This window comes from Puma concolor, chromosome B2, assembly GCF_028749965.1.
Source record: "Puma concolor isolate L17-30 chromosome B2, mPumCon1.1.hap2, whole genome shotgun sequence".
In the NCBI taxonomy this organism is placed as follows: Eukaryota; Metazoa; Chordata; class Mammalia; order Carnivora; family Felidae; genus Puma; species Puma concolor.
Window position 1 is genome coordinate 19,698,707 of NC_141671.1, and position 144,179 is coordinate 19,842,885.

Below are 144,179 nucleotides of genomic sequence, written 5' to 3' on the forward strand. Positions count from 1 at the left end.
TTTTTACATAACTGAAGTAAGAGTTCCCAGATATTTATTTTTAAAAGTCTGTCTGGTAAATATATATTTGCAAGATATCTGTAAGAACAGTGCAGAAGGTGATAGTGAGTAAGAAAGTCATTTATATACTTAACTACTATAGCAACACGTTTACATAGCATCCCTTTTAGACTGCAGTCTTTTACAATGTTAACTTTGAGACTCAGAAACTTCCAAAGGTACTATCCCTTGTAACACTTACTGTCTCTTCCATGGACGACTGCTGCTGCCCTTTCATTACATAGAAAGTTTAATTGTCAAAATCAAAATTAAAGCGTATTAACAGAATCCTTTAAAGCCACAAAAAAGAGTAAAATAAATTTTAGAAATGGCTCTCCCTCAAATGTAACTGCACAGCTATGCACTGGGTTTTCAATATAAAAAGAACTTGTGCTTTTAAAGGTTTAAAATATTTGTTCACATGTAACTTTTTAGGGATTGCTCTAATTTATTTTTAGGCCATTGTCCTTAATCAGAATTGAAAGTTGCACCCTTAGGGATTATAACCCTCACAAGAACTGGGGCTTACTTTTGTGGCCTCCTCTAACTCATTTAGCTTTAAAAAAAGGAGACCCTTGCTCCCTATTATCTATGAATGAGAGTCATAATAACTACTATTTCTCCTGGTAAAACTATGAAAAAAACATCTTTAAATCATCAAGATTTTTAATGGGTCTTTTCAAAACCAAAATTTCAGTGCTTTTCGGAAAAGGCGTATTTAATTTTGAGCTTAGTTGATGCAAAGTTACATTTGGAGAGACAGCAACATCTATGCCAACAGGCTTCTGTCAGAAGGGCAACGTCAAAAATCATCCTTTTTCCAGCTTTATGTAAGTGGCTGACTTAGAGCCAGTGCCACATTCCGAATTCCACACTACCCAAAAGCAAATATAAGGCTATGCCTTATCAAAGGCGAGTTTTCATTCCGTAATGAAATTTTAAAGCTTTTCAAATATCTACCAGAATAGGAAGGGAAAATAAGGGCATCAGACACCTGTGACCCTGAAACGCAGGCCATCTCACTTAACAGATAGTAAAGAATGAATCCCACATAAGAGGAAACTTTCTCTCGTTTACTGGAAGCATATGGTATTCAAATCTGCCCTGGCAAAAAGAACGCAACGATCGAAATATGCACATGTTTCGGATCATAATAACTAACACCTAAAATAACAAAGCACAGAAGCACAGACAGAATCATGAACATATTGATAAAATGGATTAGCCTTTGCCTTCTACGGTGTCTCCAAAGCCATATCACTCATTCAGTAGTCCAGCCCCCAGGCAGAATCCCGAGTGAATAAATGGACCTTGCCCCATTCATGCGCCAGGGTCACCATGCTCTAGCCTGTCGGACTCAATGGAGAGCAAATTCTGATGTGGAAGGCACCCTGCCCCATTGCTCTGACTAGGACTGTGAGCCATCCAAGGTAGCTGGTTGCTTTCTGGCCATAGATCATGCACGTGCAATTTTGAAATAAAGTGAATACTTAAGCCCATCTATCTAGTTGATAAGCAAAGGTACATTTCGGTAGTTCCTTTTATTATTAGGCAATTATTTGAAAGAACTGTGCTTTCTTTACAAATCTCAAAGTTGGCTTAATTTGCGTACTTTGCTATAAGATCAGGGTGTAATCAGTATCTTTAAGGAATGGTTCTAATTTAACATATTCTGGATTTCATTTAAAGGAATCTGGAAAGACTTTCAAAGCAGTGTGGCTTTTTCAGAGCAAATGAAAAGTATATCTTAAATAGTATTTGGCAGCTAACATCCCCCAAACAACACCATCACTAACTTGTTTGCAAACTATGATTCCCATTAACTGGACAGCAATGCCCAGTTTTCTCTCAGGAGGGTCCTGTTAAGCTCAGTGAAACAATGTGAGGGCAGAAGTTTATATAGTACAGTGAGGCCCGAGGGTTAAGCATTTAAGCAAAGGACTCAGGGAAGGAACGTAGATGGTGTAGATCAAACCTAATTATGGATGCATATTTCAATATGCAACGCCCATCGGGGCTTCTGGTATTGTTGTAAGAAATTACTGTTGGGGGTCTATTATCGGCTAATCGTAGAGTCCTAATCAGAAGATACACTGTCTCTGCATCTGTATATGCTAGCATTTTGTTAGGCCCTTACATACATTACTTTACTAATATTCTCAACAATTATATAAACATTAAGCCATTCTACAGATGAAAAAACATGCTCAGAGAAATTAAATGCACTTAAAAATAAATAACTAGAAAAAAGCAAAGCTCTGCTTTAAATACAGATATTTCTGATTCAAAATATTTATATTCCATGTGTAGTTTACTCGATTGGTTGAAGATTTTTGATGTAAATAATTGGACTCTTGTATTTTTCAGTCATGAGAATTTGCACCTTAGAATAACGTTAGAAATACCTCTTCTTTTCTAAAAGCAAATAACTTGTTCTCTATGGAAGTTTTATGATCTGTACAGATAGAATTTTACTAAGAAATATTACCACTTATTAACTTAAACTCTTGCAGAAATTGGTTGTCTTTACAAAAATAACAAAATGTATAGTTAATTTTAAAAACAAAACTTTTCTGTACTTACAAACTAAGCAAGAATATTCTATAACCATTCAAAGACTATTACTCACTCAAAGAACTGTATATATAAAAAGAAAAACACTCTAAAATGTTGGTAATTAACCCAAATAAAAATCAATGTGACATTCGTTTGCTGTTATTCATATTACTTTTCTGAACTTCAAAGCAGCAGCATCTAAATGTTTGTCCAAAGTTCCCAATTTTAGTTTTAACTGTGGTTATTTAGCTCGTAAAGCACAATGCTGGCCTAATTTTCAAGCTCTAGACCTTATTAGTGAACAAATTTCTATATTTAGAACTTCATATTAGTACTTGATTCCTCACATACCTAATTTTTAGTGCCAAGACCCTGATTTAGGTTCTTGCATGCATATTTTAAGCAGCCAACTATTTCTTGTTGTAATTGGATTAAGTTGTCAATGATAGATCGTAAAGTAGATAAGATATGCCAAAAATGTTTATATAAAAGTTTCAGATCCTAGGTTAGCAGAATTTCATTTAACTTATTACCATAATCCTACAAACCCCCTAAGGTCATCAGGAATAATTGGTTAGATTTACAAATTAGGTTGCTAAATTAGCAGATCTAAAATGATATTACTGATTCCTTTTCTCAAACTGAGAAATCCTGTATTTATAACAATCCTGCTAGCTTTGAAGCATGACAAATTGGCACCCACACAAGTTACCTGATATCTAGATGTCTTACTCACATGATGGCTGAACTGAAGGCAAGCTTTGAAAACAGCCAGCTTAGCCTCTTGTTTTATAGTTGAGGGCAAGTGACTTACTCAAGATCACACAGACAGACCAGGCTTCTTGGTTTCTGGTCCAATGGGCTTGCTGCTACTTTTGCTGCATTTATTTCAAGATGAATGAATAATAATATCATTTTGTGATGGAGTACTCCAATAGAACTATGTTCAAAAATCATTTATCTGGTTACACTAAAATGCACCTCTTTTCCAATCTGGATGTAAATTCATTCGAGAAACAGTCAACTTCTTATATGTGTTTACAGACTGCTAGTGCCAGGTGTTTTGAGGGTCGATATAAATAGTAGTCAGGGGAACTAACTGAAGATTATGCCTCCCACCCTGTCCCCACACATTGTGTCGGTTATCTGGTCTATGATGGAACCAGCATCGTAGACGACGGTTTTCTGACTGGATTAAAATGACCTGCCCAACAGGGAGGTGCTCTTTGGAAGATGAGATCACTGAAGGGTTCTCTGGAACCCTTGTGAGGCTGCAATGAGAACATGAGAAAAAGTGTAGAGGATGGACCTGATTCAAGACAGTGTCTGAAACCAAGAAAGCCGAGATCGCCAAAATAAACAAAAATTGAATCAGAAGCCCTTCCTTTAGCTCTCTCCTTCCATCCTTTCATCCCCACAAGTAGCAGAAATGTAATTCTCCCGTGTGCCATGTCATCTGCCTCAGTTTGGTCGTTTGAGTCCATAACCTGAAACACCTTCCCCTGGTTTTCTCCCTGTTCATCCTCTCTCAGACTCTGGAAAGGACAAGAAACAAACAAAGAAACAAAAAACAAAAAAACTTTCCCCATTTGTGATACTCAAAAGGCACTTGATTTCCTAAATGAAATAACCGTGGGGAACTCCTGCACCCAGAGAATTCCACCATCAGATATTTCATAGGAAAACAAAGAGAAAAGCTTCGCAGGGAGTTATCCCTAATGCCGTATCGGAAGGAAAAGTGATGTAACTCTGTTCAACATGTCGACTTCTTCAGTTAGAGTTCATTTTTGCTTTGAGCACGGGGTTGAAAAATTCCTCAATGTTATGGAATGTCTCTTTCTATGTGAGGCTTTCTCTAGTTTTCTCAAGTAGTCTAAGTATCCCTTACCTCTTTTCTTCTAAATTATGGGATGTTCCATCTATGGAGCACTAACAGTATTGTCCTGTAATTAGGTAAAGCCCTCTCAACTCACAGCTCGTAGAGAGCTTGCCATAATCTTATCTTTCTCTATGGTTACTGGCCCTGTCTACCTGGAAATGCCATCCTCTCTCTGTCCAACCTCCATAGGAAATGCACGTTATCTTGAGAGATCGGCCCTTCTATCAAGTGTGTGGGTGTTCCTTTTTTCCCTAACTCAGCCCAAATAGAATTGACCACATTCCAATCTACAGAGTGTGAGACCCCAGCACTTGCATAAACTATTTAATATGAAGTCTGGCACACATTAGAATTAAGAACACAATATCCTGAAATGGTTCCTAGATTTTTTTAAACCCCTGACTTAATTGTCTTGAGCTATTTCTTATAGAATGTAATGGGTGTTTAATAAAACAGGACAAAATACAAATTAAGCCAGTCTTTCTTTTATAGATGCTTGTATTCTCCCAAGAACTAAGGATACAAATGAACATTTCAATTTCAGAGGGAGACATAAGGAAAATACATGAAAAGGTATTTTTAAAAATTTTGTGGGGCGCCTGGGTGGCGCAGTCGGTTAAGCGTCCGACTTCAACCAGGTCACGATCTCACGGTCCGTGAGTTCGAGCCCCGCGTCGGGCTCTGGGCTGATGGCTCAGAGCCTGGAGCCTGTTTCGGATTCTGTGTCTCCCTCTCTCTCTGCCCCTCGCCCGTTCATGCTCTGTCTCTCTCTGTCCCAAAAATAAATAAACGTTGAAAAAAAAAATTTTTGTGATGTTTCATTTATTTTTGAAAGAGCGTGGGGGAAGGAGGAGCAGAGAGACAGAGGAGGACAGAGGATCCAAAGCAGGCTCTACACTGATAACAGAGAGCCCAGGGTGGGTCTCAAACTCATGAACTGTGAGATCATAACCTGAGCTGAAGTCGGATGGATGCTCAACGCACTGAGCCACCCAGGCGCCCCTGAAAAGATATTTTTAAAATAGAAAACCTCCTTTTTTTCTTTTTTTCATTGTTCTTTGCTAAATGTTTTTTAAAATGTTAAAGGATTATCTGTCACTAGTTGTTCCATTTCGTGACCATAACCCATAGTCAGAAGGTAAAAATACATTTGAATAAAAACAGATACTTTCTGACTAATCACTTTAATGAAAATTTTTGGCATTAATTTGAAATAGCATTTTTTTTATCTCTTCACATGCAAATAAAATGTAAGTGTTTTAGACAAGGAAAATACAAGCTTCTCTATTTTCAAAGAGGTTACATTCTATCAGGTTGCCTAAAGCATGTTTATTTTATTTTTTTTTAATGTTTATTCATTTTTGAGAGAGAGAGCAGAGCAGGGGAGAGGCAGAGAGAGAAGGGGACAGAGGATCCAAAGCAGGCTCTTTGCTGACAGCAGAGAGCCTGCTGTGGGGCTCGAACTCACGAATGCCAGATCATGACCTGAGCCGAAGCCGGATGCTCAACCAACTGATCCACCCGGGCACCCCAGAAGAGTGTTTATTTAACAAGCATTTACACTGTGCTCACTATAAACTAGGAATTATTCTGAACACTTTACCAAGCTATGAGCTCAGCATTAGCACCAACTCCTTGTCACAGTGGAAGAAACCAGGGCACGTAGACATTAAGCAATGACCAAGGTGACACAGTCCATGGCAGAGTTGGCATCACAATCCAGACATTCTGCCTGCAGAATTCACGCTATCGTGCCCTGTAACAACCAACTAATGACTAAGGATTCCGCACGTCCATTGGCTTAAACAGGAAATAAAAACAGTATGTCCTCGTAAAAGAGATCTGGGTCTAAGTTTAAAAGTTTGATTGAGGAGATGATTAATACGCCTTCTCACTTTATGGCAAACAATGTTTTTGAGGAGTCCAGATCTATAGCACGATTTTGCTTTTGCACAAAGTACTGCCTCTGTTTACGGTTCAGTTAAAAGTCCTCCCCCCACCATTCCCTGACCGAGTGACTGCCACGATGCAGGCACTCAGACATGAACTTCAGAAACCTGGCTTTTCTTCTCACATCCTTTCCTCCCCAGCCTTATGTGTACTTAGTCACCCAATCTGGTGCATTGGGCTTCCTTGCCATCTCTTGACTCTGTTCTCCTCTCCATTCCCATTGCTGTATCCTTATTCCAGCTCCCAAGTCCTTGCCTGGGCTGCCACCATGGCTTTCTGGTTCCTGGGCTCCGTTCATCTGTTTCATTCACTTCATCCTCCATGCAGCTATAGCAGTAGGTGACCTTGCTAAAAGGTAAATGTAACCGTTCCATCTCTATGCCGTCCCACTGCATATCTACTCATCTAGGATAAGGGGTCCATTCTGTAGGCTGGAATAAAGGGCAGGAAATGCTTGTCTAGCCTGGCATTGCCCAATATGGTAGCCATTAGCCACATATACATTTAGCTCTTGAAATGTGTCTAGCGCAAATCGAAATGTGCTCCAAGTATAACACATGCTAGATATCAAAGATTTCGCATGAACAAAAGAATGTAAAATATCTCTTTAATGTGTTTATATTAACATACTGAAATGTGAATATTTTGGCATTTTGAACACATTGGGTTCAATGAAATATATTGGGAAAACGAACTTCACTTTTTTTTTCCTGTGCACTTTTTTAAAATTGTGGCTACAGAAAAAAATCATATGTGGCTTGCATCAAAATTTCTGTCAGACTGTGCTGACGAGCTGTGTTGAACTCCGGACAGCTACCGGAATACATCACTGCCCTGAATGCCCTTCCTCTAACACGTCACCCCACAACCCTCCTTGGTAGAGACTTATTCATCTTTTCTTTTGTAATGTTTATTTATTTTTTAAGAGGGGGTAGGGGCAGAGAGAGGGGGGCAGAGGATGGAAAGTGGGTTCTGTGCTGACAGCAGAGAGCCCTATGCCAGGCTCAAACTCATGAACCATGTGATCATGGCCTGAGCAGAAGTCAGATGCTTAACAACTGAGCCACCCAGGAGCCATGAGGCTCATTCATCTTAAAACACCCAGCTTCCCCACAAAGCTTTTACTAATGTTACTTCAGCACGTGAAGACCTTCACCATCTGGGTACATGCCGACTTCTGTTTCCATAGTCTCCTCCTCGATTACCTCACCAACATCATCACAGCTAGTATCTAGAATACTTCTCCGTGTGACATACTCTATAAAGGGCTTCCCATATATTCATTTAATCTTTATAAGAACTCTCTAAAGAGGTCTCTAGCATTATTTAAATCTCAGGGATGATCGTAGGTGGTAGGTGCTGACTTTCTCCCCATTTCGCAGATGAGGCACAGAGAGAGAACGTCCCTCGTCCTTCCGTCATCTCTATATGGTACCACGAGCACCCCCACCCTGCCAGCCCCCTCATCTCCAGCTCTCACCGACCCTACTCCAATCTTCCCTGCCTCATGCTTTTGCTCGTGTTGAACTTTCGCTCTGCAGGAACTGTGACACCAATTATCCAATGCCAGTCGTTTGTTAGCTAGTAATAATGCCCGTGAGAGTAGTGGTGAAAGTCCTCTTGTTCAGTGAAACATTGGTGCTTAACAGATACCCAGCACGTAATCACCAGTCAATAAATACTTTCAAATAATGAAAACATAATTGCAGGTCTTTTTTCCCCCCTTCTGGACTAGGGAGGAACTGTAAGACATGTAAGCAAAACATAAAAGTAGCAGTGATGTTAGCACTGGTAAGAGCTGCCTTCTATTGAATGTTTCTTGTGACAGGTGTCATATACATTTACCGCTGATTGTTACAACCTTGTGAGCTGGACGTGGCTGTCCTCATTTACAGAGGGGGGGCACTCAAATTGTTACATGTCTTTTTAAATTTATTTGTTATTTTTTGTTTGTTTTTATTTACTTTTAAAAAAATTGTTAATGTTTATTTTTGAGAGAGAGAGAGAGCGAGCATGACACGGGGAGAGGCAGAGAGAAAGGCACAGAATCTGAAGCAGGCTCCGGGCTCTGAGCTGTCAGCACAGAGCCCGTTATGGGGCTGGAACTCATAAGTCATGGGGTCATGACCTATTTATTTATTTACTTATTTTATTAGAGAGCGAGAGAGAGAGAAAGAGAGAGAGAGCACACGCAGGCAGGGGAGAGGGGCAGAGGGAGGAAGAGAGACTCTTAAGCTCAGCACAGAGCCTGACACAGGGCCCGATCCCACAACTCTGGGATCATGACCTGAGCAGAAATCAAGAGCCCAATGCTCAACCAATCTTGCCACCCAGGCACCCCCGTTAGGTGTCTTGTTGAAGAAAACATAACCAGCTAATGCCACGGGAAGGATTCAAATCTCAGTTTGACACTGTTTCACAAGCTTGTGAGGCTATAGGAAAAACACTTACTGAACTCAAGAGGCTCAGAATATGAGGTGGAAAGGACATTGAGTCTTTCTTCATAAAAATTCCAGAGTGCTGAGCACCTGGATGGCTCAGTCAGTTAAGCATCCGACTTCGGCTCAGGTCATGAACTCACTGCTCGTGAGTTGGAGACCCGCATCGGGCTCTGTGCTGACAGCTCAGAGCCTGGAGCCTGGTTTGGATTCTGTCTCTGTCTTTCTGCCCCTCCCTTGCCCAAGCTCACTCAGTCTCTCTCTCTCTCTCAAATATAAATAAGCATTACAAAATTTTTGAAAACAAAATTCCAGAGTGCTGCTTTTCATGAGTGAAAAGCTAGCTGTAAGGGGCACTGGCCAGCCTACCTCTTCCTCCCCTAGGACGTAGGAAATGAGAAGCAAAGAATGATAAACACGAAACACCCTTTCTCCTGGTGTGTGTGGGGCTTTCCCCCCATTTCTCTGTGAAAGCTCTCTGGCCAGATGTGCCTCTCTCCCCCTCTCACCTGCCTGTCGGGAGGGTTTCTTTATGGCTCTATTTGGTTACATAAAACCCACTTTTTTAATGCATGTTTTTATATATTTAACTATTACCTAAACGAATCATGAAATGGCGCTATTCATCCATTGTAAAATTCAGGATTCATGTCACAAGTTTCTGAGTACAAATTAATTTAACAAATACGAGTTTAGGCGGTTAGCAATTCAGAGACTCCCAGTCTACTGAGGCACTGGTGATGCTAACAGCTAAATATATTGCATACTTACTATATGCTAGGTGTAGAACAAAACATGTTTTTAAGTGTTAATTCATACGTGCCCTCAAGACAGCCAATATTATTCCCGATTTACAGGTGAGAAAACTGAGGCACAATTAGAGAATTACATGGGCATCTTTATTTTACTTACTTATTTATTTATTTATTTATTTATGTATTTATGTATTTATTTATTTATTTAGAAACTTAAGCAGGCTCCACGCACGTCATGGAGCCTGACCCAGGGCTTGATCTCACGACCCTGAGATCATGACCTGAGCTGAAATCAAGAGTTAGACACTTAACCGACCGAGCCACTCAGGTGCCCCTATAATGGGCATCTTTAATACACTCAGAATATGATTGGCATCACAATAGATCTTGGTATTGTACAGCAAGGGGGTCTAACCTAAAATCTGATGATTTTCATCAAAACAAACCACGCTGATTGATTGGTTTCTTTGTTCTGCTTATATGAAAATGGCTGCTAAGTTACTAAGAGGAAAATATTTTCTCCTTCTTGTCTAATACAAGCATCTTCATGTAACGTGCCAATTGCATCATATATAGACGTTCCCATGTTATTAAGAGCATCAAATTTATTTTTTAAATGACATATAGGGTGATAGATTTCTTCACCAATAAAATTTGAAACAATATTTAACATTTCCTGAAGTTATTTAAATGCTATCCTTATTTAACATACCCATAAAATCCTTTTCAAGTATGCTTTTTGGAGTTTCTAAAAGAATTATTTGACTCATGCCAGTAGTTCAGACATTCGGTGGTAAATAAAATCAAATGCAATTACGTGAATGGGCGTAATTTTATTGACAGAGAGGTTTAGGCTAAGCCAGAGAGCTGAGGACAGCATTTTGGCTCTGGAGTTGGTCAGATGCTCTTTTTATGATATTCTGCTTGGAGGAGACTGCAGTACAAAGCCTACAAGATATGAATTTAACCCCTGTATTCAAACCCATCAAAAAAACAGCAGCGGGATAAACCATCTAATAAGGATATAAACAGTTGGGGGAAAAATGCAACTTAATGTCTGCAGGGTGCTCTCTAGGCGATGATAAAGAAAATCATGGAAGTTTAGGGATTGTGGATCTAAAGTTGATTTATTAAACAGTCAGAAGATTTTTTTGCACGATATACTAGCTGTTAATGCATAACAAAACCTGCAGGACTTCCCTGGAAATGTTTCTGTATTGATTTCATCGTTGCTTGAGTCAGATATGGATGTTTTCCTTTTATGCAAAATGCTGATGTGTACCGATTTGTGACTGGGTTTGTGCCTTCAGGAATTCTCTGTAGGGCATGAAAGTAACCATATTGTAACAGTTTGAAATTGGAAGAACCGCATTTTCCATTTATTTTCACTTACTCAGCAACAACGCACTAAAGGCCAATGACAATCCTTCTCCTCCCAACTCATCTCATCCTCAAAGACAGAAAATACTTGTGTTAATTCTTTGACAGGCTGTTTCCATTTCCTGGACGTTTACCCCTTATTATCAATACATTAATTCTTCTCCCTCCCAAATTCATTCTAAAAATAGCTACTCCTTGGAGCCCACAGTTTATTTACCAAGAAACATTATGTTCCAGGGAAGACAATTACCAGGCGATGATTCTAACACATTGCAAGTGACACAGGTTTGAAATGTCCCATGTACAATGCTCAGCAGAGGGTTAAATATAGAAACAAGTTGAGATTTACCTCCAGTTGAAATTTATAATGCATATGCATTGTGTCCTTCTTTTCAAGAAAGGCTTTGCATTTTTTCTTTATTTGTACACTTCTAATTTCTAGGACCTATGTCAGTATTTGTGTACATCTTTATCAGGATGTCCTTGCAGCACCTGTGAACATTGAACAGGTGAGCCAATGCTGTTCTAATCACATCTCTGTATCTGTAAAGCATGACAGACCCTGTCGAGTCTTTGAAAGTCAATAGGTCAAGTTTTGGAGAAAGGAGAGTTCCTCGGTGGGTTGGTGCCCAGGTGCTATTTGTGACCGTTCCACATGTCCACTGTAGAGTACAAAATAGCTGAGCCTCCTTTCATTGAGCACTGAGTGAGCTGAATCTTCCTAAGCTTATGGATATTTTGTGTACGTAATACTTCTGAGCTATTAGAGCACAGAAACACAAAGATAAAAAACACAATACAATGAGCAAACTACCTAGAGGTTTCTAAGCAATGAAAACATATTTACACACACACACACACACACACACACACACACACACACAATGGTAGCAAGGAATTAACTTACGATGACCCTGAGTTTGACTAACCTCTTCAGGTTTGTTCATTTCAATTACAAGCATCATATTAGACTCCAGGGGTATGCTCCTTACCCCCAGAAAAGATTCAAATCCAGGTAAGGCAAAATTTAAGGGTATGAACTCTCCTGGGATCACACCCCATTTCTATTCTTGCTATCTCTGTGATCTAGAGCATGTTACTTAATCCTACTAAAACCGCTTAGAAAGACTTACTGTAAAGCAGGTAAAAATCACAATATCCACCTCATGGAGTTCTGGTGATGAGTAAGGTAAGCCCTAGGAAGCGCTTAGCTCACAGCCTGATGACATTAAGTAAAAGCCTGATGAATATTGGGGAGCTATTATTATATTAAACAAAACCATTGATTGATTTCTACTTCCTGCCATACTTGAGTGATGAGATTTTCCAAAAAATTAAAAAAAAAAACAAAACATTTTTATTAAGGCCACTGAAATTCAAAAAATATTTGGATTCACTTATATAAAATGCACACATGCACACAAAAAAATCAAAAAGAGAACTTAAAACTGCATGTGAATCTGCAGTTATTTAAAAAGAAGATTAGCTAAAAATACACGAGCACCATGTCTATGAATTTCTTGATGACAAAATACAGGTTATAAAGAAAAAATAAATGTATCAAAATGATACAATGATACATTACTCCCTTTAGGAGTGATGGTGAATTTGGAATCCAATTAATTTTATGGGTTATTATGTTTTAGTTGCTTAGTTAGCAAACAACTACCAAATAAACTAATAGCTAAATTAAAGAAAATGATGAGGTTTCACTCAGATTGTGAATTTCTCCCATTTAAAAGGCAAATTTATTTATAATCCATAGTAAATATTGATACGTTTTTTTCTCCTATTATTTTATTTTTGTTATACTGTTATTTGACTTTGTAAAAAAATCATCATTTCCATCTTTCCATTAAACTTTCCACATTTATTTTATTCCTTTGGTCCCTCCCCCTTCCCCACATTTGGAAGCCTTTCTTTTATTTGCGATTTTTTTTTGTAGTTCCCTTAAAATACAGTGTGCACTCACAAAAACTTTAGAGCTCATATTTCCACCCTTTGTACCAGCAATAGAGGAAACAAACAAACAAACAAAAATGGCTTGAGAAAAATATAAATCAGTAGGAAGAAGTAGAATATGTATATGAAGATAGTAAAGTCTATATCCGGTGATGGGCAATGGAGAGGCAGAAACCACACCAGCTACTTAAGCAGAGATCATTTCATGTGAAGAGTTGATAGCTAGCTATAAAGTGTTAATGAGGTAACTAAAAAGACCAAAAAAAAAAAAGAAAAAAATCAAAGGTATTACAGAGGTACAAATTCTGGGAGAAGCTACATCTAGGGCTGAGGAGAGAAAAGCAGGAGGCTGGAATTATTAAAGCTTTCAAGACTCCGAGGAAGGAGATGGTTCTTTTTTTATATAAGTTTATTTTCATTTATTTTGAGAGGTAGACAAAGAGCAAGCAGGGGAGGAGCAGAGAGAGAGAGGGAGAAAGAGAGAATCTCAAGCAGGCTCCGAGCCATCAGTGCAGAGCCCGACATGGGGCTTGAACTCATGAACCATGAGCTCATGACCTGAGCCAAAGTCAGGAGTCTGAGGCTTAACTGACTGAGCCACCCAGGTGCCCCAAGGGGCTGGTTCTTCAAAAGTTGTAAAAACTACAAACTAGATTTAGCTGCTTCTGCAAGGAGGCCATGCCGGTGCTGGATGACCACCAGGACAACAAGCAGACAGAAGAGCGACAGGGAACCCGCAAGAAAGAAACAGGAAAGAGCAGGTCCCCTCTCCCTGCCCCAGGCTTGCCATCTCCTCCTGGGGTTCCCATCCCAGAGTCCAACGAGAAACCAGGACGCAAAGCGGAAGTGAGGTTCAGAGTCCCAGCCCCGCCTCACAGAGCAGGGCAGAGAAGCGTGGATCTGGCCCTGAAAAGAGGCAGTGACTTAATTACTGGAACATACTTCAGTATGGATTTCTGTATCAGAGTGGCACATTTGGATCTGAGCCTTCCTGTCTGGAAACAAACAAACAAACAAAACAAAACACAAAACAGCAACAACAAAAGGAAAGTGATCAGACATAGAAATTAGTGCAATAACTATTTTCAGAAAGCTGTGTCCTGTGTTTTTTCTTGTTTGTCTTCTTGTTTTTCGAGAAAAGCTAAAATCAGGATATTGGAGTACAAGTAAGGAAATATCCAAGGCTCCGAAACCGTAAGATTACGTCAAAGGGAGAGAAATAAAAACAAAAGATTATAAGAAACATAAAACCAAACTGAGTTACAAAATACAAGTTGTTAAAGCCATTGCAACTAGGAAAAAAAGCACGCTGTGTGTCTCAGAAAAGACACACAAAGATGCAGTCAATCAACAGGAGTAACATAGATGCTAGGGTCCTATTTTCCAGTTCTTAAACTATTTCCAAAACAGCAGTTCCTGGTTAATGAGCTCGGGTGCTAAAGATGTTGAAGGTGTGTGTGGTCAAGTTCAATAACGCTGTCTCTGACAGACATTAGAAACAGTTTTAGTTGTCCGATATTTGTGACAATTCTCCTATCACGTGCCTTCCAGGGTGGCTGATGTTGCCCCCAACTGGAAATGTAGAAAGTTCCAGATACATATGTTTTTTTCCCCCATTTTTTTCTTTGCAACAGGCATGCTGGCTGTGGCATGTGGCGTCTAGGCCCTCAGGGGTGCCGCTTCAGTATCCAGTGCTCAGTGCTGCCGGTCTTGGAGGTCTCACAGGACAAGTTCTGGTGTCTGATTGGTGCTCCGTTCTTCCTGGAGAGACCCTGGCTTGTCCCGCCTCTCAACGTCTTCTCCCCTTCTTGGTCGGTGACAGCTCAGCTAGACAACAATCTTTATCATCTTTCTCTCACAACCCCTCCAGTTTTGCACAGTCAGACCTAAGTCGAAGCAGGCCATAAGAGGAGTTCAAGGTGAACATTCTGAGGATGATGTTTCAGACATCTGAGTCAGCCAGCTTCTGAGGCTCCTGCCTGACCAGGTCAAGAGTATGACCTTGTCCTCAAAGTTCTGCCATGTTTAGTGGTCCACTGGGGTCCCACCTTAGAGTCCCGGCTGGAAGAAGAGCTAGTAGGTTCCTATAATCTTGTCTTGTAATCGTCCAAGCTTGTTATTCTCTTCATTACCTCTCAGACTGTCCTTCTCTACCTGCCTGGCAGGGCCCAGCTGTGCCCGGGGAAGCAAGACCTTGCATCTGAGGCAAGGTCTCCATGGTGGAAGCCGAGGTATATCTCACCATCTAAATGCCTGCTCGGTTAACAACCTTGCTGTTAACTACCCGGAGTCCAAGACAGGTATCTTTTCTTTGCCTTGAATCTCATACAAGAGGTCAATACATATTGGAACTGAACAAAACTACAAGAAATGTCTGTAATAAAAAGAAAAAAAAGAAAAATATGACTACATGACCAAGATCTCCCCAGCAGAAGGGAAGCAGCGTCTTTGAGGGTCTTGGGCACCCTGACTGTCCTGTGCACCCCACTTCTATCATCGGCTAAGCGCTCTGATTAGACAGGTCATGAGCATAAAATACCAGCTTATTTTTTTTAATTATAAAAACAAGGTCTGTAGCATTATTTTAATTACTCGTTAGGGTGTTCACTCAGAATTATTTTGGAAATATTCTTTTTTTAAATGTTATTGAGGTAAAATCATCATACAACATTACATTAGTTTCCAGTGGATCCCACCCTGGTGAAAATAAATGTTCTCTGACCTCTGTAGTCCCTCTGGATTTTTCACATCTGTGAATAGTGCTATCCAGCAGCCGTCTGCCAGCCAGTGAGTCATGACATGTCTTACCTGCTGGTCTTGATTCAGGAGGTATATTTTCCCATTTCTGTGCCTCTTTGAAGGCTACTCTCTGCTTCCACCCCGGAAACTTTCATTTTTCATTTCTTCTTTAAAAATAAGATAATTCAGTTGGGATGCCTGGGTGGCTCAGCTGGATGAGCGTCCCTCCAGCTTCAGCTTGGGTCAAGATCTCGCGGTTGGTGAGATCGAGCTCCACATTGGGCCCGCTCCTGTAAGCGCAGAGCCCTCTTCATATCCTCTGTCTTTCTCTCTCTGCCCCTTTCCCACTTGTGTGTGTGCTCTCTCTCTTTCTCAAAAATAAACAAAATAAAAAATAAAAGTAAAAAGATTCAGTGGAACAAATAACTTATGTTTACAAATTCCTCACTCGTACTTAGACGTGACCTCAACCCTTTTTTATTAATTAAAAAATTGTTTAATGTTCATTAATTTTTGAGAGAGACAGAGAGAGAGAGCAAGCAGAGGAGGGGAAGAGAGAGAGGGAGACACAGAATCTGAAGCAAGCTCCAGGCTCTGAGCTGTCAGCACACAGCCCCATGCGGGGCTCAAACTCACAAACCACTGAGATCATGACCTGAGCCAAAGTTGGACATTTAACTGACTGAGCCACCCAGGCACCCCTCAACCCTTTCTCTTTACCAGGGAATATTCCAAAGACATTTCTTGATTGCTTTCATTTTTCACGATGTTTAGAGGCCTTTGAAAATGTTAAGGAAATACGTTTTTCAAAAATCTGTCAACGAATTATTTTTTTACTTTAACTTAAGAGGAAATTTTAATTTGTATATTGTCATTATATGTTGGTCTTTAATTTTCAAAATTCTGCGATTTCATCCAGCTTTATACTTTTCAGTGATCCTATCACAGGGCTTGGGATTGATTTTTAACAAACCTAAATGTGAAATACAAAAGAACAAAGTGATCTGATTACAAATGTACCACCTACTAACTGAGGGTTGATGGCGGGTGGGAGGGAGGGGAGGGTGGGTGATGGGCATTGAAGAGGGCATCGCTTGGGATGAACACTGAGCGTTGTATGGAAACTAATTTGACAATAAATTTCATATAATAAAAATAAATAAATAAATAAACATTTAAAAAAATGTACCACCTACAATGATATAAAAATTGGTTTAAAATCTGTTCGAAGTTGTATAGTTCTTATCTTGCCCTAATAACAATGTGGGAAATCACTAGCGCGATTTCAGTAAGATCTGAGACCGTTTCCAGACGTAAGGCGGAATAATAGGATTCTTACCTCCCTCATTACCGGTAAGTTGTCTGTAGAGTTAAGGTCACACAGTTCAGCTGAGGAAGGACCTGTGTTTCCCTAGGTCATCCTGGCATTACTGAGGGCCAGTTGACATAGTTCTGAAATTCAACCAGTGGGACACCGGAAGTGATGTTGGGTTCCCACAAACCACACCCTTCACCAAAGAAAGCCTTAGGATACTAACGTAACATATGAGCCTAGAAACTCAATTCCGTTTTTTTTTTTTTTTTAATTACAAAACAGGGTCTGCAGCATTATTTTAATTATTCATCAGGGTGTTCACCCAGAATTCTTTCGGAAATATTCTTTTTCTTTATTGAGGTATAATTGACACATAACATTATATTAGTTTCAGGTATACAACATAATGATCTGATATTTGTATACACTGCTAAATGATCACACAACAATACGTCTAATTACCATCTGTCACCAGACAAAGTTACAGGTTTGGTTTTTTTTTCTTGCGATGAGAACTTTGAGGATTTAGTCTCTTGTCAATTTTAAGTCTACCTACACTACATCTTATTAACTATAGTCACCACGGTTTACGTTACATCCCCATGAGTTATTTATTTTATAATTAGAAGTTTGTGCCTCTTGACCCCCTTTAACTTGTTTCACCCACCCCCTCTCCCAAAATGGCCTCTCCCAGTCTACATCGTCTGGGAGCATCTCTGTAGTCCCTATGTGTGTAAACGTGAAGCCTGCTTTTCAGGATAAGTGGATAGGCCTTTGTCGCAGCAAGACTAAGCCTGGGTTTCAGTTTGCTGTCTGTGTGGGGCCCTGGGGGTGGTAGGCTGTATAGAACAGTCATTCTAGTCCCATGGGACACAGGTGCACAATCCCTGCGCCCACCCACGGCCACCAGAGCCAGGCCATCAAGGAGAATCTCCAGCTAGTCCCTGTGCCCACAGGCTTCAGTGCAGGAGCAGGAGAGCACAGGGGTGGGGCATGTCCCTGGCTTTAGGTGGGCAGCAGAAATTGTGGGAATTGATTGTACGTGCCTGCCTGAGGTAGCCAGATAGAGAATTAGAGGAGAACTTAGCCCTTCCGGTAGGCTCTGTAAGATTAGCAACCGGGACTCCTTCAGAAATAGCCTAGACACTTTTCCAAATGCTACTTTCATGCTGGGCCTTGGGGTGAGTGAGTCTGCCTGAGAGCCCTCAGAAAACCCTCTTCAGCCATTTGGGTCTCCCGGACATAAGCCCCTTTGTTTCTCAAAGGTAGACATTTTGGGGACTTATCTCTCCAGTACAGGCGTCAAGAATCGGGGTGTATGCTGTGGTGCACAAACCTCTCCGTCCTGAGGGACTAACTCCTGCTTTGTGAGATCCCTCTCAATTATGGGTCATCATGCCAGAGTGGGTTTTTTAGCGAGACCATCCCTGTCTCTCCTATAGACCTTTTTATTCTCTGTTGTGGAGGAGTTGTTCAGGTAGCTTCTAGGTCTTTGTCAGAGACAGTTGTTCCACAAATAGCTGTATATTTGCTGTGTCCATGGGAGTAGGTGAGTTCAGGATCTTTCTACTCTGCCATCTTGGACTACTGCCCAGGAATATTCTTTTAATAATACTTAAGATTGGGGGCACCTGGGTGGCTCAGTCGGTTAAGTGTCTGACTTCAGCTCAGGTCATGATCTCAGGGCTCATGAGTTAGAGCCCCACATCAGGCTCCGTGCTGACAGCTCAGAGCCTGAAGCCTACTTCAGATTCTGTCTCCGTCTCTCTGTGTTCCTCCCCCGCTTGCACTCTGCCTCTCAAAAAGAAATAAACATTAATTTTAAAAAAAAATATTACTGAAGATTGTATGGTGGCCATTTAAAACCTCCAGAGGGCACAAGATTCCCCTCTCATTTCCTGGAAAAGATTTCCTTTTGGGCTATAAATATTACAATCCTACTTCTGGTGATGTAAGAGACCCACAGAACAATTTTTCAAAAGAAATATTTGCCAATATTCCCTGGGAATAAGTAGCATTTAAATAATTATGCTTTTGTGTTGATCCAAAGGAAATGGCTGAGGCTTAACTGTTTTGCCCTACAAAGTAGCCGTTTCATATGGGTCAGCCTGGCCCTGTGACTGCTAGAAGTATATCACACCATATGTTTGTGGGATCTTATAGTTGACAGTCCTTCAATATGTGTCATCTTCTTTGATCCCTAAAATAATCCATTTTAGGGTAGGCAATGTATAGTTACTATTCCCTTTTTACAGATGGAAATCTGTGCTTTAGAAAGATAAAATGGCCAGGCCTGAGTCGTTTCCCTTCAAAGAAGGAGAGCTCCCTGCAAAGCAAGGCCTCTGCATGCAGGTGCGTGCATTGTGTTGGAGCAAGGATGCTCACTCAGCCCAGGGAAGTGGATGGGGTGCTCTTTTCCAATTTACCCCCAAATCTGGCCAGATGTAAACAGAAACAGAATCATTTCTGGATGGCAGGACTAATCCTTCCCAAAGCACTCTCATTGAGTTATTTTGCCAGTGGAGGAAAAACTATTGAGTTACCGGGTTGTGTTGCCCTCTTGGTTTGTTACAACTCTGTGAACTCTTTAGGGGCATGGTCATTGTAAAAATTACCATATAACATGATAAGGAAGTAAGAAGTGTAGTTAGCAGAATTTTTAAATGGCTCCCCAAATGTCTGCCTCCTGGGATAGATGCCCCATGTTCATTTCCCCTTGAGTATGGACAGAACCTCTGACTATGTCAGGATAGTCACTCCCATGGATAAGACTCTTAGCCTCTTGGATGGAGAAAGGTTCCCCTGCTTGATTTTATGAAGTAATCTGCCAAGTTATAAGAGCAGCCTCTAGAAGCTGAAAATAACCCTCAACTGATAGTCAGCTAGAAACAGGGACCTCAGTCCTACAATGTCAGGGAACTGAATTCTGTGAAAAACCAGTGCACTTGCTTGGAGGAGAACCTTGAGCTTCAGATAACACCTTGATGTCAGCCTGGTAAGATCATGTGGAAAGAACCCATTTAGCCTGTACCTGGACTCCTAACCCATGAAACTGTGAGACAATAATAGTTTTGTGTTGTTTTAAGTCCTTAAGTTTGTGGTAATTTGTTACACAGCTATAAAATACTAAGGGAGGGAATACATCGAATTTTTTAATGGTTGGACTGGATGGGGATCAGACTGAGTTACATAAGTATTCACTCTATGGTCCTGAATTTAAGCAATACTATATCTTTGTGAAGGGAATAGTCCATAACCCACTATTTTAAACACAAAAGCAACATGATATCAGCATATATTTATTACGTATTCAGTCTCTTTAAAACAACATAAAAATAGGCCTTCTATGATGGGTACATGCATATTTTGCTGCTTTAATTATTATAAACAATGGAATATAATGTTTTTGTTTTTTAGAAAGTTTAAAGAAATGCAGTTTTGTTAGTGGTTTTTAACATAAAATAAATAATTGCTGAGCTATAATATTAGATTTTATTGACATCTGTATGGTCCTATTTGTGTGTGTTAGCCGCACATTACAGATGAGTGAATTAAATCTTATTTTAGTTGAAATAATGTGCTAGGAACTAGTAATTGGCAATATTGGACTATGAATTTAGTTTTTCTGACTCCTAAGTTTGAGATTATTTGATCATAGCACACCCATGAGAGTAAAACAAAAGGAAATATACTAGAGAAAGCTAGAGGTTTTCCCACAATAGCAAAAGTAACAACCACAAGAAAATACTTTCATTAGGAGCAATGATGTTGGTGGATGTGGTATAAAACCTGATTTCCTCCCTATGTTAGAGCTTCGGGTTCTTCTAGATTAATCTCTTGAGAAAATTCTTCTGGTTCCACTCCTTGTTAATTGTCCAGAATCACATTTTTTACCTTTTTGATGATGATTGGATTTGTAGAAGTCCTTCCTCTTGACAGTTCTTAGCTTTTTGCTCATCCTTTGAGTAGAAGTTTTAGATTGTCTCAAAGGGTTTGGAGTCTGTCCTCACATAATTCTGCATCTTGTTTTTTCTTTGCTTCTGGAATTCTAACCTACTTTATGTCCTGGATCCTCCTGGAGGGTGCCAAGGACACCTTGGGTTTGACCATATGCCTTTTCGGTCCAGCTTCTATTGTTCACAATGAGAAGTAAAAGTTGGAATATTAAACCAATGAGCTATGTTCACCATTTGTTTCCTTCATATGAAGCATGGAAAAGAAGCAACTTTATATACAGAGTCACTTGTTAATTTTATAAATGCTTAATTACTAAAATATTTTTTCCATAAATTAGGTATCTAATTATAATTCCATTGGTTAAAAATAATCAAGACAGACTCTATAATCAATCAGGTAAGAGATATCCATTACACAATTTAACTATTGCCAGTTCCATATTATAGAGAAAATATAGAGACAGAAGAAAACAGCAGTATATATTTTTTCTATAATAAAAGTGGATACCAATACAATGAATGGGCATAACATAAACTCAGATATGTTATTTCATAATAACTTTAGTTGATTCTGTCAGCAATCTGGAGGTGCCTGGGTGGCTCTGTTGGTTAAGAATCCGACTTCAGCTCAGGTCATGATCTCATGGTTCGTGAGTTCGAGCCCTGCATCTGGCTCTGTGCTGAGCCTGGAGCCTGTTTCAGATTGTGTCTCGCTCTCTTTGCCTCTCCCCCTCTTGCTCTCTGTCTATAGCTTTCTCTCAAAAATAAACATGATTTTTTTAAGTCAATAATCTGGGGTGTGTTCTCCATAAGGAGTTCCTGGATTCCAGATCAATGAGTCTTTGATTCCTTTATTTATTGACCTAAAAAACAAAACAAAACAAAACAAAACAACAACAACAAAACCCTTTTACCTCTTCTCTGGTTATTTTGAAATAAATGTGTTACTTATTAGCAAATCCACCTGTAATTATCTCCATCATCTTCCTCATGGTTTAGCTCAACATCATGTGTTTCCTTGTCTAGTGCAAAATTGGTCTCCCCTCACCTACTATTGACTCAATTTTTAATTCATACTGCAGTGAGTCATTTTTACAAACACACATTGTAAAGAAATAGATTTCTATTAGCTCTAACAAATCCATAATTACTGTAGCCTAAAAGGCTCTTTAACTAGCCCCCCATATACCTTTTCAGTATCATTATAAACAATTCTCCTCTCTCTATATAAACCAGTTACACTGGACCTTTTGCCTCAGGGGCTTTACATCATAAATCTCCTTATTTTCCTCCCATTTTGTTTCTCAGCTTAATGTCTATTCTTGTTTCAGTTCTCAGTTTATGTGTCACTTACTTTAGGAACCCTACGTAGATCCATACTTACCCTTGGACTAGGTCAGCTTGTTTTCTTTTCTTTTTTTAAAAGTGTATTTATTTTTGAGAGAGAGAGAGGCACATCATGAGCAGGGGAAGGGCAGAGAGAGAGGGAGAAAGAGAGAGAATCATTAGGAGGCTCCTCACTGTCAACACAGAGTCCAAAGTGAGACTCAAACTCGGGAACCATGTGATCATGACCTACACCAAAATCAAGTCAGATGCTTGCTTAATCAACTGAGCCACCCAGGCACCCTAGCTTGCTTTCTTTTAAATTTCAATAGCACATGTTAGATCCTCATTGGCTGTCATCCCCCCTTGACTATATATTTAGGGACAGCAAGATCCTTACTTACTTTGTGTTACAGTCTTTCACCAGAACCCACAACAATGCAGGCGCTACAACAGTGCAATCTCATTGCCGACACTTGAAAAATACATGTTGAATGAATGACTGATGGGGCTGCTTTGCTCTGATGGGACTGAATTGGTTCCTGGATACCAGCTGTCCCCAGTGTGATCAGCTACTTGCAAGCTGGAGGTCTTTTCCCAGTTATGAAAGAATACAGAGTTTAGAAGACAGAGAAATAGCTCACCACTCCTCTTTGTCCTCACATGCCCTGAACCATAGCTTTTTTTAAAAAGCTGTTGGGTCCTAGTCATTTTGTGTCAGGAACAGAGTCGTTTTTCTTATAATCCCAAAGAGATTCTGCTTTGTCTGTATTCATGAAGAGAACGGGGCTAAGTGTGTGTAATTGCTGGCTCTTGTCCTAATCAGAAGCTTGAAGAACTAAAAAAAAAAAAAAAATGACATATTCCTTGTCTTCTGTCTGAGAATTTTCATATTGACATCCATCAGTGGTCAGCTGAAAAACTGTGCACTGTGTGGAACAGGGCTGGGGATGGAAGAAGGCATGTCAGTGCTTTATCCAAAACAAATTTCTCAATTGTTTGACAGTTGAGAAATAAGAAAAGACGCAGTCAATTTGGATGTGTTTTCTCACTTGTGACCTGAAGTCTTTTGGCAATGCACCACGCTAGTCAAGAATGGGAGAAGAAATATGGCCACGGATTCTTCTTTAAGGTTTTAGGGTCTCAAGAGCACAGACGAAACACCTAAAGACGAGGTAACAATATTAATGATAATATTAACATTTAGATATAGCTCGACTTTTATATGCTAATGTAAACTAACAAGATAGAATACCAGGATGAGTTTTAAACAAAATTCCATAAGAATAGTGTTAAACATTGCACACAAGACAAAATATTTATCTGTAGTTTGAATTTTATTCTAATTTCTATATCTTATTAACTGTGGCCCCAAACATGATGGAAGTTTGAAGATATAGTCCACCGCCCAGAAGACATCGAGATCATCCCGTTTCTGACATAGGCCTGTTCTGTCGAATTGTTTACACAACTTTCTTCTGAGAGTCAGGAACTCTGAATGATTTACATAGTTACTCTTAGGAAATTAACTTATAAACCAAAGAAACAAAGGACTGTGAAGAACTGTGAGGTCTTGGAGATTTTTACCCTACTTGCAAACTAACAAATTAGCCTGCTATGGTTTCATGGCTCCTGGCATAAGACTTGTGACTCCTGGGTCAGAGACAAATGACTTCATGACTCACAGCACAGCAAGAACATGAAGATAATATTTGTGCGGATTACCCTTGCCTCTCAAATCCTACAGGGGTGACACTGAAGGACCCTGTTGGATCCCACACACATAGATTTGTGTCCCAGCTGAGGAACCTAAACTCAAGAAATCTGAATATCTTATAATAGGCTGCAAGCATGCCTGCCTTTTGTACCAGAAATGGACACTGTCTTGAATTTCCAAGGCTGGGAAAGATATCCCCGATATCACAAGGAAGACAGAAAAGTAAGAGAACCATGAATAATTGTTACATACATTAAGAGGGAAAGAACAGCACATGTTTTTCTTTTCCTTCTATTTGTCTTGGCTTGTATATAGACAACAGAACACCTCAAATAAAACAATGCTTGGGTTACTACAATTAACATAAATGATTAGACATTTAGTTGTGTCTTTTTTTTTTTCTTGTCTTCCTTCATCATGGTCCAGAGTAGTATTTTCTTAGCATACGGTAAGGACTCAAAAATGCTTATTGTCTTATGAATGCTCACACGGGTGCCAAATAAGCATCACCGGGTCTCATCTCTAGAAAAAGCAGCAACTATACAGATGAAAAAGTCAGCAACCACTGGATCCCCCCTACTCAGACTTCGACCACACATCTTCCATACCGAATAACATCCAGATATAGTGCAGAGATGTCACCTTGTATAGAAGATTACTATGATTTTCCATCTGTGTTACCTTGATAAAATTAAACAATGCTGGGCAGCCCCACTTTATTTATGCGTGGGAAGAAAAACAGTTCTACTAGAAATTGTCATGTTTGTTGTGTGTATCAGGGCGAAACCTGTGAAAAACACTTCCTTTACCTATGGGAAGCTGATACCTCATAAACATGTGGCCTTCTCCTGCAGAGTGTAAAGATTGGTAAATAAAGAGCTCTCTGATAGAAAAGTGCTCATCCCTGTGAGGTCAATGAGTCCTTTGAAGACACCACCATGGTTCTATTCAGTGCCCTGGAAGAGTTCATTAACCCAACACAAATAGACCATTTACTTCTACCTAGAGGATCATGCTAATTAAATTGCTCTGTTTACCCACCTATGTCCCAATTTTCTATGAATACATGAATGTCTTGAGTCTCATTCCCTCTGTCTTTGTTGAAGGTAGAGATGATTACAGATTCACGCTCGCTAACTGATACTTCTGTGATAGATCTCAGGCGTTACTGGACTTCTTCAGAACCAATTTTTAAAAAGTTTGTCACAACAGTGTTATACCTAGCAAGGGCAGCCCAGATGGAAAAATGTTAATCTTGTGTATGCTTATAAAGTCTATAATAGTTATCCAGGGGAAAGTTTTATTATTATTTTATTTCCTTCAGGCTACAATTCAAAATGTCATTCCTCCTACCTAAGGCTATTTTCTACATCTGTGTTATCTATTCCATCCTCAGGGATCTGAAATTATGAGTCATCTCTCTTTTATGTATTCAAACTCCTTCTGTGTCTGTCTGTGTCTGTGTCTGTGTCTCTGTGTCTGTGCCTCTGTCTCTGTCGTCTCTGTCTCTGTCTCTCCTTTCACTCTCTCTCATCCTCTTTCTCTCAACTGGGGCTTTTCCACTGGGTTTTCAATCTGCTCATGCCCCCTTCATAAAACACTAACAAGAAATAATGTCTAGGTATCTCACTCCTCCTGGTAACTTTCTTCTCTATTTTCTCCACTTGAGACCCAAACTTCTCCAAATAATTATTTTTGTCATTGTCTCTATTTACTCACTTTAATCCAAAATGGATTTGATTACTTTAGGTTAACACTGGTGTCTTGTTCACCAGAGCTGAGATTTCCAGTCATTTTTGTACAAGCCTTCTCAGCTGGATTCAAATTTTGACTTTTTCTTTTTTAATTTTTCTTCCCTTGGTGGTTAGAGCCTCCAGATTTTACTTCCTACTGTCCTGATGCTCATTCCCATCTCCTTTCAGGCTCGACCTCATTTACTTCGGACATGAAATGCTGATCCTAAGGACTCTTTTTTTTCTTGTTGTATATATTTTCTATTGAGTTCAAACATACCTGTCCTTTGAATTGCAACATATTTATAAATGATTTATAGATCGAGCCCCTATATCCTCTGATTTTGGGACTCATATACCCATCTGTCTTCTTGACATTTTGTTTTTGAGACTCTAAGTCCTCTAAAACTCATAAAATTCTCCAATTAAAATTCATCTGTACTTCCTTGATCCCCACTCCATGCTCCTCCCAAAACACCATCTACATTATTATTCAAGTCAAAAATCTTGAGTCTTCTTTGAAACCTTCCTTCCCTAAACTCACTAACAAATATTATTGATTTTTCTTTCCTCCATAATAGTTCTGATCATCTGGAGTGTTCTGTTCTGGACCACATTTTCAAAATCTTCCTCAAAGATGAGGGTAGTGGTCTTCTAAGTTGTCCTTCTGCGTCCATCCTGATTCCCCTCTAATCCATTATGAAAATAAGAGTTTTCAACATGTATGAGTCCAAAAAAAAAAAAAAATCCATGTCAGTTTTTTAGTCTCCCATTGTCCTTAGAAGAAAGCAAACCCTTCAGGGTAGCCAACCATGCTTTCTCCAGACACTCTTTCCATGTTCTTCCTCTGCTGGGCTCTAGCTTTGTTTGTTCTTTTCATCCTTCACATCATGCATGCTCTTTCCCCACCTTGGTTCTTGTGCACAAATTGTTGCCTATCCTTGGATGTGCTTCTCCTGCATATTCTCCTGCTTACCTCTAAATCATCCTTCAGCACTCAGGGAAGGTTTTCTTGCTCAGGAAAACCTCCTTCAATTCTTTCACTAGGTCCGTTTTCTCTATGATGTGTTCTCAGAACATGATTATACCTCTCTCTTGTAGCTATTGTCACATTGACAATATTATGTGTTTAACATGATGATTTAATGAATATCTGTCTCCTCCTTCAGAATATAGCCTGTAGAGGCACCTGGGTGGCCCAGTGGTTAAGCATCAGACTCTTGATTGCGACTCAGGTCATGATCTCATGGTTTGTATGATCGAGTCCCAAGTCCGGCTCTGTACTGTCAGCACAGGGCCTGCTTGGGATTCTCTCTCTCTCCCTCTCTCTCTTACTCTCTCTTTCTCTGTCTCTCTCTCTCTCTCAAAATAAATAAAAATAAACTTAAAAAAATTGTCTATATGAAGTTAGAGATAGGTCTATTTTTTTCTCACTAGGAATTATGACAATTCCTACCACAAGAGCTTATGAGAGGCACTCAGTAAATGATTGATGACTTAAGAAATTAACAAACAAACGAAAAACCCAGCAGATTTTGAATAAAAGGCTTATAGAACAGAAGAGAATAAAAGGTGATCAATGAAAGAAAAAAAAAAGGAGGAAGGAGAAAAAGAGAAGAACAAAGAAAAATGGAGAAAAAAAACTTGTTTGGTGAAAAAAAATTCTTAAATATTTGCGAGGTGCTAAATATTGTGTTAAGATACTTACAAGCACTGCCCTTGAAACAAATCCAAAGGATGAACTATTTTAATTTATGTCTTATAGATGAGACAACTGAGGCATAGAGAAGTTCAGGATTATAGTATGTGGAAGTGGTAGGTTTTAAACTCCATCTGTTTGAATGGAGTGAAATGGATTAAATTAGAATTTTCAAGTCCAAGATTATAGTTTTGAATTAAACACTTACGGTAACATAGAACTCCTGAAAATTTTTAAGGAGGCAACTCATGTCATACCAAGGTATATATAAAAACATAATCCAGTATCTTTAACTAGATCAAGAAAAAAATCAGTAAAAATAAACAATTAACTATCATATGATTCATTTTTTTATTATCAGGATATTGTTTTCAAATTATAAAATGGCAACTCGTGTGAGATAACAATAGTTTTTATTCAAGTTTTATTGAGGTATAATAGACATATATCATTGTATACGTTTAAGTTGTACAACATGATGATTTGATCTACATATATATTACAAAATTATTATCACAATAAGTTTAGTTAACGTACCATCATCTGACATAGTTACTCTTTTCTTGTGATAAGAACTTTTAATATCTATTCTCTTTGCAACTTTCAAATATATAATACAGTATTGCTAACTATAGCTATCATGCTATCCATTATATTTCAAACTTATTTATCCTATAATAGGAAGTTTGTACCTTTTGACCACCTTCACCCATTTCCCCCATCCTATTCTCTGCCTCTGGCAAACACCAATCAGTTCTGTTTCTGTGAGTTTGTTTTTTTTTAAGATTCTACATATAGGTGGGATTATAAAGTATTTCTCTTTCTTTGACTTATTTTGTTTAGCATACTGCCTTCAAAGTCTATCCGTGTTGCCGCAGATGGAAGGATTTTCTTCTTTTTTATGGATTAATAATATTGCCTTGTGTGTGTGTGTGTGTGTGTGTGTGTATGTGTGTGTGTATTCCTTGAACTCTCTTAGTTTAAACATAACTATTAATACTTTTGCTTGTTATTCTATACTTTATAAGTGTTTTGTGTGCAATCTATCTATCATTACAATCACTCCATAAAAGAGGTAATATCACAGCAAATTTTTGGGTTTGGAAACTCAAGTGGAGACAGGCTAATGTACCTGCCAGACATCACTCAGTAGGAGTAGAGCATGAAAATTAACAAACTTTTTACTCCAAACCTTGAAGTTGATTGGAAGTCAGTTGGAGAAGAATTTTTAGAAGAAAAAAAAAAAAAAAAAAAAAGAGCTTTCCTAAATGTTTAAAGTAAATAAAAGCTAAATTTGCTAGTTTAATAAAAAAGGAAAGTATTAAAAATTCTATAACCTCGGGGCGCCTGGGTGGCGCAGTCAGTTAAGCGTCCGACTTCAGCCAGGTCACGATCTCGCGGTCCGTGAGTTCGAGCCCCGCGTCAGGCTCTGGGCTGATGGCTCAGAGCCTGGAGCCTGTTTCCGATTCTGTGTCTCCCTCTCTCTCTGCCCCTCCCCTGTTCATGCTCTGTCTCTCTCTGTCCCAAAAATAAATAAATAAACGTTGAAAAAAAAATTAAAAAAAAAATTCTATAACCTCTCATTAGTAACAGTTACAAAATTTTGTGACTTTAAAAGAACAGAAATAAAATTAAACTTTGTTTTTATCTTAGTTATTAGCATCCTATTTTAATTTTACTATTCTCAAAGCATTTTCTTAGTATTAATTAATTTTAACCAGAAGCAGGTATTAATGATCTGAAAATGATATGTACAAAAGAAAAGCTAAGTAAAACTCTCCTTACAATACATTTACTGCTATTACAAAACCAGCTGAAAGTCTAAGAGCAAGGATAAGAAAATATTTCTAGAAAACACATAATGTCTTAATTAATGAACTATGTCAAAATTTAAAATCTCAAGTCACGTTGAAAAACAATGGTTTTCATATTTATGGCAAGGATATGTTTTTGGTGTGTATAAACTTTTTTTTCTTCACATAAATCAATTCTTAAAAGCTTTCATTGGGATCAGGTAAGGTTATTAGTTGCCTTGTTAGTTTGGGGAAACATCTGATTTCCCAATTTTTGGAAATCATTTGGAAATCTCAGTTTCTGAGGAGTTAAGAGTATGCTTGTTTCCATCCTTAGTCAGTGGAAAATATTTTTAATAAATAGAAATAAATCTGCCAGTAATGTCCCAACTCAAGAAATTAACTGGAACACGAAGTCAAAAAAGGGGAAGAGAGGGAAAAGACACATAGATACATGCAGTTTCAGAACCTTTATTTTGATGAAACTCATTGATGTCATTAAAACAAATAAGGATAGGGGTGCCTGGGTGGCGCAGTCGGTTAAGCGTCCGACTTCAGCCAGGTCACGATCTCGCGGTCCGTGGGTTCGAGCCCCGCGTCGGGCTCTGGGCTGATGGCTCAGAGCCTGGAGCCTGTTTCCGATTCTGTGTCTCCCTCTCTCTCTGCCCCTCCACCGTTCATGCTCTGTCTCTCTCTGTCCCAAAAATAAATAAACGTTGAAAAAAAAAAAAAAACAAAAAAAACCAAATAAGGATATAGTAAATTTCCTTTACCGGTGTTATCATAATGATAATGTATTAGAAATGACTTTTTTTTTTTTTAATTTGAGAGAGAGAGAGAGAGAGAGAGAGAATCTCAAGTAGATTCCATGCTCAGTGCAGAGCCCAAAACAGGGCTTGAACCCATGACCCTGGGATCATGACTTGAGCTGAAATCAAGGCTTGAGTGCTCGACTGACTGAGCCACCAAATGCCCATAGGAATTATTTTTAAAAATAGATTGAATGAGGTTAAAGGAAAAAGAAGCACTAACATTTAAATAGTGAGAAATGATGCTCTTTTTGTTTCTTAATATATTATCATGACCTCCATATCATCTCTCTGAATTAGGGCACTTTATCCCCATCTATGTTTCTCACAAGTTGATAAAATCTATGAGTTTTTCATGAACATGAAATGTCTCTCCTTTATTTAGATCATTATTTGATTTCTCTATCCATGTTGTATAGTCATGCACCTCTTTTGTTATATTTATCCTTTAGCATTTTAATCCTTTTATTGTTATTGTGAATGACATTGTTTTCTTAATTTCATTTCCATATGCTCATTGCGAGTATATAGAAATACATTTTTTTATATCAATCTTATGTCCTGTGTCCTTGCTGAGCTCATTTATTAGTTCTAATAATGTATTTAGGAGGAAGGTTGGGGGTGGGTAAGAGTGTTCTTTGGGATGTTTTATATCCAAAATCCTGTCATCTACAAATAAAGACAGTTCTGCATCTTCGTTTCAATATGGAATTAATATTTTGTGCCTGACTGTTCTGGCCACAACCTTCTGCACAAGATTAATGAGAAAGGGTGAGAATGAACAGCGTTGCTTTGTTCCTAATCTTAGGAAATTCATTTAAAATGTCACAGTCATGTGTAATGTTAACTATAGGATTTTATTCATTTGTTTTTGTTTGTTTCTTTTGTAGATGCCCTTTATCAAGTTAAGGAAATTTTCTTCTATTTCTTATCTGTTGAGGTTTTTTTTTTATATATAAATATATAAATGGGTGTTGGATTTGTTTTTTTCTGCGTCTATTGAGATTTTCATGTAAATTTTGTCATTTATTATGTTTATGGGGCATATTGATTAGGTTTTTGCTTTTGTTTTGTTTGTTTTGAGAGAGAGAGAGAGAGAGAGAGAGCGCGCATGTGCAGGGGCAGAGGGAGAGGGAGAGAGTGAATCTTCAACAGGCTCCATAACTCAGCACAGATTGCGATAAGGGGCTTGATCTCAGGAGTGTGAGATCACGACCTGAGCCAAAATCAAGAGTCAGGCTTAACCAACTGAGCCACCTAAGTCTGATGTTGGGGTTCTTATATTAAATTAAATCTTGTATTTCTGGTATGAATCCCACTTTGTCAAGGTTTACAATACTTTTTTAGGTATTGCTGGATTTAGCTTACTAATAGTTCATTGAGAAATTTTGTGTCTACAGTTGTGAGAGATACTATTCCATAATTTGAAATGAATGCCTTCAGGTGGCTTTAGTATCAGACCTAAGTACTAACCTAATGGAATGAGTTGGGAGGTCTTTCCTCTTCCTTTATTTTTCTAAAAAATTTTTTGATGAATTGTGATTTCTTTTTTAAATGTTTGATACAATTTACCAGCAAAACTGTCTGAACTTGACTTTTTTTGACAAGCAGCCATTTCTATTACTAATTCAATTTTTTATTTATAATCCATGTATGCAGATTTCTTGTTTTGTCTTGAGTCCATTTTAGTAGATTATGTCTTTCTAGGAATTTGTCACTCTGTTCTAGCTTGTCTAATTTATTGGTATAATGTTGCTCTTGGTGATCTCTTAGAATTCTTTTAACTTCTTTAAGTTCTATAGAAATGTTCCTTCTTTCATTCCTGGTTTTGGTAATTGTGTGTTATCTTTTCTTCCTTGATGCTTCTAGCCTTAAATGTTGTCATCTTATTGATCTTGTCAAATCATCAACTTTTGGTTTCATTAACTTTCTCTGTTTCTCTGCTTCCAATCTCATTAGTTTTTGCTCTAGTCTTTATTAGTTAATTTCTTCTTGTTGTTTGGGTTTAGTTTGCTATTCTTTTTCTATTTTTTAGGGTGGAAGTTCAGTTTTCCAATGTTTAAAGCTATAAATTTCTCTGTAACTACTAGTATAATGTCATCCCATAAATATTTACATTTTTAAAATTCAGTTAAAGCTATTTTCTATCTTTTCTTATAATCTGTGTTGACCCATGGGTCATTTAGAAGTGTCTTGCTTAATTTCCAAATATTTTCTTCTTCTTTCTTTCCATCCTTCTTCCCTTTCTCCTCCCTTCCTTCCTTCCTTCCTTCCTTCCTTCCTTCCTTCCTTCCTTCCTTCTCTCTTTCTCCCCCTTCTCTTTTTCCCTCATCTTCCTCTTCCTAATCCTTTCTCTCTCTCTCTCTCTCTCTTATTTCCTGTTCTCTCACAAAAATGCAATGCTAATATATTGAGATGAATTGTCTCAGACTTTAAATAAAGATGGTGGCCCCAAACCAATATCTGAGCTAAACAATTCAGGACAAGGTATTCAAAGTTTGACTTTGACTTGGCCCAGAATAAAGCCTGAAAAATATCTTAGTTTTAAAGTTTCAAGTGATAAGTAGTGGTTTCTGTGTTAAATAAAATACAGAATAGGGCTTTATTAACATGAAACAAAGTAAAAAAAAAAGATATTTTGATGAATCTTAGATGTAAATCTTATATGCAATATTTATTTAAATATATTTAAATCTGTAAATTATTTTTTATTTTGTTGTATGATTCACATTCTCTAAATTTCACTAAAGAGATCTACTTTGAGAAATTAAACCTTGACTTTGTGTGTGTACTATGGACCTGACACCATACCGTGTGTGGGAACAGGCACGCCACAACATGTATAGGATTTGTGCTCTGCTGTGTAGGAGCTAGAAGCAGTATGGTGAAATGTCATGGCATGTGGCAAAAACAACAAAGACTAGGCAATGAATGGTAAGTAGCAAATAAATGTAAAAAGTGCTAATCAATTATGGACGGTTGAGAGCTTTTCCATTTGGGATGATGAAAAGCATTTGCAGCTTAAAATAATGAAATTAATTTAATTTTATTGGTATTGACTGGAAATGATACTATTTTAAGTTCTTTTACCATCCTCTGTTTTCAGGTGGGGACATGGCTACTTATGTTTTAGCTTATTGGCATTTCCTATTAAATACATAAAATTTAGTAAAATTAGTGTATAGTTTTACACTTCCTTATTTTAGAATTTGTTGAATATCTTGAATAATTAGTCCAACTTCTCAAATCATTTTTTCCAAACTTAATTTTCATTTAGTTTTGAAATAATAGTACAATTTAAGAAAACTTCAACCCATATGTTTTTATTCATCAGCTCGTAAGTTATTAAAGTACATTATTGTTTTTAATGGATATTTTATGCTCTAAAGAAGTGTGTTGAGCTATTTCAATGACATTTTTATTCTGATTACAAAGCATAATAATTAGTTTTAACCAGGGATTACAAAACAATCTGGAAGAAAAGAATCTTCTCAGGTCTTGCCTCTTTTCACTGCATTGTCTTGACTGCATTGTCCCCATGGGCATAAGACACTGAGTGTGGAATTATCGGGTAAGAAAGAAGAATTGGACACAAACCAGTCAAAGCATTTGTGGAACAGTTTTACTTCCAGTTGTTAGCAAAGAACACATTCAGGTTTATGACTAAATCAAGCAGCAGTGGGCATATTCGCTAGGTTTGTTGTATATCCTCTCTATAACGATTCAGAAGAAATTATTGGAGATGCAGGTAGTGACGAAACCATGCCAAAATACAAGATATTTATAAAGAGAGAAAGAGCTGTAGTACGTTTGTGAAGGTGACTGAATGAGATGAGAAGATTGGTGGGTCACTGTCTTGCATTCTTAGGGAAAGACACCTTGACATAGTCCAGTGGCTATACAAGGGCTTCTAGACTGAATCAATCAATGGCATCATTCATCTATCTATCCAGTCACTGTTTAGCCCAAAGTAGCCACAGCCATAGAGAAGTAATGTGGGTAAAGGCTAGCCAGAGGAACTACACTACACGCAGTTGAAATAGGTAGTTGCTAACGACATCAGAACGTGGTTCGTCCGAAGATACTAACTCCATACAGCTTGTCACTGAAATCTGGAAATCTATGATTAGGGAATCATTTCTTTAGCTAAAAACTTTGTCCTTTGAAAGAATTCAAATCACTCCATGAAAGGAAATGCAATAATCTTCCTCAACCACTGAACATTAGTGATCAAATCTATCAGATTCTTTTTAGGGCTTATGAGTTTCCATGGGGAAGGATGGGTTTTTCTTTATTTCAGAGTTTTGATAAGACTAGATATATTTGTAAAAAGTCTTTAAGAATGGAATCTATTGGAGGTGACTGGGTGGCTCAGTCAGTTAAGCTTCGGACTCTTCATTTCAGCTCAGGTCATGATCTCACAGTTTATGGGATCGAGCCCCATGTCAGGCTCTGTGCTGACAGCATGGAGCCTGCTTGGAATTATCTCTCTCCTTCTCTCTCTCTGCCCCTTTCCCACTTGCACACTCTCTCTTTCTCTCAAAATAAATAAATAAACATTTTAAAAATTCAATCTATTTGCCCAAGATCCCATCTACATAGTTTAGACATAGTAGAAAGAAACTTTCTGCCATGCTTATAGCCAATGCCAAAAGCAATCTGTCAAAGGTATTTTGTAGTCAGCTGAGTTATTTATAATCTAATAAAAAGCAAACTTAATATATTCTGGCACAGTTCTGTTGGTGTGAGTTTTCATGAATAAATTTCATGAAATTTTATCCTCTATTGAAAGGCAAAATGCCAGGCAGCCCATCTCTACTGGGATGGGTTTACAGTATACAAAAAAGATAAGTTTTCTGCCAAGGTTTTAGAGTTATCAGCAAAATACTAGAGGTGAAAACCTAATATATAGAAATTTTGCCTGGCAAGTCCCAAACTGGCTCATAATAGATGCCTTGTAGTATGAATGCCTGGATATTTTTTTTCTTTTTTTTTAAAGGAACTTTTCAAACATTGTAGTGATATATGTCTTCACTTTATTATCACATCTTCATAAAGGAAGACATAATTGACAGCTGCTTTTATAAAGGTAATAACTGAGACTTAGGATGGCTATCTGAAAGTGCAATCTTTGAAGGAAGGGAAAGTGTCTGGTTCTATTCTAGGATATTATAGTTCCTTCCTTGCTCAAGCAATTCTTTCTTTGTTTTATGATGTGAGAACCATGGAGATTCTTCAAGACATCTCTTAAGAATGTATTTCTATGGTTTTCAGAATAAAGTTTCTGAAGTCCATTCTAGGGCCAGGTAAGAGCTCAGACTCACGACGTGTAAAACTATCTGTGGGATTTAACATCTGAGTAGGCTGATAGATTCCTTTTTGCCCTTCTTTCCTATTGCAATGGAATTGAACCAAAGTTGTAATTCTTGGAGACTTTCGGAACGGTAAATGCGGTTCAAACCGCATGCTAGCTGCTGTCTGCATGTTAAAAGGTAATTGACTAGGAGCCAGTACAAGTGCAATTGGATATGTAGGCTAGAGGCACTAAGTTGCAGCCTCAAAGAGGTCACACTGAAATGAATTTTTTAAAAGGACTATAAAATTGCATCTAAGATAGATGGGAAGCAAAAGCAATATTTAAATGAAATTGTTATGGATATAAGTCACTTTCCAGGCATTATAACTATTTCTAACATAAAATATGTTTTCACTTCATATATAAAACATTGTTATTATTCACATTTTATGACATGTTAACATATTAAAACTTAAATGTTTAATGCATATATTAAAATTTTGTGTCATCATTAACCCAGCTGATGAATTCTCTTTGAAAAAAATAATGGAAAAGATATATCAAGAGAGATAATTTTTACAATTAGAATAAAAATATGTAGCTTAAAGTGTGGTAAGATAAAAATGTCTAACTCGAAGTTCCAAACGCTTCCTTTTTTTTTCTTTTTTTCTTACTCATGAGAATCCTACTGCTATTTGTTTTCCTATTAAATGACATTTCAAATACTTTCCTATAAACGTAAATAATATCTCCTTTCAAGAAGGCAAATGGCAAACTAAATTTGAGATCTGGCTACATTTCTACACCCTACCCCAAACTAAATAGATGAACGTTGCTTTATAGATTGTATCTGAAGGGTAAATGAAGAAAGACAGTAAGTTACAGAAAACATGTCACTTGAAACTGGCATCTGCCCTTTAATTCAGCAACATCGCCCTAAACCCTGTCACTTTGGTTGACATCTGTTACATGTCTTGATACATGAGGTTCTGGAAAAGCACAATGTGACCTGAAGTTGGTTAAAAGACATATATAACATATTTATATATGTATAAATATGTATTTTAACTGTATTTTGTGTATATATATATATATGTATATGTGTGTATATGTATATGTATATGTATATGTATATGTATATATATATATATATATATTTGAAGCTGCTTTGTCTATAGATATGGCTTCATCTTTATTAGTCTTCAAAAATGGAGAAAACACTGTTCACATACTGATCCACCTAGATTTAGTAGTGGCTGCTGTTGGAGACATTGAAAGCCTTGTACACTCAAATTATACATCCCCTGTGATATAGGAAATTTTTACCATTCATTGACTCCTTTGAATGAAAGCATCTCAAGAAGACTCTTGTTAGGTGCATGCATATTACCTGAGATGGGAAAACCATGAATATACTTATGCTCATTATCATCAGTTATCACACTAATGGAGAAAAGATCCTTTTCAATAGAAAGGGAGAACTACACGACGAGACAATGAGTAGAAGTCATCTACAGACATTGCTACTCCAAGTGTGGTGCCCTGAGTCATAGTGTCAGCGGCACCTGAGAGACTGTTAGAAATGCAGATTCTTAGGTCCCTTTCCCCACCTACTGAATCAGAATGTCTTCAGGGTGGAGCCCAGACGTCTGCATTATAACAAGGTCCTGAGGAGATTCTGATGAGTGTTCACAGTTGTCAAGCACTGGTCTAAACTTGACAATAATGAAAAACCTGTCAGAATGAGAGCAGGGGATGAACAGAGTGGTATTTCCCACACCACTTATATTTATCACACACGTTTATTTGTATTAATTCATGATCTCAAATACATTTACCTGGAAAAAAATTAAATGGCCAGGATGAGTGTTACCTAAATAGTTCTATATTTTCATCTACTGTGATGACATTAATAAATTGAAACTACTCGCCTCAAAACATTGACTTACATAGGTTTCAAATAATTAAATAATTGCTAAAGCTTTGGAGTAGTCGGTAGGGAAGTTAACATTGAAAAGAATCATAATTTATACAGGTATTTTTATGTGTGAAGGCACTGATAAATCTTTTAGGGTGAGTGGCGCACAAAACAAAACAAAACACAGCAACAACCAAAAACTTGTACATGTGTAGCAGTTACTTCACATGCATGTGAAAGACAAAACCCTCACAGAAACATGGAATCAAAGGAATCGTAGGAACCTGTGAAGTTATCAAGAATCATTTAGTCCGTAGATTATAACTGTGCTCACTAAAGGCATAAAGCCTTTGAACATGTGCTTTTGCTGCATACCTACTCATTCAGTTGGCCTGTGTGACTCAAATGGGGAATGTTGTACGTGACTCTCCCGAACCTCATCTTGTTAGATTTAGTTCATTGCTCAAGCCCTGCTGAGAATGTGTCAGAGCCCAATTTTGCCATCAAACGAATTCACTGCTCTACCCTGTTTTGTGACATCTAGGAATTTTGCGCATAGGCCTTACTCAGGCACACGTTTGTTTTAATGGAATATCCTAGGGCAAGACCGTTGTAGAATTTATAATTTTTCAAATGAAAAAAGAGAATATGGGGCTTAGCTGATACATAAGTGTTTTTGCTATGATTCCACACGTGATTCCAGGTGTCTTATACAATGTGGCACACCCAAATTAATAGGGCTTATGGGAAAAATAGGTTTGGAAAGCTAGCCAAATCCTGCGAAATCTTGTAATCAGAATAACATCAAAACAACTGTCCTACTAAAAATGTAGCAGAACACTTCTCTACGGGCATTTGCTCCTAGCACCCTAATTAGTTACTCTTTTGCAAAATGAAACCATGGCGCACTTTCTTTATCTCTGGTGATATAAATCCGGAAGGGTGTTTAATTTTGAGAGCAACCATTTTCAGCCAGAAGATGAAATGAAAAACCAAAACCCGACTTGAACTCAAGGCCTCAGTCATCTGATCTCGGGCTGACCTCTTCACTACTTTTTCCCTTCAGAGAAACGTTCTTGAGAGCACACCAGCAGGTTACGCTGGCCCTGGCTGGGATGCGTTTTTCTATCCCCATGTTTGCATTTTTCTCTTCATTGTTTTCTTTACCTTGAATTGCATTCCGGACACTTCTCGGTATCCAGTGTTTACTCTCAGTTGATAATGTATTTCAAGTTTCATCTTTTGTGACAAGCCCATTTTGGCAACTCGTCCTTCCATATTGCTATAGAACTAATTACTAATTACATAAGACAATCTTATACTCAACATACAACATCCCGTATTGCATATAGATCATATAGATATTGCATATCATACATATGCATGACGTATAGCTATCTATCATCTATCTATCCATCTGTCTATCATCTATTCCTGTCCTCATCTTCCATCTCCTGGTCTTGAGCTAATTCATGTCATTAAAATGGCAGAAGAATAATTGATCTAACAATATATCCATTATTCAGTTGTATTACTCAGGATTCTCCAGAGAATACATATCCTCTGGAGAGAATATATATCAGGAATACATATGCCTTATATGCATTTGTTGCTTTGATGGCTACAGATCGCTATTCATAGAAGTCCCAGAGTGGTCTACTGCACTGTTAAGAACTTCTGTTTCTCCAGACCCTTCCCAACACAGCATGTTACAAAACCTTTTACATTTTGACAAAATGAGAGTTGACAAATGATATCTTCTTGCTTTTTTCTTATAAATGAGGTAGAACATCCATTGAAGTGTTTTAAGAACCACTGGTATTTTCTTCTCTGAAGAAGTTATCCATATCTTTTGCCTATTTTCCGTAATCTCACTGATAATTTTTTATGATAAGTGAGAGTTAGTTCTATAACAATGAAGAGAATAAGATAGAGTATATCCTTGTGTTTTGACTTGCAAATATTTTGCAGAATAAGCTGTTGAATTAGTCTGGTTTCACCATAAGGACTTTAAAAAACTTCCTATGCATGTCAAAAGTTTAAATACCTTTTAATTGAAGTATTACATAAATATAGGGATTAATGAATTTTTATTAAAAGAGTAAAGTCCATCTTTGTAAATGCCACCCAGAGCAAGAAACTGCTCCCTAAATAGCTGCCCCCTATGACACTTCCAGTCACTATCACTCTTTACCCAAAGGTAAAGTCACCAGCATACATGATTGCGTCTGTTTTTAAGTTTTACGTGAATTTATTTATTTCTAATATTTATAATGTTTATTATATATCATAAAATTATACATGTATTTAAAAGTTTTATAGGTTATGTATTCTTCAGGTATTCAGCTTCCTTGGCTCAACAATATGTTTATGAGATGTATCTGTGTTATTCTGTGTAGCATTGGTTTACTCTTCCTCAATTGCTGTATACGGTGGGCTAATAAATTGTTTTCATCTGCTCAGGCTGCTATAGCTAAATATCAGAGACTGGGTGGTGTATAAAAACAGAAATTTATTGAGGTGTCTGGGTGGCTCTGTCGGTTGAGCATCCGACTTCGGCTCAGGTCGTGATCTTGCACTTTGTGAGTTCGAGCCCCGTGTCAGGCTCTGTACTGTCAGCTCGGAGCCTGGAGCCTGCTTCGGATTCTGTGTCTCCTTCTCTCTCTGCCTGTCCCCAACAGACTTCTTATATCCTCATATGATAGAAGGGGCTAGCAGCTCTGTGGCATTTCTTTCATAAGAACACTAATCTCTTTCATGAGGATGAGGCCTATGATCTCGTCACCTTCCAAAGGCCACACCTTTTTTAAACAATCCCACTGGACATTAGGATTCCAAAGTATGAATGTAGGGGCACAGAGACATTCAGTCCATAGCAATAATTTATTTATGCCTCAACTATCGGAGGACATTGAGGCTATTTCAATTTCTGGCTACTTCAAGAGTGCTGCTAGATCATGTTTGTATATGTCTTTTAGAGGACATATGTATATATCACTGTGGACTATACTTAGGACTGGAATTGCCAGATGACAGCATATACATATACTCAACTTTATTAAATACTATCAACAGATTATCTGATGTGATTCTAAAAATTTTCAGTCTTATCAACAATGTATTAACTGTCATTTTAACATTAGTCATTCTGTGTAATGGTGCTTTACTATGTGTGTATATCTGTTGTATTCTTCTGCTGACTACAAAAGTTGATAATCAGTTTTTTTTTTACTTTTATATTTTATTATTATCTTACTTCTGCTATCTTTGGGTTTAGTATGTGCTCTTTTTCTTTCTTCTTCAGAAGGAAGATTGGATCATTTATTTTTAACCATTCTTTCTTACAATATGAATTTAAGGCTATAAATTTCTTCTAAGCATTGTTAGCTACATTCCCTAAGGTTTGATATTTTATTTTCCACGTCATTTAGTTAAAATGTCTATTCATTTTTTTTTTAATCTGTGCGTTACTTAAAAGTGCATTGTTTAATTTCTAAGCAGTTGGGGGGAATTTCTAGTTTTCTCTTCTTATTAATTTCTAACTTAATTTCACTGTGGTCAAATAATGTACTTTGTCTCCAAAGTTTTGAAACTTGTTGAGGTTTGCTTTATGATCCAATATGTGGTCAATTTTGGTAAACATTCCTTGTGCACTCTGTTGTCATTGGGTGAAGCATTCTTATGTCAATTAGATCAGTTGGTTAATTGCATTTGTGAAGGACATAATATAAGATGGTCTGCAATTATTTTTGCCTCTGGGTAATCAAACCCTTATGTAATTCTCTCTTATGGTGGTTCGTGGATCCTGTGACTTGCTTCTGATCAATAGAATATGATTATGTTATATAAGATTGGACTATCAGTCTTGCTAGGAGACTTTCTCTTGCTGGTTTTGATAAAGCAAGTGGTGCAAGAGGGCGAGAGACTGAACCTAAAAACAAGCAACAAAATGAGGGTGACACCCAGTCAACAGGTGGCAAAACACTGGCACTCTTGGTCCAGCTGGTGGCAAGAAGCGATTGTGCCAAGAAATGTGTGATCTCGAAAGCAGATCCCAGTCAAGCCTTGAGGAGAGATTGTAACTCTGGGCAACCCCTTGGTTACAGCTTTCGCAAGAGACCCTGAGGCAGAGAGGCCCCAGTGAAACCTTGCCAGGACTCTTGACCCACAGAAACTTTGAGATAATGAATTAAGTAGTTTAAGAGGAAATCAGTGATTTGTTTTTAAACAGGGACAGATAACTCATAAGTGTTGTTTATAGCGTCCATAATCCTTATTGCCCTAGCCATAGAGAAAGATATGTAAGACTACCCTGTTTTTGTGGTTTTCTCTATTTCTCCTCTTAGTTCTATAACTTTTATTTTGCTTTATAAGTTTTGAAGCTGTATTTTTGATTGTACACAAATCTAAAATCTCTATGTATTTCTGGAGAATTTACTCCTCTATCAGTACAAACTATTCTCTTCCTCTCTAATAGTATTTCTTGTTTCGAACAGCTGTTAAAACTTTTCCTTTCTCTGTTTTTCACCAACCTTCCAATGATAAACTTAGTTGAGACTCTTTTTGTTTCTCTACTTATTCTCCACAAAACATATGGAATTTGTGGGTTGATATCTTTCATCACTTTTAGAATATCATTGACCATTATCTCTGTTTAGTTACTTCTGCCCCATTGGCTCTTTTCTACTTAGGATGCCCTACTTATATGCACGGTAACCATCATTTCTCACATGTCTCTAATTTTATTTTTTTTCTTTTTTTTTAATGTTTATTTATTATTGAGAGACAGAGCATGAGCATGGGAGGGGCAGAGAGAGGGAGAGACACAGAATCTGAAGCAGGCTCCAGGCTCTGAGCTGTCAGCACAGTGGGGCTCAAACTCACAAACCGTTAGATCATGACCTGAGCCGAAGTTGGACGCTTAACCAACTGAGCCACCCAGGCACCCCTCACATGCCTCTAATTTTCTTTTATGAATTTTCATAATTTTTTCTTTATGTTTCAGTCTAAATACTTTCTATTGACCTGCCTTCCATTTCACTACCAGTAATATCTTTCAATTTATGCAATGGCTTTTTAAGACTCACAGTCGAATTCTTAATTTCATTTATTCAACACACATTAATTGAGTAGCTACTTTGTGACAGCACTGTGTTATGCCCTGAACATATATCAGTTTAAAAAGAACAAAATAAAAAAAACATTAAGTGACAAATATCCTTACCTTCACACAGTCTACATTTTAGTATAAGTAAGCAGAAAAAAAATCAATCAATAAGTATATCACATAATCTGTTAGAATGTGAATGTATCGTAGAGAAAATTAATGCAGAGGCTGATAGCAATAATGAATACTGCAATATTCGATAAAGTGGAAAGTGCAGAGTTTCCTGGAAAGGTGGCATTTGACCCAACACTTAAGAGAATCAAAAATCTTAGCCATATGAATTTTTGGAGGAATTTTATTCTAGACAGTCCTGGGGCTGGAGTATTCTTGGGAAATTTGAGAAATAGCAAAAATGCCATGTTTGTGGAGCAAAGTGAGTGATGGGGAGAATAATCTGAGAGATCAAAGAGAAAACTGGTGAAGAGAAAGTGAAATCTTAAGGAAAGACTGTAGGATCTTTTAAATCATTATAAAGATTTTGATTTTTGACTTGAATAGGTTGGAAAATTATTGAAGAGTTTTAGGCAGATGACTGATATGATCTGACTGACAATTTCACAGAATTATTCTGGTTTGATTGTAAATGGTGCTAATGTAGCAAAAATGGAAGCAGAAACACTAATTAGGGGGGGTCAATTTTAATAATCCCCATTTGTGTCATGGTGTTTTGGATAAAGGTGGTACAGAGGTTGTAAATTATGGTGAGAACTTGTTGGATTCGGGATATACTTTGAAGGTAGAGTCAATGGTATTTAGTCTAATGCTGGCTGGTTTAATAATGAAATCTTTTATATCTATGTATTTTCTACTGTGTCTGGCTTTGGCTATAACATATATGTTTTATATAAGGGATCATAAGTATTTTAATTAGTTTTATCATTGGGGCGCCTGGATGGCTCAGTCAGTTAAGCATCCGACTACAGCTCACGTCATGATCTCACGGTTCGTGGGTTGGTTGGTGAGTTTGGGCCCCCTTGTGGGGCTCTGTGCTGACAGCTCAGAGCCTAGAGCCTGCTTCAGGTTCTGTGTCTCCGTCTCTCTCTGCCCCTCCCCCGTCATGTTCTTTCTCTCTTTGTCTCTCAAAACTAATAAATAAATGTTAAAAAATTAATTAGTTTTATCATAGACAAATAATTTAAGATTTTAAAATTTCTAAAGTACTGAGGTTATTTTTACACGAAACAAGTATTTTACCTTGCCTAATGTTTAAATTGTATTACATTATGGTTAATAAATCAATATTGTCTTTAATAGCCCTATTATATTAGGAATTTTAAGATTGCTGTTGAGGTACAGTATAGCCATTTTTTTTATTTTGTAAAATCTCATAGGCCTTTTGAAACAAATAGTATCTTTTCTTAGGCAAAAAGTTCAATAAGTGTACCTATGGAATCAAATTTTAAATTTTATTCTTGAACTCCTGTTTGTGTATAACCTGATTAACTTTTATTTTATTTTATTTTACTATTTTATTTTACTTTACTTTTTTAATATTTTGTTTATTTTTGAGAGAGAGAGAGACACAGTGCGAGCAGGGGAGGGTCAGAGAGAGAGGGAGACACAGAATCTGAAGACGGTTCCAGGCTCTGAGCTGTCAGCACAGAGCCTGACACGGGACTCAAACTCACAAACTGTGAGACATGACCTGAGCTGAAGTCAGACACTTAACAGACTGAGCCACGCAGGTGCCCCTAACCTAATTAGCTTTTAAAAATTGGTAATCGTATTATAAGCATCTCTGACTGTATTTTTCTGAACTTATTTCACATTTTTTAAATATGTTGCAAGTACACAGATTACCCAAACTTATTTCAGGTTTTAAACATAATAGGAATGTGTAGATCATCCAAATAGCCATATCTTGATATTATGTTTATGTTTTCTTAATTTTGACCCTATTTTAGGCTTAATTTTAGGATAATTTTTGACTTAAAATCTACTTTGTCTTATATTTATTTCAGATTTCATTTCACATTTGCCTGTGAAACTTTTCCCTCTTATTCACATTCAGCTCAGTGAATATGGTTATTTAATGCTTCTTTTGGGAAAACAAATAAAGACAGATTTTTTGATTAGTTTTATATGTTGACGTCGCTGCATCTTACCTGGGGGAGTCTGGTCCATTTATATTACTTGCCACTTCTTTAATACTTGGAATATTGACATCTTTTCCCTGATTTTGTGCATCTTTACTTTATTTTCATTTCCATAGTTTTGCTAATATAAATATCCCTTGTTCCTTTTTTCTGTTATCATCTTAACGTTCAATTTATATACCTAGTGGTCAATTTTGAATTTTCATTTTCTATGGACTGTTTATTACATCAATATCAAAGAATGAAAGAAAAGGAACTCTCTCCCATTTTCTTATTTCTTTGTATATAACCTGAGTCATTTTAGACATTTAGGCATCATTATCTTACTATTATCTCTGCGTTTGGTGGTTTTCACAGATTTTTCCTTCCCATCTGTGGCTTAACACATGACAATATTCTTCCTATACTTCATTCCTTCTTTTGTAATTTATTGTTACATTTTGTATTTCCTTGAAATCATTTATTACCTTACTTTTCTCATTTTACTTCTCCAAAATTGATTTAGTGTATTGTTTCTACCTTGTAGAGACAAAGTCTTTTTCATTTCTTTGAAGATACCAAATAAGCACATTAAAATTATTGTATCATTCTTGTACTTTCTTCTGATTTTTGAAGATGTGCTCTTTTCCTGAATCTTTAGGATATTTCTTTTTCCTTGTGTTCCAGTATCTTTTCACAGAACCCTCGGCTGCCATCATTTTTTCTAATCAACAGTCCTTGACTAGAAAAATAAAGATATATATCTATATGGTACCTGGGATTTGCCAACAGTAGAATATCTGGCATGTTTTTTTCCCCCCACCCTTTCTAGCTCATTAAAAACCTCTTTCTTTACATCTACATTTGACTATCAGATTGATGTACATAATTCCTAAGAAAATTGGTAATGTCTTCATAGCAAATTTAACGGCAAATTGTATGGCTTCTTCTTGGTTTTATTGTTTTTATGAGAAATTGATACACCCAGTTGCCTCCAGAAATAGGGGCTTATTTTAGAGATAGGTATGGCAAGGAAGGAGACAGACATCTCCTGGGATTTTAGGAAAAACCCATTATTAATGGTACTTCGAAGATCCTGGAATATAGTTCAAGAACTGAAAAGATCCAGTGTGGCAATAAGAATCAGGCTCTCTTGTTTAACTCTCACAAGCACATTTCATTAATATTTATCTTCTCAATGTTTCACCACTTAAATGACTAAACCACCTCCATCAACTTCCGATTCTCTTTATCCTCTCACATCTATCAGCTGAAGGTAGATATATATGCAGTGAAGTTCACAGTTTCAGTTTCTGAGAATGCAAACATAATGGATCTAGATGATTCCTATTTTTTTTTTTCTAGACAACACATGCATGAATCCATTTTCCAGTTTTTTGCCCAGCAGATAACATGAGTGCTTGTATGTTGATGAACACTTGTGATATACTTGTAGAAGAAAACCAGGGATGGAATCATGCCATTAGTGCTTAAGGAGTTTTCTTAGCAGGGAACCGTGGGTTTGGGATGGGAGTGGGAATGTGGCAGGCATTAAATTGATTGGCCAGTTCTCCCACTCCATGTGGTGCTCTTTCTGGGTTTGCATTTGTCTAGGAATTTTTTCCTTGCGGAAATAGTAAACTTAAGAATCTGTACAACTTTTCTTATGGTACTCTACTTTCTATTGCTTTCATGGAGAGTGGCTTGAGTTATGGGTAGAAAGAATTCTAGAACGAAAGCAGATGCCATGGACATACAGTTTTCTTGTGTCATGCATTTAGGATTTATGTAAAGACAGACTAACTTAAAGGCTTTTTTCTGACTACTTGGAGGAATCAGTCCTGGGCTGATTTTATAGGTTTTATCCAAGAATTTACTTCTCCGTTTACCTCTATGAATTATGGGAATAGTAAAAGTTCTGAATGTACCTAGACAGAGGATCTTTTATTGCATTTTCTTCCTTGAGCTATTGCTCTTTTCTGATTTTTGTATACTCACAAACGTATTTTAATAGGTCATGATATTTTTATGTATTTTAGCGGCATATTAGGAAAAGACAACTTTTTACTACCTTGAGAAACTGAAAATACTCTTGCTTAACTTTTCCCGGTCGACTTTGAATATGACAATATGCTTTTGTTTTTGGGAAAAATGATTACTCTTCCGAACTTTTGTCATACTGAAAAAAAGAATACCCCATATTATTTCTTTTTACTTTCTTTATTTAAAAAAAATGTTTACTTATTTTTGAGCGAGAGAGAGAGAGAGAGCAGAGAAGGGGCAGAGAGAGAGGGAAAGAGAAAATCCAAGCAGTTCCATATTGTCTGCACAGAGCCTGACGCTGGGCTTGATCTCATAAACTGTGAGATCATGACCCAAGCTGAAATCAAGAGTAGGATGTTTAACTGACCTAGCCACCCAGGCATCTCTGATTTCTTTTTTTTTAATTGAAGTATAATTGACATATAGTGTTGTATTAGTTTCAGGTGTACAATACAATGATTCAATAGTTTCATACATTACTCAGGGCTGATCATGATGTGTATTCTTAATCCTTTTCATCTATTCCACCCCTCCTCCACCCTTACCTCCCTCTGGTACACATCAGTTTGTTCTATTTAAGAGTCTGGAATTTGTCTATTTTTTTCATTGTTCATCTGTTTTGTTTTTTTTTTTTTTTTTTTTTAATTCTACACATGAGTGAAATATATGGTATTTGTCTTTGTGTGACTGATTTCCCTTAGTATTATACTTCTAGGTCCTTCTATGTTGTTGCAGATCGATGAGGAAGAAGTAAAACTTATGCTATTTGAGGACATGATACTATATATAGAAAATCCTCAAGACACCACCCAAAAACTGCTAGAAGAGATAAATGAATTTAGTAAAGGTGCAAAATGCAAAATCAATATGAAGAAATCTGTTGCATTTCTATACACTAATTATGAAGGAGCAGAAAGAGAAATTAGGGAAATAATCCCATTAACAGTTGCACCAGAAATAATAAAATATCTAGGAATAAACTTAACCAAGGAGGTGAAAGACCTGTACTCTGAAAACTGTAAAACATTGATGAAATAAATTGAGGGCGACACTAACAAATGGCAAGATATTCCATGCTCATTGATTGGGAGAACAGATATTGTTAAAATGTCTATACTACCCAAAGCAAACACAGATTCAATGCAACCCCTATCAAAATATCAACAGAATTTTTCATGGAGCTAGAACAAAAAATACTGAAATGTATGTGGATGCCACAAAACACCCTGAAGAGTCAAAGCGGTCTTGAGAAAGATGAACCAAGTTGGGGTATCACAAACGCAGTTTGCAAGATCTACTACAAAGCCGTGGTAACAGACGCTTGGCCAACTTGAATTTCTTCTTTTTGATAACATGACCTATAAAGATTTGATCAACAAATGTGATCCAAGTCACCATCCAAGCATCTTTCTCCCCTCTTCCTGTTGCTTCCATTTTCAGTGCTATTCCTTTGGCTCAAGTATTCCTTATTTCTTCTTAACGTTTGTAGAGGGCTCCATTCTTAACATTTGCGTTAGTTTCTCTGTAGTCTATTCGCATTTTCATGGGTACAGCATACTTCAATATAACCTGAGTTGCTCAGAACATTATATCCCGGTTCCTTAACGTGATCTTAAGGGTTTCTTTTTGCGTCTCTATTTCTTACCTTAATCCTCAAGAATAATTTGGGCAATTTCCTGACAGGCATGATGCTCTATCATCTGTTCTTTCCGGCTAACACTCTGGCAAATTCATACTCATCATGCAAAACTCAGACTAAGTACTACTTTCTGTCACTACCTTCAGACAATTGTAATAATTTTACCTCTCCGTGTTCCTATGGCATTTTGCACGTATCATACCGTATCTTAAGGGTTTTTTGATTTTCCTTTCAACATTTCTTTTTCTTGTTCTATATTTTGACATTCTTGAGGGAAAGACCTCTGTCTTATTCTTTGTGCCATGAGCAACTAATATGCTACCTGAAACACGGTGGACAAAAAAGGAGATACTTTTAATGTATAAAAATATAAATAATCTGATGCTTCTGGGTCAGTATAAATCCATCATAGCCTCAGAAAGAAATGCCCAGGGTATATCCCTCAGATAATGGGAAACAAATTCATTTTTCTATATAAAGTAAAAATAAAACTGTGTGGAGAATATTAAATATCTTGTTCCACTGAGGTATTTATGAGATTTTTGAATTGAATTGAAATTCCTCTCTCAATATAAATCCTAGTTGCAAGTCAAGTGTTCTTAGGGGACTGATACTAGAAAAAGAAACAGAAAGAAAACCAAACATTAGGTTTTAGTCTAAGAATTTGAGTGCTTTTTAAAACCCACCAAATATAACCAGATTTATATTTATTTTTACAGAAATGTTTGCTCAGCTAATGCATTCCTAATCAAATAATGGGTGTTCCATGATGGAAATTTCAAATAAAGTTCTTAAGACTGTCAAAAAGTAAATAAGCTAACTAGAATTATATTTCTTTGTTTCCCAGTGGGCCTCATAAATACTTGGAGAAGGATATGGTGTACTTAGAAATAGACCAGATAGACACTCCAATATGAGCATAGTGAACACTCTTTTCTCCATCCTTTACCCCCAACCAACGATTTCATACATGCCTTTCTGAGATGTCGCTTCATTTTGTAAGCGACAGTTATCTCCATACCCTGTTAAATTTACTTCATTATTTGGTTTATTTTTTACAAACTCCATATCACCTCAAAAAAGTCTACAATTTCATTAATCTAACTTGTTTTGTATAAAACTAAAATGTATTTTCCATTTCCTCATTAATTTTGTGTTCTGATGACTGCCTTAGTTTGAATAAAGGTTGATGATTTTTTTATTTGCAATGCAGAGTGCATAGGTGAACAGTGTATACCATTAAATATAATGTGAAGTCATTTTGAAGTTGATTCTGTGTTCTTTTGGTGGAAGCTTTCAAAAGCCTTTGACATGATGCATTCAACCCATAGGGGTTTTCCAACTGAATATAAAGCTTTTCAGCCTTAAGTCTTGCAACATAGGAATCACAGGAAACTTACTAAAGCAATGTTCTTGATGTCCAAACTTAGACACTGCAGAAAACAGTCTATTACCAATAACACGTTCATGAAAAACATGAATTTATTTTCAGTTTTGTGGTTCATCAGACATTCATAATTAGGCCAAGCTTTCTGAGGCATAATTATGAAAGATTTGATTAAAATAGATTTGGAAGCAGTGAAATGGCATGGCAAAAGTTCAGATTGTCTGTGTTTACTCTTGTTTGAAATATCTCTCAATGGGAAAGATGAGAGCAACTTTTGTAGGGTTGAGAATCTACTTTGTTTGAAAAGAATTCGGTTCACACGTTGTGAGACGATTTGAGAAAAATGAGATTACTGCCCTCTGAGCTCATGAAGCATTAGGACAATTGGCCATACAAGGAAATAGTCAATAGGACATAACTCATCATTAGGACCCTAGAATGCTAAAGCATGCTTGAGGCTTCATTTCTTTTTTTATACTATCCAAGACAGGAAAGTCCACACAACTCTTAAGAAACCTCTGAATTTTAAAATCACATACATGATTATATATATATATTTTAAAATCACATTCATTATATATATATATATATATATATATATGTGTGTGTGTATATATATATATATATATACACACACACACATATATATATATACACACACACACACACACACACACACACATATATATATCTTCTTCTTCTTCTCATGCTTTCATCCATCTATCCATTCACAATAGAGTGGCCAGAGCATTCCATTTAAACATGTCAGATCACATTACCTCTTTTCAACCCATCAGTGAATTTTCATCTTGCTCAGAGTAGAACCCTAAACCCCATTTTTCAGCCTAGTGGGCTGGATTAAGGCAGCAAACAAGGAGACATAATGAAGCACTCAGGGCCTAGCAAAACTAGAAAGCTGTCATCACCCCTAGACCTAAGTGTGTGCATCACTTCCTCTTGTACCCCGAGTTTCATGGCATGATGGGAAGGTGGACCCAAGTGGATAATGCATGCCTAGTGGGTCATTGTTAGGGAGCTCCTAGTTTGAGGACCCCAACCTTATAAGCAAGCTGCTAGTAAATTTTCTCAACATGTATCCCTTAATAAAGATATTCTCTTTCTTATGTTGGATTTTGAACCCACTGTCTACTTCAGAGGAAGATACCATATCATCTTCTAAGGCTATCCGTTTAGTCTGGAACAAAAGTTGGAACAAGACAAGCAGAAAAGCAAAAGACTCATAGAGAATATTCTCCTAACGTGCTAGATACATGTCTATATTTTAAAAACACTCCTTATATGTTTTAGGATGTTAAATATTTCATAATGATACATCAAAACAAACATGAATTCTTTACATAGTTATCTTTGTTTACTGTATATGTTCATTAGAGGAAGCTTCTAGTTGTACTATTTCCTTAATATTTATTGCCGATTATATAGGTTTGATACTGACAGAAATATATTAAAATGTTTTCCTGCTCTTTTGGATTTTTAACTTTATTTTTTGTATTTCTTTAAATTTTGGCTTCAATAGCAATGCTTTTGACACATCGAAGGTTTTTTTTTAATTTTTATTTTGTTCTAACTAGCTGTTAAATTTGTTGTGATGCTTTCTACCCATAATATCTATAATATCCATATTACCTATCCAAAATTATCTTATCCAAACTATCCATAATATCTACCCCAATCTGTTGTGATTCTATCCTTTTTTGTCTGAAAGATTATTTTGTCATCATTGTAATCTATACCTTCTGTGAAAATATCTGTTGGGCTCCTGGCTGTAGATAGATAGTCCACTATAACTGAATACTTGAGAAGATTTTAGTAAAAAGACTAATTTACAGAGTTGTGGGCCTAAGATTTGAGGAAGCAAGCAATGGATTGGTGCCGTACCCTGGGAGCGCTGGTATTTTAGCTCCACCTGTTCTGAAACCCTCCTTTTCCCCCCGCCACAGTTACGTGTATTTTAGTGGGATTGACTGAGGTGGTACAGGGAATGCATTCACAGTAGGATGCTTCTTATGAAACTGCCTTTCTACTCCATTCCATCAGGTGTCCCTTCCTCATCTCTGGTTACATCATTGGTACAGCTGGTAGCTTATCCAGCAATTTTCAGGCACTACAACAGGCATTTGTAGACTGAACATGTCAACTTGGAATGAAATCTGAACTTCAATGTCTCTTCCAAATGAAAGCTTTTAACACTACTCAATTCTGACCTGTGAGTTCTGCTAACTCAGAGAAAGGAAAGGGGAGTGCTCTGTTCTTTTACATTTTTCCCCATTTGTCCATTCTGCTTCTCCTTCACTCACTGAGGGGCTCTGAGCTCTTCCAACATCAGGGAAGTCAGGGAGGGGAGAAGGCAAAACTTATCGTATTGGTCCATAGTTATAATATGGTGTTTGTGCCTTAAGGGTTCAAATGTTTCGATGTTGGCTTTTTATGGTTGCTGGCAGCTTCTAGAGGGCTCTCTTTAGTCTTCGCATGTGACTCTCTCCTTCCAATTAGCAATGGTGTCTTGAAATGTTCATGTGTTTTAAGTCTCTCTGACCAGCCAGAGAAAACTTTTCAGTTTTAAAGGATTTGCCTGGTTCAGTCAGGTCTACTGGGATAATCTCCTGAACTGAAGGTCAGATGACTTAGAACTTCAATTACACCTGCAGACTCTTTTATGGTGGTACCAAGACTTATGTTTAATGAAATAACCAGAGGATTGGAATTTAGGGGGTTAGTTTTATAATTCTGCCTTTCAAAGCCTGTCTCTGGCCCTCCAGATCCACATCATTCCTAAATGCCACAATTCATTGATTCCATTCTGAAGTTCTCACCATGGGCCACCTTTCTGTGTCATTTTGGCTAAGGCACTCTAGCCTAGGGACACTGAACAATGATCTAGTTGTCAATGTAAAGGTATTTTATAGGTATGATTAATAACTACAACTAGTTGAACTTACGTAAAGGAGACTGTCCTTCATTACGGGTGTGGGATGACTCAATCAGTTGAAAGATTTTAAGAACAGAACTGAGGAAGAAGAAATTCCACTTGTGGATGGCAGCATAAGTGTTTCCAGCTTATTCTTCCTGATGGCCTGCCGTATGGATTTGGTACTTGCCTAGCCAATTCCCACAGTTGTCAATTCCATGCAATAAATCTATCTGTTTTATACATATGTATGCATATGTAATATATTTTAAATATGTATGCATAAATATATACATATGCACGTGTATATATACATGTTTGAATATATATCTACATATATAAATACATAAATATGCATATGCATATATACATGGGTGAATGTAAATGTATAAATGTATATGTATATGTATAATGTATATATACATGTGTAAATGTGTATATAATGTATATGTATAATATATATGAAATATATATAACATATTTAAAATGTTATATGTTGTGTAAAATGCCACACATATATCTCTCCTATATATCTACACTATATATCCATATGTGTGCATGTGTATGTATATACATATATATATATATGTATATACATACACATCTCTCCTACTGGCTCTGTTACTCTAGTGGACCCTTGACTCATACAGTCCATAGGGTCTTGGCCCATAACAATATCAGTTTAGTGTCCGTTTACTGAAAGTCCAAAATCTCATCTAAATATCAAAAGTCTAAAATCTCATCATTTAAATCAGGCACCAAGGAGGCTCCCAGATGTGATGCATCCTGGGTTACAAGACTGCTTCCTCTGTGGACCCAAGGAACTAAAGATGGAGTTATGTGCCTCCAGCACTCCCAACCCACCATGGTGTCTCAGGCTTAGCATTAACAGCCATAGACATTACACTTCAAAAAAGGGGGAAACTGGAAGTTTAAAAGGAGTCGCCAGCTTTCAGTAGTTTTGAAATTCAGTCATCCACTTGCTTTGGGCTTCAATGCCCGGGATTAATTCTCTGTGGCTCTCAGTTTTCCCCTCCATATTCATGAAGGTTCCCCCCTGCACCCCCACCGCCCACTTGTTTCCACCATCCAGGTCATTCTTTCTTTCACACGGGTTTGCTGCTGAACACTTTCATTGACCTACTTCCTATAAGAAGAATATTGAGGGTCTGAAAACCCCTTTCTATATAACAAGTTTCAATTAAAACTAGAAATTCTATTTTTTTCTTTAATTGGCTCTGTAACATATTATGGTTGCCAGTTTCCTGCTGTAATTTGCACGTTTAAAAATAATTCTTTGCCTGAAGTACAAATAAATGCTTTTTTTAATCTGTGTCTGATAATAGCAAGGTGCAAAGTCTTTGTGATTGTTCCTATTGTGTTTTGTGCATGATCGTTTCCCTTGTGATGTGTTGTTTCTGTGTCTAATCATTACCATTGAATATTTATTTTTATTAATGATTTGAGGCCCATGATGGCAGTATTTTCTTCCTGAGGAGACTTTAATGGACTTCCATTGGTACAGACAATCTGGAGCTAGCTTAATCAAAATTCAAGATTTGAGGTTCCGTGGACAACTCATACAAATGCTTCTTATGATTATTTTAATCTGGGGTCACCATTGACATTTCAGGAGGTATTGACATTTAGGTCCCCATCTTATTAGTTGGGGTGAGCAAGGTCAAGACTCCCTAACTTAGACAGACTTCCTTACAACTTAGTTTTTTATGCATCCTTCTGGATTGACTATTCCCCCAAAGCAAAAACAGCTTTCAGTGCTGGGCTTGTCTCTCTGGGACCTTTGGATATTGGCCAAGTAATTTCTCACTATTGGTAAGTTTTTTGAAGCTTTCAAAAATATTTTTTAGGGGTGCCTGGGTGGCTCAGTCGGTTAAGTGTCCTACTTCAGCTCAGGTCATGATCTCGCAGTTTGTGGGTTCGAGCCCCGTGTAGGGCTTTGTGCTGACAGCTCAGAGCCTGAAGCCTGCTTTGTATTCTTGTTTCTCCCCCTCTCTCTGCCCCTCCCCTGCTCACACTGCGTTTCTCTGTCTCTCAAAAATAAACATTAAAGTTAAAACAAATAAATTAAAAAAAATAAAAATATTACATACACTCTTTTTAGTTGTTTTCAGTGAAAGGGTCAATCTATCATCACTCCAAGTGAAGTTTCTGAACAAAGCATTTGGAGTGACTATTCCACTGTAAACAAAACTTCTGAAGCTCTGGGCATTCTTCTAAGTCTGAGTCTAAATCTAGGAAGGCCTAAGATAACATCCCTACTGCGACCTGAGTATAAAATACTTACCATCCATTATGTAAGGTCCACCATTATTCCAGTCTCTTCTATTTTCTACTTAGGCTTGGCGTTCACTCTCTGTTTCTGGCACATGGCCGTCACCCCTCCCCAGGTTTTTGAGATGAATTAGGCATTATTTATTTTCCACTTTGTTCTTTTGTTGTTGTTGCTGGAAACTCCAGGTGGGTCTTGACTCACAACCCTCCAGCTCAAGAGTCACATGCCCTACCGGCTAATCCAGACAGGTACTGCTAGTTTGTTCATTTTTAAATATTTGCAGATGCAGCATTGCAGAATGAAGAAGCTGAGCTATTTATCTCTTGTTGTATTTTTTCCCCAAGATCTTCATGCAGTTACATTAGGATCGAAGCTCTCTGTATCAACTCTGCAGTGTTGGAAGCACACACATTTACATGCACATACTCTTTATAGATTAGGTTTCTTTTCCCCAAGCAAAAGCAGGCAAGTGCCACATGGACTTTAAAACGGTTTGGGTTGATCTCGTTTACTTTTATTTTTCACCGATTTCCAAAATTCTGTTGACCCTTTACTACAGTTAGGGTTTAATGCTACCACAGAGGAAAAAAAAAAAGAGTTATCCACTTTAGATAGAATAATTGACATTCTTGCCTCATAACTTCAAATAACTTTCTTTCTGGCAACTTTCTAATGTGAGCATATCAATAATGAGGATGTAAACTTAATTACTAGTCTGATTTTTTTTTTTAGTGGAAAAACTTATGTGACTTTCTACAATAGCCAGATTATCACAAAGCATAAAAGTTTGCAGATCTGTAAAATCTTATACAGCAGGTTATCTCGAGGTGTCTATTTCGGCATAAGCTTCGCTATCCAAAGAATGAACAGATAGAATCCCACATTTAGTTGCAAGAATAGTCCCAGCTTGAGGAAGAAAATTCCAGCTGAAGTCCATCTGGGGATGACTTTTCAGAAAAAGCCTTAATTTCAGAAATACCTCATTTTTTTTTTCTGATTTCGCCCAAACCAAGTTCTCCTCTAACTAATTATCTTCAGATAATACTGACAAACTAAGTGTTGACAATATCTTAGAAGTTCACAGAATTTTAGAACTGCCTAATTACTTCAAATACTTAAAGATTCAAGGAAATCACAGCATAATGTCAGACTAGATCATTTATTAAAAAAAAAAGTGATGCTACATTCTAACACTAATGCTATAACACCAACTGGTGCTGTATAATTCATTTCAATTCTGCTACTACCTGGAGTTAGGGCAGACCTCACAATGTAAATTTTTTTCAACATTTATTTATTTTTGAGAGACAGAGAGAGACAGAGTGTGAGTGGGGGAATGGCAGAGAGAGGAGACACAGAAACTGAAGCAGGGTCCAGGCTCGGAGCTGTCAGCACAGAGCCTGATGTGGGGTTGGAACCCATGAGTTGTGAGATCATGACCTGAGCCAAAGTTGGATGCTTAACTGACTGAGCCACCCAGGCATCCCAGACCTCACAGTTTAAGGGTTTAGTCTCACCAGACAGTTCCCACTTCAGGAACCAGTCTCAAGTGTTGGGTTTCCCAAAGGTACCCAACTTCTGTTTGACTTAGATAAAAATTTGGGGGTTTCCACAACCCCTCTTTAGGCTAGATAATTTGCTGAAGGACTCACAAATTCACGGAAAACACTATACATTTTTAAAATTTATTTTAGACAGTATGAGAGAGAGAGAGCATGAGCTGGGGAAATGGGGAGAGAGAGAGAAAACACTTTTTTTTTTAAGAGGACTTTTTTTGTTGTTGGTTTTTTGTTGTTGCTGTCGTTGTGTTTTTTAGTTTTTTTTTTTTTTTTTTTTTTTTTTTTGAGACAGAGAGGGCATAATTGAGCAAGGGTAGAGAGAGGGGAACAAAGAGAAGTGAGGCTCACCCAAAGTGGGGCTTGAGTTCACCAGATGCGAGACTTGAACTCATGAACCATGAGATCATGATCTGAGTGGAAGTCAGATGCTTAACCGATTGAACCACCCAGGTGCCCCAAGACAGGTCTGATAGGATCCCCTGTACAGGAGCTTCTGTCCCCATGGAGCTGGGGTGCATCACCCTCTCTGTCATTGATATGTTCACAAACCTCACTGTTCAGAGTTTGTGTCTGGAATTACTATTACATATAATTACATATCTATTACATAGAAATGATTAATGAAATCTTTGGCTAAATAATTGAACTCAATCTCCGGCTCCCTCCTCTCCAGGGAAGTCAGGGAATGAAACCAAAAGTTCCAATCCTTTAATGAATGCTTGGTCTTCAAGCCTGGCCAACTCCTCTGAAACTATTAGGTGTCCTTCATGAGTCACCTCATCAGCATTAACTCAGGTATGGTTAAAAGGGGCTTGCTATAAAAAACAAAAGAATTTCTTATCACTCAGAAATTCCAGACATTTTTAAAGCTCTGTGTCAGGAACTAAGGACTAAGACCAGATATATTCTTTACTATGGTACAGACATTTAACAAATTCTGTGATAAGCTATAAGAACAGCGTCTATGTTTTGGGAAGAACAATTAGAATCAGAGATAAGAAAAACATAAATATTCAATGTTAAGACAACCTGTGAAATGGGTGCATATCAGTGTAGCAAAGGATAGACACAAGGAAAATGATAGAAGAGTAATTACCAAAGATGAAAAAGCATATATATTTCTAATAAGTTCTTGTTCATGAACAAATAAATCCAAGTGATTATTGTCCCAATATATTAACAACATATCTGGTTCGGTAATAGAAATCTCACTGGAATTATTCATCTCATCAGGAAAACTTAGTTTATATAGCCTTGAAGAAAACGATTTAATTTTAAGATGAAATGAGTTTAGTTTCTCTGAATTTTTTTCTGGCAAGAACAGCTGTTCATATATATTTGCCTATTCCCCAAATTCCCCTCGCCAGTACCCCAGAGAAATCTCCTCTGTAAATTCAGTAAGAATCATATTATTGGGAAACTCACCTACTCTCATTTTATTATTTGTAAGTCACAGTCAAGCAGTGTCAGTATGTTGTTATCTGTGACCATACAATTCTACCCTGTACATAAAAAATGACAAGGGCGAGTGAGCAAAAGGTCAAGTGAGGAGCTGAGTGTTCAGTGCCATGTTCCTGGACCTGACGCTAATTTAATGTGTGATTATATATGGCAAGCATTTATCCTTGAACTCTTATTCATTTCTTGAATATAATATACTTGTTAGATTCAAGAATTAATATTCTGTGGTTCTATTTCTATTGATTTCAAGCTGTAGAATAATCATCTGACCTGTGTGCATGAATACACACACCAGCACGCAAATTTGCTTTATACAAATTGGCAGTTCTTCTGACTATAATGAGGAATTGAGAAAACATATCCTTGAAAGGACTTTTTAGAAAGGATGTTCTACTTGTCATTGATTAGCATAAATATCCTTTAATAAATGCATATGTGAATATCATACATAACTTTGACAATGGGTCAGGTATCGTGTCTTATCTTCTTGACTTACTTTTTACTCCAGCCACTACTATGGCAATCAGCATTTTATCACCCCACCTGAATTGGACTTCTTGCCTTCTATGTGAAGTTCCCCTGAAGTTGTGGCAGGGAATCACACAGAAAATCACTAAAATCATGCATGCACAAACCGGTTGTGGTGGAGTCCACAGCCCATGGAGCAATCTTGAGCAATGAAGAAAGAAAGGATCAGGAAGCTAACTGCCCCTTCCTTCTATCCCTCAGGAGCACAAGGCTGGGATTATTCTGTGCACTTTCTCAGAGAGACCCAGTTGGACTGAGTCTCAGTCGCCCTCCACAATGATCAGTTCAATAACGTGGACTGTATTGGACCCTCCTTCTTCCCCATTTCAACTTCTTGTTTTCCACCTCCAGTGCTCTGTGACCACTTCCCAAACAAAACACCTGCACACAAGCTAATGGCTTAGCTCTATTTTTCGTGAGGGCATACCAAGACTAGGAAAATTGGTACAAGAAATATCCTAGGAAGCAGATCTTAAGGAGGAGGACCACTCACTGCCTCTATGGCAGTAAGAGTCAAGTGTAAGGTTGTAAGCCAGGTGGTATTTAGAAGCATTACAGGTGCTAAAGCTCTCACTGTTTGTGGTTTAGGATGAGTTGTAGTTAGAAGTTGACCACTGACTGAACAATTGGAGTCGATGGTAAACATAGGCCAGTAGCCTTTTGTTAACAGCTTTAGAAGATGTGAAAAAACAAAATAACAGGTTTTTAGCTGGTAATCATCAACTTCAAACATGCTGTGAAAGCCAGAGGCCTCCATCTTTAAAGAGTTATTTAGCTTCTGTATCTGCAGGGAAGATTGTGCTGTAAACCAGACTTCAGATTTAAGTACGAGGGCAGCAACACTAGTAAAGAGAATAAATGTCTCAATAAATGTCTCAACGGGGTTCTGTGTGAACGTGCCAGAATGAATCAGAGAGGACACCTGACACCTAGATAGGAACATTTGGGATGATGAGCCTGAGAATCTTACGTCCTTACTTTGTACTGAAGCCTCTTTGCTAGAGAAGAATGGTGTATTCATGCTGGGAGTCCCTATAAAGAACTTCCCTGATGGGGCGTCTGGCTGGCTCAGTTGGTTAAGGGTCCAACTCTTGATTTAGGCTCAGGTCATGACCTCACAGTCATGAGATCGAGCCCCACATTGGGCTGTATGCTGGGTGTGGAGCCTGCTTAAGATTTTCTCTCTCTCTCTCTCTCTCTCTCTCTTTCCTCTGCCCCTCCCCTGCTCACACTCTTTCACACACACACACACACACACACACACACACACTAAAATAATTGCAAATTGGCTACTATGTTCCAACATATACTAGGGAGTGAATCTTGAGGAGAAATGGAGGAATGTGGAATATAAAAATAAATAAAGAAGAATCTATTGGCATGTGACCCTGCTCTGACTTTGCTCGGCATGACTCTGAGTTTGACTTCCCAGAAAGCACACTGGAAGCTGAGTACACCATAATCCGAGATCTCCTTGAAACTTGGACATATCACCTATCGTAAATGAGTTTGAGATACTGGAACAGTGTTGCCAAAGTATTGAGAAAAATTCAAGAAGCTCAAGAGGCAGGAATGTTTCAATGGATTTATACTGGAAGGCAAGAGAACCCACCATCTGACTATGTTCCCTTGGAGGACCTGAAGCACATGCCATTGCTAAGAAACTAACATTAAAAAGATTGGTGGTGTTTGCTCTTCATAGATTGGAGTTGCCAGTAGGAGATCCTACTGTGTAACTAGGCTCCCAAATATCATGAGTGGTTCAGAAATGACAAAGGCCAGTGGTGACACCAAATTTATAGTCAAAGCACACATAATGAATAAAATGGCAAAGAGGCCCAAGCGGCGACCAGAATGCCTTGCTCTTCAAGGATGCATCATCATGTTTTTTTTTAGTTCATGGTGTTCCTAAGTACAAGATAGACAGCCAAATGCAGTACTGTTAGAACTTTTTAAAAGCAGGGTGGCACAGCAGAAGTGTGCTGGGCCCATAACCCAGAGGTTGATGGATCGAAATCATCCTCTGCTATAGAGCTGGGGCACCTGCGTGGCTCAGTTGGTTGAACGTCCGACTTTGGCTTAGGTCATGGTCTCACGGTTTGTGAGTTCGAGCCCCAGGTTGAGCCCATGTCATGCCCCACGTTGGGCTCTGTGCTCACAGCTCAGAGCCTGGAGCCTGCTTCAGATTCTGTGTGTGTGTGTCTGTCTCTGCCCCTCCCCTGCCCATGCTCTCTCTCTCTCTCACTCTCTCTCTCTCTCTCTCTCTCTCTCACTCTCTCTCTCTCTCTCTCAAAAATAAACATTAATTTTTTTTAAAAAAAGAAAACCTTTTTAATCCTCCACCATCCCTTTCCCCACCAAAAAACCACAAAAACAAACAAACAAACAAACAAACAATCTAACAAAAAACAGGAACTGACAAGCAAAAGACTGAAATCAGCTGATGTGGTGGAAAATTGAACACATTTCCCCAATTTTTAGATCTAAACGATTTTATTAATGCCCAAAACTCATTGAAAAAAAACTGACACCGGGGAAGTAGAACTTTCTAAACCAACTTGAAATAGAACTCTCCAGACCATCTTCAGTTAGAACTCTTAAAGCAGAACTCTCCAAACCATCCCAAGAGGACAGTAGCCATGCAGCTGTGCCCTGGGAAAGTGGGAAAGCACAGATCTTCCTACCTCTGTTGGAAGCAGAGTATGAGTTGACGCTCAGGAGTGCATCTGAGTTACCACAATGCTTCCCCAGTTAGAATGGGGCACATGGAGGCCAGGTGATAAGTAGCGACCTGGCCCGTCTGTCTCACTGTGAGACTATTTGTGTATAACAGTCCTTCCCAAATCTTGCTACTCATTAAAGTCATTTGGGGGAGCTTTCAAAAATTTTGACATCTCCCACCAGCTAGATCCTCCAACTAGCATGAAAGCCAGAGTAGCCTTTAAAAATTTCCCCATGATTATTTCTTTGGTGCCTGAGACTATAATAGGACAGATACACTAAGAAGTTAGCAGAACCCTCATGCTTCTCGGAATTACAAACATAGGAGCCATGATGATAAAAAAAAGAAGGGCCAAGCAGAAGCCTTTGATGTTAATCTCCCCATGCAATGGGGAGTAAAACCGTCACATACTTTGAATGACCTAGTAAGACTCATGTGTGCCACAGGGTGGGGACAAAACAGATAAGGTTTCAGCGTTTGCAATATCACTGTGTTTTAGAGATAAACGGTGTATGGACTGGATGTATGTGTCTTCCCAAAATCCAGATGTTGAAGCTCCTAATGCTCAGTGTGGCCAGAGTTGGAAAAGAAGGAACTAAAGTTAAATGAGGTCATAGGACGAGGGCCCGGATCTGATAAGATGAGTGTTTTTATAGGAAGAGACACCAGAGAGACTGTTTCTCTCCCTCCCTCCTCCACACGCAAGGATGAGAAAAGTCCAGGTAAGGACATGGTGGGAAGGCAGCTGTTATCAAGCCAGGAAGAGAGTTCTCACCCAAAACCAAAATGGCCAGGATGTGGACTTGCTCATAGACACCCTGCTTCCAGAACTGTGAAAAAAAATTCTATTGTTTAAGCCACAGAGTCTATTGTATTTTGTGATGGCAGCCCCAGCAGACTATATAAATAGTCTGGAAGGTATGCTAAGAAATCCCCTTCAAGGTAAAGGAACAATCGTTACCCCTTGTACTCATCACTAAGAAAAAGACACAGCTCTTAGTAGAAGAATCTTTGAGTTTTTTAAGCCTTTTATTGAAGTATACTATGCATATAGAAAAGACACATCGTTAGTGAAAAACGGTCTCTGGTATGCTCCTACGTTCTAGCAGACCCTAAGTATTTCACCATGGGGCATCAGTTAACTGTGCGATCAGAGCTGGCTTGCCATCATGAGTTGGGTATTATTCTATTCACTAAGTCATGAACCATAGCAATTCGTTGTACATTGGAAATAGTATATTCAGGATGAGGCTGGAATAGATTCAGAAAGGAAAAGAAAATCACGAGTGTGGGGGTACAGACTCCCACAGCATCTGTCTTTTCTAAATGATGCCTTTTGGTCAATTCAGACTTATTCACCCACTTGAAAATATTGACCAAGAAGGAAAAAATCTCGGGCCTGTTTCAAGAATAGGCCAGCTAGATATATGCACACTTTTCTAAAAAGGATTACTGCTGCATGCTGCCCCACTTGGGATAGCCCTAATGGATGAAGGAGAAAGGAAATACTCCCAGTGGGCAGAGGTGCAAGAAATGTGGCTTTTTCAGTTTGAATTATATATATATATATATAATAACATATATATATATATATTATATATATATATATATATATATATATATATATATCTGTACTCTGGGCAGCACAAAGGTCTTGGCCGGTTGATCACGGAATTGGAAAGAGTAAGATTGGAAGAGTAGAAATAAAGAAGTTGAGGGAAGTCATGTGGCTAAGCCCATGGGAGTCATCCGAAGCCAATTCTGTCTCATTATAGCCTCTAAAAAAAATTTAAAAAGAGGAAGCACTCAACACAACATACGATGTCAGCCACTGCCGTGTTAAAACAAAACGCTCCTGAACCAAGCAACCATGGAGGCAAGTGGGGACATTATATATGCACAAAATATCATGGATGTCCTCTTACCAATCGTGATCTAGCTCGATCCACAGCTGAATGACAAACCTGCTGACAGAGTCTGATGGTAAGCCTTCTGAATGATAGCATCCCTTGGAAAGAAGATGGGGTTACTTGATGGAGTTTGATTATAGGGGGGCCCTACCACCCTGAGAGGGAAGTGAATTATTCTAACCAGAATTTATAGCATTTCTGAATATGGGATTGCCTTACTATCCGTGGGCTTACAAAATGCCTCATTTCCCAGCATGCTATCCCCTGCACCCTCATCTTAAAAAAGAGGATGCATTCTTAAAGAACCACTTTGTTAGCCATTACACGGTCCCTGCTGGCCCTACCACATAATACATCACTTGGAAGCAGCCTGTCTAATAGAATAGTGGAAGGGCCAATTAAAGGCTTAGCTGAGATGTCTTCTCAGAGCCAAACTCTGGGATCTGGGTGTGATTCTCCGGGGGCGGGGCGGGGGGGTATTCTCACAGTGGATACATGGTACTGATTGCCAGATGATGCCAACCTCAAATAAATAGGCCCTGGAACCAAAGAGAGAAACAGATTAGCCTTTCTTACCATTATTTTCAATAAGCTCAGTTGTAGAACCTGATTTCCCATCTCTGGACATGTAGATTTTGCTAGACCACATGTTCTAGTCTCCAGGGGAATTACTACCACTAAGGCCCACGGCATGGCTTTCAGTGGACTTAAAGCTATCTTACCACCCAGTCACTTTGGGCTCCTCATGCCCCTGAATCAACAGGCAAAGAGACTTACTAGACTATGAAGGGTAACTGACCCTAACTACCACAAAGAACTACGGTTGCTGCTACGAAATGCGGACAGCAAAGTGCATCCGGGACCTGAGAGATTCACGGAGGGAGTTTGGACACTAGGTGCCCAGTGATAATTGAGCACAGGCAATTGCAGAGATCATCATACCAAATAAAAAAATAAATAAAAGTAAGGGATCAGTCCCTCAAGGATTAAAGACTGGGTCATGCCACCAGGCAAGCATCCTAAACCAGGTGAAAACTGAGGGTAAGGAGCGTCAGATGGTATAGGAAAGGCAGGATGCATATAAGTTACTATCTCAGGAATATGGCAGCTGAAAGCCATTTGCAGAAATTACAATCTACCACCACACGAACAGGGAGGGCTTTGACTTAATGAAGGACCCAAGAAACTCTGAATTGTGTATTGCCTCAGCTGCCCTGTGTCCTTCTAGCTTCCTCCCTTGGGACTGCTCTGAAGCTGAGGTTGGGAGTGCTGTGGAAACCCACTCAGAATCCACCCCCCAGGTGAATACTGGAGACACGGACTGTAAATAACTCATGGCAACTCTTAGCAGTAGAGGGTAGGAGGCAGTGAATACATGCTCCCCACTCCGTCCTCAGAAGGCACATTCTATCTAGCTTCTCAAAAGGTCCTGATGGGATTGAGGCCCCCAGTCCGACCCCCCCCCCCCCCCGCGACATAGCATAACCATGGAGTTGGTTTTCTTTTTACTCAGGTATGGTGAGGCCAACAGATCAGGAGAGGACTACTATTGAAAAGATCATTTGTTACAGTTCCCCTGCCATGCAGGGCGACACAGGGCAATGCCAAGGTGGGTCAAGAGGCCAGAGCCAGAGAGATGGGGAACGTGGATATGGGCCTTTATTGTGGTGTTTGCAGCAAGAAATGGGAGAGAGAGGGTAGGTGGGTTAAGCAGGGCGGCCAGTTTGAATTCTTTCAGCAGGTTCCAGGTTGGGGGATCCAGTAATTTCCTGATACCTAGTCCTGGGCCAGGGGAATAGTCACTTGGAGTGCAAGAGCCTGATGCAGGGAACTGTTTGGGGGATATGGATGGTTTGCATGTGAAAAGCATGCTCCCAGGAGACTACTAGCTCTAAGAATTGGCTCATCCTGGGAGTTGAAGTCCCTCCAGGGTCAGCCCAGATATGAAGACATCAGAAATACAGAAAGTAAAAAGGCATGTTTAATATACCTTTGCATCTGACTTCCTCCTTCCTTCCCTGCTATACTCTTCCCAGTTTTCACTCTGTGCTCTAAAATCACAAATAAATTACCATTATGGAGATTATAATTTTATGCATTGCACTCACAAAGGGAGTTAATGGAAAGGGAAAGGGGTGAGTGGCAGGGAGGGCAGACAAGAAAGATACATTCAGGGTCTCCTGGGGGGCTCAGTTGGTTGAGCTTCTGACTCGATCCTTGAGACCCCAGTTGGGCTCTGTTCTGGGCATGGAGCCTGCTTAAGATTCTCTCTCTCTCTCTCTCTCTCCCCCCCATCCCTCCCATATTCATGCACAGGCACACATGCTCTCTTTCTCTCTCTCTAGAAAAAAAAAAAAAAAAAAAGATTCATTCCGGCCCACTCCTTCTCCTTTAGATTTCACTGAAATGCCTTAGATTTTGACCCTATGCCTATTCAACAGATTCACTCTCTGTGCCTATATGGTCTGCATGTTGCATCTCTAAACGGAAATGATTTCTGGAAATAAAGATGCCGTGCTGAGAAAAAAGCAGGACTCACCTGCTTAAAGACATTAAAGAGTTATAGCTTTTTGCTTATTTTTAATTATTTTAAAAGAAATTGGGGCACCTGAGTGGCTCAGTCACTTAAATGTCCAACTCTTGATTTTGATTCAGGTCGTGATCTTATGGTTCATGAGATAGAGCCCCGGGTGAGGCTCAGTGCTGACAGAATGGAGCCTGCTTGAGATTCCCTCCCTCCCCCTTTCTCTCTGCTGCTATCTCTCTCTAAAAATGAATGAATACATATACTTATAAGAACAATTCAAAATAAATAAAAATTGGCAGTCGGAGCCTCTCCTTGGTGATTAGTAAATTTAAATGTAAAAGCCTGGGGCGCCTGGGTGGCGCAGTCGGTTAAGCGTCCGACTTCAGCCAGGTCACGATCTCGCGGTCCGGGAGTTCGAGCCCCGCGTCGGGCTCTGGGCTGATGGCTCAGAGCCTGGAGCCTGTTTCCGATTCTGTGTCTCCCTCTCTCTCTGCCCCTCCCCCGTTCATGCTCTGTCTCTCTCTGTCCCCAAAATAAGTAAACGTTGAAAAAAAAAATTAAAAAAAAAATGTAAAAGCCTGTGTTGTATTTCACAAGGAAAATGGGAGCTAAATCACACAGAGAGTTTTATTAAAGAATAGGAAATGGCATGAAAAGGAGTCCTCAAGAATGTAGGCAAATAAACCTGGCATTCTCTTGGACATCCCCCCTAAGTGCTGTGCCATTTGTCTGCATCAAAATCCAAAGGAACTGCTTGGATCTCTGGGCACTGGTGACCTCTGTGGGCATATATGAGTGCTACTCCCCTGTGGCTCCTTCCTCAAGACCCTGGGACGGCAATCCCACTAGAACAAGGAAAACGCAGTCTCCATTTTACCTTGTCCAATGTTGGGGATTGTATAAAACAGGGATCCCTATTCCCCCCGGAGCACAGCTTGGTTCTCTGTCTTCTGGGCACACGTCCTTCGGTAGCGTTTTCATAAACGGACCTCAACAGTAGAAAACAGACTAAGACTGCCTTCAAGAAGCCCATTACAGTTGTCAAATCACTGTGTTGTACACCTGAAACTCATGTGTGATGAACTTTGTGTGTCGAATACAGTTCAATTGTTTTTTTTTAATCCCAATACGTAGCACTTTTTGAAATTACTGGCAAAGTTGAAGAATTAAATATAAAGAAATGTTAAATTGTTTTGCTGGCTTAAACAAACGGGGAGGCGGGGGTTGGGGAGAAAAGATCTCCACTAGATTAACTACCTCGTATTTCAAAATGTGAAATTCTTTGGCATGAGTCATAAATTTTCCCTTTTCTGAGATCTCCCTGTGTACTTTATGAAGGGGCTGAATTTGGAAATCCAAATACAGCAGGGACTGAATTATTTAGAAATTACCCTGAATACCAGATTAGCGAGATTATCTAAAAATAACTGAGGTAATGTAATGCAGAAGGTACCTAATGACCTGTAAATGCAGGTTCTTCTACAACGCTCCCTTTAGGGAGTAGTTAATGTTTCTCAAATGGCTTCGGTGGGAACTGGATGGTTCAGAGGAATTGGTAATAAGAGATGATACAGTGATTTTGCCATTATGTCTTGACTTGAGCAACATACAAACAAACCATCTTTCCAAACAAATGCATTCATAAATGCTTCAGGAATGTCTCGAATGCTGATAACAGCTGAGAAATCCGCACTTCCGATCAGACTCCACAGGCTCACTTGTCAGAATCCATTTTGCAGAGCAGACAGCATGATCCTTTGCTTCTCCCCAGCAGTGGGCTAGGCTATCACTCTATTGTAAAACTTCCATTGCAAACAAAAGTTAATCAGAACTTCTCTCTTCATTTGTCCCTATTTCAATTGGCCTTTATATAGGTAATCAGGTAATTTAGAGAGAGAGCACAGAGAATGGAAGACAAGAGGATAAGGAAGCATTTACTATCAGGGGCAGTGAGATAAGCACCAGGGGTGTGAACAATAGAGCTGAAAGGGAATTTATAATTACCTATAGCTAGGTTCTTTATCTCATAGATGTGCAAAATGAAACAAGATGGGTTCGATTGACTTGTTCTAGGCCTTAAGAAACACCACAGGCCCAGGTCTTGCCCCCTTGTCTGTCGAAGGCTTTTTCCTCTGCAGCACATTCCCTCAAAAAGCATCATAAACAGGTTATAGGATGTTGCTGTAAATAATCTATTTATTATTTATTATTACGGGATGCAGTAATAGCAGACAGACGAATCACGACAAACCAGGTGCTTACCCAAGGTCTCTTTAAAAATGGGTCAGGGGCGCCTGGGTGGCGCAGTCGGTTAAGCGTCCGACTTCAGCCAGGTCACGATCTCGCGGTCCGTGAGTTCGAGCCCCGCGTCAGGCATCTGGGCTGATGGCTCGGAGCCTGGAGCCTGTTTCCGATTCTGTGTCTCCCTCTCTCTCTGCCCCTCCCCTGTTCATGCTCTGTCTCTCTCTGTCCCAAAAATAAAAATAAATGCTGAAAAAAAAAATTAAAAAAAAAAATGGGTCAAGGTGGCTCCGTTGTTTGTACCCATTACTATACGACACGAATCAAGAAGTGAAAAATTACAGGTAACGTAACTGTCTCAATGCTTTTTTTTTAATCCCACATTATATAGAAAAGAAAATGAGGAAAATAGGAAAATAGCAATTCTACCCAATCATTTGATCACACTTACTCATCAAACTAGCTACTCTGACAATTTATAATTGCAGAAGTTTTTTTCAATGCTTATTTATTTATCTTGAGAGAGACAGAGAGAGAGAGAGAGAGAGAGAGAGAGAGTAAGAGAGGGATGGAGAGAAAAGAGAGAGGGAGAGGCAGAATCCCAAGCAGGCTCTATACTGTCATCCTGGAGCCAGATGTGGGGCTTGAACTCAAGAACCATGAGATCACGACCTGAGCTGAAACCAAGAGTCTGATGTTTAACTAACGGAGCCACCCAGGCACCCCTATAATTGCAGAAGTTTTAAGGGATCTATCTGCAAATGTCATCAGACAGGCAAATAGTACCTGTGAATGCAACCAAAGCAAAATGTCCATGTACATGAGTAGGAGGGAAAGCTATTACTCTTCCAAAGAAATGGTCCTGAAATTATTCCTAGTCCCACACAGGAGAAAGGATGCTGTCTTTGTAATCAGATGGGCCTGAAGCTGCTCCCCGTCCAGATATGCGCCTCATCTCGTTCGACTTCAGCAAACTCTGGTACAACATGAAACTAATAATATCAGTCTACATCCCATCAGGATTAAACAGGTCAAGTCAGTGACATAAAATAAATGCTCAATGAACATCAATTATTACCATATTCACGTGCTATCAAGAAGAAAAACAAATATGTATGAAGAATTGTATAACATATCCCTAGGAACCCACTACTCATCTTCAATAATTAAAAACTTATGGGCAATCTTGTTTCATCCAAAGCTGTGTCCTTTTCCATCCCTGTATTATTTGAAAGCAAATCCCAGATATCATTTTTCATCTCTAAGTAGTTCAACAATTATATACAAAAGATAATGATTCTTTTATAATATAACCATAAACCATTATCACACCCCCAAAATGGTAATAATTCTTATTATCAAGTATCTAGTCAGAATTCAAATTTTCAACCAGTCTTGTAAATATTTTATTTTATTTTATTTTTATGTTTTATTTCTTTTTGACAGAAAGAGAGAGCATGAGTGGGGGAGGGGCTGAGAGAGAGGGAGACACAGAATCTGAAGCAGGCTCCAGGCTCTGAGCTGTCAGCACGGAGCCTGACACAGGGCTTGAACCCACAGACTGTGAGATCATGACCTGAGCTGAAGTCGGATCCTCAACTGACTGAGCCACCCAGGCGCCCCTCAACCAGTCTTGTGAGTATTAATGTGGTTTTTCTCCCAGCGTATTTGAGCCAGGATGTAATAAGATTGGTTGATATGTAAATGCTGTCACTAAACTGATAAAGGTTGCTGTCATTGATTGGTATAATTTGGGGATGAAAATAACCACTCTAAATAATACTAACCTACTGCTACAGGTGTTTAAAGAAAGTACAAGAATTGGGGAGCCTGGGTGGCTCAGTAGGTTGAGCGTCCAACTCCTGATTTTGGCTCTGGTCATAATCTCACAGGTCGTGAGATTGAGCCCTGCATCGGGCTCTGCGCTGACAGTGTGGAGCCTGCTTGGGATTCTCTCTCTCTCTGCCCTTCCCACATTCTCACTTTCTCTCTCTCTCTGTCTCTCTCTCTCTCAATAAGTAAACATTTTTTTAAAAGGGAGGTACAAGAATATAACAGATGACTCATAGATTAGATCATGTCTCTTCTTTCTCTTCCACTCACTTGAAAGGAATAATTAACTTAATTATCCTGGCGAAAGTTCCCATCATTGACCCGTGCCAGACTCACCCTCTTCTTTCTCTTAGTTTGATTTTGTGAGCAGGCACTGTAGGGTCACCAAGACAGTAGGAAAGCTGAGTGAGGAGATCTAAGTACAAGAAGGGTATGAGTCCGGGGGTTGGTGGTGCTGGCATTTTGAAGGAGCCTACTGGGTTGGTTTGGTGCTCATATTTAGGGGGTCTACATATGGAAGCATCACATATTTTCCTCCTATAATTGTATTCAGCAACAACTGAGTTCCCTCTAATAGTGTTTCACACAGTCTAATTTTCTCTGGAGACATAACTATTCACAAAGAGCAGCTAAACAAGGAAATGGCCCATTTCCTGCTCTTGGGTTTGGGGAGCAGAATACTATAATGGACTAGTAGCTGGAGAGAAAGTCAAAGGCAGAGAGGATAGTGAGGATGATACGCAAACTCACGAGCGCGCAGTCAATAAAGCTGGTAGAGACAACTTCTTTTCTTCTATTTTCTTTCCCCCATCAACCTCCAAATAAAGGTGGCCTGTTTGTGGGTAATAATGCCGTTGTATATATATCTTTGTTTTCAGCTGGAGATGAGTGAGGCGACACGTAAGGGGGTAAGGGACAGGACATACCTCCAGCCGTAGCAGCTTTCCAAAGGCGACTGTGTCAAAGGTGACATGGTTGAAAGGACCAAGAAATTTGCCAGAGATTGAACCAAAGAAACAGATGGATGGAAAAACGACATACAAGGCGTGCCTTTGTAACTTCTACTGCCTTCTACAAGTCGTTAATCTGCTCTTGTCGACCAATAGGATTCTTAAATATTTGTAATATATCACGGATTAGAACTTCAGTCCCTATTGAATAATAACAAGCATTAGATGTGTTTAAATAAGTTAAACCACCATGCAATTATGTTCCAGTTTCACTGAAGTTGATCCAGACCCAGTTGAATTAGGCTATAAATAAGGCATTATTTAGGTCACGCAATTGTTCAAACAAAGCCTGCAAAGGGTGGTTGCTCTCTTAAATATTGTGGTAACTGCAATAAATTATACATGTTTGAAAGGGACGTGAATCTACTTTGGAGACAAATTTATGACCATACAATAATGTAATCATGGGCTTAAATAAAAATAAGGGGGGGTATCAAATCTGAGGAAAGTCTTATTGGAATAAAGATTTTCTCTTTGTTGAGCATATAGAGCAGTTTCTGGTGTGTGATGCTTAATAAACATGTGGTTATGAATGTATAAAGTAATAAAGCCATGATCTTGCCCGACCAAGATGGATTTGCACCAAGCGAGTGGCACAAATGGCCATCCTATCTGGCAAGACAGAACTGGTAAGTCATCTGTAAAGCCTCCTCTTTCTCTCGATATCCCATTTATCTCCAGGTTCTGCGGTGTAGGCATCCTGCGTGCCTCTCAATTAATGCTTTTCTTCCTTCCACTGTTTCATCCTGTCCAAGCTGCCAGACTCACCACACTGCTCTGCTAGCCCAGCCACATAGATTCTCTACCCTTCTGCGGAGAGAGCTTTTAAAAATGTATCTGGACAGGCACCTGGGTGGCTCAGTGAGTTCAGGGTCCAACTCTTGGTTTTGGCTCAGGTCAAGATTTCATGGTTTCGTGAGTTCGACCCCATGTAGGGCTCTGCGCTGACAGGGCAGAGCCTGCTTGGGATTCTCTCTCTCTCTCCCTCTCTCTCTGCCCCTCCCCTACTCACACTGTCTCTGTCTCTCTCAGGAGAGACAAAATAACTGTATAAAATAAATAAACTTTAAAAAATTAAAGATAAATTAAAAAACTAAAAATGTATCTCAGGGTGCCTGGGTAGCTCAGTCGGTTAAGTGTCACACTCTTGGTTTCCGGCCCAGGTTATGATCTTCTGGTTCATGAGTTCGAGCCTCACTTTGGTCTCTGGGGCTCTGCATTGACAGTGCGGAGCCTGCTTGGGATTCTCTCTCTCCCTCCCTCTCGCTCTGCCCCTCCCTGCTTGCATTCTCTCTCTCTCTCAAAATAAATTAATAAACTTAATTTTGTTTAAGTCTATCTCTAAATGTATATCACCCACTCACATTTCTTCCTTCCCCTTAAACCTTTTAAAGGCTTCCAATTAGTCTTAAGATTAAAGACCTACATACTTCAAATGACCCACAAGACATTTCCTGTGTTCAGCCAAGCCTTTGCCATGCAACCTCTTCCCTGCCCAGAGCACCACACTGCTAGCCCCCTCCCCCCTTTTTTAAGCTTATGTATTTATTTGAGAGAGATAGAGACAGTGCAGGTGAGGGAGGGGCAGAGAGGGAGAGAGAGGGAGAGTGAGAGAGGGAGAAAGAGAGAATCCCAAGCAAGCTCCGAGCTGCCAGCACAGAGCCGGACTCGGGGCTCGAACTCATGAAACCATGAGATCATGACCTGAGCCAAAACCAAGAGTCAGAGGCTTCACCGACTGAGCCACCCAGGTGCCCCCTCATCACGAGGCCTTTGAATATACTGCTGCTTTAGCCCTACTTTTCCTCCTGCTTTTGTCAAGCTAGTGTTTATTCAGTTCATACTTCAGATCTCAGCTGAAATCTGAACTTTTTCAGGGATGCTTTCTCTAATCCCCCAGAATAGATAATTCCCTACTGTTTATAAATTCTGGCAATACCAAATAACTTATCATTGTAGCACCTGGAACCATTTATATTTATTTGCATGGTTATTTCATTAAAGGCTGACCCCATCAGGAGATTCTCCCTGCAGGGAAGGTAGAAAGTGTATCTTTTTTTTTTTCCAGCTTTATATCACAACACCTCAAAAAAGTAACTGATACATAATTAAGGGCTTAGATGGATGCATCCCTTCCTATAGTGCACATAAGTGAACACATCGCTATTTCCTCTAGGATATTAAGGGGAATATTATAGATACAGCAAAGCCTCTACTGTTTACTAAGGTGTTTCCATGATTTATCTGAAGCAAACATATATAAAACAATTCAATCAGCTATGATGTATATAGAACCTCTATTTGTGCTCAGTATTATGACAAACTCTTTTTGTTTTTCTTTTTTTTTTTTTTTTAATTTGAGGTATGTTTTAGATCGAGCAAAATCCACTCTTGACTGTGTGAAGTTCAAAAAGTTTTGGCAACATATGTAATCATGTAATCCGCTCCATCACCCCAGAACACCATCCCGACCCATGCCTGGTCATTTGTGGCTGCCTCAACACCAGTAGCCTGTGGCTACCACTGATTTGTTTCCGCTCCTTTTAAATTTGCTTTTTCCCCAAGGTCATATAAGATGTGACAGTATATGGTCTTTTATATCTGCCTTTTTTCACTTAAAATAATGCACTTTAGCTTGATCTATCTTGTCGCATCTGTCAAGAGCTCTTTCCTTTCCATTGCCCAGTTTCATTTAATTATATGGTAGATTACAGTTTGTTTATCCATTCCTAAATTGAGTGACATAGTGACCAGTACTACTTTGTGGGAATTATGAATGAAATCGGTCTAAACATTCGCTAACGAGTTATTGTGTGAACATAGGTTATCAGTTCACTTGGATAAATACCTAAAAATGTGATTGCCAGCTATTTCGAAAAGTCTGTGTTAAGTTTACCAGAAACTGCCACAGAAATTTCTGAAATGTTTGCAATACTTTTTTTTTAATTCCAAATATATGAGTTTCAATGGATCCACACCCTTGGCCACACTTTGTGTTATCTATCTTTTAATTTTAACTATTCTCCTGGGTGCATCGTGTATCTCATTATGGCTTTAATTTGAATTTCTAAAATAACAAATGATATTAAGCATCTTTTAGGTACTTATTTACCATCCTATATGCAACTGATCAAGTCTTTTGTACAGTTTTTACTGCATTGTCTGTTTGTTTGTTTTTTTTATTACTGAGTTGCCAGAATTTTGTATATAGTCTAAATAAAAAGTTCTTTATCCGGTTCCTAATTTGCAAACACTTTCTCTCACTATCTGCTTGTCTTCTCATTATCTTTACAGTAGTTTTGAAAAGCATAACTTTTTAATTTTGATAAAACTAATTTACCAAAATTTAACAGGTCATGCTTGTGGTGTCATATGTAATCACAAAGATATTCTCCAATGCTTTCTCCTACAAGTTCTATAGTTGTACATTTTACAAACAGGTCTTTATCCAGTCTTTATTTAATTTTTGTATAAGTTTTGAGAAATGTGTCAATTCTCTGTCTTTTTTTTCCCCTGTGATTCCAGGTTTCTGGTGTATTTTAAAATGCTGTGATTTTTTAAATGTTCTGTCTTATAATCTTGAGAGCAAAGCTTTTCCAGCTTTCTGCATCATAAGGAGAAGGAGGAAGCCCCCAACATGTTCTAGCAAGTATGATATTTATATCTGTATCTATCTATCTATCTATCTATCTATCTATCTATCTATCTATCTATCATCTATCTACCTATCATCTTTCGTTCAATCTATCATCTATCTACCTATCATCTATCTACATATCATCTATCTATCCATCTATCATCTATTATCTATCTATCTATGATCTATTTAAATAATATCAGAAAGCTCTATAATCAATAGTAAATGTAAGTTACTGATTTATAAATAAGATAGAAATACAAAATTTAGGAATCAGGGAAAGTTTGGGTAGGACTACTTTTTAAAAGAGCTACTCACTGGGGCTCCTGGGTGGCTCAGTCGGTTGGGCGTCCAACTTTGGCCTAGGTCGTGATCTCATGGTTCTTGAGTTCGAGTCCTGCATCTGGCTCTTTGCTGACAGCTCAGAGCCTGGAGCCTGCTTCAGATTCTGTGTCTCCCTCTCTCTCTCTGCCCCTCCCCTACTCACGCTCAGTCTCTCTCTCTCAAAAATAAAATAAACATTAAAAAAAACTTAACAGAGCTACACGTTATTTAGGGAGGATCGGAGAATCCACATAATGTAAATGTATGAACGATTTAAGTTCATCTCCTCAAGAGCAGGCATATTTTGTTAAACATGGAACACACGGTACTCTGGTAGTCTGCAGTTTGACCATTAGTTTCAAGTCCGTAAGCATGTATGAGGATTGTAGCTAGCAACATTTTGTTAAAGTAGGCCACACATGGTTCTCCTTTCTTGGCCTTCAAAATAAAAGTGGTAGTGGAAGAATAAATAGGAAGACAGTGTGAATAAGATAGAACGAAAGGATTGTCATCCTCACAAGTGTTGCTTAATGAAGACTATGGCAGACATCAAGCTGGACCACTAAATGCAATTTTAGAAAGGGAATCTCACTAAGAAATATTGCTACAGTTACTCAACTGCAGAAATTATAGAGAGAATTTCTAAACATTCCAATTTTGGATTCAAAATAACAACAGTTGTTATGATAAGCAAACCTCTTGGTCTTTGTTAAAGGGTTTCAAAGTCCTGCATCAAGAATGGACTGTAATTCATCATTCAGTTCTAGCAACACAAAGAATTTGGAAGAGATTGAGAGAGAAAGCGTGCAAGCGAGCATCTAACTTTCTATTCCTAGGAGTAAGGAGCCAGTTATCAGAAATTTCATATTGGTAAAATCTTCATTTCACTATAGGTCAATACAGAAGAAAGAAAACATTTTTCTACAAAGGTCCGTGCTTCTGTCAGATGGCAGCACATTAAATTGTTTGAAAAATCCACATCCTGGCATGTGAGTATTTCTCAAAGCTAACTATTCATAAAATGTTGACATATCATTACTGTAACTGTCAACAGACGCGGATACTGGTATGATCACATGAAATTCTATTCTCGAGGAGACCAGAAATCACAAGACTACACTGAGAATTTTTAGAACACTGGTACTCAAAACAAGGAAACGGTCAGATTTATCTGAATATATAAGAAATATGATTAAAAAGAACAGTTTCAAAATAAGAAATTCTGAAATAGTCACTAAGCCAGAGATTTAAGTAACATCACAAGTCATTAGAGAGACCTATTAATTACATTTGAAACAGCAAAGCATACAGCTTGGCAGGTCAGTATACATGGAAAAATTCATTTTTGAGTACGAAAAGCTTTTATAAACCTTGCCTGCATTAACCATGGTTCAAATCAGTGATACACTTTGATGCCTTTGGAATATGAAGGTTTACTCAATTTTTTTTATGCCACATTGAAGTGGAGATTTTGATATTTGTTTTCAGGCATTCTCAGGGTAATTTAATTTGAGGAAGAGTATAAACTATAGAAATGAAATTCCCCTAGGTAATGATTAAGGAAAAAATATGTTTAACAAATTTTGGGGTGTTTTCTCAATCATCTCCAAATGGTTTATAGACCAATAAAACTATCAGATCTTTAAAAAATAAATTCAACAATGTTCTTCCAAAATCTGTCGTATTCTCTCTTTTGGTGGTTTATACATCATCAGTATTAATTAGAGCCACCATTTACTGAGTGCTTATTTGTTGACAAGGAGAGTAATTGGGGTTTTGCCTATGTTATTTCATGATCAGTAATGTACAACTAGGTTAGTTCTGTTATTTCCCAAATAGGGCAGAAATTCAAAAGGGCGCTAGAGAGAATGTACGACATTATTAGTCAACTCAGATGTTGGTGATTCCAGTGAGCAAGCTTTCTGGATCCCTTGCTCATTTTTCATTCTGCTCGTGTTCTCATCTTACTGTTGATTTCTGGAAGCCTCTTAATATTTCCTTCCATGAAATAATTAAGCACTAATAACCTAAGGCATAATCTGTATGTAGCCATTTGACTCATCCCTTTTGCATCTCAAGTGGTTCTTGTTATACACAATTGTTGGGTAATAAATAAGAAAATAGTCACTCATATCATGTTCTGTGTTACGGTTCATATGAAGAACCCTGGTTGAGAAAGGCCACTGGAAAAAATCATGACATATAAGCTGGGTCATTTTGCTCTCTCTTGATTCCCGTTTAAAATTGGTGAGGAACCTAAGGGCCAATCCTTATGTATGATGCTATTTAATCATGGTTTCCCTCGGCTTCATCATTTTGGATTATAGAGAATTTTAAGTGGTAGGCAGGAAATTTAACAGCACTATCACATCTAGACTATTAATACTGTTACAGATTAGTTTATGTGTTTAGTTATTTCTCTCATTGCCACAGAAGTATAGTAAAATAGCGGGGCAATATTTAGAGATTAAAATGTTATCAAGGGAAAGAGAACTGAAGAAAAATCCTACATAAGGGTTAGGTAAAATAAGATTGCTAGATAATAAATTTCAAAAGTGTCATTTTCAGCAAGGTCCACTACAAGATTATTAAAAATGCAGATTCCTGACACCAATTCAGTAAGCTATTTACTGGTTCTCAGATGGGGCCATGGAATCTGCACTTTAATGGGTATACATATGTTCTTTCTTTTAAGAAATCTTGAACTCTTTTTCCTATCTTAATTCATGAGTATTATATTAGGAGCATTAGGAGTGGATAATTTCTATCTACCCATTATGCTAATATTCCTTTGAATGCAAGGGTACCTACCTACGAGCCCATCCATTCAACTGGTGATTTTAAACTATAAAACAACAATTGTTTGGACAGGATTGTCCAAAACAATTCACATCTTTGTAATTGAAGCACATAATCTTTTTCAGTATACCTCAGCACACTGATTATACTGGTTTTCCCTCTATACACTAAATATATGGTTGATAAATATTGTTGAAAACTAATTCCTAAACTTAGAGATGGCATCATCTGTCATGTAATTAAATCCTTTCCAAGGATTTGGAAAAATTGAGGCAAAGAATAAACAACTTGCCTAAAATGATCTCAGATTAGTCAAAATAGGCTAGCTATTCTGTGATCTGTTACTAGGTTTTGAAAGAGAACCACTTGAGTCCCAACTTATGGCCATGACAAAGTAACTGGTATTAGACTTGGCCTCATACCCAAAACAACAAAAAAAATTACACAAAATTTAGAGGTATCTCTTTTCATATATTGGACGATAAACATCTCAGGTCTGTGATTATTGAGAAGAGGGTAAAAAAGTGATCTGAACCCCAAATAAACCCACAATTACCCTGGGTTTCTGTTTAGGATTATTTTCATGTCCCAAATTACAGAAAAAGGTGTCCACAATAGTGATAGCCTTATTGCATTGAAGAGACAGATATCAGAGTCAGGGGTTGTGGAAGTGGCTAGAACTTGGAGTATAAAGATGTCAGAAAAGGGAGCTTTGCAGAGAGGAGCTCCCAGAAATCTGCATGGTGATTCATATAGCTGTGGGCTTAACTGAGCATATGCAGCACAAGAATCCATAAGGCCTAGAAGAGATCACATGTAACAGGGCTGAGAATGACATAAGAGATTATGTAGGGCTGGGTGATTTTTAAGTTCTAGCCTTGCCTGAGGCGAGATTTCAACCATAATGGGTAACTAACAAAGACTCATGAAGGTCATGTCTAAACAATCAAAACCCATAGTTTATAAGGGGCATGCTATACAACTAAGTTCAAAAATACATAAACCCACTTAAAGAATTAACATAAGCATAGCAAGTCCAAAATGATTGCTCAATAATTTAATTGCATATCTAAACAAAACTAAAAATTCCTTAAAGGGAGGCACCATAATCCAAACTTCTTAAAGTATTATAATTTCTAGTATAAAACAAAAATTACTAGAGAATGAAAGAGTGTGAAATGTCATCAATAGTCAAGAAAAAAAAAAGAGATAAATAGAAATGACCCCAAGATAATGTTGATGTTAACCTAGAAGACAAGATTATTCACACAGATATTAAAAATATATTTAAGGTCTTAAAGAAAAATATGGTTTTAATTAATGAACAGATGGGAATTTTTATAATAGAAATTATTAACAAACAATAAAAGTGAAAATTCTATACCCATGATGAGAATTTACTGGATTAAATTAACAGCAGATCAGAGACAGAAAAAGAGAGGGTCACTAAATGTGAGAATACATGAATAATGTAACCTAAATATTAAAATACATATTAAAATGTATTAAAAAGATGAGGGGCACCTGGGTGGCTCTAGGCAGATAAGCGTCCAACTTCAGCTCAGGTCATGATTTCCACATCTCATGAGTTTGAGCCCCATGTTGGGCTCTGTACTGACAACTCAGAACCTGGAGCCTGCTTCAGATTCTGGGTCTCCCTCTCTCTCTGCCCCTCCCCCAATTGCACTCTGTCTCTTTCTCTCTCAAAAATAATATACATTAAAAAAATTTTTAAAGTATTAAAAAGATGAGTAGACTTCTGTGACAATATCAAGTAGAATCCCCAAAAGACAGGAGAGTTAACAATTTGCGTAGCAATATCAAAGCAACAACTAAAAAAATGCAAAGTGGTACAACTAAAAATGCAATAGAGGATAAAAATTGAATACTATTTTTATTATGCTATTATCTTAAAATGAGAGAATAAAATAGGAACAGAGGAACAAGAAAGATAGATGAAATAAACAGAAAGCAAACAGCAAAATGATACAGATTTAAATTCAATAATATCAATTATTAATTACATTACATGTAAATGGATTTTCAGAATTCAGATTGATTCATCACTGGCAAAAGCATTAATATAATTAACCATTTTAATATACCTAAGGAGAAAAAAATCATAGGACGATCCATTGAAAATCTTGAACATAAATTTCAAGACCTGCTTGTGGTGAAATAATTTTTTAAAGATTAAAGGGCATTTCTCAATATGAATATGAATACATATAACTATATATAGTCTGAAGAGTTTTCTCTAAAATAAACTTACTGTTGGTTACCTGTGATTCTTTTTGGAGTGACGATTGACATTGTTTATGATTACTCTGTGGGCAGTTTTACTCTAATTGGAGTCATTCTATTAGAATAGGTGGAACAAAATTTGTGCTTGACTTTAGCTGAGGTGATCAATGATAACCATCTCATCCCTGCAAGGCATATAGGTCAGCCTCAACTCAAAAGTGAGAGTTGTTATGGACTATAGCATTGACCCAGAATTTCTTCTTGTTGGTTAAGGGAGAGTCTGTGAAATTGCTAATACATCCTTCTATACATGGTTTAATGCTTCGGGTCGAGTGGAAAAGTAAGTTCAGAAATGTAAAGAAAAATCCACCTGGCTGTTTAAGATGTACTATGATTTTTTTTATGGGATTTATTTAGTTAACTGGATCTGGAACCCTACAGGGAATGGTTGAAGTCAATGCTACAGGTTTCTCTCAACTTGCTGTTTGAAGTCTGTAGATTGTAGTCCTTTTTTTTTTAATTTAAATCCAAATTAGTTAGCATATAGTGCTATATAACTATATAAGCATATAGTGCTTACATATAACACCCAGTGCTCATCCTAACAAGTTCCCTTCTTAATGCTCATCACCCATTTAACCCATCCTTCCACCCAACACTCCTCCAGCAACTTCTCTGTCTTTAAGAGTCTCTTATGGCTTGCCTCCCCCTCTGTCTTTGTCTTATTTTTCCTCTTCCTTTATGTTCATCTTTTTTTGTTTCTTAAATTCCTCACATGAGTGAAATCATATGATATTTATCTTTGACTGACTTATTTCACTTAGCATAATACATTCTAGTTCCAACCATGTTGTTTCAAATGGCAAGATTTCATTCATTTTGATTGCTGAGTAATATTCCTTTATGCATATATACCACATCTTCTTTATCCATGTGTCAGTCAATGGACATTTAGGCTCTTTACATAATTTGTTTACTGTTAATAGTGCTACTATTAACATTGGGATGCATGTGTCCCTTTGAATCAGCACTGCTGTATCCTTTGGATAAATACCTAGTAGTTCAATTGCTGGGTCATAGGGTAGCTCTATTTTTAATTTTTTGAGGAACTTCCATACTGTTTTCCAGGGTGACTGTACCAGTTTGCATTCCCACCAACAGTGCAAAAGGATTTTTCTTTCTCTCCATCCTCGCCAACATCTGTTGTTTCCTGAGTTGTTAATTTTAGGCATTCTGACCAATGTGAGGTGGTGTCTCATTGTGGTTTGGATATGTATTTCCCTGATGATGAGTGATGTTGAGCATTTTTTCATGTGTCTGTTAACCTTCTGGATGTCTTCTTTGGAAAAATGTCTGTTCGTATCTTGTGCCCATTTCTGGATTATTGTTTTGGGGGATTTGTTATTTGTTGAGTTTGTTAAGTTCTTTATAGGTTTTGGATACTAACCCTTTATCAAATATATCATTTGCAAATGTCTCTCCCGTTCTGTCTGTTGCCTTTTAGTTTTGTTGATTGTTTCCTTTGCTGTGCAGAAGTTTTTGATCTTGATGAGATCCCAATAATTTATTTTTATTTTTATTTCCCTTGTCTCTGAGACATGTCTAGTAAGAAGTTGCTGTGGCTGAGGTCAAAGAGGTTGCTGTCTGTTTTTTCCTGTAGGATTTTAATGGTTTCCCGTCTTACATTTAGGTCTTTTATCCATTTTGAGTTTATTTTTATGTATGATGTAAGAAAGTGGTTCAGGTTCATTTTTTTGCATGTTGCTGTCCAGTTTTTCCAGCACCATTTGCTGAAGAGACTGTCTTTATTCCATTGGATATTCTTTCCTGCTTCATTGAAAATTAGTTGGCTATACGTTTGTGGGCCCATTTCTGGGTTCTGTATTCTGTTCCATTGATCTATGTGTCTCTTTGTGTTCCTGTACCATTCTCTCTTGATGATTACAGTTTTGTAACATAGCTTGAAGTCCGGAATTGTAATGCCTCCAGCTTTGGTTTTCTTTTTCAATACGACTTTGGCTATTCGGGGTCTTTTATGGTTCCATACAAGTTTTAGAACTGTTTTTTCTAGCTCTGTGAAGAATGCTGGTGTTATTTTGATAGGGGTTGCATTGAATGTGTAGATTGCTTCGGGTACTATTGACATTTTAACATATTTGTTCTTCCAATCCATGAACATGGAATGTTTTTCCATTTCTTTGTGTTGTCAATGTCTTTCAAAAGCTTTTTTTTTTTTTTAGTTTTCAGCATATAGACCTTTTACCTTTTGATTAGGTTTATTCCGAGGTATTTTATGGGTTTTGGTGCAACTGTAAATGGGACCAATTCCTTGATATCTCTTTCTACTGCTTTGTTATTGGTGTATAGAAATGCAACTGATTTCTGTACATTGACTTTATATTCTGTGACTTTGTTGAATTCGTTTATCAGTTTTAGCAGTTTTTTGGTGGATCTTTCAACATTTCTACATAGAATATCATGCCTTCTGTGAAGATGCTGGTTTTAGTCTTACTTAAATGCTATATGAAATACACTTAATGCATTTCTTTCTAGCCTCTGTTGATCAGATTGATCAGAGTGGCGGATGGAGTGGTATACTCATATTTCTATTTTCTAGTAGGCCAAATAGAGCAAAGTTCAGATAGGTTTGCTTGTAGATCATTAAAAAAAACAAGTTCTCTAAGCTCGGCATTTCTCAGCTGCCACGCAAATCCATGTACAGCATATACCCTAAACCCCCTGCATTTCTTCCATGAGACAGGAGGGACTAGGGAGCTAACTAAACATGATGCTCATGCTTCTTGCTGTGCTGTGAGTAAGGAATTCCTTTTTTTATGAACCAAGATTCTTGCATTTTTTGCTAACATCCATGAAATCATGGCAAGATATTTTGCTACCTTGCAGTGGAGAAGTAATTGCAGATCTTTCACAGCTATGGACACAAGGAGGTGAGGAACAAAACGAGACCACATACTAACAGAAACAAATGAACTGAACCATATTTCAAATGAGTAATATTACTATGGGGGGGAAGAACCAATCCAAGTAACTTTCTAACATAATGTTTGGACTATTTCCTCGGGCTAAATGCAAAAAAATTCTGAATAATAAATTTTTATTAGTAAGTTTTTTTTTTTTTTCACAGAAGCATAGATCACAATTCTGAGTACACTTCATGTATATTGTAGGATTGAGCAGTATGTAAATACAGTGTGGATAATAATAGCCAGTTTTCTGACTATTGAAAAAAAAGAGTCAAAAATTAAATGGGGAATTATAAAATTAATGCATTAGTGTGAACTTCTGGGTTTTAATGTAGATGGACGGACAGATAGATAGATGATAAAGAGTAAATGGATGGATATAGATATGCATGCATATATATGGGGGTATTTGCATGTTTATGCACATCTATGTGTGCTATATGTATAATAAATATGTCATCTATTTCACAGTTTTAACCATTGAGAGGGCTTAGACACACTGATATCCCAATAGCAATGAGCATACCTATACCCACACCTTGGTTTCTGAATATCTTTTTTTTTTTAGTTTATTTTTTTATTTCAAGAGAGAAGGAGAGACAGAGCATGAGCATGAGCATGAGCATGAGCATGAGCAGAGAGAGAAAGAGAGAGAGTATCCCAAGCAGACTTCACATGGTCAACACAGAACCTGACGCAGGACTCAAACTCACTAACCCTGAGATCATGACCTAAGCCCAAATCAAGGGTTGGATACTTAATTGACTGAGCCACCCAGGCGACCCTCTGGATATCTTTCAAAAGAAGGATACAGGGATCCATGGTGTGATAGCTAATGTCAGGATATGAACAATAAATATAGACAATTAAAATGATTCATGGCTTTAGCTGCATTCTACAAAGTAGTAGATTTGTTTGTTTGTTTGTTTGTTAAATCAGATTTCTTGATTCACAGATTTTTTACTTGAAACCTGGGTTCTTCAGAAGTCTGCTAATTTCAGAACATTTGAGCTTTTCTTACTTTATTATTATCGATTTCTTTTCTTTTTTTTTTTTTTTTAACGTTTATTTATTTTTGGGACAGAGAGAGACAGAGCATGAACGGGGGAGGGGCAGAGAGAGAGGGAGACACAGAATCGGAAGCAGGCTCCAGGCTCGGAGCCATCAGCCCAGAGCCCGACGCGGGGCTCGAACTCATGGACCGCGAGATCGTGACCTGGCTGAAGTCGGACGCTTAACCGACTGCGCCACCCAGGCGCCCCTTATTATCGATTTCAAGTTTAATTCCATTTAACTCTATTTTTGCCAAAGTTTACGTATTTCAATCATAACTTTTTGTCACGTTGGCTCTATATCTCACAAAATCCATCTCTGGCATATCACAGTGAGCCTGTAAATAATATTATACCATTGCACATTAACTACTTGTAAAAATGTAATAAATAAAAAGAAAGTTCATAGTCACCAATCTACTTACCATTTCCTGTTTTCTATTTCCTTGTGTAGAAACATCTATTTTTCTTCTCTCTGAAGAATTTCCTTTAATATTTCTTGTTGTGCTTGGCTTCTGGTAATGCTTTCTCTCAGTTTTTGTTTATCTGAAAAAAAATCTTTATTACACCTTTGATCTTGAAATATAGTTGGTTTTGGGTAAAGACCCCTGGGTTAGCAATATTTTCCCCCCAATAAAGGTGTCTCCACATTACCTTCTGCTTTGCATAGTTTTGATAAAGAAGTCTTCTGTCATTCTTATCTGTGTTTTTTGTACACACTGTATCTTTTTTCTTATGCTACTTTTAACTATTTTTCCCATTTTCTGTGGTTGTTGACAGTTTGATTCATTATACCTCGGTATATTTTTCTTTGTGTCTACTATGCTTAGAGTTTATGGAGTTTCTCTGATCTTCAAGTTTGCAGTTTTCATCAAATTTGGAACATTTTGGTCATTAATTTTAATATTTTTCTAGCCCCAAGTCTCTTCTCTTATTCTGGAACTCTAGATACAGATGTGCTAGATTTCCTGAAGGTGTCATAGAGATTCTTGAGTTTGGTTTATTTTATTTTTTTTTATTATCTCTCTCTTTCTCTGTCTCTACACATTTGAGTGAATTTCTACTGTTCTGTAATTTCTTCTGCAGTGATTTATATGCTATTAATCTCATCTCCTGCAGTGATTTATATGCTGTTAATCTCATGCAGAATATTTTTCACTTCACTTACTACTTTTCTCATTTCTAGAAGTTCAGTTTTACATCTTCCTTCTCAATTTTTTTTTACCATAGTCACATTTTCCTTGACCTTTTTGAATTTACTCGTAAGAGCATTTTAATGTTCTTATCTACTACCTTTATCATCACTGTTAATTCTTGTGTCCTCCTGTTGTGTGACTTTTCTCCTGTCTATGAACCATATTTTCTTGCTTTCTTGCACACTGAGTAATTTTTAACTAAAAAATTATTGATGTATAATTGACGTATAACTTTGCATTAGTTTTATATGTACAGCTTTAGATGTACTGAGGAATTTTTGATTGGATAATGTACATTTTGAATTTTACATTGTTGGGTGTTGGATTTTGTTATATTCCTTTTAAAATGTTGACTCATGATTCATCGTGCATTGAGTTACTTTGGATCAGTTGAATCCTTTGACAGCTTACTTTTTAGCATATTGACATATATTCAGAGCAGTTTTCACCTAGGGTAATTCAGCCTAACCACAAAACGGATACTCTCGTGGGAATTCTACCTGAAAGCCCATGTATGATGAAATCTTTCCACTCTGGGTGGTGGGAATGTAAGCTATTCACAGGCCTGTGTGAGCCCCAGGACTGTTCAGACTTCTCCCTTTTGATAGATTTTTTTCCTTGGCCTCAGGCAATTTTCTCACACATGTTTGGAGTCAGGACTCAAGACTCTCAGGACCTCTTCATAGGCCTTTAAGGTTTCTCTTTGTGTAGCTTCCTCCTTTTCACTACTTTATCTTTTTTATTTTTTAAGAGGCAGTTGACATATAACATTACATGAGATTTGGGTATACAACATAATGGTTCCATATTGCAAAATGATCACCACGATAAGTCTAGTAAACCTCCATCACCACACAGGTACAAATTTTTTATGTGTGATAAAAGCTTTTAAGATTTACTTTTAGGGGGCACATGGGTAGCTCAGTCGGTTGAGCGTCCGACTTCAGCTCAGGTCATGATCTCGTGGTCTGTGAGTTCAAGCCCCACGTTGGGCTCTGTGTTGACAGCTCAGAGACTGGAGTATGCCTCAGATTCTGTGTCTCCCTCTCTCTCTGCCCCTCCCCTGCTCATGCTCTGTCTCTCTCTCTCTCTGTCAAAAATAAATAAACACTAAAAAAAAAAAAGATTTACTCTCTTAGCACCTTTCAAATAATAGAATTATTAACTATAACCATCATACTGTAGTTTATTATTATACAATAACATTTATTTCATAACTAGAAGTCTGTACCTTTTTTTTTTTTTTTTTAATTTGAAAGAGAGAGACAGAGAGAGACAGAGAGAGAGAAATTCCAAGCAGTCTCCATGCTCAGCATAGAACCTGAGTCGGGGCTTGATCCCACAACCTTGGGATCACTACCTGAGCTGAAGTCAAGAGTCAGATGCCCAAACAACTGAGTCACCCAGATGCCCCTAGAAGTTTATATCTTTAACTACCTTCACCCATTTCACCCACCTTCCCTCCTCTTTCACCACTGGCAAACATCAATCTGTTCTCTAGATCTGTGAGTTGTGGGACATTTTTCATCACATGTAGGTGAGATCATATAACATTTGTCCTTCTCTGTCTGACTTACCTCAGTTAGCATAATGATTTCAAGTTCTATCCATGTTTTTGAAAAAAAGATTCCCTTCTTTTTTATGGTCGAATAATATGGTCATTTAGGTTCCTTCTTAGTTATTATAATAATGCTGCTATGAATATGGGGGTGCATATATCTTTTCTAGTTAATTTTTTTTAATTTTCTTTGGATAAATGCCCAGAAATGGAATTGCTGGATCATATGGTAGTTCTGTTTTTAATTTTTTTAAGATTATGTGCACTGTTTCATAGTGGCTGCATCAGTTTACATTCCTACCAACAGTGCGTGAGGATTCCCTTTTCTCCGTGTGCTGCTAACACTTGTCTTCTCTTGCCTTTTGGTAGTAGCCATTCTAACAGGTGTGGGGTGATATCACATTGTGGTTTCGATTTGTATTTCCCTGCTGATTTCTAATGTTGAGTACCTTCTACTATACCTTAAATTTTGCACTGTGGTCTCCTCCTTCTCAATTCAGTGAGACTGTCAGTTCAGTCTGCTGGTACTGAATTTCTCTCACATGGACTCTTCTGCAACCTTCCTACTGCATTATTATTTAAATATGTCTTTAGTTATCTATCCTCTAGGCAGAAAGCAGATGAAATTAGTAGTTCACTTTTTTTTTTATTTTGTTTTGTTTTCTTTCTTCAAGAGATCACCATCCTATATTGCCAGCTGTCCAATGGTTAAAATTTTTTTTTTAATCTTTATTTATTTTTGAGGGAAAGAGAGAGAGAGAAAGAGAGCATGAGCAGGGGAGCAGCAGAGGGAGAGCGAGATAGAGAATCTGAAGCAGGCTCCAGGCTCTGAACTGTCAGCACAGAATCCAATGTGGGGCTCAAACCCACGAGCTGTGAGATCACAACCTGAGCCGACATCGGACATTTAACTGACTAAGCCAGCCAGGCGCCCCAAGTTGTCCAATGTTTAAATCCTTTGTTTTATATGCTTTGCTCAGTTTAGCTTCTTGTTTAAGATTAGAGGGTAAATCCATTCTTCTATCCCATATTGATCCAAAAAGAAAGTATGGTACATATAACTACTTTTAATTTTTTTTTTTCTCAGCTAAATCTAAAGGTTTTCAAACACTATGAACCAGCAATTCTACTCCCAGGTATGTTCTCAAGATGAATGAAGACGTGCTCACCAAAAGACTCATGAGAATTTTCCTGGCAGCCTCATTTATAGTAACAAAAACCAGGAAGCAATTCAAATTCCAATCAACAAGTGTGACATATTCATACAAGAAATATTACTCAACAAGAAAAAGGAATAACTTGCTAATACTACACAATAGCATGGATTAATCTCACAGATACTATGCTTGGTGAAGCAGGACATACATAGTACCTACACTATTCTGCATTTACATGAAGTTCAAGGGTAGGCATAACTAATTTATGGTGCCAAACATCAGAATATTATTGCCTCTAAAAATGGAGATTAACTTAAAATGGGAACAATGAAATGTTCTCGTGAGATCAATTATTTTTTGTGTTTATAGAGGTGTGGGTTATGAACTTATGAATTTTTCACGACTCTTCAAGTTTTTAATTAAAAACCATGCATGCAGGGACGCCTGGGTAGCTCAGTCGGTTGAGCGTCCGGCTTCAGCTCAGGTCCTGATCTCGCATTTTGTGAGTTTGAGCCCCACGTCAGGCTCTGTGCTGACAGGTCAGGGCCTAGAGCCTGCTTCAGATTCTGTGTCTCCCTCTCTCTGCTCCTCCCCTGCTCACACTCTGTCTCTCTCTCAAAAATAAATAAAGATTTTTAAAAAATTAAAAAAAGTAAAAAAACATGCATGCATTTTACTTGATATAAAATTTTCCTAAAAAACAATTAAAAATGTTCAAAATTTTAGCTACTAGAATTGCTTTTCACGGTGAGATGAATTAGCAATTCTGAAATCACTTTGTGTAGTTTTTACATATTTCTATATATTCTAAGCTTGGGAAAATTATCAAATCTACTGAGGGTAATAGGAGCCAGGTTTCTGCTTGTTGGAAAAGAAAGTTGCAAATATGGAAGGGGGAAATATTAAATTTCAACCTGTGGTATTAGATTGTAATTGGAGGTATCAGAATAAATCCACCATTTTCAGTAGAGATATAACAATGGATATAGGTATGTCTACATATTCTCTGCTAAAAAAGCAATCACATATCAGTATTGCTGACAAAGACTCAGCACCCATTTAGTTTCTAAACATGATTCTCAACTAAAAAGAAACAGATTTCCTTCGAGTAAAAATGATTTAAGGGCTAGGGTAGGGAAAGTACATGGTGATTCTAGAACATCATATTGAGCCAGGAAACAAGGAAGTGCTCAAAGAATCATAGAGATATGTCAAAAGGATGTAGGATTCAACTTGAGGCTCCCACCGTTCAAATCTCAATTTGTTCATTAAAATAAATATTGATAGTAAATTATTACTTCATGCAGTGTGCTGGTAAACTAGTTCTCCAAAAGAAAAAAAAAAGAGAGAGCGAGAGAGGGAGAGCCCTGATTGGTGGTATTTGCTGATTTCTACTGTATATATATTCTGACTATTGATGATCTTAAATTATCAACATGATGCCACTGAATACAGACTTGTTGAGAGATGCTTAAAACGGTTTCCCATGGGTAAGTGTGAGCTGACCACATTATACCATTATTATAACCATAGAGTAAAAATAAGGATACACACATTTATGTGGATGTGAATAAATGAATGATAAAGTCACATCATGGAGGAGAAGAGAAAGCTCTGCTTACAGTAAAATTTTGGCTAATAAATATAGAACGAATGTTGGAGTAAAAAACAATCAATAGATACCAAAACTAGTGAGGTACAATTTAATGAGGACTTTGTGCACAATCTCAAAGAACCACTCTACAAGTTCTTCATTAATTACAAAAAGAAAAATAGTGACTTCACAGTATAACTTTAACCAAGTAATCAATGTTAAGATCCCCAGCACTGGGCAAACTGACATCATGAACCTTCGATTAGGATGCACTGGGGAGGACCATACCTTCTCTCTCCTACCTTCGGAGTCAGTCTCAGGTCTCCCAAGAAACAGAATCAATGGGATATATTTCTATAAAAAAGATACATTTTAAGGCATTGGCTCATGCAGTTCTGGAAATGGCGTGTCCCAAATCTGTAGGGCAGACTTGCAGTCTGGAAACTCAGGCAGGTTTTCATGTTCCAGTTTTGAGCAAGAATTCTTTCTTCCCCCAGAGAAGTTCAGTTTTGCTCTTAACACCTTCAGCTGATAGGATGAAGTCCACTAACACTATCCTGGATAATAGCCTTTATTTAAAATTAACTGATTGTAGACGTCAATCACATCTACAAAATACTTTCATGGCAAAATCGAAATTAGTGTTTGATCAAAAAACTGCACTGCAGCCTAGCCAGTGACACATAAAATTTAACCACCGCATCTGCCAAAAGTCATAAGCTGATTCCAGTTGTGAACGAAACATGATATAAGTACACATGGAGGGGTATTTTATGAAATAGCAAGCCTCTGGCCTTCAAAAATCTCAGGTAGAGCCCCCCAAATGAAGAAAACCTAATTTATATTAAAGTAGATCAAAAATGCATGACAATTACATTTACCGTGGGATCTTGATTTCATTCAGTATTGGATGGAGAACATTATTGGGGCAATTGACGAAATTAGATTACAGAGCGTGGTTAAGCAATTTTCTAATTTTGATCATTTTGCTGTGGTTGTATAGAGAAATTCCTTTCTCCGCCAGTCCACACTGAAGTATCAGAGTTAGGGTGCACACCACACCCTCTCCCTTACCATCTGTACGTTAGGCAGAGTAAATGGCCCCACAAATGCCAGCACCTATCAACACATTTTCTTACATGACAGAAAGGACGTTGAACATGTGATGAAGTTAAGGATCTTGAAATGGGGAGATTGTCCTGGATTATCATGGTGGCCCAATGTCATCACAAGAGTCTTCTAGGCGAAAGAATGAAGGAGGAGAATCAGAGAAGGAGTGGTAAGGCAAAGCAGAGTTTGGAGTGACACAGTTACTAACTTTAAAGATGGAAGAGAAACACAAGCCAAGGAACACAGAAGCCACTAGAAGCTACAATTGTCATCATGAATAGAAGACCAAGAAGGCAAGTGACAGGTGCTCCCTAGACCCTCCAGAAGAGCCTCCCGATACATTGATTTTAACTCTAGAAGACCCATTCTGGAGTTCTGAGTTCTAGAGCTAGAAGATAATAAATCTGCGTTGTTTTAAGTACTAACTTTATGGCGATGTGCTACAGTAGTGATAGAAAACGAATACACCCAAATGAGTCAGAAAAAATGTGTGTGTTTATTGGAAACGGTATGGAGAGACAATATCAAATGAATGAAGCAAACATAAATCATTAAGCAGATTTTGGTTAGGAGTCTCTAGAAGTTTCTTGTACTACTCTTGCCATTTTTTTTTTTTAAAGTTTAAATTACTATTAAAATGAACAGGGATGGAAAAGAGTGTCCTTGGCTTTCAATGATGGAGACGTATTGACCCTTGAGTGGGCGTGTAGAGTTTTTTCCAAAAACACAAGCAAGACAACGCTGTATGGGGTATGCTCAGGGCAGTGTTTTCTTTTTCTTAAGATATTTGTTGTTGTTGTTGTTGTTTTAAGTTTGTTTATTTATTTTGAGACAGAGAGAGAGAGAGTGTGGGAGCAGAGGAGGGACAGAGAGAGAGGGAGAGAGAATCCCAAGCAAGTCAGGCACTCAACCAATGTAGGAAACAAAGGCAGAAGGAAATGGCAGATAAAATTAAATTTCCTGATAACCTGCAGCCCATTGACAAATCCTCTAGGCTGCCAGAGTAAAACCTTTCTTCAGGAACTCCCTCCTGTCTTAATGTTAATGTTTTCTACAGGGAAAAACAACCTTAGCTTGACAATAGCTAGGCCTCCAGTATCCTGGGAGTCTTTAGTATACGAAAATCTCACTGGAAACTTCCCCTGGGACTTTAACTCCCCCAACCCCATAGTATATAAGCAGTTTCTCCTCCTGGTCCCAGGGCAGCTCTTCCTGCCCATGTGTCCTGTCCTCGTGCTTTAATAAAATCACCTTTTTGCACCAAAAACATCTTCAAGAATTCTTTCTTGGCCACGGGCTCTGGACTCCAAGAACCCACCATCACCTCAAAAAAACCTCATCAACAGACCGAGCCACCCAAGCGCCCCTTGAACAGGGCACTGTTAACTGTGGATGAACAGTTGCTAGGAACGGGGGATCCCACAAGAGTTCGGGTCGGCCCTTTTGTCTGCTTTTCCAATGTGTTTCCAATTCTTCTCAAAAAGTTAAAAAAAATTGGGCCATTGTATCTAAAAATCTGTGGAAGGGAACCTGATGCAATATTAACATCTCATGTAACAACCAGTCTATCTGGGGGAACCAGCAGCCTCAATTGAAAAGCGTTTGTGTAAGTTCTAAGAGCCCAGTATCCTAGCCTTTTAACATGTGCTATTTACTTAAACAGCTCAACCAGGAAACCGGAGGTTTCTCTCCGAGTGTGTCAGCCAGTCGACATTAACCTTTCTCTACGTCAAGGCTGCGTCTCTGCTGTAGTTTGGCTTGGTCGCAGGCCCTACCAAGTGTGTAGAACACCCTGTTGAAAACAGCAGCGCTTGAAGAAACTAGATGTCGCTTACAATATGATCCTTGGGTAAATATCCCACGCTGCTGGCCTTCTTGCAAAATGAGTGAACCCTGACTTTGTTTCTTTCTGGCTGCCACGCCTCTTGTGTTTTCCTGGAGCCTTCTAGTTTAGCAAGTAGTTCGAGGAGAGCACTGGGAAGGGGCACAGGGCATCCGTTTGGATTACCATGTTTCAAGAGCGTCACCTGCCCCCTCTTTTTTTGAGGGCATCTGTAAAAGCCTTAAGGATATATTTACATACAATCCAAAAACGGAAAACTACAACCGTTCCAACAGCGGACCTAACTTTTCGCCCTTCCCCAATGAGACAAATGAGAACATTCATTTCTTGGCCAGATCCAATGAATTTAAATTTTCCATTAACATAGAATGGGTGTCGATTAAATCCCTTTGAGCGTGGGAATCCGTGAGGAAAAAATAAACAAACAAAAAAACAAAAACCAACACTCCGCAAGCCCTTGCTCAAATAATCTCCAACTGTTAGGTTCGACTACCCCGTGCCTGCAAAGAGAAAGATAGTAAGTTTGCTGGGTGCCTATTTTTTTTTAACAGCAAGACTTTTTTTTTTTTTTTTTTCAAAGCCATTTCATCTCTGAGAGATTCAATGACCATGTTTGATGACAAGCCAGATGGCAGCCGTTCTCCAGACCCGGTGCCAAGAAGCGTGACAGGAGCCGCAATTTACCTTGCGCGGTGGAGGCCGGCTACAGAAGCGCCCCCGCAGCTGCGGGCCAGCAGGGCTGCTGCCGGTAGGTGCGCCCGCCCGCTTGGTTCCCTCCCAATTTGGATGGAGCAGGTAAGAGCCTGAATCAGTACCCGGCAATTATGGAATTGGCATGCGCTGCATTGTTTACTCACAGTCATATTCCTACTGGACTTTATTAAAACACCATCTGTTGTCAGGGCAGACAAAGAATCCGAGCAGAAATAACAGAGCAAGACACAGAGAAGGAGAGACAGTGAGAGCCTGTATGTGTGTGTGTGTGTGTGCGCGCGCGCGCGTGTGTGTATGTGTGTGTGTGTGGGGGGGGTGCGTTTCTAAGAGGCCAAGTCTGATCATGGACGTGATCTTTTAACGTGAAATCGCCACCCTCTCAGATTTGTGGTTTATTGCTCTTCCGCTGTCAAGCTGGGCCAGAGCGATCTGTGGTCCAAATGAAGTTGGCTGTGCGTGAGGCAGGCTGGAACCGAAGGCAGGGACGCCTGGAAAAGTGTGGACCCCGATCGCGTTAGCATTACTACAAATTAAAACCAAAATGAGGGACAGTCGAGTCATTCCAGTGAATGAGGCTCAGAGTAAACTTCTGAGCTAATGTTCAGAATATGGGCTGAGTAATAAAGGACACCCTCAATAATAATACCTACGGGGCGCAAGGAAATGTGACTTTTTTTTTTTTTTTTTTTTTTTTTTTTTTTTTTACAATCAGCTGTTTTCTCTCGCCCTTTTTAATCCTGCAGATGGGGATCAGATATTTCTAATACACAGCTGGTCCCTACAAATGGCCAAGTATAATTTTTCATACACCCGCCTAGAATTCCAGGTGAAATTAATTAGTCAGAATTTCTCATCAGCTAATATACTAACAAAACTGTGATGCAAGTAATTAAATATGCAAATACAAGAAAGGCCGCATTAAAACTCTGATGTGTCATTTCAATTTCACAAAAAGACATCTGTCTCTTTGGAAATTTAGTGCAAAAAAAAAAAAATCCCTTAAAATAAAAGTGTAAACAATCCCGGATTCATGGGGCAAAACGAAAGCTGCAGGAAAAAAAAAAAAAAAAAAAAAAAAGATCCTGAAACAAGCATTGCAAACCTTCTGGGTAAAATAGTTGGCTCATAGAAAATATATATTCAAATATTATGGAACAAATGAATTTGGAGCCTTTGGGGGAAGCGAAGGCTCGCTCGCTGTATGACGTCATCGTCCGCTTTCGCTGGACCCTGAGACCCTTGGTATTCTTGCCAAGGGTATGAGCAGTCCTTTTAATTTACAGAAATGCCGTTTACCACTTTGCAAGCCAGACCAATATTTACAGAGAATTCAATGAATGAACGAAAAGAAACAGCTGTGACTCCTTCCACCTCATTGCCCGCTTCATCTCTAACCGTCCTCCTCAGGACTATCTTATTTATAGGCATTTGAGCAATGGATTGGCCTGGCGGCAGACAATACACCCCGGCCTGCTTGCTGAATTCACACTTCGCAATCCTGTTAGGAGTTTCTCCTTTCCTCGGTGTGTAGTACAGAGAATAAGGACGAACTGACTGCATTCTGGAGGTGTATTTGAAATAGGCTTCAAAATGCCTGAACGTAGCGATTACCTGTTTATTTTTTTTCCCCTCAAACTGCATTTAAGATGGTTTTCAGCCCGTCGAAAATACCATGATTTCGTACTGATGATTCCTTGCAGTTTAATAATGTACGTATGCTATAGTATCAGTTACTGTAGAAGATATTTAAAAAATTAAAAAGATAAATAGATAATAAACATTGTTTTGAAGGTAGGGAGGCATCCGGGTGGCTCAGTTAAGTGTCGGACTCTTGATTTTGGTTCAGGTCAGGGTCTCGAGGTTAGTGAGTTCGAGCCTCTCATTGGGCTTTGTGCTGACAGCGTGGAGCCTGCTTGGGATTCTCTTTCTCTGTCTCTCTCTTCCTCAAAGTAAATAAATAAACATTAAAAAAAATTAAAAAGACATTATTCCTGCCTTCAGGGAGTTTAAAATTTCTTTGGGGAGATAAGATAAAGGCTGAAACAATAGAAAATAGCGTCAGGTTACAGATGATGAGTGTGGAGCCAACTTGCAGAAGTGCAGGAATTCAGAGGAAAGAATCAAGCAAGGAAGGGGTTATGAAAGATGTCTCACCTGTCTTTTGAAGGTTGACAAGATTATGAATAAGTAGAGAGGAAAAAAACAGGCCAACTGCAGAGAAAAATGGAAGGACAGCCCTTGGAGAGAGATGCTCTCCCTGAGGGCAAAATGAAGAGCTGAATGAAGGAGAAAAGGAATACGATCTCTTTGAAAGTGTTTTTAGGCTCAATTGAGTTTCAGTGTACAACACTACCTGCAACACGGACTATATAAATATTTGAACACCAAAGTTGACCAGGAAAGAATGATTGCTGTATTGATTGGAACAAGTGTTAAAATACAAATGAGAAAATGTTACAGAAGCTAAATGTCTTTGTTGTACATTTGCCCCTGCTATGTGGGAAGAATTTTGCTTAGATTCTCACTAGCAACTGAAGCAAACCAAATGGTGATGTGTTTTTGGTGGTTACCATGACCTGGGCCAGAACAGGTGAGCTCCTGGCCTAGGACGCCAGAATAATACTGTTGAGCCTGAGCTCAAGGAGGGAGTCAAAGGTCAAAGACAAAATAATGATCTCTAGTGTCAGGTCTGAGGGTGAGTTGAAACTACGCCCAGAATAGAGATGTCGTAAAGTCTGAAGCCAGAAAGAGCTGGAATAGGTTATGAGATGGGCATTCGAGGAGACTGAGGGCGGACACCATGAAAATTACGTGGTTATCAGAACCCTGGCTTTATGTGGTACTAAGTAGAGGCCCAAGCACAGGTTTTCTAGAAAGGGAGGAAGGAAGAGAGGGAAAGGTATCACTATGTTACCCCATGCTATACATTTTATTAAGGTTTCTCTTTCATCCTGATAGATGTTGATCCTGTCTAAAATAAAAATATGGGCTGCCTTTCCTTACGATCTTTGAACTACATCACTGCTTCATTCGCATGAGAAATTGACGAATAGTTAACCATCTACATAGAATGATTAAAGAGGCTGAAAAATATTTGGGGGGCAAAATATTACAAACGAACAATTTCTACAAGTTACTCCTCTTGTTTTCCCCAGGGCTCACTCCATTGGACAGTTCAGTAGGAATAAGTTTCTGGCTTAGGGTTTATGCTTAGAGAAAAACAAGAAAGTTGAACTTTTGTTACCATGGTCTTCCCTTCCATCTACTAATACAAATGTGTGTCCCTTTCACTAGAGTTGGTGTCTTCACACACACACACACACACACACACACACACACACACACACCATTGTCTCCTGGCATTGATTTATGATATGAGCTCACCAAAAGGATTTAGTCTGAAAAGCTCAGAATCTAAAGGGAACACTGGAACAAAATACATTCTTTAAAATGTTTTCTCTTTACAGCAAACAAACATGCAAACAATCTGGAGTGTTTTCTCTGGGGTATTCTTGCCAATTTCAATAATTCTTTCCTTACACATATGTGCACATGTGCATACACACATGCACACACTGCCCTAAGAACTTTAGCTTTGGTCAAAAGCAAAACAGAGCCCCTGAGTGCAACAGGGCTGTGTCTGGTCCCCAATTGTGCTGTTAAGTAGTTCAAATAGTGTGGAGATGACAACTTTAAGCCGTTACCACCCACACCCTCTTGTCCCTTGGCTGAAAAATCTTGAAAACAATTGAATAAAAAATGTCTCAAGGTTTGTGTTTATACCACAGTGTAACATAGTAAGACCATCTCCAAAGCCGCCCTTTAGCTCCATTTATATCTTGGACTTCTGAATAAATGTCCTCTCCCTGTAATGATTGACTCCAGGGAAAGCAGATCCTGAGCATTATACACTTACACAAATGGCAACAGCAAGAATGGCATTGGAGGCCTTCCACAGTCACCCCCTGTTGTGTTGAGATACCAAGAAAACCTAAACACAAATAGAATCTTTCTTCTTCTTCTTCCTCTCCTCCTTTCTCCTCCTCCTTTATTCTCCTCCTCTCCCTCCTCCTCCTCGTCCTCCTTCTCCTCCCCTTCCTCCTCATTCTCCTCCTCCTCCTCCTTCTTCTCCTTCTACTTTGTCTTTGTTTCCTTCTCCTTCCCTCCTTCTTCTTCTTCTTCTTCTTCTTCTTCTTCTTCTTCTTCTTCTTCTTCTTCTTCTCCTCCTCCTCCTCCTCCCCCTCCTCCTTCTCCCTCTCCCTTTCCCTCTCTTCCTTATCCCTCTCCCTCTCTTCCTTCTCCTCCCTCTCCCTCTCTTCCTTCTTCTTCTCCCTCCCCTTCCCCCTCCCCTTCCCCTTCTGGAGAAGAAGAACCTTATTCTGGTTCTTCTTTCCCTTCTTCTTCTTCCAAAGGGGTGTGATAAGTATTTAGGGCAAGAGTTTCCATGGTTCTCCTGATAGAATGATGCTAGGTTGAAACACCATTGATGTGCTTGTCAGTTGGAAATTATAACACTTCAGCATAGAAACCAAGACTATCACGGTGCCATCTGGCTGTCCTCAAAGCAGTTTTCATGCTCCTCCTTTCTGGATAGTTTCTTGGAAGTGATAACCTTTAAGAGAAGTCTTCAGATAGAATTACAAAGTATTAGAATATGTCTTTATATTTAAGAGGCACGGATGCTAAACTCTATTCCTGGCATTGCTGTAGTAAAGAATATACTTTCATTTTGTTTGTTTTTTCATCTATTATATGTATAAAAACAAGGGAGCATTCCTGCTCATGGAGGACTTGAGATAGGAGTCTCATATCTTTATATATTGAATTATTGGAAAGAATAAAGAACTCTTGGAGAGGATTGAGAAAATAGATCAAGATTGATTTTTTGAAAAGATACATAGGTAGTGAATAGGAAGAATGTACCACAGGAAGGGGAAAAGAGGACTGGAAGAAATAATTTCACTTAAAGCAGACCATATAGAAAACCTTAACATCTTTTGAAACAGTTTCCTTAACATGTTGTAAGACAGAAGGAACAACCTTAGAGCATGAGGTGACAGACAGGTTGAGGAAAAAGACAATTGTTCATGTTGCTTGGGGACTCCCTCTCGAGAAGTAAGGATGTGGGTTTATGGAGACTGACATGGCTAATCCAGAAGTCAGTTGAGTCACTAGGGTGATCTTGCTAATCCTCTCTCTTAACGTTAATAAGGTACTTCTTACATTGGATGAATTATGTAAAGAAAACCTGTAATGCATCTCCATTCGCATTCTCTCTATTCCTTGGGTGGAAAATCCAAATATACTAAAGCAAGTTCAAATGGAATGTTGTGAACTGGGAAAGAACAAGGTAAAAGGATGTGGAAATGAACCACCGAGTATGAAGATGTTATCAAAGAACAGGATTTGGTTTTTTGGATTATGCCAGAATGATGGATTCTTGGCAGGACTAAAGAGTAATGCAAAAGAAAGAAAGAGAATAACCACATCAAAAGAGTTTTAGACTGATATTTTGAGAAGGATAAAAAATATTCTGGAGAAAACATTAAGGCAAACAAGTGTGGAGAGGATGTGTGAATAAGAAGCTACACAAAGCTTGTACCTAAAAACATAGAGAATAAGTGATTAATTAGGTTCGAATTTCAGTGGAAAAAAAATTGAAGAGCCCAGAATTCAACACATAAGATAAGACCAAGGATAAAATCTGACTGATAATGGAAAAAAATGCTGTTCTTGGAAAAATAAAATAAAATAAATAGACCCCAAAGTAGAACAAATTCCTTTATCAAGAAATTCTACACATATAATGAAAAATCCTTTCATGTAGAAAGCACATTAAAAAGCAATGGGGCAAAGATCAAAAGACAATAAGAAAGATTTTGGTATGGGAGTAGACTACAGACTGTCTTGTCACTTGGGGTTATGGATAGCTTCCCAAATATAGATTAAAACCAGACATAAATGCAAGATATATCAGAAACAGAGAATCCAGCTGCTGGGTATCTGTTCATTCTCTGTTCTCAGAACATCTGAAAAATTCTCGTCTTGTCTACAGTTCCTTAAGTCAGTAATTAGGGAAATTTATTCCAAATTTAGTTCAAAGTGTCATTTAATAATGTGAACTAATGGGAAGTGTGAAGGAGAGTGTTTGTGTCATTTTAGTGATTAGTTATCAGGGGCATAAATTAATGGTGAGGATAGTCAAACAAAATTCGATGTGATTGGGTTGGGGTGGCATGAATTGGGCAAAAGATAGATCTGGTTTTAAGCCTCCTGGACTCAACTCTCTTCTATGTGAGTGACCTTTACCAAATCAACATTCTTTACTCATTTCTAATGACTAGTCTACACATATATGGAATACAGTGTTGTTACCATATGCTGCACTAGACTAGAAAATTTGACTTTAGAAATTCTCTAATTTTTATACCAATAAGGTCAGTGAAATAGAAAATTACTGTAATCATTCAAAATCTGGCAATTAACGAATCTGCATATGGGGAGAGGAAAAATGGTCATACTGGGCCAGTTACTAAGCAACCACTTTGTAGTACCCTATGTCACCAAGCTGGGAAGCGAATTAGCAAAGAATGCTCTCCTACTAGACCCTATTAACCCCTTCAAAGGGACACATAATCCAGGCAAAGATGGCAAGTCATTTCTTTAACAGTCTGCCAGTAAGTGGGATTTTGCATTTATCTGATTCTTCTTCACATTTTCCTATATTAAATTTTAACACTTCTTGAGACAGACCATGTTGGGAATCATTAAAGCTAGAATGAATGAATGGATGAATGAATGAATGAATGAATGGATATATTAAAACCTAACAGGTAGTTGTGTGTATATTTTACCCTTGACATGCACTCAGATAAAACTAAACACAGAAGAATAGTATTACTAATTTGAAGTGTTCACTCATAGTCTAAATATATTCATCTATTAAAATGTAAAATACATATTAAAAACCAAAAAAAATGTGAAAAATGGGCGATGTATGGAATTGCTGAATCACTATATTGCACATCTGAAACTAATATAACACCGTGTGTTAGCTAACTGGAATTAAAATAAAAACTTGGGGCACCTGGGTGGCTCTGTCAGTTAACCCTCCTACTTCAGCTCAGCCTCTGACTTCACTTCGGGTCACAATCTCATGGTTCTCATGGTTCGTGAGTTCAAGGCCTGTGTTGGGCTCACTCTCTCTCTTTCTCTCCAAATAAATAAACATTTAAACAAACCAAAAAAAAAAAATTATAAAAAAAAGAGAAGCATATTGAAAAAAAAAAAAAGAGAAGCATGTGGGAAGAAATAAAAATACAAATAAATGAATGTTTACTAAAACAGAAGACACACAAAAACATTCCCAAAACGATTCTTAGAAGACATATTGCAGTTGCCAAGACCTAATGGAGATATGGTGGTCACCCAAGACCGTACATTCTTTCTTACTGATTCTATTTGAAAGGTAAATTGGATTCATGATTTCAGAAAAATTGACCATATTCTGTAGGTGAGGATCAATACATATTTTATTAGCCTAAGGGAAAATAATGTATCTGTTTAAAAAACCCTACAGCTGTTTTTCTTGAAGATTATTTTACAGGAGCACCTGGCGCCTGAATGGCTCAGTTAGGTCAACATCCGACTCTTGACTCATGATCTCATGATCTCAAGTTCACGGGATCAAGCCCTATGTTGGACTCTGTGCTAATAGTGCAGAACATGCTTGGGATTCTCTCTCTCCTCTTTCTGTGCCCCTCCTTGGTGGCTCGCTCTCTCTCTCTCTCTCTCTCTCAAAATAAATAAACTTAAAAAAAAAAAAGATTATTCTACAAACTACCCCATTACCTGGGACACTCTTTGAAATGCAGATTATTGGTCTGTTTGTCATACCTACTAAATCAGATTCCATAGGTGATATCCACGAATATATGCTTTTTAAAAAACCACCCTAGGTGATCCTTACTTGAGTCGACAAAAGTTTGGGAACCATTTTGCACAGTTTTAAAGGTCTTCATTAAGACTGTTCTGATAGCTAATCTACAATGATAGAAGTTTCGCTTTGTTAAATGAAACGTATTTCCAACCTGGATGGCTTTATTTGGGGGGTATAGGTACTTTTTATAGATTTGATTGTATTGTCCATGGGAAGTTAAAAAATGTTACAACCCTAAGGGGTATAACACGATGCCTATCTGTGATTGTCATCTTGTTCACTTAATAAGAAATAACGACAATCATATCATCTTGGGAAATGACATGAATTGTGGTGACCATTTTCACCTTGACAGCCGAACAGTAGAATCTCCAGAGACTTTTTCTGAGAAATGAAAAATACCTGCAACGGAGTCTTATTCAAAGTTAAAAAAAAAAAGTGTCATTACTCCATGCACAACATAAGTCCAACAAAACTTGAAATGTATCTTTCATTTGATTCTGCTTACAGAAAATGTAAATGAATGGCATGGCATGGGTTAATCTTTTTTTTCTTTTATTATCATTTTAATCTTTCAGGTTTGTATCCTTGGTCTTTTCTTTCTTTTCCCCCAGGTAAACAATACCATGGGAAGGGGAAGTTTGGAAAGACGGAGCAAACATAACCAATAGACTGTTCCAGGAAGAAATGTTTTTGTGGTAGAGTCCATTAGGGATTCAATAGAGGCAAGTAACCACAAGAAACCAACCAGCCCCCCTCCCCTAAAGGTGGCATTCAGTACTGACCTGCTAAAAAGATAAACACCAAACACATTTGTTATCCCAGAGGCTGGGGCTTGCCCTGTACTAAAACAATCCGGAACCTGTGGGCACCAGCCTCCTATCTTGTGCTACCTCTATGACAACATCGGTACATCTGAGGATGAGTCCTCTTCACCCTGCGCAATGCAAACATGTTGAAGCTGTAAAACATCTGTGCCAGAACTTTTGCATCCTTATAAATCACTTCCCAGCCCTCGCTGGGGCAAGAGGAAAGAAATTGCTGGCATATGAGTGTAAATGATTGCATGTCTTCTGGATTAGAATAATAATCCAGTTGATTTACCAGCTATGCACAGTTCCTTGAGAAAGTCTGAGAGTGAGGAGTGGTTTTAATGGGGTGGGGGGGGGTTGGCTTTTACTGAACTTTTCTTGAATAATTAAAATCATAAGGCCTTAGCATTATGTATCACAACTACCTGGGGGGAAATGACCATCAAATGTGGGAATATAATGCACTGAGAATGAATTGCACACACCAGGTCAGTATGATATGTAATTTCTCCACGTCCTATTGTGGCCCAAATAAAAGTATGTGATCTATACCAGCAGGCAAGACACCAGTGGTGTTCTCCTTTCTACTATCTTTATCACAATGTGTTTAAGTACTTTGCAGGGATCAAGAGGAAACCCAAGGCAAAACCTTCTCTCTGATTTCAGATCCATTGTCTTGAGAAATGATGTTTCTAGGCTTGGATGGGAAGAAATATATCCCTGAAAGCAATAAACTTCCCCCATAATTTTGGAGACTGTGCAAATCTAAAGTTTTCTTTCCTCCTCTTCCTCCTCCTCCTTCCTCTTCTCTGTCCTCTTCCTTTTTTTTCTCCCTTCTTCTTCCCTCTTCCTCTTCTCCTTTCCCTCCCCCTTCCTTCTCTTCATCTTTCTTTTCTTCCTCCTCCTCCTTTCACTTCCCTCCTCCTCCTTCTCCTCCTTCTTCTTTTCCTTCTCCTCCTCCCCCTCCCCATTCTCCTGTTTCTCTCCAGAACTGTGCATTGCATTTTATTCGGTCCTAATGATGAAGAGATAAAGAATTCAAGTTCATGAAACATTGGACTGTCTTCAGTATTAGAGTAGCTCTGTCTATAACACAGTGACATGCAAAAGTCATTCCATTCCCGAAAGCACTAACCTGAACATGAATTCCATCAACCAAGTAACAGGCGAACTACAAAATCCTCATTATCCCAGAAATTATAAGTTTAGGTTCCTTACCTGACAACCAATATTGGAACAGTAGATATAAACTTAGGCAGTTTATCCACAATTCCCTAGTAGCTAGTGGAAGTTCTAATTGATTTCCCTTCCAGAAAAGAGAAGACGTCATTATTACAGACCAATGAAAGGAATTATTTTAGTGATGAAAAATCAATCTGACAGACACAGCCTCATATATAGCATATATAGGACAAAATGTCTACAGCTGTGTGTAGAAATCCACATTTTCCATACCCCCTCTCCAATGTGCAGAGAGATTACAAATATATGTCTCCTGAAATTCAGTTGTCAGCAAAGAGATAAAAATAAGTGAAAGGACTTATAGACATTTGAAGGGCCTATGACCAATTCATTGCCGAACTCAGATATTTTACTTGAATGTTTAGCCACATTTAACAGGTTTAGTGAATTTATTTGTACTAGTCTTTTCTCCCAATTATATTCTCTGATATTTTCAGTAACATTCATGGGTTTTATCTATGTGTGTATATACATACACGCATATAAATGTACATATGTCTATACTACTTTTATTGTTATTATTATTAAACATTATTAAACACAATTCTATTATTATACCTGAAAATCATTTGTTAGAATAGCTAACACTTGGGGCGCCCGGGTGGCTCAGTCTGTTAAGGGGCCGACTTCAGCTCAGGTCATGATCTCCCGGTGGGTGAGTTTGAGCCCCGCGTCGGGCTCTGTGCTGACCGCTCAGAGCCTGTTTCAGATTCTGTGTCTCCCTCTCTCTCTGACGCTCCCCCGTTCATGCTCTGTTTCTCTCTGTCTCAAAAATAAATAAACGTTAAAAAAAATTAGAATAGCTAACACTCAATATTTCTGTTATTTCCACGCACGGATACAAGCATACGGTCACGTCTATTTATGAGTAATTAGATTACATGTAATTGTATGAATTGGCGGTACCTCCTGAATGAGCAAGTTAACTTTTTGGAGAGGAAGATATTTGTTATTTTCTGTAACACCTGCAGAGGTGGCTTTACAGGCAAGTCAATCTTCTTATTAAGGTATTTCTGTTAGGAGAACTGCGACGGTAGGAGGCGAATGCTGTATAACTCCACTTTCCACAGTTTCTCAGGAGGAACAATCCAAAACGTTGGCACGGTTCATGCATGGAGATGTTCACTGCAGTGTTGTTTTCAGTAATGAATATTTCAAAACTGTATAAATGCCCAACACCAAAGGGGATAATTATGGTTTCTCATACTGGTAAATATATAACCGCCAAAATAGTTTCAAAATACTAATTTTGAGAACCCAATAGCAACTAGGAAAAGAAAGCTGGTGACAACTAGTAAGCATAAAAAAGCAACAAGGGGCACGTGGGTGGCTCAGTGGGTTAAGCGTCCAACTTTGGCTCGGGTCACGATCTCGTGGTTCATGAGTTTGAGCCCCGCGTCCGGCTCTGTGCTAACAGCTCGAGCCTGGAGCCTGCTTCGGAATCTGTGACTCCCTCTTTCTCTCTGCCCCCTTCCCAGCTCATGCTCTGTGTGTGTCTTAAAAAAAATAAATAAATAAACGTTAAAAAAAAGTTAAGAATAAAAAGCAACAAGCAAAAAGTGTCTTTTCGCTCTATCATGCAAAACCACGCAAATGGCAGGGAAATAGCAGTTTCCTCACAACCTCACAAACTTTTACAGCTTTCATCTCGATCGTTTTTGGTCTATTATTTTTACAGTCAGAACTATTGAAGAATATCAGGGCTTTCATTATTTCAGTTTTTATGGCACTATCACGACATTTCCATAACCCACTTTAGACCAAATCTCTTCCTCGAACGGATACAAGTTTTTTCAAGTGAAATTTTAGTAGGTGAAGCTTTACTTTCTTTTCTTTTCCTGCTCTGGCGTCTATGATTAGCAGCAGATTCCTCCTGCTTTGGGGGTTCCCGAACATCACTCCCATCCGCCCCCTACCCCCACCCTCACTTGCACCCTCCCATCCCTAGTGATTTCAAGGCATCTGGTAAAAGGGAGATAGCTTCCCTCACCAAATGCGTAGTACCACTATCTCTCACTGTGAAATGAACTACCACAACTCAGAGTCTTAGAACAACCCAAATTTACCACCTCACAATTTCCTAAGGTCAGGAGCCTGGGGGTGGGTCAGCTAGCCGTCTGTTCAGGATCTCTCCAGGCTGAAATCAAGGTGCCGAGTGGTGTTGCCATCTCATCCAAAGCTCAGGATCCTCTCCTAAGCCCACTCAGTTTGCTAGAAGATTGCAGCTGTAAGCCTGAAGTCCCTACTTTCTCGCCAGCTGTCAGCGCAGGGCACTTTTAGCTCCTGGAGGCTACCTACCGCTCCCTGTCCCATAGCCCCCTCCCTGCTCCTTCAAGGGCAGTAGGGAAAAGTCTCCTTCATCTCCTCTGAGTCTCACATAACACAGTGTTGTTATGATAATGACTAACCCCCCCCCCCACCTTGTTCATACAAGATCATCTCATAACCCTATTTGCCGAAGGGAAGGGGATTCAGCGGGGCATTTATAGTGGTAGGTGGGAATCTGGGGGGCCATCTCAGAATTCTCCTTACCCCTGTCTAGGAGTATAGCATAAAGAATAAAGACATTAAAATATTTCTTTCTAACAGAAATAAATTATTATATAAGATTTAAAATATAGAAGTCAAAAAAATTAAATGCAGTCCCTCGATTTCTATAGGGCAAGAAAAAACAGAAATGTGGAGCATATTTTAATGCAATCTGTCTGCGATTCATGGGAGAAACAACATTCCCTCGGTGAAAAGGTAAGCAATGACATATTTGACTTTCACGGAGAAATGTTTTTGACTAAATAGATTAAATGGCTAAGGACCCAGTGTCTTATTAAGGACTGAGCTACTGTTCTCTATCTTCAATATTCTAGCCTGGAAACTGTGCATTTTCTTAGAGTGAGTGTTTTTGTTCAGGTATATTTCCAGGGTGGTTTACTGAAAAATATGTCAGATGCTATGATAATGAAGGGTACACTCAAACTAAAATGTATTCTGCTTCTCTTCAGCTCTATTCTACATATAAGTGCATTAATATTTATATGGTAGCCCATTTTAGTCTAAAGCATCCCCCTCGGTCAGCCCCACGGGTACACTCCCCAAACACGTAGTTATCTACTTTCTTCCATTGTGCAGATGAGGTCAAGAAAACGGATAGGTTTTCTGAGGCTTCGTGACTAAACACCTGCGTAACTGGGGGTAGAATTCAGCCTCTAAATCTTTGCTTGTGTGCTCCTAGCCACCTTAAAGGGGAAGGTGAACCCCGTACTAAAAGTCTGAGCTATGAAAGCATTCTGAATAAAACTGAGGCAATGATATGAGCTTCCCATTTAACTCCTCCAAGAGGTGGAAAACGAGGTACCACCATTGACTCTTGTCCTCAGTGAATTTACGGAGTATTTGGATACAAACATAGACACATCGGTGCCTAATGTTCCCAGCGGTCAAATTCACTATGACAGTCTCCATTTAGGAACATGATGTTGTGAACCCATTCTAGAATCGACTCTAACAGTTTTTCCAAGTTGGTTTCTTCCAAAGACAGCAGACCAAAACTCTCTACCCTGTGAGCAGTACAACATCACTTAGGATAATTACTTAACTCTCTGTGGATTTCTGACAAGCACCCTTCACCTTGAAGCTCGTCTTTAAACCCTGTTAGCTCCTATATCTGCTAATAGAATTTTTATCCTAACCCCTTGTCGGGACTGACTGACAACAAATAAATATGCTGGTAAGTTATCATTTACTCATTTAGTTTCGCTACAGTGCACAAAGTTTTTCTTGTTGGCCAGGTATTTCTGTTTTTAAAAATCAAATCAGAGCAGTTTCATTGGATTAAGGGAAATAAACATTTCCTTTCTGGAGTTAACTTTCTCAAAATGTTTCTTCAGCAATATGACTAGAATTCCTCCATTCAATTTTATTATTCTTTTCATGCTGTTGATTTTATTTTATTTTATTTTATTTTACTTTATTTTATTTATTTATTGAGGGGGAGGGAGAGAGAGAGGGAGAGAGAGTGAGAGCAAGGGAGGGGCAGAAAGAGAGGGAGAGGGAGAGCGAGAATCTTGAATAGACTCTATACCCAGTGCAGAGCCAGACATGGGGCTCAGTCTAATGAACTGTGAGATCATGACCTGAGCCAAAATCAAGAGTCAGATGCTGAACTGACTGACCTACCCTGTCAATTACCTATACTTTCATTTTTTTTTAAATCTCATTGCTTTTCAATTCTTTTTAGTAAATTCTTTCAAATAATCTCTAAAGGAATATCTAATATCTTGGCATATAATGATAGATCTTAGCATATAATTACTTTCAACTATTTGATAATTTCTTTTAATGTTTATTTTTTTTAATTTCTTTTTAACATTTCATTTTTGAGAGAGTGAGAGAGACAGAGCATGAGCAGGGGAGGGGCAGAGAGAGAGGGAGACACAGAATCGGAAGCAGGCTCCAGGCTCTGAACTGTCAGCACAGAGCTCGTCGCGAGGCTTAAAACTCATGAACCCCAAGATCATGCCTGAGCCAAAGTTGGCTGCTTAACTGACTGAGCCACCCAGGCGCCCCAACCATATTTAAATAAGAGGAACACGTGAAATTGTTATATACATTTAGGTAATTATGCAATATTGCATTAACAAAGATTCTGAAAATATAGATTAAAAATCAAGTATTTAGCTCATGTATCCTAATTAATGGCTTAAGATGCAGCCTCATCAAGCATCAAAGAAGTGATAGAATCCTTAGTCCACAAGTGTAACTAATCATTTTTATCACCCTGGGAGCATGTTGCATCATGTACCTCTCCCTCTCTGGCTACCCTGAGATTTGGATTCAGTAGGTCTGAACATTCTCATGCTCTTTGATAATTATGGACACCACTGAGTAAGATGAATTTCTTTGCTCTTTTCATCAATGAAGGCATGCATGAAGATTTTTATTCCAAATGTTTTTTTTTTCTTTTCTTCTTGAGGTATATACTTTATGGCAAAATGGAGGCATTAGAGATTTCTCGTTATTTGTTGAAGTATCTCCACCAGTGTATACACCCTAATTAGAGTTTTTAGCCGATTAATTTCAGTAGCATTCCCAAGAGGATACAGAAAATTTGCAAACTCCGACTATAAACTGCATTTATGCAAGTATTTTTTTTTTTTTTGGTCTATCCATTGATCAATCTGTCTGTGTGCTTATCTATCATCTATCTGTCTATCTGCCTAACCTTTCTATCACATCTATTGGCCTAAATTTTGATTCGGGCTGCCTTTCCTATAATGCTTCTTAAATAATTGCCATGTAAACCCATTTTAATAAATATTAATGTTTCTTTGTCTGCTCTCCTAAAATCAGAAAAAAATACCATCAGAGATCCATCGTGTGTATCTTTTACTTCACCACTATCCAGCTCGTATGTGGTCCTTTAAATGGGAAAACATGCTTGAGTTTGGTGACCTTACACAGACTAATGATTTTATTCTAGAACATATACTTTCCAAAAGCAACACACACACACACACACACACACACACACACACACACACACACTAATTGACAGCAGGAATTCTCTCAACTACCTAAACAGACTAGTCTTAAAATCGGTGTGATATTTATCGCTCCGGATGGCATAGCCCTCGGAGTAAATTTTCCCAGAAATGAAGATAAGACAATGGATAAAAAAAGTCATTCAGAGGGTATCTTCTTTATGCCGCCCAGTGCCTGCTGCTGAGAAGCATGGACAGAGTAGTCAGACTTTCAGTTCAGAGCTTCCTTAATTGGCATTCCTCCAATACAGATAACTGACTGAAAGTGTGACCTCGTTCACACCAGTGAACTTGTTCTCCGGAGAAGAAAACTGATAACAGGCCTCTTTGTTATCAAAGGGTGAAGAGATGTGACAATGTGTGAACTGGTTTTAGGGCCCCATCTGCTAAACCAGAGAGAAATCAAGATTTTACAGTTCTATAAATATTTTAGTGTATCCCATCATTTATGAACTGTGGCAGCTATCATAAAACGTCTCTGACTTTTGTTACAACTGCATATAAGGCCAGAAAATTGCATCTCGTGGTAAACCATAAAAACCTAAGTAAAAGCACCATTCCGTTCAGTATATTCTAAAAATATACAACCTCCCTGTCAGTACATGGCAGAACAGTTACCATCCCAGGATGCCTGTTTCTTTCTCATTTTTTTTATCTGATCTTACCCTGGTCTTTTCACGTCCTTCTGTATTTCAGGATCGTTTTATGTTTCATAAATAACCGCCATCGCTGTAGAACAGCCAAAATAGATTTTACTTCGTCACAATATACTTTGAGCAGAGACACAGCATGATGATAATGCGGCCATACAGTAAGCTTTCGCTCTTGACCTAGTGTCTAATTGCTCAAGAGGTGATTCCTGTTCTGTCTCGACTGAGTTTCTCTAGTGCCATGATGAGAATAGCTCAGTTATGAAATGATCTGCAGATTTATAAGAGGTGGCTGTCTACTCCTAAGGAACTATACAGAAGAAATAGAAATAAAGCTGACTTGACGGAGAAATTAACATAGCGGTTTGTAGACTGTTTTATCTCCTTATTCCATCCACTCTTGTTCTCTGTTTAAGATGTTTTTATGATTCTTTGTGATGTTTTAACTCTTAAAAATGTTTTCATCCCTCTGATGACCCGTGGACCACGTAAATGCTTTGAGGATCACGTCACATTTCAAGGAAGACAAACTATTCCAGTTGGCATCATTTGAGCAGACAACAGATTATTTCTCTTATTATGAGACTGTGCATTGAGAGCCACACTAACGTTAACATGGTGATATATCCCAGGGTTTGCAGTCATTGTAGAAACCTGAGAGCGCTCATTGTATGCTGATATACACAAGATGCTGTAGGGATCATATCTGGAGGAATTAGACAATGATACTATCCTCTGTTTTTTGCTTCTAACACACAAATGGACACATGGTTCTCAATGTCCAAATTCTGCCTGAACATTTATCATACAAGTCAAATACTTTGCAACTTATTTTTAATGTGATTTCTGACCCACTAAAATATGTCCCTTCCACTCTCATTTCCCTCCCTATAAATAAGCCATTCTCATTTGCAGTGAATGATGCCAGGGTAATACTTGGATGGCAATGTGAATATGAGACAATGAGAAGCAGATTTACGGTCCACAAATACAGTTTGGGCACCCTGAGATTCAGGACAGCCTGCCCTGTGCACCTGTGTTCTCAGATGTAAGTGGTGGAGATAAAGTCATAACTGGGACCTTCCCCCCGTACTCTCTAAAGCCTAGTCCTGACCTAGAAGAATCTGACAATATGAGTGGAGGAAGAATCTGGGGGAAAAATGAAACAAAACAAACAAACAAACAAACAAACAAACAAACAGAAAACAGGACAGTTTGAGTGGCGGGAGAACGGAGAGACAACTCCAGGAACATTCGAGGTCTTGGAAGGAGCTTTGCAAGAAGAGGGGTGCCATGCTTGTGAGGAGGCCCAGGGGCCTCTCCTGCCCAGTACTGGAGCTCCTTTCTGGTGCTCCTGATAATGACAGATGTCAGAAGGTGCCATCTGCCTGAATCTTTAATGGTAATGACTAAAGGAGTCAACTGAATATTCGTGAACATGAAACTGATTGTTTGGAATACTTGACCCAAAGCTTTCTGGATGTGCTGACCTGTGAACATGTTGTACAACAAAATCCACAAGCAAGAGGAGAATATGGGCTGAAAACCACAGTGATGGGAACAATGTGATTTGATTTACAAAGGTAACACATATCACAGTCTTGTGAAACAGCCTTGAAAGGTTTCCCACTTGCTAGCTCCGATGCATTAACTTAATATCTCAAATCTTTAGTATCCTCTAAATGGACTCCCCAGAGTTCCCAGTACAGCATACTGTCAGGACCATGTTACTTGTTAAATATTTTCAATAACATCCCCGTCTCCTCATAGTTACTGTGAGAATCCAAGTATGGAAGGTAATGAAACTCGTAGCACAATGTCTGAAGCAGAGGAAAGTACTCAAAAGTTTTTAGTTCTTGTTATTATCACTACACCAGTATGCCTAACACATAGGTGCTCAGTAAAATTTGCTTGAATTGAATTAAATTGAATAGCAGATATATACAGAAATATTATTTAAGGACATCTTTGTACTCATTAAAAACAGACCCTGATGGGGACATCTCAGCCATGCTAAAATTGGAATGAGTGAATGAGTATCTAATAATGCCAGATTCAACACTGGTATTTGCTGACAAAATTCTCACATTAATGCTATAAGTTATTTTTCAACTTAACTAATATGGACACTAAATTTTAGAGAAGTCAATTAACTTACTTGTGTTTATATAACTGAATGGCAAACATCAAGATTTGAGCTCAGGTGACCTGGTTCAAAACCAAAGACAATGGGGAAAGACAATAGCAGACTGATTAAACAAAAAGCTCCCGAGTCAGTTCTCTCTGTATCAAAATAGAAAAATAGCATTTTAACTGTTGGAAACTTAAAATAATCAACATCTTACAATTTTATACAAAAATTCCTAGAATGTCTTAAAGTGTTGATTTGTGGAGTATAAGTTCTATAGTCTTAAAAAATAAGTTTCATATAGAGATCAGCAGCTGATGCGTTCTGCATAATTCATACTCTTCCTCTTGCATGGAGTACTGATGGGGGTGGGGCACTCGGTGGCATCATGGAAAAAGCCCTGTGTCTCCTAAGGAAAGGACTCTCACCAGCTCCCCTAGAAAAGAACAGAAAGATATTGCAGGAACAGTTCACTAGTGCCTTCCTCCATTTCACTGAACATGGTGTAAGACCTCACTTTATTGTTGCAGTGTTGTGTCACCAGAATTAGGACCAACGAGTAATTTCTATAAAATAAGGAACTTTCCAAACCATGGACCAGCTGCTGCCTATCACCTATTCTAGAAGAGATTTTGGCAACAGGCAGGGAATTAAACAGATGGCATCTACGTTGCCATCTTCCGACTCGAAGTTCTATGATTCTATGGAAGAATAGATTTATTGGAAAGCAGATAGTCTCTTTTAGTTGATAATCCATAATTCTATTCTTGAGAAAAGAAAATGAAGTCTAACCCTTTTTAAAGAAAAATGGAGAAGCCTGGTCACAGGTGACCTCATTCAATCACGTAACCCAGACTCATTGAGCACCTTGTGCGTTTTGACAAAAGCGTATGTGGTTCGGTCCTTGTGAATCACAGCAAACAGTTGGGTCGGGCAGACAATGAACCTGGTATGCTCCACTCCTACACAGGAATCAATGCCGGACATTCTGGAAGTTAAGACATTTCAAGTCGGCCAGGTGGAGGTAAAACTTTAACCAAAGTGGATTCTGACACTATTTCTGAGATCTCTTCTGTGCCCTTCTTCACAGTCTACGCTCGGCTGCGCTTGTCAAGTCTGCGCGCTGGCGAGACCACAGTCTCAGGGGAAGGAGCTTCGGGTTCCCTCGCTCAGTTGCCCATGTGTGTCAGAAAGCACAACCCCTCCTCTGTCCCTTCGGCTGAGAGCTTATGACGCGCCTGATAGGATGTGGGCTTTGAGAATTCATTTCCCAAGCAGGAAGTGAGACCAGGGGGAGGCACAACAAAGCTGATGCGTGTTGCAGTAACTAAATCCATGTCTGTGTTTAATCAAAGGGCACTGGTGAGTCACGATGAGGAGGGCCAGGGCTCCGCATTCAGTAATCAGCAGCAGAAGGCCACATCAAAATGCAGCACCATGCTTAAATTCCCGCTCTCCATTGTTCCACCGACATTCTTGAATGGAACCATGCGACAGAGGTGGTCGCTGTTCTCAGCCCTTGTTTTCGAGCTCTCTGGCTTTCACGGAAATAAATCCCTCCGAGCCACAAAGATAGGACGGCAGAGTAGTATTTCCCAAAAGGGTAATGACCTTGCTGGATTGGGACCCGTGACATTGGTGGTTGTCTGGAGCCTCGTGCCCCAGCAGCTCTGTGATTGGGCCTGCGAGAAACGCTGTTGGTTCCCTCCTTGTCCACGTTGGCATCTTGCCCGACTGAAGGGGCATCCTTCCCTCGTGTGAGCTCTCTCTCTCCCCAAGACCTCAAGGGGACTTCAAGGCAGCTTGGCCTGGGGCTTTGCATTTTGAAAGTCTGCCCCTGGAAAACGTTATCTTCCCGTGGCACACGGGCCTCTGCAGGAAGTGTTCTTCTAAGGAAAAGCAGACAATTTGTATTCATCACGAAATGTCGCCGCAAATAAGAACTATGATGCGCATTGCAGGGAAATCACTGTACGTGGGGTCGCTGGAAGGGAGCGAAATCGAACATTCCAAAACTACAAGCAAAAGCCTACATCTAGAGGTGCTTTTTGAAAGGAACATAATTGAAATGGAGGTTAGAAAAATAGTCATGTTCAAAGGCCATTTCCTATTCAATGAACTAAATCTGTAATGAGCATCAGTTTATACTGAGCAACTTTGGGGATTCGGAATAACGTTTTGCTAATAGCTTATTGGCATGCCCTTACTCAAAATGGAGTTTTGTACCACTTTTGAATTTAGCCTTCAATTTTAAATTATTTCTTTCCTTACTTTGTTTGGAATTTGAATAACTAGAGCTTTAAAATCTATTTTTTTTTATTTTAATGTTCATTTATTTTTTGAGAGAGACAGAGACAGAGACAGAGTGTGAGTCGGGGAGGGGCAGAGAGAGACAGAGGAAGACAGAATCCTGAGCAGGCTCCAGGCTCTGAGCTGTCAGGACAAAGCCCAACGCAGGGCTCAAACCCACAAGCTGTGAGATCATGACCTGCGCCAAAGTCAGATGCTTAACTGACTGAGCCACCCAGGAGCCCCTACTTTAAAATCTATTTTTAATGTTTATTTATTTATTTTGAGAGAGAGAGAGCAGAAGAGGGGCAGAAAGAGAAGGAGACAGTGATAATCCCAAGCAGCCTCCACACTTTCAGCACAGAGCCCGATGCAGGGCTTGAACTTGGGAACCGTGAGATTATAACCTGGGCCAAAATCAAGAGTCGGATGTTCACCTGACTGAGCCACTCAGGCACCCCTAAAATCTATTTGAAATGTAAATATATTCTCATATTTTTCTTTCTTTTCCATATTCATTTTATATCTCAGTGGTTTCTTATGATCAGGAAAAAAAAACATATATCATCGGTGGCTTAGTTAAACAAATAGTCTTATTTGGGGCGCCTGGGTGGCTCAGCCAGTTAAGCGACTGACTCTTGATTTCAGCTCAGGTCATGATCTGACGGTGGGTGAGTCTGAGGCCAGTGTTGAGCTCTGGGCTGACGGCACAGAGCCTACTTGGGCTTCTCTGTCTCTCTGTCTCTCTCTCTGCTCCTCCCTTTCAAAAATAAATAAATACACTTAAAAATTAATAGTCTTATTTAATATTTCCTCTTAATAGTAGTTAACACATAGCTCTTATTAAATATTCAGCCAAGAGAACCTCTAATCCAGTACCCCAGGTATGACAGGATGGGCTGACAGAGGCTCGTCTCTTCTTTGCTCTTAGACAAAATGCATCCCCTTATCATCAACAAAAAAGTTTATACAACAAACCCAAAAGTCAATTATTGATCAAGTCCAACGTGAGAACTGACGTGTAAGATGATTAGTCACGCAGAAACCCATAGCTCAATGGGAAGACTCTGCTCACGGTTTAGGGCAGCTGATGTGTTCTGCTTAGGGGACATTCAGTCCCGGAAAAAGCATGCCAATGCAAGCCATAAGTAAGGGACATTATAGACCTCCGTGCATCCTTTGTTCTTTTACAACCAAAGGGATCTGTGTATGGGGGAAATCATTCTGAACAGGTGTCTACTCAATACTGGAGGGACGGAGACTTTTCTACTTTCTGAGCTCTCACAAGGTCTTTTACATATAGATGTTTGCAGAGCGATTTGTTTTTCCTGGTTCTATTATTTCTTGTGGGGATCAACATGTTGACTACAGGAAAGCAACTTGATCACGTAATTGCATCCAGAACAAATACTCCTGCGACCCCGCACGCTGGCGTGAGTTTACAGCATCCTATTTCCACTACCTTTACTTCAAAGTAAAATAGAGAATGTTTTACTTTAGATGTATTTTTCAAAACATGGCTTGGTATATCAACAGAAATTAGAGATAGAGAGGGAATATTAAGAAGTTTCCTTTGCCTGTTCTCATTTGTTCTTTCCTTTCAGTTCCTTTTTTTTTTTTCATCGTAGACTTAACATAATGGTAAATGGTCCTGCTCTCCCATGAAACTGTAAACCCCTGGCAAACCCTAGAACGAAAAGGGAAGGAAAGAATATCAAAGGAGAGGGGTTTAGGGGTAAGGAATTGATTTTGCCGTGGTAGAAAAAAAATAGTTTTGCAGTCAAAACTTCTGTACTTGTCCATAATGCTGTCAGTGGCTCTGCCTGGTCTTTTTTGTGCCCAAGTGAAGAATCATTGGGTGGTACCGAGTACCATTAACCTAATGACTTGGAGTGCTTTGCCCTGGGCCACCAGTTTCCATTCTTACTTTCTCAGGACATAATTTGGTTGAGCCACGACTTAATTTCTTTAGAGGTCTGAGCCCAGGGGCCTCCAATAATTTCCATGTCCACAGCGCCATGTTGTTGGTGAAAACAAACAAAAACCAAACCAAACAAAAAAACAAACAAAAAATCCATCCAGGGAAAACCAGCAGTATTTTTACACTGACGAATCAGATCTGACCTTGAAATATAAAATTGATAAATGGTTAATAGCAGTTTCACCATCTAACTTTTGTGCTGAGGGGTATAGCCTAAGAACAAAACTTGATAGTCGTAAACATTTACACTTTGAAGTACCTCATAAAAGAGTTTGTTATGTGTCATTAACATGCTGACAGTAACAGTATATGCGTTTTTTATTTCATATTATACTGTTTCCGTTCAACTTTTCTTTTTATCAGTGCTTTGGCCTAAGAGCAAATGATTCCCAATCCCCGTTCCCTCAGACAATGCACAGAACGTGGGAGAATGGCTTTCATATTCTGACAACCTTGCAATTTTATTTAAACAAATTCTCTTCCCCCAATTCCCTACAGAGAAGCTATTGTACCCTTTTGTTGATTGTAGTGGACATATTGCAGATCTCCAGTTACCTCCCAGTGGACCACCCACCACAAGAAGGGTTTGCCTTTCCAGCACAGCGGCCCTGCCAGCCTCTCCCCTTCCTGGAGACTGGAGAGAGGCCTTTGTCTCAGCTCAGGTCAACAGGGACCCTGGCAGCTGTGTTTTTCCTGATACAGAACAATCTAATCAATTACCCCACGCTACTTTGGAGTAAATACATTGTCTAACATAATAACAATTAAGTGGTAAAAAGAAAACATCATAATGTGCTTCTGGGTAGGAAATTGACAGCTTCCAGAGGCGGGTAGAGCTTTTCTGGATGTGAAATGGTAACATGGAGCAAGGAACTTGCCCTTGAAAAGAAGCAGCTAAGTAGAGCAGGACAAGTGAGTTCCAGGTATTATCATGAATCTCTGAGTAGTCACAGTCATTACATTAAAGTGAGCACTTCCTTTGTATTCTTCTAAAATAGGTCATTTGGTTAGTAAAATCTCTTGCTAGTGAGACAGCACTGCAGAGAGGTTTTTGTGTTATGAGAGGCTTGGATGCAACATCTATCAAGGTAAATTGTGATTTGAAACTTGACACGACTTGGGTAAACGGTGTAGGTTCTGATTCTTTATTTTCCCAGATAACTTGGGTTTGCAGGAGTATGATTTCTGGAATGATGTCCTACTCTTGTATTCTAATTTCTTCTTGGTAGTTTTCTTGCATAAATAAGAATAATTAGTTAAGTTTTAATAACCGAATGCCATTTCAATTGGTATGGAACAGTATTTTGAAAATGCATCCATGTTGTTAGAGTCACCAGTTACGATAAATTTATAACTTGAGGGATACTTGGGTGGCTCAGTTGGTTAAGCATCCAACTTTAGCTCAGATCATGATGTTGTGGTTTGTGAGTTCGAGCCCCATACCGGGGGGCTGAGAGCTTGGAGCCTGGAGCCTGCTTCCAATTCTGTGTCTCCCTCTCTCTCTGTCCCTCTCCTGCTCACACTCTGTTTCTCTCACTCTCTCTCTCTATCAAAAATAAACATCCAAATTTTTTAAAAATATAACTTGAATTTTCAAAATACATATTCTTTAGGATAAAATAAAAATATTAATGGTTTCTTGAGAAGCGAGTAACAAAGAATCATATTTAAAGATAAACATAGTGTGCTACCTGACTTCAACCATTCCAGAGTTCAATAATTCGGTAATTTTGACTCATATACCCACTATTAGAATGGAAAACAATAGATTCTTGAATTCATTCTCTTGTTGGTTATGCATTAGAATTATGAATCGCTATTATGTGTGATAGTGGTAAATTCTAATATTCTTATAACCTTCCTCCTACTTCCTTGACTCTACAACGTTGCACACACACATTCACACACACAAACACACACACACACACACACACACACACACACACACACACACACACACGTACAAATTCCAGAACCAGGATTGTACTTCAGATTGAATAGGTTTGTTTGTTTGTTTGTTTTGTTTTGTTTTTAAATGTTGCAGCATTTGGAGGCATTCATTGTGAGATAAACAAGCTGGTGTTTTGTAGTTTGGGAGGAGCTAACAGTAATAATAGTGTACCTACATACACATCCACACACATCTAGTTCCACTATTGAGTTCTATACTTTTATCACCGCTTAGGGAACCATTAAAGTAAGTGTTTACCCATTCTTTATATAAAACTGCTGTATAACAAACATACCAAAATGTACACAAATCATAACTGGATGGACGAAATATCACAAAATAAACACACTTTGCAGCCAGCAGCCAGATGAGGAAAGAGAACAAATTCAAAGTTCTTAAGTTCAATATTTTCCACGGAGATAACCATTATCTTGAGCTCTAGCATCATAAGTTACTTTTGACTATTTTTTTTAACTTTATGCAAATGGAAAATTTCATAATGTATACTTTTCTTCTAGCACATTTTGCTCAGCGTTAAATTTTGGGGATTCATCCAAGTTGTTATGTATAGCAATTATTAACTCCCAGTGGTCTGATGGTATCCCCTGCATGATCATATAACAATTTATCTGTTCTACTTTTGGGTGATTTTCATTTTGAGCTAATCAAAATAGTGACTTTATACACATGTCTGTTGGTGAAGATACGCGATAAATATCTAAGGGTGTAAATGCTGAATCAGACAACATTTACAGTCTTTTTTTTTAAGGAAGACTCGTGTTTCTTCTTTCTTTCTCTTTTAAGGTTTTAATTTACATTCCAGTTACTTAACATGCAGTGTAATATTAGTATCTGTTGTGCAGTATAGTGATTCAACATTTCCATACATCACCCAGTGCTCATCACAGCAGGTGGACTCCTTAATCTCCATCACTTGTTTTGGCCAGCCCCCTATCCTCCACCCATGTGGCAACCATCAGTTTGTTCTCTCGAGTTCAGAGTCTGTTTCTTGGCTATATTCACTTTTAGTAGATACTGTCAAATGTTTTCCAAAAATGGTGGCACCAATTTATACTACTCTCTTCAGTTCATGAGAGTTCTACTACTGTGAATCTTCACCGACACTGATATGATCTGATTTGTCATTGTAGCCATTGTAATGTATGTGCAGCAATATAACATTGTGCTTAGTGCATATTACAAGGGCCCCTTCAAGTGTTTTGCCATTGTTGTGCGGGGCTGTGTGTTCTCTTTCCTGTTGTCATGTAGGAGTTTGTTAATAGAGTCAGGATATGGCTTTATTTATTGGGCATAAGCATTTAAAGGATAATCTTCCTCTCTATAGCTTGTGTTTGCACTCTCTTAATAATGTCTTAAAGAAAAATTAGCTTTTAACTTCATAGTCATCCCATGTCTTACATTTTCCCTTCACAATTGGGAGTTTCCACGTCTTGCTTGAGACATCTTTGCTACACCAAATATCATAAAGGTACTATTTTGTCTTTTCTGCTAAGACTTTTGTTGTTTTACTCATCACATTTGGATAGAGTCTATTTGGAAATTGCATTTGTGTTTGCTGTGAGGTAAGGATTAAGGTTCCTCATTTGTCCATATGCCCTCTAATGACTGCATTATTGATTGAAAAGACTGTTCTTTCCCTACATGGAATTGCTATCTTTAACATAAATTACGAGGGGTGTGTGTGTGTGTGTGTGTGTGTGTGTGTGTGTGTGTTTCTCAGTCTTCTGTTTCATGGTCTATTTGTCTACCCTTCAACCAATGCAGCAGTTTTTATTACTACGACATTTTAACTTGTCCAGCTGTCCACTGGCTTCATTCTCCTTATTCGAGATTACTAGTTGTTCTTGATCCTTTTTGTCGCTTCATAGAATTTAGAATGAGCATTTTAACTGATACCCACACATGCATAAATACTTAAGCCCTTGTAATGTTATAGCCCTCCACTTATGTAGGCCTTTCTCAATAATGTTCTGAAACGTTTGATAACTTTTTCATGTCATCACAAGTGACATTTCTAAGACCTCGTTTTCTATTGGTTAATTCCAGTGACTAAAAATACTATTTGCTCTTCTATGTTGATCTTTTTTCTTCTGATATTTCTTAATTTCACCTGTTAATTTTACTAGCTCATTTGTAGATTCTACGTGTTACTATATCATCTTCATTTCTTCCTTCCCAGTTGGTTTCTTTCATTTTGTTTTTACTTTATTTCCTATACCAGATATGACCTCCATGAAAATGTGGATGGAAGTAGTAATACCAAATATTCTTGCCATGTTTCTGAGCCCAAAGAAGATATTTTAATATTTGCATTAATAAGCATTATTCTTCACATAGTTTTATTTCAAAACACTTATCACATTAGATCAGTGTTTTTCTATCCTTACTTTCCAAAAATTGTTACTGTGAATGAGTGTTGAATTTCATCATTTGTTTTTCATTTATTATAATGACCATAGGCAATTTCCCTTTTTTCTATTAATGTGACAAATTACAGTGATTTTTCAAATGTTAAGTCAAACTTATCTTCCTAGGAAAAAGAAAGAGGCCTATTATTCATGATGTATTGTCATTTTTATGTATCTTTGTTTTTGATTTTCTAACATTTTGTTTAAGATTTTTGTATCTGTGATAATGAGAGACATTGGTCTGTGACTTTTCTTTACTATAAGCTCCTTTTTGGCTTTCATAGCAAGGTGATGTGGACATAATAAAAATGCTTTGAAAAAATGGTACTTTTGAGTACTTGGGGAATTAACTGTTGCATTACCTGGGTTTCGGTTTTGTTTTGTGAGAAGGTCTTAATTGTAGTTTCAGTTGCTTTAATTGATGTAGAGTAATTCAGGTTCTCCTTTTTTTCTTGCATTACTTTTGGAAATTTTCTTCTTCTCTAGAAATTTTTCCAATTTATTTTAAATTTGTAAATATACTGGTACTAAAATTGTTCCCGAGCCCCTCAGTTTAATATATTTACTTGTTCTGTGGCTGTTTATATTTTAACACATAGGTTATATAGAAGTATATTGCTTTATTTCCAAACTGCTGGGTATTTTCTAAATTTTTTGTTGTTGCTATTATTGATTTCCTGGTTACCTCCACTATGGTCAAAAGAATATACTCTGATAGTTTTTGTCATTAGAAAGGCAATGGAGCATGCATTACCACACTGTATGTGATCAATCTGGGTGAGATCCATGTGATCTCAAAATGTAAACTTTTTTTTTTCTTTCTGTTGGGTTCAGTATTCTAAATATGTTACTTATATCAAGTTTGTTAATTATGACCTTCTGTATCCTTACTACTGTTTCTCAGTTTATACTGTCAGCTTTTGGCAGAATTATGTTGAAGCCTCTCACTACGATTGTGATTTTTTTCATTATTTCTTTTTATTCCGTCAATTTCGCTCTCTGTATTTTGAATGTTATTAGTGCCTATAGATTTAGATTTTTTAGTTCTTCCTGATACATTGTTGCTTCTATCAGTATGAATTTTCTCACTATCTCTAGCATAGCTTCTTATCTTGAGCTTACTTTTGGTTAATATTCAACTATTTCAAAAACCTGAGGGCTCCTGGGTGGCTCAGTCAGTTAAGCGTCTGACTTCGGCTCAGGTCATGATCTCACAGTTCGTGGGTTCCAGCCAAGCTCTGTGCTGACAGCTCAGAGCCTGGAGCCTGCTTCAGATTCAGTGTCTCCCTCTCTCTCTGCCCCTCCCCTGCTTGTGCTCTGTCTCTCAAAAACAAATGTTAAAAAAAAAACAACTCTGAAAAATATGCATGCGTTTGACATGTAAATGTTGTTGGAAAGAATGATTGTTGAAGATGTCCTTAAACTCGGATGTGTTCAGAATGCAGGTGACTAAATGCAGTATGACACATAAATAGGACTGACAGGCCATGCCGAGTACTTAGCTAACGGTTTTTTATAAAGTTGCATATAGTTATAAGACAAAAACATATTGTGCAGGAGGAAACTGGAAAGAATTGAAGAGAGAACATAAGTGACTCTTCCTAGATAAAAAGCCAAAAGGAGAGAGATCTGTGTCCCTGTGAGTGGAGAAGATGACCATGGCAGGAGAAAGGAAGATATGTTAGCTCAAAAGTGCTGGAGTTCAAATAAAACCTCGGGAGGGGGCAGGAGGAGAAGCAAAACAAATGAGCAAAGGGACCAAAAAAAAAAAAAAAAAAAAAAAAAGGGGGGGGGAGAAGAAAAGCAAGAAATAGATGCTTAACCACCAAGAACAAACTGATGGTTACCCGAGGGGACCTGGGTGGGGGATGGGGGAACTCGGTGATGGGGATTCAGGAGGGCACTGGTGATGAACACGGGGTGTTTTATGGAAGTGTGGGATGGTTATATTGTACACCTGAAAGTAATATTACACCGTATGTTAACCAACTGGAATTTAAGTAAGAACTTAAAAAAAAAGAAGCATATGAGAACACCCATGTGCTTAACTCTCAAAGGTGTCAACATTCTGGAGACTGAAAACATGTTCGGCCCTTCCTTTGCAAAGGCTGAAATTATCCTGGGTGTGAGAACCAAAGTGGTAGTTTAAACAAGGGTTCTTAAACTGTGTTGTGTAATGCGGTTCAGGTAAGAACTTGGTGGTGGCTAGGTGTTAAATGCCACTAATGAGTGTTCCGAGAGGTGGACCCAGGAATCTGTAATTTATCTAGCCTTGAAAGAACTGTTGGAGCTGGTCTGATCTGCACGTTTGGAGGAACACTGGCGTACGAGTTACTGGGAACACGGAGCCCTGTGGAATTCTGTAGGTGAGTGAGTGGTTGGAAGAGCGCAGACTTCACTGGAAATTATCAAGTGGAGTAATAAATACTGGAAAACACAAGAACATAATGCAATAAGAAAACTGCCTTCCACATCTGGTGAGGCTGAGGACACTTAGAAGAGAATAAAGGGGCCCCTGGGTGGCTCAGTTGGTTAAACGTCCAACCCCTGACTTCTGCTCAGGTCATGATCTCGTGGTTCATGAGTTCAAGCCTTGCATCAGCCTTTGCACTGACAGTGTGGAGCCCGCTTGGCTCCCTCTCTCTGCCCCTCCCCTGCTCATGCTCTCTCTCTCTCTCCCTCAAAATAAATAAATTTTAAAAATGCTTAAAAATACATAAATAAATAAAAGAAGAGAATATCAGGGTTATGGTGAAAGGGGTCATTTGCTTCAGGTCCCAGCTACTGACAATTGCTTATTTTTTTTTATATTTGAGTTTATTAATATACTTATAATCAAAGTACTTGAGTTATTAATAAAAAAATTAGACTTTGGACCCTAAATGAAAGCAGTAAGTTCTGCAGATTTGCGAGACCATTTAAATGGCTACAACATTTCATGTATATTTCCTATACCCTTTCCTGCATATATTTCCTATACCATTCTCCAAACTTGTTACATTTGTTGATGGTTTGGTTGGTCATATGTAGGCTGTGAAGCCTTATTCTTATTGACGATATTTGACTTATAACTGGCTTATCCATGTATTTGCATCAATGACCCCACTTAATTCATAGTCTTTGAGGTCAGTAGTTAAAGATAAGAAATCATACGTATGGAGTTTCAGCAATTTGAGGAAAGATCCTAAGACAACCGAGTGTCAAAGCTGAGACTCAGACACAGGTACTTTATATGAGATACATTTGACATACATTGAGATGAACAGTTGAAAGTTACATTTAATGCAGGACAGAATGATAGCACAATGATCAATACAGTTTTGCTACCTGAGATTTGTCCCCCTACTTCTGGATATCAGGTTGCCCTTCATTATCTAATTTATAATGATTTATTTTAGTAGAGCTGAGTGCTCTAGTCTCCTTTTCTCTAACCCTGCCGTCCAGGCATTTGCCAATTTTTACCTGTGCAGCGTATGTACATAATTTCTACGAGTCAATAACAAAATGACACACATTTCAAGTGGAAATATGAGTAAAGGACTTAATCAGGATGAGGATAAGATATTCATATTCAATTTGTGAAAATATGTCAAGCTGGATCTGGAGGTCTGTGTATGTTTTTCTGTAAGTATGTTATACATAAATCCAGAGATGTTCTTTAAAAATTCATTAGTACTTTCTAATGGACCTAAAATGTGCAGAACTATCTAAAATCATATAATCCAGCTCATTTAAAAAAATCGTCAACAGAAACGTAAACCATGTCTACGAAACATGGAGCTTCATATATTAATTGATGGTGGAAATTAATTTCTGTGAGTTGGAGATTTATCGTGTATGTTTAATTCTAAGTGGCAGATAGACTCTAAAGTGATTCCTTGTGATCCCTGTATCCTGGATTTATATATATATATATATATATATATATATATATATATAGCATTCATATATAAATATAAGTTCATATATTAAAAAATTAAATTATTTATATTTAATATTTAAATTATATATGCATATATAACTTATTTTTTTATTTTTGAATTTAATTTTTTTCCATTTTATTTATTTTAGAGAGAGAGAGAATGAGCAGGGGAGAGGAGCAGAGAGAGAGAGAGAGAGAGAGAGATCCGTAAGCAGGTTCCATGCTCAATGTGGAGCCCAACGTGGGCCTCAATCCCACAACTCTGGGATCATGACCTGAACAGAAACCAAGAGTTGGACACTCGACCAACTGAGCAACCCAGGCCCCCCAATAATCTTCTTTTGAGTGAAGGTAGGACTTGTGACTTGCTTCTGCTAAGAGAACATGGCAAAGGTAGTGGACACAACTTTTACAATTATGTTGCTTTTCATAAGATTTTATCTTGCTCGTAGACACGCTCTGAGATTCTCTCTCTTTCTGGCTTTGAAGAAGTGACCATATTGGGAGGCCCACCTCATGAAGCTGAGGGTGGCTTCCAGCCAAAAGCCAGCAAGCTGGGCCCTCAATCCTAAAGTTGCAAAGAAATTAATTCTATCAACATCTGGACCGAGTTGTTAAGTGGATCCTTCTACAGTTTAGTCTCCAGGTAAGAACATAGTCCTCGCCAACACCTTGTTGGAAAACTTTAGAGGACCCAGAGAAGCTGTGTCCAGAATTGTGATCCACGGGAAATATTAGATAACAAATGTGTTTTGTTCTAAACCGCAAAATTTGTGATAATCTGTGATGCAGCCATGTATGACTAATGGAAGACGCAACTTTGGGTTTGTATTACTGGTTCAATAGTTTTTGAGAACTTTTGTGCTTTTTCTTCTTGGTTTCTCAATGTTGAGTTAAAGAGTTAAAGAAGATAATATAAAACAAACTATATATTATATATATGTATATATATTATTTTAAATATAATTTATATGTATATTATTTTATATTTATAAATTTCTTTTCTGCTTAACTCTTGCTCTTACAAAAAACTCACTATAGTGATTATTGCTGATGCACTAAAATGTCTATTAATGAAATATATAATAGAGATTTACCATAAACATAAAAACCAATTAAAATCTGAAACCCATGGGACGCCTGGGTGGCTCAGTCGATTGGGTATCCGACTTTGGCTCATGGTTCATGAGCCGAACTGTTCATGGTTTCGGGCCCTGCGTCAGGCTCTGTGCTGACAGCTCAGAGCCTGGAACCTGCTTCAGATTCTGTGTCTCCCTCTCTCTCTGCCCTCCCCTGCTTGCGCTCTGTCTCTCTATCTCTCAAAAATAAATTAGCATTATAAAAAAATTAAAAAAAAAAACCCTGAAACCTGGAATACAACCTCTTGGTAATATGACAAAAATTTTTTTCATATCCTTGATTGCCTCAAGCAACAATTGTGCATTTTTCTCTGCCATGTCCATGTTTGAGAAAAGAGCCAAATCCTGGCTTTAGCACATTCAAATGCAAACATTGTGAGTAAATATGAAATGTTGCTGTTAATGCCCTGTATTGAGAAAGAAAAAGAACTCATTAATAAATCATTTTAAAAAAATTTGCTTTATTGCTCCTGAAAATAGTTTACTTTCTAAATAAAAATGATATGTATTTATCTCAGATACGAGCCTAAGTCTGAAATGGAGACCTGAACTTTATCGTATTTCAGGTCTGGCCTTAAATAAACCACAGTTTCTTACCTCCAGTCCTAAAGAATGGAATTGTTCTCCTCTTTAACCATTTCTACCTTTATTGAATACAAGCCCTTAGGGCATTAGGTCGAGTTCTGGAGGGAAGCACAGGCTCATTCCAGACTTTTCTGCAGGCCTTTCTCCTGATTGATCTATATGTGCCCTCAAGTGCAGAGTTTAGTTAATTACACCCATTCCCTCATGGCAACCCATCATCTTTTGAACAGGTAATGCCTGTCTCTTGTTTGCATCATTTGTGCTCTCATTCCCATTCTCCATCCCTATTCTGCTTTCCTTTCTACATGCCACCATTCTGATGCGTGTGATGGGTATTAAGCCACGGACACCACGCTTCCTCCTTTTTGCACTCACTCAACACCACCACAAACAGCACTGTGATGAGCTTGCACACTAGTCCCTTTATGAACGTGTTTGAGAGTCTCACTGGCATATATACTCAGTTACACTATACTTAATATAATTTGACCGAGTGCTACGCAAAATAATTATCACTGCACCCTCACACTGGTAGGGATGAGGGCGTGAGGGCTTCATTACCCTCTCCCTGCTAACACTTGGCATTATCCTGCTTTCCAATTGTCAACATCCTAATAGGTTCAAGGGGACCTGACTATTTTAATATGCAAATGTTTAATGTGTAATGGAATTTGTGTGTATCTTCATATGTTTATTTGCTTTTGGGGTCTCTTCTCTGTTTATGTGTTTTGCCCATTTTCCCATTAAGCTTCTCTTTCTTTTTCTTGTGGCTTACAGGAATCTTTTATATGATCTAAATACTTGTTTTTTGCTGATTTTAAATATGGCAAATACCTTTCCCAAAACACGGTGTGCTTTGTGGAGCTGAAATCCTTACTTTAATATAATCAAATTCATTAATTTACAACAAAGATGTGAAACTTATGAAATCTATGCAAATAACACCCTCCTAAAGCAGAAATTAAGGAAGATCAAAGAGAAATCCACTTATGATAGCATGTTTAACACACTGCTTTCTGGCTTTGATTAATCCAATAAAAGTAAGTAAGTAGGAATATAAAAGATTTAGCCAGCCCAATCAGAAAGGCATATCTCATAAATATATCAAACTTAATATCCCATAATATAGGATATGCCTTCTTTTCCATTGCATATGGAACATTCACAACTAACTACATATTATGTCACAAAGAAAAATCTCAATAAATATCACAAAGTAGAAATAATTCAAAGAAAATTCTTTCCAAAGTAACTAAATTTAAAAATTCATACCAAAACCAAAAAATAAAAAAAAAATCTTTAACTTAAAATTAACTTTAATCTTTAAACTTTGTAAGCAGGTTTCTAAGAAGTAAATCTAGGGAGAGAGGGATTAATCAAATGAACATTGCAAGAGTCATAACATTAATCTTAATGGAAACTGCATCTCAGAGTCTATAGGAAATAATGAAAGTAGTGATGAGAGAAAAATCCTAATTTTGAAAACTTACATAACTGAAAATTGAATAATAAAGATAAATAAATTAGATCCCTTACTAAAAAATTCCACAAAAAGGATCAAAAGTTGTAACAAAAGCAAGCAGCAGAAAATACTATAGATATAGGTGTATTTAATGAGACATAAAACAGAGAAATGTAAAAATAAATAAATCAAAATGATTGTTTCCTGATTTTATTATTTATTTATTTATTTATTTATTTATTTATTTATAATTTGAGACAGGGAGAGAGAATCTTTTTTTAAATTCTTTTTTTGATGTTTATTTATTTTTGAGAGAGAGAGAGAGTGAACAGGGGAAGAGCAGAGAGAGAGAGAGACAGAATCCGAAGCAGGCTCCACGCGCTAGGCTCTGAGCTGTCAGCACTGAGGCCGACATGGGGCTTGAACTCACAAGCCGCGAGATCATGACCTGAGCTGAAGTCGGATGCTTAACCACCTGAACCACCCAGGTGCTCCAGAGAGTCAGAGAGAGAGAGAGAGAGAGAGAGAGAGAGAGAGAGAGAGAGGGAATCTTAAGCAGGCTTCTTGCTCAGCACTGAGCTTGATGCAAGGCTTGATCCCGCATCCCTGGGATCATGAACTGAGCCGAAATAAAAAGAATCAGATGCTCAACCAACTGAATCACCCAGGCGCCACTTAATTCTTTTTTTGAAAACAAAAAACAAAAAACAAAAAAACAAAAAGCAAACAAACAGAAAAACCCCAAATTAGTAGCCAAACAAATCAACAACTACAATGAAAAGCACACATACACAGAAGAAATGATGAGGGGGAAATAGACATTATAGAAAAGAGAATTTTGAAAAAAAAGTCATAACCAAGTATGCATAAATCTAAAATTAACTTGAAAACTAGATCAAATGAGTGATATCCTAGAAAAATTGTAATTTAACCAAAAATTGACCCTCATAGAAATAGAATCCAAAAATATGACCATTTCTATACAAAAGAAAAAAACTTTAGAACTACCCCACAGAAAGCACTGGACTTAATAAAATATTTAAAGACCATATGTTCCTAATGTTACTCCAGCACATGTAAAAAGAATGAAGACCTAATTTTAAAATAAATTAGTGGGGTGCCTGGCTAGCTCAATCACGAGAGCGTGTGACTCTTAATCTCAAGGTTGTGAGTTCAAGCCCCACACTGGGTGTAGAGATTACTTAAAATCCTAAAAATAATTAAAAGAAAATGCATTAGTATAAGATTACTATCTAAACCTGATAAGATATCACACACAAGAAGGAAAACTATACACCAATCTTACTTGTGAAGGTTGATATAAAAATCTTAATGAAATGGCAAATGGTTACAATGATACATTAAATAACATGACACAAGTGAGTAGAATACATTTCACGGATGTAAAGATGATTCCGTATTAGGAAACCCATCAATGTAATTCACCATTTCAGTTGACTTATGGGGAAAAATCATAATTTTCTTCAGTTATCAACAAAATTTAGTACCAATTTTGGATTAACGCATTCAGCCAAGCAGCAACTGAAAACTTCTTTAATATCATAGCATGTATGTAGAACAGTTTTAAAGCCAGAATGTTACATAATGGGAAAAATTAAAGGCATCCTTTCTAATACAAGGAACAGGCAAAATACCCCTACATCTAGTACTACTTAACATCATGTTGGCACATTCTAGTGCAATGAGAGTTTTCAAAAAAATGTAACATAAAAAAAGGGGGGGGGTAGTATCTGTATCCACAAATTATAAAACATCATACCTGGAAATTTTAAAAAAATTCAAGCAGAAATCAAGATGTGGTAACTGATGTGCAAAAGATCTATAGGAGGAAAACATCTCTGAAGGGTAAGGGGAGAGGAAGGAAGAGTAAGCATGAAGGAATTCAGACCAAGGTGCAAGGGTAATGGGGAAAGGAGGAAGGGAAGGTAAAGATAGGCAAAATATCTCAGAAGGCAGAGCAGTTCTGCTCAAGTTTGGCCTGGGTTAGTGGATAATCTTAAAGCAAAGGATGCCTGTTGGTTGAATTTCATATCAGGCTGGAATGGTCGGTCCATTTATAATATTTCTTTCATGACCAGTCATTGACTGTCAGCAGCCTAGGGAGCTGTGGCCCCGGAATGGATGTTACTCTGGAATCACAGGTATAGTCACTAGAGGCTTTTCGTCCAGTTCTTCTTAAATGACATTTGCGCTGAGTATCTTCCTAGCCAATGAGTGACCATTTTATTCGATAAAATAAAAGATTATAGGGGTGGCTGGGTGGCTCAGTGGGTTAAGCATCTGACTTTGGCTCAAGTCATGGTCTCTCGGTTCATGAGTTTGAGCCCCCTATTAGGCTCGGTGCTTGCAGTCTAGGACCCAATTGGGATTCTCCCTCTCTCCTCTCTCTGCCCCTCCCCCCACTCACGCTTTCTCTTTCTCAAAATAAATAAACTTGAGAAAATAAAAATAAAAGTTTATTAAATTCAACCAAATAAAAATAGATTTGTATAACAACAACAAATAAAAACCATATGCAATGACAAAGGATAAACTGGGACTTTGTCATCAATAAGGGACTAATCTATCCAATATATGAGGTGTTTTTGACATTGAGATTAAAACAAAACCGAAAACAAACAAAAAAAAATTCTAAATGCTAAGAAAAAAATGGACAAAAATCATAGACCTAGTCTATAGGAAATATGCACATATTTATAACAAAAATACAAACTAAATTGTTACTTCTCACTTATCCAATAAGCAAGAATTCTAGCACTTGTCACTGTTGGTGAGAGTAGAGGGAAGTAGACACTTTCATTTATTACTGCAATGCATATAAAGAGGAAATTTAGGAAAATGAATATTCATTTATCCTTTAATTCAGAAATCCCATTTGACAGATATAGTGACAATACACTTTTGAAAACATGAAACGACATATGACCAGGAATTATTCACTGTGGTAATAATGAAGCATGGGAAGACACCATCGGAATGCCAACCAATAGTGAACTGGTGGAAAAAGCCAATGGGTTGCTGTGGGCACAAAACAAGTCATGAAGACCTCTGCAAAGTTCAGTGCCTTGATCTCTACGACATAGAGTTAAGAAGATCAAAATTGTGTATATATAGTAAGCCACATTTTTGGGCAGCAAACAATACGATTTTTTTTTCTATTTTTAAAGAACGCATTATTCTGACTATACACAGCTAGTGGGATATATTAGGAGGACCCAAAGAACTACAAGGAAAGGCTGAATTGTGTTGTCTATAGTGGTTATGGGTGTAATAATTCTAAAACTATGTTTTGGTAGATCTAAATTAAAAATATGTTGATGTGGGGGCAGCTGGGGGGCACAGTTGGTTAAGCATTGGACTCTTGATCTCTGCTCAGGTCCTGATCTCACAGTTCATGGGTTCGAGCCCTGAATTGGGCTCTGCGCTGCTGGCATGGAGCCTGCTCAGGGTTCTGTCTCTTCTCCTGTCTGCCCCTCCCCTGCTTGTACTCTCTCCCTTTGTCTCAAAATAAATGAACTTAAAAAAATTAAAATATATATATATATGTTGGTGTGGCTGGGAGTCAGTATTATTACCATAAAGGGGAAAATTAAAACAGTAAAAATATGAACTGAGGGAGGTAAGGAGAACTCACTGATATTGGATTAGAATTGGAAGTATCAGTATGAGTTTGAGATTTTTAAGAAGTCTCAGTTCCCTGTTCTGACCTGTGAGACAGAACCAACGATACCCCAGCAACGGTGAGCACATCTAACTCTGAGTTTTTGCTTTCAAAATACCATTCTCTGCTTAAGGAACCAGGGCTCCTTGGAGGATGACTGATTCCAGGAAAAGTACTAGGTGAGCCTGAATTTTTATTGCCAGAAAGCAAGAGAGTGCTCAAAGACTAATGGCGACATGGCAAAAACGGCACAAGAGCAGCTCGAAGTGATTCCCACTGGCTGACTTTGTACATTTGGAGCAAAAAGAGCATAGTAAGTAGATTATAACACATTAAATACAAGATATTGTTGTATGTGCCTATAGCAATACCAAGAACTGAAGGATTGAAGGTGATGAGAGAGAAAAAGCTCTTCTTTAAAGAACACCAGCCAATGAATGTAAAAGAATGATCAAATTAGGAAAAAAAAATATCACTAGTTTTCAGTCACCATATAACATTAGTTTACTCAGGGTTAATTGGCGGATACTTGCTCCATTGGATGAAATGTTATTGAGGATAGGATAGGCTATTCATGTAGTCTCAAAACCTAGCATAAAGATTAATTATTATTTTCAAATTTGGAAGCGGTATTTTTACAATGGGGAAATGTGTTTGTCACTACCCATAGTAAGTGTTATTAATGCCCTCCAGATCTCAGTTGCATTTACCCTCCAGATTCTGTGTATTTCTTCAGACAATTGCCCTCTGCTGATGGGAGCCATCTTGCCCTTATGTTAGACCTTCTGATGGAAGCACACATCCAATACTTCCTACCATGAGAGAAGTCCAGCCCCGTGTTCTCAATGAGGGAAACTTTGTGATGTTATTTATACTCTAGAGGACACTCTCTTTTGCCTTCTCCCACTCACCATGGATCAGGCCAAAGCGAGACCTTACCTGAGAGCACATCACTGTTTGCTTCTTTCCCTTCCCATCTCCTGCTTCACTCACTTTCTTACAGGTTTTCTGCATAGCACCCCTTCAATAAATCAGTGCCCCCTAATCCCTGCTTAAGCTTTAATTCCAGGAAACCCAAACTAAGACCTTAGCCAAGTAATCAGACGTAAAGTCATCATTCACATAACAAAATGACATTTTGTGCTTTGAAACATTATATACATATTTTTTTCAAAAAAAAAAAGAACCCTTAACCTGACTCGAATTGTGAAGAACCAATCAGACAAGTCCAAATTGTGGGAGACACTCTACAAGATAATTGGCTTACAGGGGCACCTGGGTGTCTCAGTCAGTTAAACTTCTGACTCTGGATTTGGGCTCACGTCATGACCTCATAGCTCATGAGTTTGAGCCCCTTGTTGGGCTCTGTGCTGGCAAGTGCAGAGCCTGCTTGTGATTCTCTCTCCCTCTGTCTCTGCTTCTCCCCTGCTTGCACCCTCTCTCCCTCAGAATATAAGTAAACTTAAAAAAAAAAAAATAAAAAGCAAGTAATTGGCTTAGATTCTTAAAACTAATGATAGTATAATGAATGACCAAAGGAAAAAAAAATGGAGGACCATCCTAGATTATAATAAACTAAAAATTATAACAAAATACTGTGTGTAATCCTTGGTGAGATATTGGAAGTGTAAAAACAAGCTTTAAAAGATGTTTTAGGATCAATTAGGGATATTGAATATAGACTTAATATAGATAATTTTCTCTCAACGTTGAATGTCTAGGATGTCAACATGTTGGGTGATGTAATAGTGTTGAGGTTGTATAAGAAGTGTCCTTTTCTCAGGGCACCTGGGTGGCTCAGTCGGTTGGGCGTCCGACTTCAGCTCAAGTCATGAACTCACGGTTTGTGGGTTCGAGCCTGGCGTTGGGCTCCATGCTGACAGCTCGGAGCCTGGAGCCTGCTTCACATTCTGTATCTCATTCTCTCTGTCCCTCCCCTACTTGTGTGTGCGCGCGCTCTCTCTCTCTCAAAAATAAATAAATGTAAAATAAAAAATTAAAAGAAAAAAAAAAAAGAAGTGTCCTTTTCTCAGGAGATAGGCGCCAAACTTAGATGGGAAGTGTTACGATGTTTGAGGCTCTTGAATGTTGCAGAAAAAGTTTATATATATGCATGTATGGAAAGAGAGATAAAATTGCAAATTGTAAACAATTGCTGAAGCATTTAAATGTATTTGCTTTATCATGCTTTCAACTTCTCTGTAACATTGAAAAATTTCATATAAAAATTGGGAAGGAGAGGTGGAACAATTTGACCATCAAAATATATATTGATAATTGTGGATTATAACCCCCCCAATACAGTAAATGTGCGTGAGTAAATATTAGTATGCTAAATGATTGAGCAAATAAATAAATTGAGGAGAAGGAGCAATTCGCCATGCCAAAGGGAGAAATTGCTATGAGAACACCAGTATAATCATTGCTACAGGAAACCCACTGATCAATCCTGAAATTAGGACACAAAGCTTTGGTAACACCTTTAAGACATTTACATAGCCTCAAAGTATCTCCAATGCCATACCATGGCGTTTATAACCCATGCCCACAAATTCTTTGGTGCTCTTTTCTCTAGGAGATGGATGTTAATTCCCAGCCCCTTACTATGAGTGTAGATTGGGTTTAGTGACTCACTTAAACCAAACAATACAGAAAGAGCAAGGGAGTAACTTGTCCACGAAGAAACTTGCTATCAGCTCAACCCAGTGACCAATATTCACATCACCAGTGAAAATGAATAATGATATAATGTAACACAGCTAATCTGACACAAAGGGAAGGACACGTCATAGCTGTGGCATTCTTCCCTAAAAATCTACAATTTATCAGTCAAATCACAGGAAACCTCCACCAGCCAAACCTAGAATTGGGGAAATTTTATAATCTGACCACTTCTCTACAAAAGTGTCAAGGTCATGAGACACAGAAGCACTAAGGAACAATCGCAGATTGGAGGACATTTAAAGAGATATAAACGGAATAACCAAGTGGAATATGATATTCTGAATTGGATTATGGAACAAAAAAGGAAGTTGATACAAATGTGAAATATCTAACGGTAATTTCTCAGTTTTAATAATGTAATGTGTGAACATTGGGTGAAGGGTATACAGACATCCTGAGCTCAATATTGCATTGATTATTCACGAGGGACCATGGTAACCACATTAATTCTATTCAGAGTTCAAAATAACCCTTGTCCCTGCTTTCCCAAGAAAAACACTAGTTTTCTTATACAATGTGAGTTCTTGGCCAGCTTTCAAAACTATCAGATGATATGTTTATTTTGCTTGATATATTAATTTACATGTTGTAATACCACTATAGAAAAATCCATTTCTGTCTGGTTTTGAGTGGTCTTTACTAAGTGAGGGACATTTCACTCTCTCTTGAGTCTTTCTCCATATCCACCTTCATATGAGTCTGTTGCTGTATTTTTCTCAGATAAAACAAGTCTTTATTTCTTTTTAATTTTTTTTCATTTATTTATTTTTGAGACAGAGAGCACAAGTGGGGAGGGTCAGAGAGAGAAGGAGACAGAATCCGAAGCAGGCTCCAGGCTCCGAGCTGTCAGCACAGAGCCCGACGCAGGGCTTGAACTCACAAACTGTGAGATCGTGACCTGAGCCGGAGTCGCACGTTTAACTGACTGAGCCACCCCAGAGCCCCAAGTCTTTATTTTTTTTTTATTCTTATACAGCTTTGCCCACCTTGAAATAGTTGATGCTGAGAAAAATTGAACACGAATCTCTTCCAGGCCTTTTTAAATACAGTCCTTTCCATTTGCCCATGACCCTGATGAGCTGCTAGAGGTCTATGAAGAAGGAGTAAAGAGCTTAGGAACGACTCCTTGGCAGGAACCGCTAGTCACCTGCTGTCACAGAGAAAGGATTGAAAAACTGAAGGAAACTGACTTTTCCTACTTCACTGCCCCTACAATCTTCCCCCACGACATGAAGTATTCAATATGCTTTAAATAGAAATTAACTTAAAATAGAAATGTATTTATTTATTTTTTTCTCTGCTCCCATGCTTATAGGGGAGAAGCAGAGGGAGATGGAGAGGGAGAGAGAGAATCTTAAGCAGGCTTCACACCCAGCATGCAACCTGATGCAGGGCTTGATCTCACCACCCTGAGATCATGACGTGACCCAAAACCAAGAGTCGGATGCTCAACTGAGCCGCCCGGGCATCCCTAAAATAGAAATTTAAATAGTGAAACTTCGGGGCGCCTGGGTGGCTCAGTTGGTTCAGCGTCCAACTTCGGCTCAGGTCATGATCTCACAGTTCGTGAGTTCGAGCCCTGCGTCGGGCTCTGTGCTGACAGCTTGGAGGCTGCTTCAGAGTCTGTGTCTCCCTCTCTGTCTGCCCCTTCCCTGCTCATGCTCTGTCTCTCTCTGTCTCAAAAATAAATAAACATTAAAAAAAATTTAAATAGTGAAACTTCAACAAAGGGAAACAAATTTTGAGGCACTAAATGCTTTGAAGAATGGTTATGAGGTGACATTTTCAAGATCTGGAATGGGAAGAACTGCACGAGATCTTGAGGAAGGTGCCTTTATGTTGGTCTCATTTCAGCACTTCCCTTTTATAAGATGCAAGTTCGCACTAAATAGTATAAGGTCCATATAAAGTTGAGGTGGTATCTATATTGGTCTAGACCATGGACCACTAGCTAACATTGAATTGTCCAAGAACTCTGTTTTTTTATTAACTTTATTTTATTATTTTAGAGAGAGAGAAAGATACAGAGAGAGAGGGAGAGAGAGAGAGACAAACCGTGTGCACATGCACAGGGGAGGAGCAGAGACAGAGGGAGAGAGAGAATCCCAAGCAGTCTTCACGCTGTCAGCAGCAGAGCCTGATGTGGGGCTCGAACTCTAGAATGGCGAGATCATGACCTGAGCTAAAAAGAAGAGTTGGACACTTAACTGACAGAAACACCCAGATGCCCCAAGAGCCCTTTTTGAATCAATTGAATCCACGTAGTTCTTCCTTGACAGCAAAGTGAGAGAATTAAAGAAAAAAAGAAGAAGGAAAGAGAATGAAAGGCCTTCATGTAAAAATGTATTATACTGAAAAAAAAATGTATTCTATTGGTACAATCCCAGAAGAATCCATATAAAAAGTTTTATAGCTATAGCAATAGCTGCCGGTGAAAATTTCTAGCAGACTCTGAAAATTTCCTTATATATCCACTTCTTCCCCACAAGCCACTCCAAAATTCTCAATATGTTACAATTAATAATATTTGAGAGACCAATATAGATATAGCCTCAACTTTGAATGTGCATTATACTACTTAATGCAAACATTCATCTTATAAAAGGGAAGTGCCGAAATGAGAGCTCCCAATACGAGGCGCCCTCCTCAATATCTTGTGCAGTTCTTGTCCTTCAAAACCTAGAAAATATCACCTATCTTTTTTAATATGAGAAAATTGCAACTTAGTGTGGGACCTGGTCCCTTTCTCTCTTTATTCCTTCTCTTCCCATGCCAATATATCATCCCGCTGTGATATTCGTATTTCATCATTTGCCAACGTTTTACCGATGAATGTGGAAGAGAATTTGCTGAGATTATTTAGGTTGCTGAGGCTTGCTTCTGTATCATGGATTCAAGAATAGGTTTCTTTGAACAAGTGAAAGGAAGACCTTCAGTTTTTTTTTTCTTTTTTTATGTAGCAAGGCAAAGGAAGCTCATATACACCTATGTATGAAAAGAATAAAACTATGGATTTATTCATTCATTCAATGAATATTTGTTGTCTTTATTATATACCAGGAGCCATGGTATAATATATGGCCCACACACTTTTTTGTTTCCCTTTCAAGATTTTATTTAAATTCAGGTTAGTAGCATATAGTGTACTCTCGGTGTCAGGAGAGTGGCTCATCACTTATGTACAACACCCAGTGCTCATCACAAGTGACTTCTTTAATGCCCATCACCCATTTAGCCCATCTCCCCTCCAACAACCCTCAGTTTCTTTCCTATTGTTAAGAGTCTCTTCTAGTTTGCCTCCCTCTATGTTTTCATCTTATTTCATTTTTCCTTCCTTTCCCCTATGTTCATAGATTTTGTTTTTTTAAATTCCACATACGAGTGAAATCATATGGTGTTTGTCTTTCTCTGACTGACACATTTCGCTTAGCATAATGCATTCTAGCTTCATCCACGCCCTTGCAAATGGCAGGGTTTCACTGTTTTTGATGGCTGAGTAATATCCCATTGTATATGTGTACCACTTCTTTATCCATTTACCAGTCAATGGACGCTTAACCTCTTCCCATAATTTGGCTACTGTTGACAGTGCGGCTATAAACAATGGAGCGCATGCGCTTCTTCAAATCACCATTTTTGCATTGTTTGGATAAATACCTGGTAGTGCAATTGCTGGGTCAGAGGGTAGTTTTATTTTTGGACGTTGAGTCTAGCAGTGAAGACTCAACAATAGATTTTCCAGGATTTCACAGCAAGAAAGAGCACAGAGCAATGTCTCAAGGAAAGGCTGAGTGTTGCCTTCTGAACAACAACATCCCAGTCTTACAGTTATGTAAGCATCAATCTTCCCACATGCCACTTTTCAAAGCTATTTCAGAAGCACATACTAACATCAATCACAGTAGAGACTCATACATGGCAATGCTATGCCAGATATTGGGGTAAAATGTTTCCATTGATCGTATTTCACTTATCCATATTATAACCAGTGAAGCTGATAGTGTTATACAGATTTATGGGCTGATGTGATTGAAATTCAAAGAGTGACATTAGCTTGCTGCTGTTCACATAGGTGATAAGGAGTGAGACTAAAATTCAACCCTGGGTTGGGTGACTCAATTCACCTAGAGAATTTTGTCCTTTTCCTCCTGCACCAGCTAATGGGTTTTTTATTTTTCCTGGCCTGTTATTCAAAGCAATCGCAGTTACTTAAAACAAACCAACCAATGAACCATAACACAAAAATCCAAGGCATAACTGAAAGGGTCTAACCAATGCCACGTGGGTGAGGCAAAGCTTTGCCTCCCCGGACAGCTGACAGGATTATTTTAGCCCCGCTTCAAGACCATCTTGGAAGGATGCATCTGCAGAACTTCCCTCTGTTCCAGTTAGCTCCTTTGCCCTAAGTGAAGATAATTCCCAACTGGGCTGTTGGCTGTTGGTAGAAGCTGTGGTCTTTGTTTTTGTGATTTTATGTACTCTATTTGGGAGGCATATTCTGTATGGGAACAAAAAAGGTTGGGGCAGGGGATGAGATGATTTCTAACTTCGGTTAGTGCCAGTATTCTCTCTGAATGTATCAGGAAGAAAGGAACCCTAAAGAAGAATATAAAACCAAACCCAGCCTGCAGTGTATTAAGTTACAATTTGGGAAACCAAAAGTAGTTTCTGAAAGCTGTGTAACATGAGGAATTCCGTAGACAGTGGACACTGAAACAAAGAACATTCAAATGGCCCAAGGAATGCGTAAGACCGTAATGTACAAAGCAAGACACTTCTCAGACTTCCATGTTGTCAGCTAACATTGGAAGGGGATGGAACAACTTTGCTTCTTCATAGGAAAGAAAACTGTTCCAAAGTACGTGGGAGGATCAGACCCAACTCTTGTCTACAGTAACTTTGGAGGGAAATAGAAACATTAGAAGAGATGGAGTAACATGGGCAAGAATCAAGAATTTCCAGGAAAAATTTAAACATGTATAGCAGATTGGCACTCGGGGCATTTAGATGGTGAGTGGGTCTTACTGAAAAGCCCCTAGCCATTGTTTTGAGTTTATAACAACAAACAAACAAACAAACAAACAACAACAGCAAAACAGGTGCTCCTGGCTCACTCCTGAAGAACATGTGACTCTTGATATTGGGGTCATGAGTTTGAGCCCCACTTTGGGTGTAGAGATTACTAAAACAAATAAATAAATAAACTTCAGGAAAAAAACAGAGATTACATACCACAAAATGACTGGGATTGGAATATGTCTTTCAGAGAGATAAAAAAAAAAAGTAAGAAGATGCATTGCCTCGAATGATGTACTTTTCAGTTTACTAACTATATCTAAAAAGAGCTTGATGGGGGGAGCCTGGGTGGCTCATTCGGGTGGCCAACTATGGCTCGGGTCATGATCTCGCAGTCTGTGAGTTCGAGCCCCGCATCACGCTCTGTGCTGACATCTCAGAGCCTGGAGCCTGCCTCTGATTCTGTGCCTCCCTCTCTCTCTGCCCCTTCCCTGCTTGGTGTCTGTCCCTCTGTCCCTCTCTCTCAATAATAATAAACATTTAAAAAATTTTTTTAAAAGAGCTTGATGGAAGAGTATGAAAAACTCTCTAAGTTATAAATTAGCAAATATATGGAATAATAAAATGTATAAAATACTAGAAAGCCTCTGATGAAGCTGTTAGGTGGAATGGAGAGGAGCCTCTGTGCTACTTTTAAGATGAGGGGTCTGTGGGGCGCCTCGGTAGCTCAGTCGGTTAAGCGTCTGACTTGGCTCAGGTCAAGATCTTGAGGTTTGTGAGTTTGAGCCCCATATCCGGCTTTCTGCTGACAGCTCAGATCTTGGAGACTGCTTCGAATTCTGTGTCTCCTTCTCTCTCTGTCCCTCCCCTGCTCATGCTCTATGTCTCTCTCTCTCTCTCAAAAGTAAATAAACATTAAAAAATAAAAAACAAGGTGAGGTATCCGTTGTATCGTCTTTGTTCCCACGGTGCCTATGGCTGTGAATGAAAAGAATGATAATTTTTAATTTTGAATATATACTTATTTGTGGTATTTGGAAAAAATCAGTATTGAAATAAATTTAATAAAGAGAGATAGAGCAGACAGTAGAGAATATATACGCTTTTGAGCCAGACACACGTAGGGTCAAATTCTAATCTAGCTTCTTAACAGCTACGTGACCACGGGCAAGAAACAAACTCTCTGAGCCTCAGTTTCTTCCTCTTTAAAATAATGGAGATAATTTTGTGGTTATTATTTGTCCCAAAGGAGGCATTGATGAAAAATAGCAATCAGGGGTTCCTGGGTGGCTCAGTCGGTTGAGTGTCTGACTCCAGCTCAGATCATGATCTCGCGGTTCGTGGGTTCCCGCCCCACGTCGGGCTCTGTGCTGACAGCTCGGAGCCTGGAGCGTGCTTCGGATTCTGTGTGTCTCTCCCTCTCTCCTTCTCTCTCCCTCTCCCCCACTCAAGCTCAGTCTCTCTCTCTCTCTCTGTCTCAAAAATAAATAAAAATTAAAAAAAAATTAAAAAATAGCAATCAACTTACCTAAAAGACAGGAAAAAAATTTTTTGAATTTTGTATCTGGGGACTACAAGATTTCTGGTCATTTTATAAGTCAATAGTTCTTTTGTCAATACTTTATTGGAAAACAATCTTTTTAACTTGTACTAACTACCCTACACGTTTCCAGCCAATATACGAAAAGCCTTAAGAAACAAGTTTAGTTTTTTTAGGAAAAAAACTCACAAAATATAAATACTCCTGCATGTAACATATTTTATAGGTGTCCTAACTCTTTAATTTTTTTTTTTTTTTTCAACGTTTATTTATTTTTGGGACAGAGAGAGACGGAGCATGAACGGGGGAGGAGCAGAGAGAGAGGGAGACACAGAATCGGAAACAGGCTCCAGGCTCTGAGCCATCAGCCCAGAGCCCGACGCGGGGCTCGAACTCACGGACCGCGAGATCGTGACCTGGCTGAAGTCGGACGCTCAACCGACTGCGCCACCCAGGCGCCCCTCCTAACTCTTGAATTAACTTTTAGCTAGAGAATTCCAGTGGAAGAAAAGCTGAATTGAAATTAGACATTCATGATGCATTTTTAAAAAATGTTTTATTTATTTTTGAGAAAGCATAACTGGGGGAGGGGCAGAGAGAGGAGGACAGAGGATCAGAGGAGGGCTCTGCACAGACAGAAACAAGGTCCATGTGGGCTTGAACTCATGAACCATGAGATCATGACCTGAGCCAAAGTCAACTGACTGAGCCACCCAGGTGCCCCCATGATACATTTTATAATTTGAATACTAATGTCTTGTAACTGTGGGATTCACACTATTCAACATCTATTAGTAGTAGTAGTAAAACTTCTTGTGTTTTATTTAAAAAAATTTTTTTAATGTTTAATCATTTTTAAGAGAGCGAGGGGGCCGAGAAGGGCAGAGGGAGGGAGACACAGAATCCAAAGCGGGCTCTGGTCCCTGAGCTATCAGCACAGAGCCCAATGCAGGGCTTGAAACCACAAACCATGAGATCACGACCTGAGTCAGAATTGGATGCTTAACTAGCTGAGCCACCCAGGCGCCCCAGTAATAGTAAAACTTAAATATGTCTCTGACTTCAGTATTTGGAATTTCCAGACAGTTTTATGCATGGCCATTTTATGAGCCAAACAAAACAGTTGTCCTCCATATTTGAAGTGATTACTTTCTCAGTGTGTGAGGTTCCATGGGTAGAATGAGCTCAGTTAAGATACAGAATGAGTTTGCTTTCCTTCAGTATATGATGGAAACACTTGGACACAGAGACTTATTCCCCATCAGAGACCCTTGATGAAATGGAATTAAGAATGGAAAAGTGATTCACAACCTGGCACACAGCCTGAATTCAGCCCCTAGGAGCTATGACACTCGAGATAAGTGACTTAACCACTTTTGGTGTTAGACTCTTCTTTGATGACATTGTCACATTGACTGTGTGACTTCTAAGGGTTTCATCTGGCCTCCTATGATCCACGATTCCTGAAAGGACCACATAATCCATGATTCACTAGAGGATCCTACTGATTTGAAAGAGTTAATTTTCTTTTTAGCCCCTGATTCTAATATCTCAATCACAAACATCAATTTCTTAAGCAGTATGGTGGTTACACAAGTGTTTTTTTTCATAATTATTCGCTAAAATTATTATTTTTCATGTTTGATGTATTTTCTGTATATATATGTATATGTAGGTTATAAATCATTTTTAAAATGTTTATAAGTAGAAAAATGAACACAGGAATGTGAAAATCAATATAAACATTTTTTTTCTACAGGATGGTGCAAAACACAAACATTTTTAAAACTCTTTGCTTTTTTTTCCCCTCTGATGTCCCTTTGACAGTTTTGTGATGTCCTTTATTGTTTTCCTAAACCGTTCGCCTAAAACTAATAAAAAAGGCACCATCGGTTTACTACAAACTAATCAGACACAGGGATTTGGAAAGAAGTTTATCTTCTTGCAAGTTATTGTCATTACCGATGTAGGTTCTCTAAAGGCCTGACTTTTCAGCTTATCTAGTTCTCTGCTCACTGATACTTATTTTGGTTAGAGTGTATTTATATTTGTACCCCTCACTGTGCATGGAGACACTCTTTCTCTTTGTGTCGGAAATATGATGACCCAAAAGCCTTTTCATCTCCCCTTAATATAAGAGCAGTTGAGATTATGTTCTAGGTGTTTTCTTCCTTTGTTGTTGTTGTCGTTGTTGTTGTTGTTCATTTATTCCATGTGGCTAAGGGTATGAATATATTTGGGTCCATATGCTCTTATGCTGAATTCTCGTAACACTCCCAACTTGCCCAAATGCTCGTGAACTTTGTTCACCTTTGCCTTCCCTGCATGATTCCCTTGCAAATGTTGACTGAGCCTGATACGGAGCCTTTCATCCTACTTAATGAGAAAAGTGGATGCCACTGGAGAGAAGTAGGGTCTAAGAATTGTCATGTTTTGCAGAACACAAACAGGACCTGAAGGAACCAGTTACTTGAGACGTCAAATGATATTTGCGTTCCTTTCACCTTTTGCCAGCAAAGTACATCCGTAAGACTTAGACATGTTGGATTTCTCTGTCCTTTCTACCAGTTCCTTTTCCCTTCCACCTCCACACTCCTTTCCTTATGACTTTTTTTTTTTTTGCACTGAACATTAAGCTCATTGATTACAAGGACGACACAAAGTGACCTAATGGTGGGTCAGTCTTAATGAGAAAAGCGGCTGCCTGTGATGTGGCCTGGCTCGGCCACCCCCCACTGCGTCCCGGCATGTCAGACTAAGTCTCCTTTAAGAGACTAGAGCATGGAAAATCAACAGAAACCCTCCCGGTGCCTCTTCACAGAATGGACCATGTGCATGGCTATTTAGCCCTGTAAAAGAGGGCGCATTTGCACAAACGGGAGTGAACATAAGGAGTCCTTCAGAAAAGAATGGGGCCTTGGCAAATTTATAGACTCCCCTGAAAGAAAGTGATTACAGATCATTATCCAATTGAGGCAGATTGATGGGCTGGGGTCAAAGTAATATTGCAGATCTCACCAAGGGGACAATGGCTGCTTGTCACAGTGAAAGAAAAGAAAAGAGAAGGGAAACTGCCACACAGAGAGGCAGAGCTTAGGCTTTACCAACTGCCATGAAAGGGCCTAGCTGTGTGTGTCGTTACTTTTCTCGAGCACCATGTTTTTACTTTATGTTACAAAGGATGAGCCATTGAGATCCAATTGGGCATTCAAACGTACCCCAATAAAGAACATACAAATGGCTTAAATACAGACTGCAGCTCTCAATTTTCTTTCCTGCCAAAAGGCGATAATGCAAAATAAAGTGAGGGTGGATGGACCACATAAGAATACCGGGTTCTCTCTCTCTCTTGCTCTCAAATGGAACCCTCTTGCCAAAAGGGAATATGCAAAAAAAAAAAAAAAACAAAACAAACAAAAGCAAAACAAACAAACCAACCAACAAAAAAGGTAGGAGTAGATAGAAAGCCTTCATGTTTATAGGTAAGGCAGCCTTTAGTTGACAACCAGGGGACGCACAGATCTGACTTGGACACTGCCACATCTGGTCAAGCAAAACTCTGGCAGCCCCGAAATGGAATAAAACAGGAATAAATGTGTTCCCACCGCTTCCTCTGTATTGATTCCTGAACGTTTAAAAGTGCTTTCTATTCATGCGTTTTACAAAATGCAATCCGAAGGCAAAAGAATCGTCAGCACACCAGTGTGCATTTGCCTTTCATTTTACAATAGGGTTTTGGTATCTAGAGATTTAGAAGTATCAGGCAAACATTTATTCAGAGGAGATCCGATTTTGGTCTGCTTTGTTTGGGTCCAGGGAGTATTAGCAAGTAAAAAAGAACTAATTTATATTCTGAACAGTATTTACCAGCAAAGAAGCATAGTCAATTTTTCCCCCCACATATAGACCTTTCTTAAACAATTAGATTAGTTGGTTTCTCTAAGATATAGTCATCTAGCATTTAAGGATAGGTTAGATAGATAGTTGGAAACATAGATAGATGATACATAAAATTTGGGGAGAAAAGAAGGAAAGGAAAACTCAGGGAATGTGGACATTTTTCGCTTGTTTTTCATGATCAAATTAGAGTTATGAATTCTATCACCTTTATCTTTTCTTAGCAAGGCGAATAGGCTAAGATTTAATGAATGGCAATATTACCATCATTTTCTGTTTTATAAGTAGGTATAGCTTACTTGCCTTCACCATCAGATACCTTAGCTCCATTTCCTATTCTCCTGAAATATTGAGGACATTTACAAATGAGGACTTCTTTCTCAGCAACTGAGACCCTGATCACTGGGTTTCCACTGCTTCCTAATGAGCTCTTAATGAGCTGTCAATTGCTTATGCAA